Source organism: Leuresthes tenuis, unplaced genomic scaffold (assembly GCF_036924035.1).
Source record: "Leuresthes tenuis unplaced genomic scaffold, fLeuTen1.0.hap1 SCAF_24, whole genome shotgun sequence".
Lineage (NCBI taxonomy): Eukaryota > Metazoa > Chordata > Actinopteri > Atheriniformes > Atherinopsidae > Leuresthes > Leuresthes tenuis.
Genome location: NW_027325378.1, coordinates 5,172,673 through 5,316,035, shown reverse-complemented (window position 1 = coordinate 5,316,035; position 143,363 = coordinate 5,172,673). Strand labels below are relative to the sequence as shown.

General features: G+C 40.4%; 6 protein-coding genes across 9 annotated transcripts; 3 read left to right on the top strand and 3 right to left on the bottom strand.

Moving 5' to 3' along the window:
• Positions 1 to 9,280: 9,280 nt before the first annotated feature.
• tlr22 (toll-like receptor 22) lies at positions 9,281 to 14,097 on the top strand. The gene is made up of 3 exons (XM_072378540.1): positions 9,281 to 11,773; positions 13,081 to 13,198; positions 13,698 to 14,097. Exons 1-3 carry the CDS (start codon positions 9,328 to 9,330, stop codon positions 13,936 to 13,938), a joined length of 2,805 nt encoding a protein of 934 aa, XP_072234641.1. The 5' UTR covers positions 9,281 to 9,327; the 3' UTR covers positions 13,939 to 14,097.
• Positions 14,098 to 16,545: 2,448 nt separating this feature from the next.
• Positions 16,546 to 18,286, bottom strand: ccl20b (chemokine (C-C motif) ligand 20b). The gene is made up of 4 exons (XM_072378322.1): positions 18,107 to 18,286; positions 17,895 to 17,997; positions 17,172 to 17,246; positions 16,546 to 17,082 (listed from the first exon to the last, which is right to left on the bottom strand). Exons 1-4 carry the CDS (start codon positions 18,186 to 18,188, stop codon positions 16,995 to 16,997), a joined length of 348 nt encoding a protein of 115 aa, XP_072234423.1. The 5' UTR covers positions 18,189 to 18,286; the 3' UTR covers positions 16,546 to 16,994.
• An 11,432-nt stretch (positions 18,287 to 29,718) lies between these two features.
• On the bottom strand, positions 29,719 to 56,224 carry map3k15 (mitogen-activated protein kinase kinase kinase 15). Its single transcript, XM_072378757.1, has 29 exons — positions 55,646 to 56,224; positions 51,674 to 51,813; positions 51,411 to 51,434; positions 49,904 to 50,097; positions 49,370 to 49,538; positions 49,087 to 49,193; positions 48,654 to 48,824; positions 48,462 to 48,574; positions 48,118 to 48,277; positions 47,582 to 47,732; positions 47,379 to 47,486; positions 45,851 to 45,900; positions 45,149 to 45,244; positions 44,930 to 45,017; positions 44,706 to 44,839; positions 43,851 to 43,978; positions 43,433 to 43,563; positions 42,682 to 42,787; positions 41,561 to 41,718; positions 41,239 to 41,422; positions 40,059 to 40,236; positions 39,441 to 39,615; positions 38,163 to 38,348; positions 36,334 to 36,439; positions 35,907 to 36,147; positions 33,588 to 33,700; positions 31,966 to 32,072; positions 31,777 to 31,853; positions 29,719 to 31,347 (listed from the first exon to the last, which is right to left on the bottom strand). The coding sequence occupies exons 1-29, from the start codon at positions 55,959 to 55,961 to the stop codon at positions 31,254 to 31,256; spliced, it is 4,005 nt and encodes a 1,334-aa protein (XP_072234858.1). The 5' UTR covers positions 55,962 to 56,224; the 3' UTR covers positions 29,719 to 31,253.
• Positions 56,225 to 57,590: 1,366 nt separating this feature from the next.
• On the bottom strand, positions 57,591 to 97,704 carry sh3kbp1 (SH3-domain kinase binding protein 1). 2 transcript variants are annotated; one of them, XM_072378220.1, is made up of 19 exons: positions 97,503 to 97,703; positions 87,551 to 87,708; positions 80,688 to 80,802; positions 78,503 to 78,609; positions 76,296 to 76,440; positions 76,092 to 76,168; positions 73,491 to 73,580; positions 68,030 to 68,099; positions 65,991 to 66,085; positions 65,809 to 65,904; positions 65,665 to 65,716; positions 65,508 to 65,579; positions 63,864 to 63,999; positions 63,701 to 63,771; positions 63,486 to 63,592; positions 61,605 to 61,742; positions 60,837 to 61,045; positions 60,692 to 60,755; positions 57,591 to 60,584 (listed from the first exon to the last, which is right to left on the bottom strand). In XM_072378220.1, the coding sequence occupies exons 1-19, from the start codon at positions 97,504 to 97,506 to the stop codon at positions 60,546 to 60,548; spliced, it is 1,845 nt and encodes a 614-aa protein (XP_072234321.1). In that variant the 5' UTR covers positions 97,507 to 97,703; the 3' UTR covers positions 57,591 to 60,545. The 2 variants fall into 2 exon arrangements, with proteins under 2 accessions (XP_072234321.1, XP_072234322.1); XM_072378221.1 differs by lacking the exon at positions 65,508 to 65,579 and having other exon boundaries at positions 97,503 to 97,704.
• Positions 97,705 to 101,783: 4,079 nt separating this feature from the next.
• Positions 101,784 to 112,237, top strand: tfr1b (transferrin receptor 1b). The gene is made up of 19 exons (XM_072378734.1): positions 101,784 to 101,849; positions 104,157 to 104,205; positions 104,401 to 104,608; positions 105,225 to 105,447; positions 106,268 to 106,405; positions 106,689 to 106,773; positions 107,754 to 107,876; positions 108,022 to 108,117; positions 108,199 to 108,338; positions 108,473 to 108,639; positions 108,722 to 108,841; positions 109,062 to 109,147; positions 109,229 to 109,292; positions 109,376 to 109,443; positions 109,527 to 109,585; positions 110,048 to 110,138; positions 110,509 to 110,736; positions 110,831 to 110,971; positions 111,719 to 112,237. Exons 2-19 carry the CDS (start codon positions 104,173 to 104,175, stop codon positions 111,929 to 111,931), a joined length of 2,283 nt encoding a protein of 760 aa, XP_072234835.1. The 5' UTR covers positions 101,784 to 101,849; positions 104,157 to 104,172; the 3' UTR covers positions 111,932 to 112,237.
• Positions 112,238 to 115,243: 3,006 nt separating this feature from the next.
• On the top strand, positions 115,244 to 138,729 carry tnk2a (tyrosine kinase, non-receptor, 2a). 3 transcript variants are annotated; one of them, XM_072378556.1, is made up of 21 exons: positions 115,244 to 115,426; positions 117,567 to 117,662; positions 123,754 to 123,916; positions 124,043 to 124,113; positions 125,380 to 125,586; positions 125,665 to 125,814; positions 126,131 to 126,226; positions 126,312 to 126,493; positions 126,581 to 126,707; positions 126,788 to 126,934; positions 129,225 to 129,319; positions 129,681 to 129,875; positions 131,125 to 131,216; positions 131,315 to 131,359; positions 131,464 to 131,699; positions 132,900 to 133,103; positions 133,196 to 133,848; positions 134,597 to 134,738; positions 135,166 to 135,261; positions 137,279 to 137,406; positions 138,620 to 138,729. In XM_072378556.1, the coding sequence occupies exons 2-21, from the start codon at positions 117,567 to 117,569 to the stop codon at positions 138,630 to 138,632; spliced, it is 3,138 nt and encodes a 1,045-aa protein (XP_072234657.1). In that variant the 5' UTR covers positions 115,244 to 115,426; the 3' UTR covers positions 138,633 to 138,729. The 3 variants fall into 3 exon arrangements, with proteins under 3 accessions (XP_072234657.1, XP_072234655.1, XP_072234656.1); XM_072378554.1 differs by lacking the exon at positions 115,244 to 115,426 and adding an exon at positions 121,135 to 121,680 and having other exon boundaries at positions 117,575 to 117,662; XM_072378555.1 differs by lacking the exons at positions 115,244 to 115,426; positions 117,567 to 117,662 and adding an exon at positions 120,753 to 121,680.
• Positions 138,730 to 143,363: the final 4,634 nt, after the last annotated feature.

Here is a 143,363-nt window from a genome sequence, read left to right as displayed (position 1 = left end):
TTAGATAGTTTAGTGCCTTAATTCTTCATTAACCTATTCCAAACACCAAAATCCACAACAATCACTCCGATTTTGGGACAGCTTCTAAAACAAGGCACCTTCCTCTAAAACAGGAAATGAAAGAAATTCCAAGTAAAGCAATGGGAAGAAAATTTTACAACAATACTACTTATAATAATACATTTTATTGACAGACACTCAAGGTGACCTTACAAAATAATTACAAATAATGAAAATCACTGTTTCTGATGCTGAGGGGGTGGCAGGGGGACAAATGGTCAGAAGGGGGTGAATGAGGCTGATAGAAGAGGTTGACCTTTGTGTCCGGGAAGGGGTTTTGATATGGAGGAGGTCAGAGTGGTATGGTGGAGAAATGAGGGCTGAACTTATTGCAACAGGTTCATTAGAATTAAGAATAGTACAGTTTTGAGAGCGCGATAATGATGTTTGTGTAGTAAAATGGAGCGCAGCTTACAGACTTACAGTGAGTCTTATAAAAAAATCACGAGACTACGGCCACCAACGAGCACCCGACTATAAACACCAGCTTTGTGAGTATGAAAAATAAAAAAGAGAAGGGCTCAGTGCCCAAAAGGGGGGCGAAGGGCGCAGTGGCCAAGAAGGGAGAGGACAGAGGCCCGCGGCCAAGAGGGATGAAAGGCGCGGCGGCCAAAAAGAGTGAAGGGCCTGAGGCCAAGAGGACACAGAGGCAATAGCATATCTTTTGATCGTCCATAAGAAATTGATCTAAACCGATTTTACGGACAAATTAGCAACTAAACGGTTTTGATATGACAGATGAGGTGGGGTCCTCACTCAGCGAACCTGAAAAAAAAAAAAAAAGTCAGGTTAGCCCACTAACCTTAGAGATCCAGATCCAACCTGAAAAAGTGTGCCATACCTTTTATCAGAGATCCAAATCTAAATTAAATTCTGCTCCATTTGATCGAAACCTATTTTATGGACTAACCGACAACTAACACGACCGTTTGGTATTTTTGGACTGACAATAAATTGAGATGAGATCCAGTCGTCACATCAAACCTGTAAAGAAGTCAAATAAAGAATCCAGACCAACATAAACAAGAAACTATGTGGCACTAACTCTAGATGTAGTGCTGAACTGTTATTGAATAAACGCTTCAACAGTCAGTTAAATGTAAATTAACTACACAAATTTACAGTTAATGTAAATTGGTGTTGTTAATAGAGGAATTGAAGAAAAGACGTTGTGATGTTGGAGCGCAAAACTTTATTTGGAAAAAAGAGGAGTAGACGAAGCACGAATAGAAATGTAAAAGAAAAGTAAGACTTACAGTTTGCTCATCTACCTGTGGGAGGAAGAGGGGGGGTTAATGGCACAAACTAACTAATGAGACAGCTGAAGTAACACGAGAGAATTTGGTGGTTCCCCCCTCAAGTTGGGGGATGCTACACCACTGATGAAAGCAAATCTCCATGTGAGCCGTGCACATGAATTCTATGTTGAAAAGGCCACAAAAAATGTCAAGCAAAGCTAAACTTAACAGTGTGGCGCAGGACCAGAGGTTTTAAAGTTTCACAAACTTCTCTGGTGTTGCTTTAACTGTGACAATAAGCTCAGACCTCATTGTGACAAATTCAAATGAAGGCACAGAGACCGGTCGTCATTGAACAGAAACAGTGGCGCAGCGGCCTACCAAAACCACAGAAAACTGGAGCTTACTGGTTGTAGATCTTCAGACGATCCGTCTGTGGAAGAAGGAAAAAGAAGGGTGTTACGTTTTACAGAAGGAGTTTGTGGTTCAACTGGGTTCATTTAAACAGACAAGAGTTTTTCATCTTTTCATTGGTTTTGAAGCACTATTTTGTTCAGAAGTGTAGTTTGTGACCATTAAGCTACAGAGTCTGGATGCGTTCATGTTACAGCTGTAAACCTGAAATATATCATAGCTGATTCTGCTGTATCAGACCAATTCAACTGTTTAAGAGCAATTTAAAACAAACTTCTGATAATTGGGATCATCCAGCATAAACAGTGAAACTTCTCCCCTTTCATTTCTTTTATGAAACTGATTTACATAAGAACTCAGGAAGCATCTGGCTGCAGACAAGACGGTCGAACTTGTGTAATATGATGATGATGTAATAATGAAACAGCGTCCCCAAATTTTAGTTTCATGGATAAATGCCGAAATGGGAGGAAAGGTGGGGGAGAAGCTGCCTTATTTAAAGATACATTTCAGTGTAAAGAGATCTCATTTGGTGATTTCACTTCTTTTGAATATCTTAGTTTTATTTTAAAGGGTGTTCCAAAAATTCTGTTCGTAATCATTTCCAGACCTCCAGGATACTGTGTAAGTTTTATTGACGAATTTTCTGAATTATCGTCTGTTATCTCGTCTGATTTGAACCAGTTTATGTTGACCGGGAATTTTAACATTCACATAGATAATATGACGGATGGTAATGCCAAAGAATTTTCTTCTGTGCTGGACATGTTTGATTGGTGGCAACATGTAACAAAACCGACCCACCTTCGAGGTCATACTCTGGACCTGGTCATTTCTAAAGGTGTTGATATCTCTTCTGTTGTGGTTGTTGATTTGGCCTTGTCTGATCATTTCTGTGTTTTATTGATCACTCAGAAACAACTAGTTTCTCAGTTAAGAAGAGGTACGTTAATGAGAAAACAAGTGCTCAGTTTAGGGAGGCCACAGCTATGTCACCAACAATCAGCTGACAGACTGCTGGATCATTTCATCTTAAGAATTTTGAATGTAATGGAAGCTGTTGCACCGATAAGAATCAAGAGCAGCTTGAGCAAACAGAAAACACCATGAAGAAACATGATTATGCCTAACGAATGGCGTCATTTTGCCGTACGATGAAACTCGGTACACGCCTTCATCATGCCCAGACGCACAAAACAGCCTGTGGACACCATGGTGCTAGGTCCACAAGAAGTCTGCCATTTTTAGTGGAACATGCATTTTTGCCAGTTTCCACACCTCGGATGTGATCCAACTCCTCCTACATATTTCATGCAACAGGTTTCAAACTTGGCCAGGTTACTCTTCAGTCATGGGGGACTAAAAGTTGCACAAATTTTTCTCAAGCCTTAAAGGGTGCGGCCGTGGCCAAACAACTGGTGAGCAGTAGCCATTTTACAACTGGCCACTGCTCACCATGAAAAACAGAGAAGCTTATAACTCCCACATACATTATCCAATCTACCCCAAACTTCATAGGCTGCACTTGGGCTCCACCCAGAACGTATACATATGACATTTGCGCATACTGACACTCACCTATAGCACCACCTGCTGGTGGTTGAAAACCATATCATCGTTGCAAGGTCATGAAACTTGTTACATACGTCCACGCTGACGACCTCATATGTCAATAATATTGTGTGTGACCTCAGTGGCGCCTCCTAACAATTTTCAAACAACCTCATGAGATACATGAGATTCTCACACCTGCTCAACACTTGACAGCTAAATGTGCTGTGACCCCGGTGTCCAACGCCTATTCTATTTCTTTAACTTTATATTCTTTTACATATTTTTAATGCTTCTTCCGCTCACCGCTGCATGTGGATGCGAATCGTGACCAAAATTTGAAAATTAAAATGCATTTGCAGAAATGCTTTTTCATTTTAAAAATGTGGCTGCATTGTTGGACTCATATTTAAAAAATTTTAAATCATTCTATTTGCATCAACTTTGGGACCAACAATTGATCCATTTGAGATGTAATTTGATGCCCTCTTTAAACGTCCACCATCTTGTCTTCAGGCAGATTCTCAGAATTCATGTGAACTGTCGGCTGAGCCATGAACAGAACCTTAACGGGTTATCCAGTCCCAACAAAAGGCCGATAACCAGTCAGGGAATGTTTTTATGAAATCAAATCAAACAGGATGCAAGTACCTCTGGCTTCTTGTTTCTCGTGTCTTTTGTTCCACCCACTGTGCGATGTGTATCCAGGTCCAGTCAGTCCAGCACAGTTCTGTTGATGAAAATCAGAACATCAAAACCTAATCTAACCAAGATGTTAGCATCAAGTTCAGACACATTGGATTGGATCAAAAAACAGTCTCAGTGCAATATGTTGGTTTCCTTAGCTCAGCTACTTTTTTTTCTTCTTTTAAATTGGCTCTGTATGAATTGGACCAATTCAAATTTAATTATTTGGGCTGCACCTTTAAAGCGTTTTGAGGCGACATTTGTTGTAATTTGGCAATTTATAAATAAAACTGGATTGAATTGATGTACCGAGGGCCCAAATAGTTTAGTGCTTTCTGAGCTACTTTATTCTGTATTTTACAGGCAGCCAGAAGAGGAACTTTAGTAACACGTGATGCGTTCATATGTCCGTGTTTGTGTCGGAACTCTGAAGGAGTTGAGGCCATCCCGCTGATTGTTTGGATGATTCTGCTGATAATAATCAATGAAACTGAAATCAGATGCAAACAGCCAATCAGCTCTAATCATGCACGCTCTTACAGAGCAGTTGTGTCAACATGGAAGCTCTTCAAGCCTCATTTAGGATGTCTGGAGTTAAGACAGGCTGCATTTTTAACATGTAAAATGGACTTATAAGAGAGAATAAGTGAAAGATGAGGCACAGCTGCCGGCTCATTAGAAAGAAGGAATCAATCTGCGGGAACACGCGGGAAAATACAAGTTTTTGGAAGGACAAGGTGTTACTTCCTGTCCTCGGTTTCCCTTGTGAATGAAAACATTTATCTTTGTAACCTGCAACAATTAGTTCAACAAACATTTAACTTATTGGCTTCTAACAAACATGCGTATTTACGCATTTTGCGGACTTAAAGCGGATGTTCTGCTATGATCCGCCTTGAATTAGAGGCGGATTGAGGGCCTCTTTCAAACCTGTTGGTGAGCTGCTTTAAAGTTCTGCTAACACGCAGCTTTTCGTGATAAACATGCACAGAAAAAAACGCTTAAATCAACACCACCCAGAAGCCACATCGTGTCCAAATAAAACGTATTTCTTACCTGTTGGGATGCGTTTCCAGACCTCAGCAGCCGAAAACATTTCTGTTCGGCGTCTGGCCTCAGAGTTAGTAACTGTCACAGTTTTCCGCAGCTGATATAGGTTCCAGCTGATTGCGCGCTCACCTGCGCGCACACCTGCTCTAATCAGGCGGAGTGCTCTACTTCTTCTTCTTTCATTTTTAATGGCAGCTGGCATCCTTGATGTTGCATATGCCGCCATCGACTGGACTAGACTTCTTTCTAGCTCTTCTTTTCTATATTCTTTTAATTATTCCAGTTGACACCAGTTCTGTTCTGTCCATAACACCCTGCCTCTCCTGCTACACTGTAATTTATACGAATGTCTTCCTTTTTCCTGATTCTTCCAATACTGATTCCATTTTTTGTTTATTTCTTTCCATACTAAACTTTTCCCCTCTGTTTTTGATCATTTTACTTTAATTTCCACCACCTCTTTCTTTACTGCCTCCTTAGCAGCTTTGTCTACTTTTTAATTTCCTTTTATTCCTACATTTATACCCACATGAACACTATTTCCCTCCTATGTAGCGTTAACCTGGATATTTTTAACTGTATTTCATATATAATTTCCTGATGTGTTTTTGCTGTTCCGTTTTTGATACTTAAGAGTGATGAAAATGAATCGCTACATGTAACTATTTACCTCCTCCATCCATTCTATTGCTGGCAATATTGCATATAAGTCCACTGCATATATACTTAAATGATCCAATGTTCTTCTTGAAATTGTTCTATTATAAATGGGAACCACCATTGCTGCTGCTCCTGTTGCCTGTTCTTTGGACCCATCTGCACATATATATATATACACATATTCTCTATATTTTTCCTCTACATAGTTATAAAATTCCTGTACTATGTTCCACATATTTAAGTCTACATTTGTTTCTTGAAACATACATTTTGATATTGTTATCCAAAGAACTGTTGGGCTAGTTGAGTCCCTTCTTTCTGTTCATGCATTTTACATGTTTTAACACGTTTACAGATAAGCGTAATTAAAAACATAAAGTCTCAGCAACTGGAAGAGGAGATGCCTTGAACGGTTGTTACTATTTCACAGTTTCACTGTCGGGAGGTTACATCCGCTCTTCATTCATGGTACGGGGGGTTTACAGCGGGTTACACATTTAATTAAATGTTTAAAAATCGTCACGTGTAACATCTTTCTGTGTAAATATCTTATATTACAATGTGGACACCCACGACTTTTAATCCGGTGCGGCCTATACATATACAAAATGGATTTTATTTTTAGGGTGCAGTTTATTTTCAGGGACGCTCTATAGTCCGGAATTTACGGCAAACTAAACCAAAGACTAACTATCAAACTAACAGAATAACACAAAGATGACAAAAACTAAAACAGAGCACACAAAGAATAAAGCTCAAAGGTAAAAGGCAGTGAATGAACTAAAAGAGCAACAACCCGTAAACTAAAACCAAATGAACAAAACCCACAAACTCTAACAACATTAGGAACTGTTTTTTGTATTAAACACGAAGGTGGTGACAGTAGTTGTTCAGATGAGCTTATGAGAAGAAGAGATTAAAAAAAGACAACATGCATATTTCACATCAGTTTCAGTTCTGTAAAGGCACAGCCCTGTGGGACCTCTGTTCCTCAAACTACTCACCACCTTTCACACTAACCACTTCTCTAATGAGCTCTAATGTGTCTAAAATGCTCAACTTTGCAGTTAAACATCACAAATCTGGTTGTTTCAGTAAAGGTATACACATTTCCCCTGTTGAAACCACCGGGATCAGATAACTATCAACACAATTATTTTCATTGTGGTTCAGAAATATTAAGCTGAGGCTGAGCAGCATCAATAACACATCCCCTCAATTTAAGGGTTTAGTGTATCCATGAGCTTAAAGAAAACATTTTCCCACATTGTGGTGGCAATTTAATTCTCTCAAAGAAAATCACTTAATGTTTATATACTGATGGCTTATCTTATTCTGTGGACACGAAAATTCTTAAATTGTTGTTGTACTCGACTTTTGTTATCAGATACCAGATATATCAACAGTTATGTGACAAAAAAGGTAAACGTTCTTTTCATTTTAAGGTTTTATATATCAGGGGATAATTAACCAGGATAAATACAACCACAGAAAAACATGCACAACAGATTATACATTACATTCTGTAGCTATTCAACAAAAGCCAGACTGCAGAAGTGGTTTTAGTCCAGTTAAAACAACAAAAAAAAGGGAAACAGTTCTCTGATTGGGTAAGAGTGGACATTTTCCAAGCACTGATTCATTGAAAAAAGAATTTTTTTCTGAATGACGCACTTCATTCATGACAAAAAATCTGTTCCGTGAGTTAAGTCATTATTATTATTAGAAATACTAATCGAGTATGCAGTCACTGAAGGAATTACCCCAGCTTTCACTTCGCATCCATCATGTTGAGTCACATGAAGTTTTTTTCAGCTTTATGTGATCTAATTTTCCTGCTCTCGAACTGGGATGATTTTTTTTTTCTTTATTTTGTCAGACTCTCCGAGGTAGCAAGAGTAGCATTAATATTATCTATTCCGTCATTATTAAGTTAAGCCACACTGCATTTTCTGAAGAGCAACAATAGTTCACAGGTTGAGCAGGCGTCCCGTGATCAGAGGCTGCAGTTCCTCCTGGGTTTGAAACCTGACCTGAGACGTTTTTCTGCACATCATCCCCCCACTACCTCCGCCTGCTTTCCTGTCAACTGTCAGATCAAGGCTGCTCACGCCCAAGAAGGAGAATGTCGGAGCAGTTTTATTTGTGTTGAAAGATGTAATTAAGCAGGTTTTCAGTGACACCAAGCACCGTAAAAAGTGGTGTTTTTGAGTTGCAGGTTTCTTTGGGTTAAGCCTTGAGATAAAATTTGACTTAAGATGACTTTGTTGTGATTTGGCGTTATAATAATAAACTGAATTGAAGTGAAAAACCCAATGTGTCATGGATGAATTAATGATTTAAAGTTGTGCCCACCCACTATAAGGCTTATTAAAAAAACAAAGACGGGGCGGTGCTTCACAGGAAGCTGCTGTGGGTTGTATTGAAGGGTATAGACAAATATATAACTAAATGGGCCATAGTTGTTTTGACTGGATTGACCTGATGTGTGAGAGAGTTTTTATTACTGAAAGCTATCCTCATGCTTTATATATCCAAAGTTAAAACACAACACAGCACCTCTAAATATTTATTTATTTTCCATTTATTGATTTATTTTCCTGTTAAACCTGTTAAACCTATTGTTGGGCAGGTTTAACAGCTTCTCAAAATATCACACGTATCCATACATGAAAGAAAAAGTTGCATTCAAGAACTCAGGCCACTGGAGTATGTTTTGTGACACTTCAATGAAAATAAACTGCCATTAGACTTTTTGGGAAAGTAAGGCATAATTATGAAATAACAATTTTTGGTGAATGCAGTTCACTTACTACACTGTTTCCTGTCAGGATGAGCTTTCATTTAAATTAGAAATTGACCTGATTTTCATCCCCAAAACCACTGACACAAGAAGATTGATGAAGTTAAATGTGTTTTTAAAGATGATTGTGTTGATTTCAACTGCTGTGTTAGTGGATTTGTTTTTGAGGAAATGGTTAATTCCACAGCTTTCAGTATGACGCATTATAAAGAGAAGGGAAACATCAGTGTCCAAAAACATCAAACATCAAATTTGTTTTTATCTAATTCAGAAATGTACAAATGCATCAGCTCTTATTCATGATACAGTGGCCCAGAAAGATCACACGCTACAAAAGCCACAACACAACATAAAAAGCTGTGGCATTTGACTTTCAGTGCCAAATCCCACATTCAGAAATGAATAAAAGAAACACCCCAACCCCCAATCTAATTTCACTTCCACGGTGGTTTCATCAAAAGAGGACATGGACATTTTTAGACAAATTGTCTCACACGCGCTTTAAGACGCAGTCCCTCCTCTGATCTAAAAGGACCATCTTATTCAAGCTTTTTTTGCAGCAAGTATACTTGATTAACCTTCTCACCTACTCAGTAAGTGTAAACAGTCTGTTATATGATTTGTTGCCCTATTGATTTCACAACGACGGCATCAAAATATGTGGATGACTTACGATAATGTTATAATCTTACAAATTTAATCAAATCTCCAGGTTCACCGGCTGAAGTTACAATGACTCAGAGGACTACGGGTTGAAAAATTGCAGTTCAGTGTTAGTTGAACTATTCAATTTGTGAAAAAGATTTAAAAATGAGATTGGAAGGCGGCTCAAAACATTTTAAACTTTGCATTATCTTCCTCTTGATGTACGTTGGCATCTTTGTTATTCCTGTTCGAGGGTTTATCCTGAAAAACTGCCGAATCACCAACAATGGAGCCATATGTGTGGGCAATAAACTAACAGCTGTTCCTCGAGATGTTCCTCAAACAGTGGTGACCTTCGATCTATCTGCAAACAGAATCTCAAGAATACAACCATCAGATTTCACAGCTCTAACAGTTCTGAGACGGTTGGACATAAATCGCAACAACATTTCTCACATCGACAGCCGTGCTTTTGCCAGCTTGATTTCCCTGCAGAAGTTAAACCTCAATAACAACAAACTTGTTCATCTGGGAGAGAATGTTTTTGATGGTTTGAGCAGCCTCATTGAGCTCAGAATTGCTAGCAATCACATCAAAGTAGTGGCAGCCACTGCTTTTAAGTCCATGACAAACTTAAAGTTCTTGGATATGTCTTACAACAAACTGCAAAAACTTGCAAAAGTTCGTCTGATATTGCAGCATCTGCCAAAGCTACATGAGGTGGTACTTATAAAAAATGATTTAAACACTTTTCATTCATGGGAACTGACAAACCGCTCACTTGAACTTTCTGCCATTGATTTGTCTCAAAATGCCTTCAAGGACTTCAGGATCACTGGTGATGTTTTTACTAATCTCACACGTTTTAACATTGGTGAGTTCTCAAGTAAAAAACCAATGATTTGGGATGTGCGTAACAGCACTTTCCTCAGTCGAGTGTCCAGCCTCGATATTAGTGGGCTCCCACTGGCTCTTCATGACATGCAGGCATTACTTGGAGCAGTGAACTTGTCTCTAACTTCTCTGAGGATGAACAAAATGACTAAAAACCTGGGCGCTCTCATCAACATGTCCTGCGCCATCCCAACAATGTCCAAACTGCAGTTTCGAAGAAACAAGCTTAACTTTGTCGGCCCCTATTTTTTCAAGCTGTGTGTTAACGTGACTGAGTTGGACTTAACAGACAATCGGATACACTTTATCCACGAGAACGCTTTCAGATCACTCACGAGTTTGAGGATTCTGACTCTGAGTAGAAACAGACTTTCATGTGTCCCATCCGCCACAAGGAACCTACCTTTTCTTTCCAAGCTGGATCTAAGCAGCAACAACATCAGCGTGCTTTATTGTTACGATTTTGACAACCAGACAAAGCTCACACAGCTAAGTCTCTATCAGAATTCAATCCCAGCTCTTGAAGAATGTGTTTTCAAAGATCTGGTACTGTTGCAAGTTCTGAAGTTACAGACCAGCCAAATAGTCAAACTGAAGGGCGCATTCAGAAAACACTTGGGAAACCTTACAAGGCTATATCTAAATGGAAATAAACTAACTGCTATTCAACCGAAGGAATTTGAAGGCTTGAAGTCCCTCCAAAACTTATCATTACATGAAAATCAAATTAAGCAGCTGCATAATAATAGTTTTTTTGGCTTGACAAATCTTTTAGAAATTCAGCTTCAGTCAAATTTGATCAGAGAAGATGACATAAACACCGGTGCTTTTAATGCTCTTACCAACCTAAGAAGACTGGACTTGCGGGACAATCACTTTTCATATAAGAAGGATACAGTTTTGACAAATCCACCGTTTTCTAACCTTTCCCATTTGAGGGAGCTGTCCATACCTGGACAGCATCACAGGTTAAAGTCTCATTTACCCATTAACTTTTTGCAAGGTCTGACAAATCTGACACTGTTCAGTGCCAGGAACATTCATCTAACCTATCTGCACAAAGACACGTTTAACTACACACCTAATCTCGAAACACTTGACCTTAGCGCAAACGAGTTCAGCAATCTCTCTCCGCAACTGTTTTTACCGATTCAAAACCTTAAAAGCCTCTACATATCCAGAACAGTTCTGAAGTTGCTGGATTTCTTTATAGATGCCAACCTGACCAAGTTGCAGTTCTTGCAGGCAAAAAACAATCAATTCTCAGTTATAACTAAAGAAGTAATAAATTCCCTACCAGCTTTAGTTTTTCTGGACTTTCAGGGGAACAGCTTCACCTGTGACTGTGATAACGCCTTTTTCATCAACTGGATGGAAATCAGTGTACAAACACAAGTTGCTTACGGCTATACGTTTAATTGCAGCGAGCCAGCTGATTTTAAAAATAAAAGGTTGTTGGACTTCGACACACGATTGTGCTCAGTGGACACTGGCTTTATCTACTATGCCTCCACCACTTGTATGATCCTCTGTTTGATGGTGGCATCCTTCACCCACCATTTCATGAAGTGGCAGCTGGTTTATGCCTACAACATCTTCTTGGCTTGGCTGTTTGACACAAAGTACAAGAATAAGCAAGCTCCTAATCAGTATGACGCCTTTATCTCCTACAACACCCATGATGAGCCTTGGGTTATCGGCGAGCTCTTACCAAAACTGGAAGGACAGCAGGGCTGGAGGTTGTGTCTGCACCATCGAGACTTTGAACCAGGTAAGTCTGCGTTTACACAAGCTGCCAAACAACAGGCGACCTAAAATAAAAGAGTTCATCACTTTAATCGCCATGGAAATACCATTATTTCTTTTAGATGGACTGTGATTGAATTCATTGGGTGAATTAATCCTACTGATTCCAGTGAAGCCTTTCATTTTTCCTTCTGCAGAGGTTCAAGTTTGTGGTTTTCAGTGAAAACTCATTAGACAGATTTCTAAAACTCTGCTGGCAACAGATATGTTGACTAATTAGACACACATTTGCCAAAACAGGGGGCCTTTTCTTTAATGAAAAAGGTTGATTCCCAGCCCCATGCGTTTATTATGGGCCTCCAGTAGAGCAGCTTGAGTGAAATCCAGACTATCTTCTAGTTTACTACAAACCCCAGTTCCAGTGAAGCTGGGACATTTTGTAAAACATTGTTCACTCACTTTGAATTTGATGCCTGCAACGTGTTCCAAAGAAAAGTGGCTGGGACAGGTGCATGTTTGTTTCTGAAAAGAGCGCCTAAAAAGCTTCAGCAATTAGTGTCCTTACTTCCTAAAAGGTCGCCAGGTGCTGTTTAAAGGAAAGGCGATGTAATACAGTGGTAAACATGCTCCTGTTCCAGCTTTTTTGGATCATGTTGCAGGCATCAAATTCAAAATTAGTGCAAAAAGCAATAAAGTTTATCAGTTTGAACATTAAATATCATGTCTTTGTAGTGTATTCAACTGAATATAGGTTTAAAAGGATTTGCAAATCATTGTATTCCTTTTTTTATGCATTTTACAGAATGTCCCATCTGGGTTTAGTATATAGAGGAGTCATTAATGTGTTGGCACACACAGCTTCTGCTGCATTTCAGATGCTACTTACCGTATTTTGATTTATGTGCCAGATAGCCACAGTATTGTGTTGTATGAACAAGCACTGGTGGGATAGGTAAACCAAATCTGAAGTGAAGGACAGCACAAGTTTGCAGTTTTTGGTTGAAAGCTCATATCTACGTACATTTCTAACTCTCACAATCAAATGATAAACATATCTGTCCCCTGCAAATAAATAAAAAAAAGAAAGAAATTACAGTTTTTAATTAGTTTCAATAATAAAATACATTATAGTGACTCATAAAACCATTACACATGACTACAAATACTAAAGATGTTGCTGAATCTATTTAATTTAATCATCATCATTTGATCATTTAAATGAATTAGCCAAAAATCGGGGGGCAGATTTAGCTCTCTGCTTTACTGAACTGAGGGAATACAAACCTCCAGATCTTTTACTGACTCTTTTCTATTGGCTCTTCTCCTCCCCAGGGAGGGCCATTATAGATAACATCACAGATGCCATCTATGGAAGCAGGAAGACCATCTGTGTTATCAGCCGCAGATACCTCGAGAGTGAATGGTGCTCCAGAGAGGTCCAGACAGCCAGGTAATCTGATGGTTTAAACACGGACAGATTATGGAGCAGGGGGGGCCCTGGGCACAGATATGTTGAGGGCCCCAGGCCTAACAGTAGAAGAGAAGGATACCCAGACTAAAAGTGATTTTTTTCCTATCTTGATTAACTTTTTCTGTCTCTTTGAAGTAATTTTGTGTCTCTTTGTAGTTATTTTGCACGTCTTTGAGGTCATTGCCGTTGGAGATCGTTTCACACTTTACATCACTGTGATGTTTTTATGCGTTTGTGGTCGTGTGATCATTTTGTTGGTTTGTGTCTCTGAAGCTATTTTTACATCTGTAATCACCACTGCATCATTCTGAGATTCTGAGTTAGTTTATTTTCATCTTGCGACATCTGTGAGTTGTTTTGGATCTCTGAGCAGCTGTACTTCAGAGTAATTTTTATTATCTTTCTCCTTTTCCACCTTTTATTGTGTCCTGAACTCTGAATAATTTCAGTCTGGTCTTCTTCCATCTTCCCTCCACAGTTTCCGTCTTTTTGACGAGCATCGGGATGTGTTGATCCTGGTATTTCTGGAGGAGATTCCCACCTACTTGCTGTCTCCTTTCCATCGCATGCGGAAACTGCTGAAGAGGCAAACCTACTTGAGCTGGCCACGAGCCGCAAATCACCCTGAGGTGTTTTGGGAAAAACTGCGGCAGGCTTTACAGAGTGGAGATGATCTTGGTGATTGCAGGTTCACCCTGAATGTGGTGGAGACGGCTTGATGGAAAGGAAATGGGTAAATCACTGCTTTATCCTTGTTCTTTTGGGATGTTCATCTGAAAACATGTTTATTTTCACTGGGAAAATCAGGTAGAGCAAGTTGAACTGTCTCCCTACAGTCAAACAAAGTCAAACCGAGCCTGAATTCAGCTGGAAAGTGACACTACCAGTGTGTTGATGTGTACGGTCCCTTTTTACCGATATGGATGGGTTTCTTTTTTACAAGCAAACAAACAAACGAAAAAGGATTTAAAAAATCATCGAAGCATAAGCATCGACATAAAAGACCATTTTCAGTATTTAGAAAAGCTGCTTGAAACCATTTTGAGGTTAATTGTCAAGCAGCTAAATGTCGATTTGTTCCACGTTTGTTTCTGTGCAACACAAACCACGTCCTCATCAAAATCCAGAGCGCTCCAAGACTCCAACTCACAACAAAAGTCATCTGAAGACAGTCCAATTCAATCAAATTCATTATTATCAAGTTAAAGGAGATGATTTGCCTAATCTTTTGCTCTTTGGCTCCCCCTACAGTTGTGGGATGTAACATGACTGTCATAAATACAAATCTCTGTTTGAGGCCTGCACACACTACCTTTTAATGTTGATGTTAAAGAGGCCACAAAGACGCCATCAAGAGCCTACAAAAATCTAAAGTGACCACAGAGCAAAGCTGTGTGGTGCTGAGCTGGAAACATAATCAATGAATAATAAATAATCCGATGTTTCCGTGATGTGTGCTGTGAAAAAGAGAAAAGAAATGAAAAGGAGAATGAAAAAGCCTGCAGCCTTCTACTTGTTTCACCTCGCCTCTAATGGGAGCTAAATTTAATTTCATATCAGCTAAACAAGCTTTATTATACTCTCTTTTTTACATACGTTGTTGAAAAAATGTCTGTCCTTAAAATCTGACGTAAAACTGAATGTTTAACTGTATACTAGAGTGTTTGAAATGTGTGTTTTTTTATTTCTTTTGATATTTCTTTATATCATTCTCTCCTTCAGAGGCAATTGTTAAAGTTATTATTGTTATCAGACTTATTAATGACTGTGATGTGCCACCTTGTTTTATCTACAGTTCTACCATGTACAACCCTATTTGAACCCCTGCTTGGCTGTAATCTCTGTAAATAATGCTTTTCTTTATTCTTTTTCGAGTGACTTTGAATTTTTTCCCCTGTTGTGTAGCTTTACTGTTTGTCTAAAGTACTCATGAAATAGCCAGCAGAGTGCTAGTTTCTGCCACATGTTTGTGAAGCCAGGGGGCGCCACCTTCACAAAAAGCCAAGTCTGCTGTGACTGGTCCCCTCAAACAGCAGCTCTGCTGACATGTGAAATTCAGAAAAGCATTTAGTTGGACCTAAATAAGCCTACAGTCTAAGTGCAAGGTAAATCATAAGCAATCTATCATTACATCTGATGTAATAATGTCTGGAATACCTAGAAGACAGCTTTTCTTTGTCTTTGTTGCTGAATTTTACATCATGAGGACTTCAATCCCTCAGAATATGCAGCTATGTTTTGTTTAAACCCACAAAGGATCAGTTCAAATTTACTAAGAGGTCCAAATGGACACAGATATAGAAGCTTGGAGCAGCGCTGCATTAAAAGTGTCAGTCATAACGCAAAGGATAGTTTGGTTTCTTTAATCTGGGTTTGTGTGAGGCTCTTATCTATCGGTTATATTTAAAGAAGATCAGTGTCCATTCGCCTCCTGTTTGGAGAAGAAATGAGCAAAACAACAACAAACCTACAAACTGAGGCAGCAGTCATTACAGACTGGTATGAAATGCTTATTTTAAAGAATGTTTGCTTTCTCTTTGCCAGACCACGCGCAGCCCTGTAACAAATGCCTCTTGGCCCAGAGGTATTTCAATTTCGTTGCCTCGGTATGATTCCTTATTGACTCGATGTGTTGTGCTCGTTTATCAAACTTAGTTCTAGGCTGTTCCCAAACAGTGGTTTAAAAGTGATTTATTGTCTAATAATAAATCATGGTACCTCCTCATCTCTTTATTCAATGCTTCATCATGTTAAAACAGTGCATATATTAGTAATACTGTGACATTATAAATCAAATTCTTCAAATACATTGTGTGATTAGGGATCAGTATCAGCATCGGTCGGATTTGAGCACCTTCTGGGGCAAATGTTGTTGGAAGAGCGACATTCGGGTGGGCTTTATCTGCCTCAGCTGCGACTGTATAAAAGGAAATGTGTGGATAAAGTACCATGCTGAGCTCCTGGGTCAGGCCCCTGCCCTCTTCAGACCAGGGAGTTTCCCATCATTCTATGAGCTGACTAAAGAATAATTACCTCTGTGGTTAAAGTGAATGTAAACCAATACCTCGTTCTGTTGTTCTAATACAAATACATTTTTATATGTACACGAATGTATCTCATTAGCAAGATGTCTCTTGTCTGGACTGTGGGCTAAAGCTCGGCAGGACAATGTGGGAATGGAGAAAGTTTAGTGAGTAAAGTGAGATTAATAAAGGTCACTTTTAACTAGGTGGCACAGGAAATTATTACTTTAACTTCAGTGAAGCTTTACAGGAGATCTCTTAACAGTGATGGGCGTATAAAGGACATATAAAACACAAGCTTGAAAGGATTAGGAAGGATAAAGGTTTATTCATATTGCTCATTATCAGTTTCAGTTTGGGGTCGACACACTGTGACAGATATTCACTATTTAATACATTATATTATATTTAATATTTTACTTTTGCACAATGTGTAACCAGTTTATAAAAAGAATAAAGGCTTTTAAAAATATCTATATCTATTCTGGAGAACCAAAACGTTTCATATTTCCACTCTGAGGAAAACATGTCAGAGCTATTAAACATCAACATAAATAAGAGTTTTAGAAAAACAGTGTTTTCATTTCTCGTTTGATTTCTTTTAGCATAGCTTATTGCGTATTAAGAATACTACACATCCCTGTTTATAAAACAGAACAGATAAAAGAAAAAGATGTACACAAATCCCTCGCTGCACTCGTTACAGTTTCTTGGAAAGTGAAAAGCCGATTGGGAGGTTTTTCTCTGCCGGGTTAGGCGTTCGTCTGCTGCTGCAGAGCAGGTGTGACGGAGGCTTCAGAAGCTTTCTTCATCAGGACCTGAGCGGCCACCCTCCTCTCGCTGCAAACAACATCCAAAATTTGATTCAGTGAGCAGCTGAGGGTAATAAACTAACAATAAGACACGAGGGGATTGTTTCTTGTACTCACTCCACACACTTCATCCCTCTCTGGGTCCACTTCACTGAAGGGTCGGCGCACACAAACCTGCCTGGAATGTGGAAGCTGTAAAACAGACAGATAACAACGGTCACATGATTGCTTTAGTTTTCTCACTCCTGCGAGTCTCTGGCGCATGATTAAACCAGCTTCAGTCGGAACTGTGGAAGCTCAAACAAAAGCTCAGCTGCATACCTTACATGCACACACACCTTTCATCTGTTCGTAAATGATTTACAGAGTGTTCATGAAAGAACACAGAGCAGCAGGTTAAGCAAGAGGCTCGTCAAAAAACTGTGGAAATGCTGTCATTACCTCTTGTTATCGTTTCCTGTCCTGTGGGTGGTCAAATTATCTTTGAATCTTATTCTTTTTTGTCCAGTAATTAATTTTGATATACAACTGTAACTCATTCTCTTCAAGCAAAACTGCAGCATTTATTCATTTGGTTAATTAAACTGTCAAAAAAATGACATTTTATAAATCCAGATGTTTTCCATCTGTGAGAATTTTGTCTTAAATGACAGTCTATTGCACTTTTTTGGTTAACTTTTTTTTTTTTGTCCCAGAGTATCTTAAATTTTACCTTTATTTTATGTCAAAGAGCAAAATAATCTGATTGCACAAACATTACAGTAAATTGTTAGTAGCCAATATTATAAGATTGTCTACCTTAATTTAAGTGCTCTAATCTGCAATTAACTGTTAACTCACATAATGGCATTGATGTCACAGGAGCCGGTTATGGTCTGGATGCTGTAGCCCAAAAGTCGTTTGCAGGGTTGTGGACGCCTGGTGTATCTCATGCAGCAGCTCGCTGTAAACACAAAAGCCAAGTATAAGAAATCTTTGTATACAACCTTTTTAAAGCCACATGAATAGATTTTTACAGGACGTTCACAGAGATTATGAACAAATGGACTCACCTGAGTCTGTGCTGCTGATGAAGCTGGAGAGGATAACCAGGGAGCACAGAGCTACCACAACACACGCTTTGCTGGTTGACATTCTTTCTGGGGCGGTGCTCTTGCTTTGCTGTAGTGTGAAGCTTAAGAGGTGTAACACATCTGAAGGAATCCTGGAAGAGTGTCAGACACACCACATATGGCTCCTCCTTAAATACGATGTCTGTGGGACTTCCCAGAGCAGCAAGATGAAGTTGTGGCATGTGCTATTGTTAATATAAAACCAGGAAATGGTTCAAAGTTCGCCTGACAGCTTTCGAGTGTAAAAAACTTTTCGGCTGCATCCACTGCTGATGAATGGATGAATAAACGTGCATTTATCAACCACCAAAACTGTTTCATAAGAGCAAAAGCATTTCATTGCTTACAGTTTTAGAATTTTAGCTACTTTGATGCTATTTATTCAATCTTCCCTTGGACATGTAGGTATGCAGTCCTTCTTACTATAGTACTGTCTTATATGCATTTACTAAATACCAAAGCATGTCAAAGCATGATACTAGCATAATTAGGAAAGAAAGGTAAAATCATGTGAAAAACAACAGTACTTTTTCTGTTCCCACATAGCTATATAAAGCTGTATCAATTTGAATTTATCAAAATAAAAGAAGGAAACTTGAGACTTGATCCTCAGTGGGCTAAAGCAGTGAAATTAAACCAAATTGACTTAATCCCAAGCGAGCCAAGTACAGTGAGCTGCTCAAGGATAGCTATCTGGATTATCACAAAACCAATGACAACCAAGTGGTCTTGGCTAAAAGTAAAAGTAAATCTTTGGTCAATCAGAACAGGTGGCCAGAGTCATGACAATTGGAGGATATGACTCTGATAGTCATGACTCAAAGTTGAGTCATTATATAATAAAATGTAATAGTCAAGTATGAAAATGGCGTTGTTCGTACATCAGTATCTTAGTCTTAGGCTTGGCTCTTAGTCATATTGAGCCGATAGGGTTAGGGTTTTCCTCCACCCTGCTCACAACGTATTGGTTACCTTGTTATTGATGCTTAATACATGTTCAAAAATCAACACAGTCTCTGCGCCTGTCGCAGCTGCTTTCTACTACTGGTGAAGAACAAAAAGTGGAACAAACATACAGATGAAAGTAAACTAAGACCTTCGTAGAGACCTTGTCTACAACAGAGTTCATCTTTTCAGGCTTTCACTAAATTCTTATCCCAGTCTCTACAGGTGTGTTCACATTCATGCATATGAGAAAAGAGCAAATAGATTCAGTTTTGTGACTTGGCTCATTACAGATTATTGTATTCTCACTGGTAGGATTTTTAAAAAAAATCATTATTACATGGAAGCTGAGTTAAAAGCAACCTATGCAGTCAAAATCAAGTCAAATTATATTTAAATTGCACATTTAAAACAATCAAAGTGCTGCACAAGCTGAACAGCAATAAATATGAGAATTTGTAACTTTAGAAATAACTTTTTAACCAGAGTTGGTATAGATTTTTCATACTTGGGCAAATGATTCGGGAGCTCAGAAAGCTTCGGGTTAAAAGCACATGAAATAGTTTGTTGTAATTATTTAACTTTAAAAGTGCTCGCTCCTATTTGTTGCACCACAAATTCTTATGGTGAGCTTCAGATGCAAGCTCAATTAAGAAAGATACCTGACATAGTGTTACGCTTTTTACATTGATCGTATCGCAGCATTTCCATATTCAGATTATTTTCAGTGAGCTAACACAGCTTGCGGATAAATGCGATAGCTCTTGATGGTCGTGATTGTTTGACTTTCATGACTGTGGAGGAGATTGAAGTAAAAATCATGTCCTCTCTCCTTTTACAATTTCTACCCCTTTTTCAATAGACTGAGGTATTATTCATGATTGTTTTACGCTTATATTGCAGTTTAATCTTTAAGAAGTCTTTAAGTTTGGACAAAATGACAAGCTGTGTCAACTTTAACCTCATCAAACATTCTTCAAGTTCCCAAAAGTTTAGTCTGTGCGTTGGGTGCACTGCATTATTCTTGTTTTATTCTGCTTTTATGGTGGACGTGCAGATGTGCGAATGCATGTGTGCTAGTGTGGGCTTGGTGGCAGACAGAAAGGCACAGCTTTTTTTTAGCAGTTACAGGTGGATGAGATTTTAGGGGGAAAAAAGAGTTAAAGACTAATTTAAGCTGTTCACATGTGTTAATGTTCCCTTCAGATCTGGAGGCTTCACTGATGTCTTGCATTCCTGCAACAGATTTATTCAAGAGTAAGTCATTAAGTAAAAATGTTGTGACCTTTTCAGAAATATTCTTGCAAAATGTCACGCATGGAATCAAATCTACAAAACCACAGTCTGGGCGAGCTAAAAATAGAACATAGTAACACGCTAACATAAGGGAGGCCTCAAACATATGAGTTTACAATCCTGAAGTGAGTTATTTCCTTATTGGTGATGCAACTTGCATGTTGCGTAAATCGTGGCGTCACTAAACTTTGCAGATTGCAGATTGTAAACTGTCATCTAGAGGTTTAAAATTGTTTTTAAGGCTTGAGGAAGTTTCCGACTAGTTTCTTCTAGTTGGAATGTTATTATTATTGTTGTTATTATTATTGTTATTATTATTATTATAAATAAAATACATGCATATAAGAACACGTCTTAAGTGTAAAAACCGTACATGCAAGAAAAGTACAAATAAAACTAAAAGTGGAGTAAAGTCATGGCTTTTCACGAACCGCAGGTCTCGCAGCTTCAATTAATCACTGATAAAGAGACTTTGACCTAAAACCTGGAATGTAGATGAGTTGTAAATAGCAACATGTGCCAAGACCGTAACAAATTATTTTAATGACTAAACTGAGTGTTTTTGTTTCTTATTTGGCTCTTTGAAGGTACTCTTACTGCAACATAGAACATCTCATTCAGGGTTTTTTCTCACCATGCAGTCCCATGATTAAACACTTTAACACACATCAGGCCAGGAAGCAGCTGAGCTTTTCTTTCCAAACAGTACTCATCTACAGTATGCTTCATCTCAGAAGATTTCCTTGAGAATTTACATGAATATTTATTACATTTTAATTACATGTAACTTCAACAGTACCTGTAACTTTACCTTGAAAGTGAAATAAGATAGTTAAGTGATTACTGTTCATGGACATGTTTGGTATCAAATCATCTTCAGCAAGCAGGTTTGGAAATGTACGAACAGCTTCGTTATCACTAGATTAACCTTCATTTGTCTTGTTTGCACCAAGCTGAACCCAATTACACTGATGTCATGCATTCCTGCTACAGATTTGTTAACATGTAAGAACTCAAGTTTGCACAAGCTCCTGAGATCTTTGTGACCCAATGTTTATATCAGAGCTATTTTTACAAAAGGTCCCGCCCCATCTGGTCGAGCTAAAAATAGAACAGGTTCTTTATGTAGTATCACATTAACAGAGAGGCGTTGGCCAGTGGGTGTGAATTTGTGTTCAGGTGGGTCATGTCCTTGTTGGTGACGCAACTTAGTGAAGTGTAAATCTGATAACACCGTGTTGCAGATATAAAACAAGGTGTCACTTTGCTATGTCGGTCAATGTTTGGTGACATATTTATTGTTCTGAGTGTACCTTTATGGGTTGATGAACTTCCCTTTTAACAACTCTGTCATCAAATGACACCCTCACTCACTATGTAGAATATCTCCTCATCATAATGATAGAGCACTTTCAGACACAACTTAGGTCATTTTTGCTTGGTATTGTGAATACTTGCATGATCACAGCAATATTAATCTGTAATTTGTATTGCAAAGAAACTGGTTAAAAAAATAGAAATATCTTCAAGATTTAAACCAAAAATTCCTTATATTTGTATGAAATCGTATTTCTTTTCCCTTTGACTCTACGCTGCTAATAGGATCCCGTAACAAGGTAGCGTGTTTGCAAAAATGCTGCCAGTAAAATACCATAAAAAAACCTGATATGCATGAATGAGTGACGGTGAGGATCTGACAAGGAACATGAACGAACCGGGAGACTAAAGACTGAGGAGGGTGATTAGTGAATGAAGGCAGATGAGGGAAGAAACACAGGTGGAGTGAGTGAAGCTGATGGCAGGGCAGAAGAGACTTAGGAAAACAAGGCAAAACTAAAGACTAAACAGGAACATAAAACATGACAAAATGCAAATCGTGACACTGATGAATCCAGTCCTGCTCCTCGACACCCACAACTCTGCTTGTTTTAGAGATTTCCCTAATCCAACACAAGTGATTCAAATGAATGAATCGTCTCCATCAAATTCTGCAAAAGCCTGCCGTTGACCCATCGATTTGGGCCAGCTGTGTCGAAGCAGGCAAACATCTGAAACATGCAATATACTGGATCCTGCAGAGTATCAGTGGATTATTTGAAAACCAAGGTCTATACCTAAGGCAGCAGCAAAATAAGGTGGAAAATCCAACCCATGAACAAACAGAAAAAAGTCAGCTAATTTACCCTCATAGCACCTAATTACACCATAACAGCTGTGATCATCTTCTACGCGGAAAAAAAACACACAACTCACTTAAAAAAAAGGTTATCATCTGATATCACTCAGTGGAAAAACAGAGTTGATGCTTGAAACCTGATCCCCGGCTTGTTGCCAGTTTGGTTGTGCAACATTTGATCCGTATTAGGAATCGTAAAAGAGGAAAAAGCCAGTGGCGCATCATCTTAAGAAAAATCTCACTTTTTCATTACATGTTTGTGTAGAGTAATAAAATCAGACGCAGCGCTTTCTGCACTTTCTACAGTGCTTAACCACAAGAAAGCTGCTGTATTAGTGTTAGAATAATCATGAAGTTATATCATGAGAATGATGGGGGAGGCTTCCTCCAAACTTTTGGTTCTCATAACATTGTGTAGCTAATGAAATAGTTTTGTCTCTCTGACATCAATGTCCCATAACATTCCTGTCTGGACTTACTTCCCATAATACATGTTTCTTAAGAAACTATACCCACTGGCAGCAGTTCAGTAATTAGCAGAGGAAGCTTTGTCATGGTGGCCAATTATTAACAGAATTCAAATCTTGGTTGGAATTAGTCATACTGATATTGAAAGATATAACCAGAACTCAAACATTAACAGTTCCCAGAGTCTTTGCTCCATTGACTCAGAAACCCACAGGCCTCCAGTTCAGCTCAAAATTTACCCACAATGCACTTAACTTACAATAACTTACGGTTAATATGATTTACAGCAACTTTACTGGGAAATTTGTGATATTGATAAAAGAAATTACAATAAAGGCTAAAAATGAGTCTTCAGTACTTAAGATAAAGATGTAATGCACATGGAGATCTCATGTAGTAACTCCAAAGAATTTATAGTGTGAATACATGAAGTGTCGCATTAAAACATTCAGATAAATAAAAACATTCCACAACGTCAGTGACAGCTCAGAGTAAAGCTGAAAGTGGAATAAAGGTATGATTTACAGCTTTTGAAGAGATTCCAAAGATAAAGAGAAGCTTTGACGCAGTACCTTGAATCTGTGTGATATAAAGTTACTGAGCTTTGAATAGTGGCAAACATCAGGAAATGAAAGAAATACAACAAAACACTGTTAACGGAAAGAAAGTTTCAGCATTGAAAGAATTTCTTCCAGTGAAAGAAACCTGTTCAACAGACACTGGCCACTATGTAGGAGAACAATATCTGGGATTTATGTAATAAGGCAATGTGAAACCATTCATGGCCTTATACCTGAATACCTTGCCTTTACCTCCCAACACATTACCGTACAGGGAGTAGCAGCTTCTCGTCTGACAAACTGAGTCCGCTATCTTATCTTACTTGGACTGTACTACAGACACAAAATAATACATCATGAATCAAAGGGAGCTGTTGGCATTACTGGAGCAAAGAAATACATGTAAAATGAGCTCCAGAGACGCTGCGAGCCAACGGCCACAATGATGTGATATGAAATATTAAAATGTTGCATGCCAGAAACCTTGGTTTCAAAAGCAAATGTGTTTCAATTACACAGGCTTGTTTGTGTGGGATATAAAAGCTGCTGCATATCTCGATTCAAAGTCTTTGTTGTGAGCTCTCTTCTTAAAAAATAAAGAAGGATGGTGTCGTGTCACTGGCAGGAGATCAGAGAGCGTACCGTTAAAGACGAGCAGGATTATGTTTCTCGTTTTGTCCATTCTTGACCTCCTTCTGTCTTTGTGTTTTAAATATGTACTATAATGCCTTTCATTTGGATTTCCCTAGTGTGAGAGAAAGAGCTAATCTTGAGAATCTTAAGTTATTTCTACCTCTGTTTGCCCTTTTCATAATGGATAAACAACAGATATATAAATGATAAAGTATGATTGTTATCGCTGGGTATCAAGCGTGGCTCCGTTTTCATTGTAATACACTATTTTAATTGATGTTGGGTATGTTAAGTGTCTCAACTGGGGCAATGAAGGATCGGACAGCTCTTAATACAGATGAACATCACCAGAGGCCCAAATTAAAAGGCAAATGTAAAACAATGAGGTTTTCCTGACAAGTGCAAATGTTTGCTAGAGTAATAACGGTTGGAGAAAAAAAAAGTGCAGATTTACAGATAATCAGAATGATTATTTTGCTGGGAGTCTTATTTGAGGCTCTGGCCAACAGTCACCTCATTTAGCTTAATATCACAGTGAATGAGATCTAGAGAACAGAATCCACTGCAGCACCTGTACAGCTAAGTAAAGCACTGAAACTCATTGGTTTTAAACATCCACAAATCAAAGGAAAACAGCTCAATCATCTGCTCACGGTCAAAAAAGTCAATACTAACTTTTCTACTCAACATATTTTACTGGATGTGGAGGTTTAAAGACTCTTTTTTTCACGGTAAGTTAAGCAGACTAACTGCTAAATAACCAGACACATCACCACCAACTGTCTTTGCTACAAACTGCAACACTCAGATGACTCTGGCTCATATTCGTCAGTTTTATCTGTCAGATATTGTTTCTGTATGTGTATTAAAATGTTGCAACTTGTTTGAAGGGGTTAATTACACCACAAACTCCCAGTTCGTGCAAGATTAGATGGAGGAAAGCTTTTGTAAAACTAGAAAAGATAAATAAACAAGGAAAACAAAGGTTCTTTCCACCCCATTATTGTTTTACTACTAAATACATTTGAAGTTGCATGAGGAAAAGCACAAAGGGCAATCAGCTGATGCTTTCACTTCATTTCCTCAAACAAACTTCTGCGGTCTCAACATGTTCTTTTCCAGACTGAAGATGCAGAACAGTGACGCTGTGCTTTAGGCTGTTTATATGAGCCAGGTGCAAGCTGTCACTCAACATAATTGGAAAATTATTAGCAGCTTTCCAGTCCAACAAGGAATTTCTGCCAAGATTTAAGTGCACTGTTAGGTCATCGGCTAATGATACACTGCTAATTGTGTTTTTTTTTTCCAGCACCTGCAAATACCTTCCAGGTGTTGGAAAAACAACTCTGCAGTTTGTTGTGACGAGGAGGATGTTTTAACAGTCAAATCCAGTCAGCTTTTCAAAACGCATGAAAAGTTATACACTCATAAACACGAGGGCTCAAATAGATTCAGAGTTACTTCCTCATTAGGCCAAAACGTCCCCAGAAAGGTGTAATCAGAGCAGTTCTATTTTTTTATAAGAGTAGAAAAAGAAAAATCTATTTTGCCTCTTCTATAAACTCTAGTTGCGGTTTAATTTTTTAAGCAAGGCGGCTCCATGAATTACTTCTGAGACCTGATATTCCTGCTTCATTATTGCTGAATCTTACCTAACCAACCCTTTTCAGATAGCTGAAGACGATGAAGAAAACCTAAATGTGCATCAAAGGTCTAAGTGAATCCTACTGGGTTACATTTGGAAAGGGGGTCATGAATCAAGACAAAGACCCAAAGCACATAAATTGATCCATCAAAGAATGATTAAATAAGCATAAGATTAGTGTTTTGGACTGACTAAGTTAAAAGCTCTGAACTTAGTTCAACAGTAATGATTTTTAAGAACCTGAAGAGTAACTTTCATGTTAAGAAACGCAGAGATATCTCACAGCTGAAGGTGGATTAATGAGCTAAGTCTCTCCGAGTGGATGTGCAGGATCTTGGGTTATCTTTTTTACTTTTAAGACCACTTTCAGGTAAAACATTTGACAATGTTTGAGGCAGAAAACATTGTCTGAGGGTGACTGTTCTGAGGCAGAAATATACAACATCACAGGAATTTATGGCCTGTCTAGCTCAACTCTTTCCCTTTATTTATCTGGCACATAAAATGGAAGAATATTAGGCTTTGTTATGTACTATTCCAAGGATGCACGATCCCCAGGGAGGCCAAAAACACATTTACCGCCTTTTTGCTTATTACGTTTAACAGAAAATTAAACAAAACTCAACTTGTAATAAGTCAACTTTGAGTTAATGAAAATAAGGCGGCTTCATGCATACATGAACATGGAAACCATTGATTTATATTGGTGTTGCAACATTTGCGCTCTTTGGGAAAAGATTACTTTTACTCTGCTGGAGGAAGACATCATAAACACAAATATTTACCCTCTAAAGTAAGCATGTTTCTGGAATGTTTGTGCAAAACCACAGAATCACAGAAGTAGTAATGACTGGGAACAGCTGAGCAGCCTGCACGTAGTGGTAGGTACGATTAAATCCACATAGCCGTGGTTGGTGTCACGTAGTGATAGAAGGCAGACAGGTTTTAGGAAGGTGAGAGGTAAAGAAAAAATGAAAAAAATGCAGGTTAGACTTTTTTTTCAGTGTGATTTTAAAAGGCTGAATATGACGAAGGGCAGGAGCATCTCTCTGTGCTTAGCTGAGAATGAAATAAACATAAATGGTCTCATCGAACTTCCTTTTTCCATCCACCAAAAGAATGTGGATGAATATTTGATCACTAACCCCTGAGAGGGAATTGGCCAACGCTTTCACAATTTTCAAGTTTATTGCAGTTGCAAAGCACAAAAATGACAACATATGACAGTTGGAATAAAAAAAAAAATTAATAAGTTACACACAGGGAAGAAGAAAGTAGTTACAGCTATAAAAAAATAACAGGCATTAAAACATAAAGGCAGTGGTGATCAGTGGTTGAGATGTGTTTTCAGCTGAGGGTCAGTGGGAAACAGTAGATCAGTGTTTTTAATCCACTGACACCTCCAATTACTGCTGTGTTTTTTGCATTAAATGTGGCACTAACACACTGTGGGACTGGATAGTGCAGTGCTAAGATTGCCACCTTTCATGTGGGGGACTTGGGTTTAAAGCCTGACACCCTTCCTGAAAGGTTCCACCACCACTCGGTCCTTAGGCAGCACTCCTTTTACCCTACCTGGGATATGAGTGGAAGCCGCTTTGGATAAAAGTGTCTGCTGAATGCATAAACACTAACAAATGGTCAAAGGTGACTTTTTGCTGTAGTTCACCTCCAATCACATGATCAACACGGTTAGCTTCATGTTTAACTTCCTGTTGACATGTGATCTGCAAATTCTTTAAACTCAGATGTTGGATTTGTTTTATCGTGTATCATTTAAAGTCATTTCTCTTTGTGTTCTCTTTAGGTTGGACTACATAAGCACAAACGGACCGCACGGAGTCCACGAGTGACCATAAACAGAAAAAAAAAGCCGCTTGTTTCCAGCTCTGGACGTGTTTAGTCATTCTGTGTATCCTCTTGTGATTTTTCTACTGAGGATTTTTCTGTAGTTCTATCTTTGGATGCTGCTGGAATGATTTTAGCTCAGCTGTTGGGCTATAAACACAACATTTGAACGGATTTTGGAGGGGCAGCTGTAGCTCGGGATTAAGAGCAGTCGTCTGCTAACTGGAAGGTCAAACTCTCGGGGAAAAAAAGTACTGAGGAGCTAGAGTTAGAGTTAGATGAGCTGTATGAATGCGTGTATGTGTATGGGTGAAGGTGGGTTGTACTATAAAAGTGCTTTTAGTGATCAACTAGACAAGAAAAGTGCTATATAATTACAGTTTTTTTAATCTGGAGATTCCAAGGGCATCTCTGTCTCTGCTACACTTTAAACTTTCTACCAGTTTGTAGGCTGATTTTTTTAAATGTTGCTACTTATGTAGTTTTTTTTCCTTAATAATTTATCCTACCACAATATTTCCTTTTTGGGGGATTAATTAGTGATCTTTAAGGTCCTCCATGCTGTTCTGCTGGCAGTGTGCATGTACTCATCGTGGGCACATCTTTAAACTAAAACACGCAGATGAAATACGTAGAACTTGCAAACATAACTGAAACATACGAACAAACTGTTCTGTGTGTTGTTTCTGGGTTTTGGGGATGTTTCTTCTGTTTATTCAGGTGCCAAGAAGCTCCACACCTGCATATCATGCGTTAATTACTCCTTTATGCTAAAGTTTCCTTCGCTCTCTGCCAGATTACCAATATTATTCCACTTCCTCTGTGACCTGTGGCCTTCTCTACGTGTAACATACCCAATATACAGTTTTAAAAAAACACAGGCCACTAAGCCATCTTGCTTGGCTGGTTATCATCTTGGCTCGTCGCTTAATGTTTTCCGCCTCTGGGTAAGTCCACATTTGTACAAAACAGGTGCCAGACCTAAATCATCAGATAAGCAATCGCTGTCACATATCTTGCTGCTGCAGCCAAAAGAGGAAGGAAAGCTTTTTTTAAAAAAAGGAAAAAAGAGAATGATGACGGTCGGCATTCTTTTCTGCAAAGTAAGCAGCCAGCAATGTGGATGCATAAATCAATGATGGATTCATATCACAGCCCTATCATCAAAGGACAGACGTTCAAAGATACCCTTTACTTTCCACAATTTCCTAATAGAATTGATTGATAAGGTATGTGTTGATCTGGAAACCAGCATAAATGATACACTCCTGTAAAAACTGATTTGATGATACTGAGAATCCATAGCTGATGTTACTTCTCTAAGCCACTAAACGTGCTTAATTTACAGGCCCCTCTACTGTTTTCCCAAACGAAAGTCTAGTTTTTGTCTTTGGACTATTGCTTTTCGACATCCTGCCCGTGCAGTTTGTTTAAAACCAGCTGGACTCCTGCCACTGTCTGCACCTTGGGTCATCGTCTACCTCCAAACGCAAAGCGTGACACAAACTACATCCTGTGCATTCAGTTTAGTAAAACATGGCCTGAAAAAGGTTTTTTTTCCCTCTATGGTCACTTCTGGGCTCCGTTGGATGAAATAATAGGACAAATTTTATTCTTAATTCTTAATTTATTCTAATGGGTCATAAGCAATAAATTCCACTGAATTGGTCATTTTAAGAATTGATTGACTGAATTATTATGGATAATACATATAAACTGAATGTAAGTACATTAAAGGTTTTATTTGATTGCTGATTGGAGAAACTACTATATAAAAGTACTTTTTTGTAAGTTCATTTAAATACATACACATATATATGTATGTAAATATATATATATATATATATATATATATATATATATGTATGTAAATATATATATATATATATATATATATGTATGTAAATATATATATATATATATGTATGTAAATATATATATATATATATATATATGTATATATATATATATACACACTCACCGGCCACTTTATTAGGAACACCTGTTCAATTGCTTGTTAACACAAACAGCTAATCAGCCAATCGCATGGCTGCAATTCAACGCATTTAGGCATGTAAAGTTTAAAACGAGCATCAGAATGGGGAAGAAATGGGATTTAAGTGACTTAGAACGTGGCATGGGTGTTGGTTCCAGACGAGCTGGTCTGAGTATGTCAGAATCAGCTGATCTGCTGGGATTTTCTGGGGTTTACAGAGAATGGTCTGAAAAAGAGAAAATATGCAGTGAAAATGCCTTGTTGATGTTAGAGGTCAGAGGGGAATGGGCAGACTGGTTCAAGATGATAGGAAGGCAACAGGAACTCAAATAAGCACTCGTTCCAACCAAGGACTGCAGAACACCATCTCTGAACGTACAACGCGTGGAACCCTGAAGAAGATGGGCTGCAGCAGCAGGAGACCACACCGGGTGTCGTTCCTGTCAGCTGACAGCAGGAAACTGAGACTAAAGTTGACACAGGCTCAGAACTGGACAATAGAAGGTTGGAAAAAATTGTCCTGGTCTGACGAGTCTCGATTTCAGTCGTGGTGGAATTAGAGGCGTAAAGGGAAAGGGAAGGAAAGGAAATTTCTACTGACATGTTAAGTTGCATTAATTCTGAGAGCTCAATTAATGGATTTTTACCCTTTTAGCACAAAATTAGCTTTTTACCCAAGATTAACGTGCGCACATTCGATAAATATGTTCTATAAATTTAACACATTAACGAATATGTGTGTGTATGCATATATATATTTACAATGAATTAATTTTGACAGCCCTTGTATATACATTTATATGTATACATATACATATATAGATATATCCATCCTTTTATGAGCACAGTGTCCCATCTTCTGATGGCTCCTTCCAGCAGGATAATGCACCATGTCACAAAGCTCATATCATCTCAAACTGGTTTCTTGAACATGACAATGAGTTCCCTGCACTCCAATGGCCTCCACAGTCACCAGATCTCAGTCCAACAGAGCACCTTTGGGATGTGGTGGAACGGGAGATTCGCATCATAGATGTGCAGCTGACAAATCTGCAGCAGCTGCCTGAAGCTATTATGTTTCCAACACCTTCTTGAAAGTATGCAACAAAGAATTAAGGCAGATCTGAAGGCAAAAGGGGGTCCAACCTTTTACTAGCAAGGTGTACCTGATAAAGTGGCCGGTGAGTGTATATTCTAATCAAACCACAGATGTTTTAAGTCCTTGCGCAATGTTTTTTTAGGTTGTGAGACATCACTGTACCCTCAAAAATATCAAACACAAACACATTGTGGCACACAGAAACGCTTAAATCAAGATACATACAGTAGTGCCCGCACTAAAGCGCTTTGGTCTGATCAGTGAGGACTGGATAGACTGAGTCAGTCCTGTTCACTAAACACAGAGACTACAACATGAAAAGGCACTGTGGGGACAGGCAGAGGAAGGAGAAAAGGCCATGCAGAGCTGGTAATGTGTCAGTGTGTGCATGTTTCCTGCTAAATCGGAGTTAAAGCTGTAGTCATGCATCATCTTTGGAGGATTTGTCATTCGTCAGTCTTTCCCTCTCTCTGTGTCGCTGGATGGCTCGCCAGATCCGGCAGAGGACTCCACCCCTGAGGGGAATAACAGAAGTCTCTCTTTAATAGGGTAAAAGTTAAACTTTTCAGTGGAAGGCCTGTTTCAGATACTTTAGCAGGCATGTTAAATAACTCATAATTACTTTAAATCACCAAAAAGTCACTTTATCTTTGATTTAACCGCATCAAACCACAATATCTGCAGCTCAAAATCAGTTATTAATAAAATCATCTTTTTGAAACTACTTGTTCTGTCCCAAAATAGCCTGATGCCTTGTGGAGTTTGAAGCAATCAGAAAATCAGTGACCATTTACAGGTAAATGTCAACCCTAAAAGAAGAAAAGTTTGTTATCTTTGATTAAGAAGTCAAAGAAACAAACTCTTATGTGTATTTTTTTCCTGTTGGCCTCTAACAGCAGCCTGATGTGGTTTTATTTAGACAGAAAACAAAGATGTGGGGATACCGTAGACGTAGACAGCGGAGGTCGTCTTTGCTAATGTCATCAAGAATATCAGCCAGTGTGTATTCCTCCATTACAAACTGGAATACAAAAAAACAACAGCACATTGTTAGTTTACAACTCCAGAACGCAGTTATAGAACAGCAGAAGGAGGCCGAAGATGGAAAGTTTGAAAGAGCACAGATCGTCAACCTTGTCTATAGTGTCGGCGTCTGCCCCCTGCTCTTTCAGCCAATCAGTGAGCAGCTTGTCTGGCTCATGGTCAGCTGGGATGTGAAGGATGGAGGGAGGTGAAATGTCTAGAAGAAGAAGCAGCTGGTTTACAATAAAAGTAGTCACTTCGACCTCCTTAATATCTAAATTTATGAAGAGAATTATTGTAATATTATCACAGATGCAATGAATGGTTTAATTATAGAAATTCCTCCATATTTTCTTTTGAGTTTTCATTAGCTCATTAATTAGCTAATATATATATATATATATATATATATATATATATATATATATATATATATCAGCATGTGTGTGTATATATTTTTCTTTTCTTTTTTTATGTCTTGTAAACATTGCTTCCAGTTAGGCCGTCACATTATTTAGTAATATTTTACATATTATCATGATGTGAATAAAAAACTTGACTGATTCCTCTTTGTTTTTTGAGTCCTTTTGGGTTTTTTTGTCTCCTTCTTTTGCAAAATCAATTAAACTCAAAGTCGGAAGTAAGCAACAAAAACCACTCTGTATTTAATGATGCTTTTATTTTGTTAGCTGAGATCAAATCATGAAATTATCACATGTGTATTATCAAGGTGATATCAGTATTTATGTTTTTATGTAGCAATACTGGTATATCGTGACATCCATGATTAAGACAACTTGTCTTTTGCATCAGATAGTGTCAAGTATTTTTGTTTAAAGTGTAATTACTGCAAATAATAATGAACCAAATCACATTAACAACCGCACTTTAGTCTGTATTCTTTTTTTAACCGGTGAACGAAGGCGTCAGCCACATAAAGATAACATTGTTTTGTTTCCAGCTATCAGTCTTAAATCAACTTAAAATCAAAATGAAAACAGACACAAATAACAAAAACATGTAGATTATGTTCATCTCTGCAACTCCTCCTCCTTTTTTATTGAATGCAGGAAAAGAAAATCAGCTTAGAAGCATGCAACCAAGGCAACGACTTAACATGTAAATAGTACATGTTTTAGAGAATGTGTACGCATTGTTTGAAACCTTTGCAATTATTCTAAAGGTCTCTGGTGCAATTTTTGTTGGCAAATGGAAAGTCATTCATTGTCCTCTTCTTCCAAGACATCAATGTGCATTTAAATTCCATCATTAGATGGTTCAGATATCTACAAGTGACTTGCTGATTGGCTCATTACTTGTAGAAAAGCTGCAGGAAGTTAAAACAATTTATTAGACATACGAGTAGAGGAATATCTAAGCGCGTGAAAAATGTCTCCAGTGGTCATTAAAACAGCAACGAGATCATAAGCAAGCTGAAGTCTTTAAATCTTTAAAGTTTTTCACTTGTACAATATCAACCCTTAAATATCTGCACTGAGAAAAAAGCAACAGAAAAAATGTCTTTTTTAACAAGTAGTTGAGAGGTCGTTTGATGGTACAGAGGACAAAATATGAAAAGGTAATACCACAACATATGGTCACTTTTAGCATTGCATACCTAAAATGAGTGAAAGAGATGGTTTTCGCAGGCTTACTTTCACAAATTTTCAAAAAGACATATTAAAGTCCCTGAAAATGCGCTCTACCAGACATTATATCTCAGTGTTTCTACCTGGTGGTCTGTGTCTGACTCTGACCAGCTCCAGGTCGTGAGTCCTCTGCTGCAGCGTGGCCTTCAGGACCTGCTGGTACTCCTTCTCCTTTTGCAGCAGCTCCTCCAGCAGCCTGTACAAAGAGCAGCTCCTGTTACAGTGTTTGTTACAGAGCCAACAGCTGTACAACTTAGAGAGCAGAGCCAACACAAGTCTTACGATTAGCTGGAAATATCACCCTGCAACCACTCTGATGCTACACCCAAAATCAAACAAGTACTGATAACACAAAACATGATAAGGTCAGAATTATGTGTAGATTAAGACAATCGTCCTATCTTTAAGGGTTCTGGGTTGATGGTGATAAAGACTGCAGGTCTGAGGAACTATTTTAAGCTACATGACGACAAGTGAATCTGAAAAATGTACGATAATTCATAAACTTTGGCTAAACTTTCCACGTCTATCAACAATAATTGTATCATTTACCAAAGAAGAGGAATAAACACGATCATAAATTGTATCACAATAAAGCAGATAAACTTTTGTTTTCCTTTGGTTATGAAGGCCCAAACACAGCTGATTCTTTTTTGCTTGGTATAGTTTTTGGCATTCAAAACAATGATTCACTTGTTGAAAACACTGTCTCTCTAATGCTGCCATAAAGTGCAGACATGAGACGTTTTTACCCATGAACTCATGGACAGTGTGAGAAGATATCCTACAACACAAAAGGAAGCTGTCCGTGAGACGAGCTCTCGCCTCTTTGAAATTATCCAAAGAGTTGTCAAAATAGAGAATTGAAGTTTAATTTGAAAATAAATCTGATGTCAAAGAAATTCATTTAACTTAAGTCGCTTTATAAGTCAGTTGTCATCTCCTCCAAGTCAGTTTGCTCCATGAGGACACATGTTTCTGTCCTGACAGCAGGACAGTGAGCTCCATGGTTAAGAATTAGTTTCAGAGCCAAAGTATGTTAACAAAAACTGAAGCTGTAACTGAGACCTTCTTCTAATAGCTAAAAGGTACATTTTTATTTCCTCATTGCATTCCTCTGTGATACAGTGACCAGACAACAGTGGCAATGTCCACTCACAGGTGCCACCCACCAAAGAATGTGGACATTCTGCAAAAACACACTGCTAGTACAACACAACAATAACATTCATAAGAAAAAAGCCTCATTATCAAAGCATTGGGAGTTATTGGTATTAGTCACATCTGGGAAATTCCACCTTCTAGGTAAAGCTGCATGAAGAGTTAGGGAATGAAGAGGGATCCATCCCTTGAGGGGCATAAGTGAGATATTTTAGTCTGGAAGTGGTTCAATACACCATCTGCAGAGAGATACAACTGTAAAATAAAAGGGCTGAGGTTGCATCAGATAGCTTAATCTATCCATCCATCCCTTTTCTATACCCGCTTAATCCGTGGGTCAGGTCGCGGGGGGACTGAAGCCGACCCCAGCGGTCATCGGGCGAGAGGCAGGGTACACCCTGGACAGGTCGCCTGTCCATCATAAGGCCACAAATGGACAAACAACCTACAAACAAACTTCCGTCTTTATTTTTTGTTGAAGCCTATGAGCTGAGTCGTAATATTAGGCTTCCATACTTTAAATAAAAGTGTTTTATAAGTCCATCTCCTCCTCCAATGGTCTCTAAAATCATTTCATTGTCATATGTTTTACGGCTGTGTTTAAACATTATGGTATCCTGCAATATTCCACATTACTCAGTGCTTGTATGTTCATAAGTTCTGCAACTGCTTCCTTACATTCACCTCAGCGCGTTTCTCTTGGATGGCAATGAAGGGCCGAAGTGTCACCGTGAAAGTAAATATCGAGGCATGCTATCTCGTGATAGATCGCTCTTTAAATATGTCCGCAGCATGGTTTCTTCAACAGACAGAACCCACAAATGTGAAAACAGCCTCCGTGTTATGATGCCATGAAGTCCCTCAGGACAACTTTTCTGTCACTTTTGTGTTGCAGTTTGTATTTTTAATTCCTTCACTTTTCCAGTGGGTAATAACCTGTTCATTTTCTAAAATAACTGTGTTCTGTGTTAAAGACTGAAATAGTCGGCAGGTCGCGCAGCATTTTTCACTGTCACGACTGTGCGGGCTGTGCAGCGACTGCCTGTTCACGTCATGGATGCATGTCTGAGCTCGCTGTCCTTGACTTTCTGTTTCAGAAATGAGAGGAATTTAAGATTCCATTCGATCCGCTGATGTCAGCAAACCTGCAGCAGATTTTCCACATGAGCCCAGAAACAGCTGTTTCCACTTCACCTTAACCACAGTAAGGAGAAAACCTGTACTGGTGTGTTAGCGTGCACCTGTTGGTCTCCTGTTTGAGCCGCCCCAGCTGCACTCCCAGGTGATGATGTGATCGCTGGTGCTCTTGGGAGTGGGTGGAGTTTGTCGTGCTGTTAGCAGGGTGGGCGGGGTCAGCTACCGTTCCTGGGTCGTCAGAGTGTGGCGCTAAAACGGGACCAAACTCTGCTTCCTCCTCATCCACCTCATCATCCTTTTCTGCCCCCTCGCACTCCGATGCCGGCCCGAAGTGGGTCTGCAGCTCTGGAGGTCAAAGCCAAAACTGTTGAAGTCTGCCTCACTTTCACTTGTATCCTACTGCTATAATACAATATATCACCATATTTAAACATTATTTTTACAAGAAAATATGTAACTATAGGATTAAAATGTACAATTCCTATTTTTCTAATGCCAAAAGTTCTTGCTGCAGCAGTCTGAATCGTCTACCTGGTATGAGGATGGTGATGGCAGCCTGCACAGCTCGGCGGATGATGTTGTCCATGGCGAACATCCAGTGGGGTTTAATGTGATGATTCCTCAGGACTTTGTTCACCTGAGAACATCAAGACACATATTTAGATAGACTCTTCTACAAATAGCTTTCCACATCGACACAAATCCCATTCTTAAAACTATTTTCAAATAGATGAAATGTTTCTAACAGCAGACTTTCTGCTGCGTTCTGCCAATTTAAATGATTAAAAGCTCTTCTTCAGTCCTCACAAAAATGCAGTCTAACACCTGGTTGGTGATCCAAACACTTGTGACATTAAACATGGATTTCTTGGCATTTATAAGACCTTTTTTGGCAACTGCATCACAATTACACTTCATGTAAGGGTGCAAAACTAATGTAACTTTACAGCTGAGAGGACTTGTTCATGACTTTTTCAGATTTAAAGTCAAAAGCACACTGGGTCACATGACTTGTGACAAGCGTTGCCATGCAGACTGCACCTGACCACAAAGACCATCGATAAAGTTCCCAATCACAGTTGTCAGTTTTTAGTTAATAAGTTGAAAAATTAATGTTAAATCAGTGATATTATGTCTTTTAAGCAGCAGAACAACCTTCAAAATAGGCAGATTTATCCACCATTCATTAGTGGTTTTCTGACTTCATACAGGGACGCTGCAGGTAGCCTACCAGTTTATGCCAGCAGGTGGCGTGGTTTAACCATTTAGTGGGCTTTAAGATGAACTTCAAATAGAAATCACATGATTACTTTCATATTATAAAAATAATTTGTATGAGACAATAAAATATTTAACATAATAAAGGTCTATATAGGATGTGATTTACCTACTATTTTTGGTTGTATAGCTGAAGTTTTCTCAACAGTTAATTTCTCCTCATGTACTTTACAGATATGTTTGATACCTGAAAGCGCTGCTATTAAAGCAAGGAAGAGACAACGTTTTTGTTTTTTTTTAAAAAGGACTGCTGAAGCACCATAGAAGAAGAGCTGCTATGAACAGGAGCCAGGATATCCTTTTTTTAAGGAACAGCAATGCTTGAAAACAGGACACTTTTTACTGGTTACATCGTGTCAAATTAAGTGATTTAGGTGAATTTTTGATGAGAAGTCACTTGTGTAGAGATAAAATCTAAAATTGCCCTGCCCTGCCCTGCAGCCCCCAGGGGTTGAGATATCGCAATTCACAACTTTTGTTTCCAGCCCTGTACAACACAGCTGTGCTTTATATTCACTTGACTTTTGTGGGCTTTTAATGACATCTTTGTGGCCTCTTCAACATAACAACAAATGCATGTATATGGCTGTACATGTGCATGTGTTTTGATGACAGCGGTCTTTCACATCCCACAACTGTAGGGAGAGCCAAAGAGCAAATAATTAGCCCAATTTTCTAGAAGGTTTCTCTTTACTGTCATATGAAAATAAAACAGATTATATAAGACATAAGATTATATAAGTTTTAAAAGAAACAGCAAACTTTCACATAAAACTGGACTACTCTATTTCGTAGATTTTATTCACAGTAAAATTTTTACTGATTAACTGATGAACTTTCGGTATTTAACTAAAGTCCTCAGACCTACGGTTTCCACCCTTTTCTGAAACATTGTTCTAGTATTATAAAAAAGTGTGATAATTGTGCTCTTTTACTCTCCGAACAGCTACTGAGGTAATGGGTCAGGTTATAACCTCTGAATCTACTTTTCTGTCTTTGAAGCGACACAGATGTTTTGTACCTTCTTGCTGACATCAAATCAGCATATGTGTGTGAACCTGAATGTGGGTGTTTGTGCTGACCGAGTCCTGGAAGCCGAACAGCACCAGCTGGATCTGATTGATGGAGGTGGAGTCAAAGTCGAGGTCCAGCTTAAGCTTGGAGATGGTAGCCGCCATGACGCGCCTCTCCGGAGAATGAATGAAGTCCCGAAGGATGCAGATGATCTGCTTAATATGTTCAACAGACAGCTGGAGCTCTTCACTGCCCTGTTATACAAACAGAAATGCATTAGAATGACTTACTGAGCTAAAACTGTAAATATCATTATTTAAGTGTAAAATCTCTCATTAATTCAGTTGCCTGAGTGGGTTTTAGTGTTATGTAATGTTACTTTTACTAAGATAACAAGCATTGGGGATATGGGGGGAAGGGTTTTCAAGGAGCTCCTGCGCCCTCTCCTGGTAGTACATGGAAATACAGGCTCCTGTCCTGCTGCCAGGCTGCCAAAATCACAGTAAACCCTGTTAGCTTTTATCAGATTTTCCCTGCAGTTCTTCTATGCAGGACCCCTAGTGAGGTGGTCCATGCTGAATTCACCTCAAGCCAAATATGAACATTTTCATGATCATAATATGAAGATTTCCGATTGTATACCTTTTAATCTGGGAAGAAATCAAACAATTTTGGTGAAACTTTGATCAATATAGGACCTTTTTTTAGTTGCAGCTGTTGTAAGTCAGGGGATATTTTTTGGATGTTAAAAGACACCAGTTTACAAACTTAATTTCTATATTTACATACGTAATTTATTAGTTTACTGACCTTGATATTAGTCAAGGATATCACCTTGACTGCTTTAACATAACAACCTAAACTGCTATTTTCAACAGAATACCTATAACTTCAAACAAAATCTGTAGTTTTCTCTATTTTTCCAACAAAACTAAGCTTGAAAATATAAGCAAAAGCAATTTGCAAGTCTTTCCCCCTCCCTCCCTCTCTGCTGTGCATGAGCTCAGACTCTTAAGCTCCTCCCAGCACAAGAGGCTGTCATGCAGCCGTGGGCTAGTAACCATGACAACTGTATAAGTGGCTGCTGTTGACACTAATGAAAAAATTTAATTAAAGCCCTTCTCTGACTGGTTGTTTTCTCCCATGCTCAGTGAATAAGTTAAGACTTGGATCACTCTTTGTTATCCACATTTTCTAAATTTAAACCAAAAATGGCAGAAACACAAGTGATGTCCTCAGCTTGACATTTAATGATATCCTGGCTTTATTAGGCGGTCGAGTTCTCACACCTAGTTTGGGTAAAAAGAGCTGAAACATGAGTAGTAAAAGTACAAAAACACACAGACCTGGATATGATTTTCCTTGAGGTTGGACATGACCTTTTCCTGGTCCTCATTAAGCACTTTGTACAGAATAGCCCGTCTCTCGCTGTCCTTCTTCAGGAGGAACAGGCCGCTGTCCCTGTCCTCAGGCGAGGGGGGGGCACTGCGGTCCTCGGACACAGAGCTCTCATCTGGGACACTGCAACAGACGCACACTCTATGACTTCGCGGCAATATAAAACAAGAATTACACCAATGATTTACAACAGTGTGGTGTCCAGTTTATGTACAGATACAAGCCTCTCCTGGCGACTATGTGTGCGCAGGGAAGTGCAGGGACAGCATGACTCAGCCCAGCAGGATGTGCACGCATGTAAACACAACCAGCAGAAGATCACAACATTATCCTTCCTCATTATAAAAGTGTTGTAAAAAGCAGCAAAGCACAAAAAGGCCACCTGCCACCCAAACACACACACGCCCTCATACACCCACGCGCATGCAGGGACATTTTCACATTGTTTCGACTTTAGTACCAGACTTTGTACATCTGTGTGTTATGTTCGCACTGAGAACAAGGATTTTATTTGATTTCAGTTTATAGCTATGACATCTACAAGTGATGTAAAATCGGTCTCTCGCCTCAGGTAGTTGGAGTTGGGGGGTTTGAGCAGGTTCTCTGAGCCGGAGCTTTTCTTTTTCTGGAAGAAAACGTCATGTTTGGCATCGCAGTCTGGACTCACGGAGCCGTGTTCGCTGCTGCTGCTGCCGGCGGCTTCGCCCTGCAGCTGCACCGGCATGGAAACATTGTGGATGTAATCTGACAACACAAACGGAGGAAACACACATGAGCATGACAGCTAACACGTGTACTTTATCTAAACTCTGCCAATTTTCTCTAATTGCACTTTCACTTGCTCTGTGAAACATTAAGATGTGCCTTATAAATCTTGACCAACTTCTATAAAGTTTAGCATCTTGTAATTCTGTATGAAATTACAGAATTTCACTTGTAACGGCAGCATTCTCAGAAGAAATCTGAACATTCAGTGAAGGAGCTCCCAGAAAGACGGATTTATCTTCAGATTTGAAAAAAAGGGGTCATATTCTGCTTTTATGTTAGAATGTTGGTGGTTAATATTAAACAAGATTCAGAACATATGTAAAAGTAATCCCAGTGAGTAAAAACCTCAGATTCCAGGCTACCCTCGGCAGGCTTCCAGAAGCTGTCCAATCAGGAGAGAGTGGGCTTAAAGGGTCTTAAAGAGACAGGAACTATCCGATAAAAGCTGAACTGAAAGGCTGCAATAAGGGCAAAACTACTAAACTACTCGAGTGCAGTACAAGAATAAAATTTAATAGGTAGAAATTAACCACCTTTAAATATTTCTTTGTTTTGTTTGATGGAAATGTTTCTGCTCTTCAGTTCAAATTACATTGAGATTTTTGGTGAAATGCGCTACTTATAACAAAGCTAAAGAGCGCCACATTTGCGTCATGGAAATTCTGCTTGGTGACAACTCAAAGACTCAGTGTGATGACTCGCACACTTTTACATATTCACACAGCATGTAGAAAGGGACACAATCGTCATTAAAAGCTCTCTGAAGGCCTCATATTGTACATCACTTTGTTGAAAGGAAAACATTAACTGCTGACCTCATGTAAAAGATTTAGTACGTTTAGATGTTGGTCATTTTTATAGTTTGCACAACCTGCTTTTAAGTACCTGAAGTTTTCCTCAATTCAAACTGGTCAGTTTTAGTTTAGAACAATAGGGGGCGCTACCTAGCAGCTAACAGTGTATTGGCATGAATGCAACCTGATGGTTTGAAGGCGATCTTGCTCTTCTTGCCCTTTGTGTTTTGCCTGAGAAAAATGTCTCTGAGCAGGTCTGAGGCGATGGCTCTCTTGTGAGGGTCGGGCTCAAAGCAGCGCAGGATGAAGGACTTGGCCTCGAGCGACAAAGACTCTGGGATTTCTGGGTGGATCTTAAACATGCCCACCTGCAAAATAAAGCCACAGAGACTTCATCATAGACAGTTCGGATATGAAAAACCAGATGTTAGAGGGGAAGATTTCAGGCTTCAGATTGAGGAATTGTGCTTCCAGTACATCTGCAAAGGAAGACTGTCAGTGTCTACCTTAAACATGGCTGCCTGTGGCTCTCCCAGCTCATGAAAAGGAGGTTTCCCAGTTGCCATTTCTATGATGGTACATCCCAGAGACCAGATGTCAGCTGGGGCTCCGTAGCCTCGTGGGCCTTTATCAATGATTTCTGGAGCCATGTACTGCAGAGTCCCTTGAAGCACAGAGGCAGATTATACAACAGATTTAGACATGCATTTAAAACAACTCGAATACAAATTTGATTGGATGTCAGATTAGAGGTATTCCAGATTCACTTTTCAGTTTGCCATCTTTGCTGCCAGAACTTCACAGCAGATTTACGAGCGAGAGCTATAAAGAGAGCGTCAGAGCTGGGCAGAAGAAACAGATAAGCAGACACACACATACACGTCCTAATGAAAGGTAAATACCCTTCTGCCTCTGCTTGATTAGCTAATCTAATTACACACCTCTGTGGCTGCAGAAGGAGGCCAGATGGCCAATGAATGTGTATGTCTTCATTCGCTCATGTCTTTGAGTGTTTCCATAGAGGCTGATAGTGGCTCTTGACATTTCGAGGGTCATTTGATATTTACACCCATAGCCTGCGACCGCAGCATGTCAATGACTCCATTTATGCAGTCCAAGCTGAATCGCTGTCTGTTTATGTAGAACTGGATGGAACTTGTGTGTAGTCGTGGTGCCCTGCGAGTCATTCTACGTTTAATTTTAATTGATTTTGTTTGTTTTGAAGGTGGATGATTTTTACATTTTAACTCAGAATTTTGCTCTCAAGCAGTGTGATGTTAAGGTAATCTTTAATGATTTCATAAGGTCTCATGTGGTCAGGCAATAACATCAGGAAAATAAATTAAAATAAAGAAAGATACAGTATTCAAATTTCATGCTGTAGAACACATGTAGTGGTGCTGCACTGCCCAATCAGAGATGCCATCTCTTGATTGATTTGGGATTTACTTTCCAAGCTCAACAGTAGCCAACAGTAACACTAGCACACCGTGTTTGATATCGCGGCACAGCAATCCTGTCGTGGTCGTTTTATAGTTAATTAATCTGTCAGTGCATTTCAAAGATAAAAATAAGTTTAAAGACGACAGCTGGAATCCACTAAAGCTGTGGCAGAGATTTTAGCTACCTGTGAATGTCTCTGTGCAGGGATTGACTCCCGCCAAACGCTTCGAAGTGCCAAAGTCAGAGATCTTCAAGACGCCACTGTAGGTGTTCACCAACACATTATCACCCTGTAGAAGACAGAGACCAACAGAGAGAAGGATTTATATGCAGTAAGGGGGCAGTTCGTAACCCCCATTTTCCCCCCTGATGGAACTTTTCATGTCATCTGCCACTGTACCAAAAGCATGCTGTGTTTGAAAGCAGCAGGGTATACAGGACTCGGTAAGAGTGTTGAACCACCCCTCATTTCTTTAAAAACATCACAAGAAAGTCTAACAGCTTGAAGCAAAATATTTACTGGTCTTAAGCAATCGTCTTCCAGGGTTTCAAAGTTCCCATTTCCCCATTTCTTTAGTTGCATCTCCAAGTCTAAAAAATTAAAAAATTAAAAAAAAAATTTAATTTGGCATATTTCAGCTAAATTTGAGGAAACTGGACAAAAGAAGAAGTGGCAGGCTTAAAAAAAACTATCTACAGCTGATGAACAGTATCTGGAAGTGAGGTAGGAAAAAAATCCAGGAGAAACAAAGGACCTGAGAGATGCATCTGGACCTTCAGTTGATCCGTCTACTGTTCATTTGAACCGAAAGTGGCCCCAAAATACCACAAAAATCTTCATCCAGACATTACTATAGCCTGAAATGGTTACAGTGGATGGATCCGATGACTGTGTTGGTCAGAGAGTGTCTAACATTCAGAGTGGATATCAGTACCTTGATGTCTCTGTGGACGATCTGGTTCTCATGCAGGTAACGCAGCCCCTCCAGGATCTGTCTGGTGTAGAAGATGATCGTAGCCTCCTTCAAAGGACCCCATTTTGACCTCAGCAATGCAGACAGGCTTCCTGGAGAAAGGAGACAAGGAGTGTCCAAAACCTATCATGAAATGGGAAGATGACCAAGCGGTTAGAGAGACCGCCCGCTAACCGAGAGGTCACAAGCATCGATCTCTGAAACGGACTATTTGTCTCTCGGGAGCCTGAAGTTGTAATTAACTGAGAAGCACTGCCATAAACGAGAGAATGTTTGATTTACTGTACATTTGGGCTGTTTGAATTACTTCCTGTCTATCTGTTAATTATTTTATTAGTAAGGTTACAGAGTCCAAAGTAATAGTTTTTACAAAACTTACCTCCGGGCACTTGTTCCATGAAGATCTTGATGTATCCGTTCTCAGAAACAGAACCCAGATACTGAACAATGTTCCTGTGCTTCAGGTACTTGTGAAGGGCAATTTCTTCATGAAGGGGCTGTGAGTATCTGAGACACAGGAAGGAAAGATAACAGAAGACAAACTGCATTTTGTTTCTTTGGTTTAGCCACAAAGCAAACTTCTGTAGGTTTTTCCATATCAAGACAAAAAAAGATCGTCTTAAAGGCTCAAAATCAATAAAATAACAAATTATATTTCAAACCGTGTCATTATCTATTAAACTGAACCAAAATGCAGAAGCAGCATGTAGGGAAGTTCACTCCATGATCCGACAGCTTGTAGAAGCACCTTCAGCAGCAGTAAGTTGCACTAATGGTTTTCTGTGTGACGTTATCAGTCTCTCACATCGCTGTGGAGGACTTTTTCCCACTCTTCTTTCCAACGTTGCTTCAGCTCATTGAGGTTTGCAGCATTGATTTATGCACAGCTCTCTTAAGGTCCCACCACAGCATTTCACTCAGGTTGAGGTCTGGACTTTGACTGTCCTGAATGTTTTCCACTTAATAATAAATAAAAAGAATAATCTTTCTCTCTGTAGAATGATGGACTCCAGATAGTTTGGAAATGACCTTATATTCCTCCTAGATTGATGGGCAGATCATTGCTGGTGTCTTTCCTCCTTGGCATTGTGTTTAAACACACCTGAAGGTGCTCCCACTTACTGATGATCAATTAATCAGTGCATTGATTAGCAGCACCTGTCCGCTCATTTTTGCTCAGTAAATAATGACACTGTGTATCAAACCTTGAATGTGTCTCTGGCCGTGAACATACCTGCTGTCCCTTTCAGGGATCTCTTTAATGGCGATTCGAACCTGGTTGCTCAGGTCTCTCCCAGCATACACCACTCCATAAGTTCCCCTCCCCAGTACCACTCTGTCACCAGTCTCGTTGGTGTCATACTCGTACTGTAGTACACACACAAACATCAAATCTTGGTAATTCATGTAAAAATAATACACCTGTAAGACATTGTTTTACAAAAAGAGAACACTGACCTCCAGCGTGTCTCCATCACCCTCCCCTTCCAGCTCCACAGCATTCCCTGTGCCATCAGATATCATCTCTTTCACCATGGAGCAGAACCTGGTGCACACCGCCGCGCATAAATATCATTAAAGTTATTTTAGGCTCGTGGCCCGCGGGTCACAACCGCACATACATGCTGAACAAACACAAACACCTACACAGACACATCTAGAGGTGTGTGTCCTCACCGACCGCACTGCTCCTCGGTGGAGAAATAGATCTGGAAGTCATCAGAGTTGTCATGAACGTACAGGAAGCAGCAGCGCTCATCAAACTTACTGATACTGCAGACAGAGTGGCCAGAGATTTTAATTAAGTCCCATATCACAGTTCAAATGTAAGGTAGCTTATATGGTATCTTTTTCAAGCAGCAAATCAACAAATCAGTGTTGTTTTTATCTTATACTCATAATTAATATTCATTCAGTCCTCTCACCAATGGTACTGGCCAGCTACCATAAGCAATCTTGGGTCACATATATTCTGTTACATTTTGTCTATTCTTAGATCCCTAGCTTTATTTGTTTTTTTTTTGTCTAAGCCCCTCATGTTACAATGATTATGTAATTGTGGCTTTGCATCGTAAGTCACTGTCTTGACTATCCAGGGCAATTAGATCAGGTGGCACGTTGCACCAATTGGTGATGCAGTTCCAGGTGGCTGAATCTGTTCCACCAGCTATTTTTGACAAGAAATGTGTTATTATTCATGCACCTGCAGAGAGCTTGCACCTTCCCCAATCCAATATGTTGTGTGAGTAATCCCTTGTCCAACTGAATCTTGACAAAACGTACAAAGTAATACCAGTAGAGCCACACTAGTCACATTAATAACCTAAAATCATCCTTGAATAGCCTTAATTTTTAGCTTTCGTGTCTGTTTATCCATACCTAATGCCTTTGATTGACATAGCAGTGAAGTTCCACTCATGGATCCCCTTCTGTAATGAAAACAAATCATTTAATCTTGCACCTCGTGCGTATTTGGATCAAAGCAGTTGGAATCACTCATGTTTCATTTCAAAACCAGTGAAGGGACCAAAAGAGTTGATGGAATATTGTGTGAAATGTAAATAAAAACAATGATTTACACATCTCATAAAACAATATCTTATTCACAATTAAACACAGAAAACATATCAAATGTTGAAATGACATGAATTTGATGGCAGCAACACGTCTTAAAAAAAAACTGAATGCGGGCAACAAATGGCTGAAAATGGAAGTGCAGCGACCAAGAAACAGCTGAAGGAACATGTTTCAACTACTTTGGTTAATTGGCAACAGGTGAGTAATATGATTGTTTATGGAAAGATGTAAAGAAGGGCAAAGGCTCAGCAATTTGCTAAAAACTGGGTAGACCAAATGTGGACCAAATTTGGAATAATGTTCCTCATCTACAGGACATAATATCATCAAAAGATTCAGAGAATCTGGGGACATCTCTGTGTACAAGGTGCTGAAAATCCATATTGAATACCTGAGATCTTCAGGTCTTCAGGCAGCACTGCCTTAAAAACAGACTGGAATTAACATTGGATGGGCTCTGGAAGACTTCCAGAAATCATTGTTTGTGAGCACAGTTCACCGTGCCAATCATTTTTTATCCTTTATGCTCACATATTCATAATCATTTCTACTTCTGTGTTACTGCTTTTGTTGCCACTATTGTACCTATGCATGAAAATAACAGCTGCACTCGGAGGTCGCTGCGGTCTGCTCTCAGTGCTCTCAGAAGGGAATGTCCTACAGCCTTGGTGGTATCAGCGGCACTGTCTGCTCCAATAAGAGGATATTCCACAGGCTCTGCATAATCAACACCGCTGCCTGCCCCCAGACGGGCAGAAGGGAATGTCTCACGACTCGTGTAAACGAAATGCAAGCCCCCGTCTGTTTACCCTATAAAAGCTTGTTTAGAACTTAGTATCTTTGAACATTTGCATCACAGCCTCTGTATGTAGATGTCCCCTTGTTGCAACATGATTAACTGTGCTATGCTTTTACACTTCAGACAGTATTCTCATGAACAGATATTCCTTTTGGAAATGATGGATGCTGCATCCTCTGGACTAAGAGGAGAGGGACCATCCAGCTTATTATCAGCACCTGCATCTCTGATGGTATGGGGGTGCGTTAGTATCTATGGAACTGGAAACCTGCACATTTGAAAAGGCTCCATCAATGCTGAAAGGTATATACAGGTTGTTGTCTTTTAGGGAAGGCCTTTCATATTTCAGCACGACAATGTTAAATCACATACTGCATCTATTACAACAGCATGGCCTTGTAATAAAAGTCTCATTTGTGACATCATGAAACACAAAATACAGCAAAGAGGACCCAGGTCTGCTGAGCAGCTAGAATCCTATATCGGATAAAAAGGGAACAACATGTATGTATAGGAAGAAAACATTCTCACTGTTTCAGCAGGGGAAACATGCCAGATAGAGACGTTCATTTCTTCAGCCTCGTTGTTAATTGACACATAGGAGGGCTGGTAAATCTTGGTTGGCTCTAGAATCAACACCTGTGAAAGAAAGAAAAAAAACAGATAGATTAGATTGTGTATTTGAACATCCCTTAATGCATATTTGAGCTTGTGTGGTCATTGTGCGTTTGTACAGGAAACCGCAGTCTGTTGGTGGTGCGCTGCGTGGCTTCGACTATAATGTCCATCCAGAAGTCGAGTCTCTCTCGCTGAGGCGAATGTTCCACCGCCTGCTTCTTAAACCTCTGGATCAGCTGCAGGTTCTGCACAACGGAGCGCAAATACCTGGAAGAAAATACAATTTAACCAAAAATTTTGTTGTGTTTTTTAGTCCTTTTTTTTAGATTTATATTTCAGGAGTAGGATGCTGCAACATAACAATAAGGCACATTGCATTGACATATAAGAAAAAACTGGAAACTTTATCTTATATTTACAGTTAAGGACGTTCCAGTTAACAAGCTCTCGATGTCCATTTTCCCAAAGTTTGTTGTAAAGCAAAACTGAAACCCCACTATTGATATAAACACTTTCTATAAATCAGCTTGTGTCATTGCCCCTTTCTACCAAATCAAAAGATAGGCTGTCCTCTGTGAATGCAATGTGCTTCAATACATAACAGTGGAGAACATATAATATATATACATTTTTTGTAATGCAAAGGCTGTACCATAAAGGTGGCTTCAGTTTGAAGAGCTTCTCAGCAGCCTGAGTAGCTTTAGGGATATCGCTAGCCAGCATGCTAACAGTGAAGAACTGGCCCACGTCCCAGTAGTTATTCATTTTCTCCAAGGAACCCTTGCGTCCCAGCAGACTGTTCAACCTCACACCTACAGGGATATGATTATTCATGATTAATAAAAACTACCGGGCCTGTCATTTCTTTTAACATCAACCAAAACACACCATTTAACCCATTTTTTATATCTGATCAAGCTGTAGCACAAAGAAGTGAAACAAATTAGCCTTTATGCTATTGTGAGTCAACTTTAAGGTAATCAAAAATAAGGTCACCAATTTTTCTTAGTTCAATGGAGCTCTCGAACTGCTGGCCAGCAACTATGAGGAGGACGGCGAGGTTGATCCCAGAATAGAGAGTAGGCTGCAGTTCAAAGCCCTTCCTGTACCTGTAGGTGGAAAGAGAAACACGTATGAACACCCTGGAAGATAATACGATGAAAAAGAGTTGCATTTATGTGTTCTCACCACTGTATGGCTTTGTCTCTATTTATAGTGTCTTTGCAGTCTGAGTCGAGGAAAATGTCCTTATAGATTCGTCCGCAGAGGCAGAACATGTCTGGAGCAGGATGTTCGCATGACTGCAGCACCTGGAGCATCACTTTAAGAGCCTGTTCCCTGTCTCCAGGACTGTTCCTCCTGCAAACATTCAGATACATAAACCTACATAAAAGGATGACTGTGAGGTTTAACTTGACAGCTGAATTATTGTTGGATGAGCTACTGAAGAAGGATTTTTCTGTATTCTAAATTGTACCTAGAAAAGCTAAAAGAGACTTCAACGTTTAGACATAATGAATTTTCAGTAGTCACACATTGGGTCAATTACAATTGTTTTGTTAGTTTGTTATCCATTGTACATTTTTAAAGTAAATTTTTTTTAAATCCAGCTGTTTTGTACCTGTTGAGGGCGAAGGCATAGTGGAACTGGATCATGGGCTGAGTGGCCAGATCACAAGTTGGCAGCATCTCTAGAGTCTGCACCAACTTTACCATAGCATCATAGTCCTGTTGGTCAGATAAAGAGAACAAATTACTACTTTTTTTTTTTTAACTTTATGACCATGCAAGTACAACATTCACAGCAGACAATGCTTTTCTAAAATAAATGACATACAATCTGCATTAAAAAGTAAAACTTTGATGATGGCTCGTGGTTTCCAAAACAAAGGCCATGTTCTTACCTGTATGTCTCTGTAGGAAAACAGCAGGTTCATGACGATGTCCTGCGTTAGGACCTCTGTGTTGTCCATCCGGAGCTTGATACGGGAAAGCTCCTTGGCCAGCTCCTCTCCCTGGTACTTCTCTCTAGCCTTCCTGATGTCGTTAAGCAGGGTGTCCTTAAAAGATGCGCTGCACAAAGATGATAAAGTGAAAATTAGAGCCACTGATTTGCAACGATGCAGGGAAACTCTGCAGATTTCTACGTTTTCTCTTTCTTTCCTCAAGTTGCCACAAAAAAAGAGAAAATTTGTTTAAGTTCATAAAAAGGTCTGAAATCTTCTGAGAACTGAAGTGTTTGCGTAATATTCTGACTTACTGCCTAATTGGGTTTACTTGTAATGGTATTTTTACAGTGTTGTGTTTGTATTTCTCTTAAGCAAATTGTCTGAATGTTTGTCTCATCACTATCCAACAGATACTCTAGTTTTTAATTTGATAAAACTAAAAACACTGTAAGGAATCATTTAGAAATTAAAGTTGCTTTGCTCTCTTACCAGGATGTTACATGGATATCCTTCAGCAGACTGGTGAAGCGATCGGTCAGGGGGACACACAGCGGTCCCAACAAGTTGTCCCAACTGGGCTGCATGTACTCGCTGGCCCTGCGTTGGGCATCACTCTCACAGCACATATATTCATGGCTAGGAGTCACTATGTAGGGGATGAAGTAGTAGTTACCACTGGATGCCTAGAGACCAAGAAGAGGAGAGTTCATTTTAGTACAGTTTAAATAGTACTAGATTTGGATACCATGGGAGCTTTTAAAAGCCTGCAGTTGCAAATGCAATGCATTTAGTTAACAGTTAGACACACATGCAAGATACTGATGGCAGATGTAAAGGGAGTCTAGCAGGAGAGACAATGGGGGGAGGTGGGACAGATAATGCAAATATGAGAGGGCAGTTAACATTTTGACATAATCAGCAGGTTAGCACAAGCAGGTTTGTGTGCCGTTTTTAAGATTGGATGCAAGTATGTTCACCTTTGCTTCAGTTTAAATCTCAATCATGCTGAAAAGTATATACACATTTGTTATATCCACATTTTCATAGCTGTGATCATGACACAAGCCATGCCAAATGACACAAGAAGTGGACTGAAAATCAGTGGCAACAGGTCTTATGGAGGGATGAATCCTCCCCAGAGCCCGGACCTCAACATTATTGAAGCAGTGTGGGATCATCTGACAGAGAACGGAACAAAAGGCAGCCCACATCCAAAGAAGAGCTTTGGGATGTCCTTCAAGAAGCCTGGAGAACTATTCCTGAAGACTCCTTAAAGAAATGACAGAAAGCTTGTCTAAGAGGGTTCAGGCTGTGTTGGAGAATAAAGGAGCTCAGACCAAATATTCACTTGAAAGCTCATTAGAAGTGTACAAACTCTGCTTTTGCCTTATTTATTGTATTTACATTTATGCACCTATTTCCTGTTTTCCTGCCAATATAAAAAACAAACGAGGGGTGGCTCCAAACGTTTGCATAGCACCATAAATGCAATGTATCATTCACACAACATCCCACGGGGAGGTGATTGTTTTTCAGCTTCAGCTCCTTGATTGTTAGTATCAACTATCTGCCAGCATGCTTTGGTGCAGGCCTGGTTCTGTACCTACTTTATTTCGCAGTCCAGAGCCTCTGTATTCTGGAGGCAACTGAACCCAGGGAAAGCCTAACGCTGGCGGACGAGAGGCCTACTCCACAAATACCCAGAAACACATACAAACACATAAATAGACAACACACATACGTTAAACATTTCTTCATTTCAAGGAAAAACTATATCAGTACCCTGCCAAGCGTGTCCATTTATATATGTGAGAGTTTGTGAGGCAGAAAGAGGAGTGACAGAAGGAAAGCATGTAGAGCTGCATTCCTGAATGCATTTCAAGCAAGAGGACAGTCAGCACTTGGTCATGGATATTATTCCTAGAAATGGTAAGAGACAGTGTGCACACATAAATCACTGTGAACCACACACACAAACACACATACAGAAACTCACTGTGTTTTTCTGTGCCACCATGTCCTGTAAGAAAATAAAACAAAGCATGTGATGGATTTAAGACCCTGCAACACAGCTACACAGTGTATTTCAAACAGCTTGCAGGACTGACTGTACCCCCCCCCCCCCCCACACACACACACACACACAGGAGTCTGTAAATAACTCCGTGGTTCACTTTGTTCTTAGGCAGTATGAAGGAATGGCATCCTCAAACTCTGATTACACTGACAAGTGACTCAGAGAGGCGTGTGCATGTCTACCTTCAATGACTGAGCAGTGTCGGGGTCGGTGTCATGGTACAGGATGACGTTGTTGGCCATGTCAAAGCTCTCCCTTACACCCAGGTGGTAAAACAAGGAGGGCTGCCGAAACACATCGCTCATGTCCACAACTGCAATGTCTGGAAAGAGGAAGCAACGGTGGCCAACAACATAAACAAAGGTCTTAAAGTTCATATTCTCAAAGCTTATGAGGAGACACTTGAACCGGGATAGCTCGAGCTGTTTAAACAGCAAAAATAGAAGAAGAAGCAGCTTCAAGCTTCCTGCAGGACTATGAAGGCCCACTGCTTCCTACAAAATCAAAAAGCAAAGCAAATTCCAAGGTACACTGTTTCATATGAATGCTTGCAGAATTACACACGATTGGATGATAGCTGTGTGTGCAAAGACAGTAAGAGCGGTAAACAATGTGCAGACCAGAAGAACCACATTTTTCAGCTTCAGTGACATCTCAAGGAAAAAAATACATGCACATGGTCTGCCAGCAAGCACAGCACTTACAGCGAGCTTGAATAAAATGTTTCTTGGTCGGCCATAATTTGCAAAAGTAGTTTCCATTACCCCAAAGTTTTCGTTTTTCCAATTTTTCCAGTTTTCATTTACCATTTCTTATCAATTTTCTAAATGAGAATTGAAAATGACAGTGGAAACCCATCTATTCGTGTTCTTTTGAGAATAAACCAGAACGTGTGGTTGCAGGGTGAGAGCAGAGATATTGTTTTGACTAAGCGTGAAGAAGAGGCTGTCAAGCAAAATTTGATATAGTGCACAGGATTACCAAGGCAGGTAAGCATTTGTTAAAGACTACCTTATTTTGTCCTTATTCATTTAGGTGGTCAACTGGTCGTATATAACTCAAAATAATTCTCCAATTGTTTCTAAGATGTGCTGCTGAGTCTTGAAATCTGTCGAGAAAAACTTTGTTTCCACCCACCACACCTGATCTGGAGTTACTAAGCTGCTTGCGAAACCATTTCACCATCTATATCTATATCTATTTATATAACCGTTATTTAGTCTGTCTGACCACTCAAAGCACATTTTCAGTATCTTAGGCAAATAAACTTTGATATGTAGACTTGGGAAGTTCCACTAAATATAGGTACAAGAAAACCAAAAAGACTAATTTACTTCAGTCTAACTGTGTTACATGAACCAAGTATGGATGTAAAATATTTAAATACATAAATAGTATGTAATATATTTCCATCTGAATACATTTTTTCATTTTTTTGTCAATTAAACACTAAAATCCACCCACTAATAGTGTTGTTTGCAGTTCTCAAGAACCATCTTTTTGCTTATTAATATATCTATTCTGTTTGATCGAAGTCAGTACAATCCTCCACGAGTTTTCTCTTTGGGAGTCCCAACATGTCTGCACTCACTTAAACAGAAATCCATCCGCTGTTTGCATTCTTTACATGTCACGGCAGGAAAAGCTCAGGTTATTAAAGCATCAACATCGACTGGATTGTTCTGTATCATTGTTTCAGCTGGTCTGACAAGTCGAAAGCCTCGTCAGAGCCACCAGGCCTGTGAATTTGTGCAGCTCAAACTTCTGTCTATGCCCATGTTGTCTGCAGCAGAGGTCTGGGCAACATCACATGATATAAATAGCTGGCAATTAATGGGTTTCAAGAGAAGCTCCGGTTTCGCTGCACTGATCCAAGAGGGAGCTATTAAAGGTGTTTGTTTTTCCGAATCGAATGATAAATCAGGTGAATGAAAACTAGCTGTGAAACTTTTGATTCTGAGTAAATACACCCTTTGGGGTGACGTAGGTCACACTATTATCTAGTTAATAGTAACAATAAATAGTTAAATTGAAAATCAATTACACGTCATCATGTTAGAGAGATAGAGTAAAGGGTAAAGGTCACCTGGTGCTATTTGGGATTACAATACAATATTCTGCTGCTTATGGTTTCATTATGTTGATAGATGTTTTTCTAAAGAAAGGAAGAACTATTTGATGGGGCGGTGACTGTAGGGTAATCACTGATCTAAATATCAGTTCTAAGTTGTAATCCCTTTGAAACTTTAACAATCAGCGTTTAACAATCAAACCTGAAAAGGTTTAAAAATAAGTTATACTTTATCTTTTGTGGTATAAATTAGAGCAAAAAAAGGACAAAACAACACTTTTTACATCACTAACTTTGCTCTACCGCTTGTTACTCTTCAGATTGAGATGTTGCATTAAAATCACAGTGGTTATGAACCTTTTTTAGCTTTAAAAAACAGTTGTTCACGGTTCTACTAAACAGGCCTATCCACATATCTCACGTTGCTTTATTAACATTCTGAAAGCCAACAACTCGTCCCATACCGGCACGTGGTCAGGAAGCTGCAGCATTGGTTTTAAACACAAACTGTCACTTTTGGACGTGCAGGGTTTCAGAAGTTAGTGACGTGACGTGGTATTTACCTTTGATATTTATGTGTTCATATATGTCAGCTAAGCTCCAGAAAGTCTAGGAGACCCTTAAAAAAGTTGAAAAATAGAACCTGAAGACAGACATATTGCTCTGCATGCATGTCTAAATGCATGCACGTATAAAAAGAAAAATGGCTTCTTTGTTCTTAATCTTTGGCTATGACTCTGTACACAGTAAGTAAGTACACATTGTCGTCTAAAGACGATAGTCTCCTGCCTCTTGTTTTACTTTGACCTTTGGTCCTGAAGACATCAGAATATCTCTCCATAGAAACCTTCCTGACAAACTCACAAAGCTTTTCCAGAGAAAAAAGTTAGTGTTTTATTGTGTATTTGAATACAGAACCTGGCTGTTTTACAAACCTTAACCAAGTAATTTTATCAGCAAACAAAGTAGTACCCCAGTAGAGTGAAGGAAGTAGAAATCACAACTAATAGAAAAAAAGGAAGTGAAAACATCCTCTCAAAGCTGGACTTTAACATGAGTCAAAAGCTTGCACGTCAGAGATCTTTCCTTTCGCCCTTCTTACACTGTTTGTGCTACTTGTTGATAACCAAGCACCATTGAATGGTGTTTTCCTGTCACTGTTTACAACTGGAGCAGCAGAGAAGGATTAATGGAAATTGACTCTCTGTGTGCTGATGAAGTTGATGAAAAAGGATACCCGTGCACTGAAAATCAACACAAGGGGCTCGGTATGTCAAGTGTTGGGAATGAGAATGTGCTGTAAAGGCAGGACCTGTACTGTAATTCAAGTATTTGATATTTCTTTTGGTACATCTACTCAAGTAATGGGTTTGGAGTTCTTCATCCACTACCAACATTACATCCTTCATGGATACTTGGGCTTAAAATAGTGCAGCCAAGATTGCGGGAGCAATAAAAACACTGTATTCTGCAGATGGGGCAATGTTTGAAAGAAAGAAAAAATAGATTGCTAACATACAGAACGTATTATGTGCTGGGATACACAATATTGTATTTCTGACGATAATTTCTCAGTCATTGGGAAGAAAACACCTTTAATTTACACGCATGCTGTATTGACTGCTGAACAAAAGTCCCGAACCATTGCGCAAGACCACAGTATTTGTGTCTTTATAACATCTTTGAGCTAAACTTGAGACTTCATTCTACATCAGCAAGCTTCAAAGATCCTTTCCCAGCGTTATATTGGCCACAGCCAGACTGAATTAGACCATATCTGCATGACATATTCATTTTTTCTTTTTTTTTTTACTGATGTTGAATTATTTTCAAGCCCTTTTTACGCCGATACAAATGACATACAGAAACTGTAGCGTATCCCACTTTTGTTGCATTATGAAACTATGTAAAGTCTTTAAAGTTGCCACCGTGCTGCATACGAGGGCAACTCGTGTCTTCTGGGTGACAGTCATGTGTCTATGCACACAAAAATTAGTTTCGATTTGCCCGAACAGCTGGTATCATGCATCAGTTATTTTCACCTGCCAGTGATCAAACCATATGCGGCCGGACTGTAACTCACCTGCATCATAGAAGCTGTCCAGCACTGATGTTTCTCCAAAGTCCAGCCTTCCGAAGGTGACGGTGGTGAGCAGCGCGCTCTCCGAGTCGCAGGCCCTCTGGAGACACTGCAGAGCTCCGGACTCCGGACTGCTGGCCATCACCGACTTCAGCCCGTCATTCAGGACGTAAACCACCCGCAGAGAGCGCTGCTTGGCCGCCGGGCAGGGGCTGGACACCTCGCCCCTCTCCCGGTCCCTGTCCCGCTCCACCACGCACACTGCAGGGGAGTGTTCTCCAACCATGTCGGTGACCTGCGCGCTCTGCCCCGTTTCCATAGCGAACAGCTGGGAAGTGACTCTGCTTTATTGACCTCCTTCCCTCTCCGCTTGCTGTCCGCCTCTCCACCCTCTTTATTCTGTCTGCTCCCCCGTCTCGTCCTCCTCTTGCTCACTGGTTACGCACCTGCAGTCGCTGAGTTTGTCCTCCCGCATCTCCGCCTCATTGACTCACATCAGCTGCCGATTATCTCGCACCAAGACGTCTGATTTACCCTGACTGGATCCGACCAGATCAGATAGATAGGTGGAGAAGTGGAGGAGGGTTTGAAAAAAATGCACCCAGTAGTGAAATAATCGTTCTTTGGCTTACAACAATGTCTGGTTAAAAGTTTCCAAGTGGTAGATCTCTGACAAACAGCTCCTGGCCAAGTATGAAATGTTATCGCTGTGTCTCTAGTTGTCTAAATATATAACTGTCCTTCTGGTCCATTCCTAGCCACCGCACAGCAGCCAAGTTATTATCAGCTGTTTTCCAATGGCAAATAAATTCAGCTCAGGGATGAGATGATTATCCGCTTTTCCTAATCTCATTCTCCCTGAAAAATTTTGTATTTTCCTCTCTTTTTTTCCAAATCTATAGCCAACGCTTTTAGTTTTGCAGTTTGTTCCCCAATCCCGCGGACATAGGGCTGTTGGCACGAGTGAATACTCTGTTATGAAGTACGCCTGCCAACTGTCAATACTGGATTACAGTTACTGCTAAAGACAGATACCAGATCCATGTTTCCAAAACGGGATCACCAGGGACCCACTTGTTTTGGAAAAATGTTTCCCAAAAGAGTGTGGCAGGAGCAAAAATCACTTATACACATCAACACTTACTCTAGCTTTCTGAAAAGGTTGAACATATATTACTAAGTCATATCAATTTTACCCAGTTGTAATCATGCTGGCAGGAGTTAGATATGCTAGACCAGTGTGTTGATGGTCACTCTGAAAAGAATCCCATAAATTTGTACACATTTGGGTCCAGTCAGGTTTTAAGTATGCCTCACCAGCTCCTCCCTCTTGGCCATTTGTACACTTCTGCCTCACATCAAGAGAGCAACAAACAAATGCCAAACATGAGACTTAAAAACTGCAGTCTGCATAGGACCAAAGATCATACCAGTGAAGATACACTGATTTCAAGATATTCTTCAAATTTCAAGTCTAAGGTTCGACTATCATCATGATGGCGCTCCCTGACCTCTGTAGGTCCCTTCTTTCACTAAAATATAATTAAAATGGTCAAAATTTCACTTCATGTTGAAATTAGCTCATGGCATGCTGAGCCAATCAACCATTATGTTATCACACTGATTAGTTAGTTATATACTACTGTAAGAAATGTTACTTTTGAATGTTTTCCCAAAATTAACTGCATAAGAGATCCGTCTGTTGCTGCTACACGAAACACTCCACTGTTTCAGAAATCCTACTGTGGTTTCTGTAACCGTTATGACAACTTCTCCTTTTGTTCAGTCAAACCTTCAATGACCAGTGGGCAGGTCCAGTGCATGATCAACACAATGTCAGGAAAGAATAACAAGAAGGATTAAAACGTCCCTTCATATGCAGCACAGACTGAGTACTAACAGCTGAGCAAGTTACAAACTGACAGTTAATAAATGAAAGATGCACACATACAGTACATAATAGCATCTTTATTACACTGAAATATAAAAGTATATATATTTATCACTATCCTGGAGAGAAAGGACCAAGTCAAGAAAACAACTTGTAGCCTCAGTTGTAGCAGTTTTCTCTTTGTCATACGAAAGACAGAAAGAAAAAAGAAGAAATAAAGATTTGGAATCAAAAACAGGAAGGCCACAGTGACGGGTTGCCATAGTTTCTGTGTACATATAAGGAAGGGAGTCAAACAGTCGCACACGCTGCCGCACATACACACATACATGCGCACACACATTGCATCTTCCTTCAGCTGTGAGGACAGGTCACTGACTACATCCCACAAACCCTGTGTTTAAAGTCAAACTTCACCTGCAGGACGATGGCGAGGTGGGCGGATAACCTGGCTTGATTACAGCTATTCGTTTAGCTTTCTGTAATGATGGAGCAAACATGTAAGGCAAATAAAAATAAAAATAAAAAAAAGATATTGGTCAAAAGGCATTTGCAAAGTGTATTTGTGCATTTGCAGCCACATATCACTGGAATTTTTCAGCTTTTAAGGAAGTATATAATTCCTTTAAAATGTGCTTTTTGTGTTTCCAGAGAATTGCAGCAAAGCATTTATACCGATTGTTTCAGCAGAGGGACAATGAAGCCAGGCATAAACACTAGAAACATAAGATAACAGCTAGCTTGGCTAACTAAAACCCACATACCATTTTTCCACATAGTGTGACCGGAGCCTGTTGAGGGTACACCAACGGGCCTTTATTTGAGGAAGGTTTTCCTGCTTTCCAGGTTTGATAAGTATAATTTGTCATATTCTAGTGAGAACCATCTTTGGGATCCGCTGCTGCTTGCCCTCTGAAAGTTACTACGTTTCTCTGCTTACAATTTCGAATAAAAAGCCATTATGTGTTTCAGTCGATAGAGGCACTTCATTTCTACACTAACCCTTCATTGTGAGACATTTGCAGGATCCATATGCGATGACATGCAAACAGGATTAAAGGACAACAAAGCAAAGTGGATCGCCACAACTATATCACCACCATTGTGTTCTAAACTTTCCTCTGCCTGCATTTGGAAGCTGGCTTTTGACTTTTCTTGTCCAGAAAACATAATCTTAAAAATTCTGTGAGAATATGGAATGAGAAAAACTTGCTTAAGAACCATAATCCATTACCACACATCAAAAACAAATAATCATCTCTAAATGACTCAAGTCTTCTTGTAAAGGCTCTACTATCTCACTAATTTGAAGTTTAGACATTGATTTTATAAATCAATTACACTTGTTTATTTACAGATTATACAACAAAACTTCCAGTCTTAATGCTAAGGGAAGCTTACTGGCTCCCAACTTGTTTTCATCCTAATGTAATCCTTTAAATGGCAGCTATAAGTGGATCATGTCAGGTACAGTATTTCCATGGATCTGTTAAGGAGACCCCAGATTTTCTTTCAAGTTTAACCCTCTCAGAGGTGTGACATGAACACAGATTAAAAACTAGGCCAAGCTAAAGGAGGTAGTACATCAAATTTGGGGAAAATGGTACGTTGAAATGCATGTTGTTCAAATGGCTGATGCCTCAATCACCACCCAGTAGTGTGCCTTAAAACATCAAGCACAGTTAAGATATTTGATAGAAACTTTACCCTAAACTTTAAAGAGGAAATATCATGCATTTTTGTAGTTTCTATACCTTTATAAACTGTAACATTGATAGACAAGAGTAATACTTTGTAATCTTAATTCCAGAACAAAAGGATCGGATGTGAAAATGTTCCCTGCACGTTTTTACTAGCAATATAACCTTTATGTCCCTGTTTAATGTTAATAAATGCCAGTCTGGTTTGTATATTTGTTGTTAAGGTTGTTTGGTAGAGTTAATTAAACAATTTTAACAAAAAAGGAAAACGGAAAGTGAAGTCAGACTGCTGTCTTTCTTCGGAAGCTGACCAATCAGAACAGAGTTTTGGAAATGTGGTTTTAAACTGAAGATGATAAAATGGCTGAAACCGAGGAGCTGCACAAAGGGACATTAAAAGATGAACAGGGAGTTTTGGTAATCACAACATAAACCTGGAAATGTGCAAATTATCTATAATTTGTTGAAAAGTCACTGTCCCGCTGGTACAACATCTGTAGCAGCATTTTCAACGAGTCATTTGGGAATTTTCCTAAGAACTAAAGTTCCCTTCGCTCGTTGTTTTTCACTGTTTACAATCACATGTAAGTGGGGCATATTAATCAGCTCAAATGGCCTTAATGGCACGAGAAAGCTCGGTCTAGAGTTGACAGGGACATTTTGGGGGTCAAATGTTTCTCCCTGGATCTTTGTTCAGGAGCTCAATCCTCTGGTGGAAAACAGGTTTAGTTCGAAGAAAAGTTCCTGAGGCGGAAATGCAGCTAATGTGTATTTTTAAAAAATGTCCCTACTTTGAACTCTAACGTTTGCAGTCCTCACATGTTAGGAAAACACACACACACATACACACACACACACACACACACAGATAGAAGGTGAAGGCCGCAGTGTGGACACAGAAAAGCTCAGAGGTCTTCTGAACCGACCGGGCTACAGAGGTCGACGTTTCCTTCACTCTCAGAGACATAAAGTACCAGCGAGGTTGCCGCTGCGCCGCTTCCTTGTTCTGTTACCATGGCAACACGCAGCGACAAGACACGCTCAGTCGGTACCAGTGGCACAGCAAGCTCCAACAAGATAGCAGAAAACTGAACAGATAAGCCTCTTTTAAAGAAAAATCAAGAAGTAAACACAGGATAAGGCGGCGTCAGGGGGGAAGGTGGCGGATTCCATGGTGCTGAACTGTTGCCGATTGTGATGATCATTTGGCACAAACTTTGTTTCGGCTGAAGTGTCAAAACAAACAGTGAGAATGTTTTCAAACGGTGGCCTCGGATGTGATCATAGTGGGCCGATAAGGATGCATTAGTCCTCATTTGGACAGGCTCTTCTTTATGTGCTCTATTTCCACCTGTAAAAGACAAGACACACATTGTTTATAATCACAGAACAGCATAGAAGAGTATATTTATGTTGCCATTAGTCCAGAACCGCATATGTACACAGTCAAGGTCGCACCTGTAAACTAATACGCATCTTCTTCTCCTCATCCAACTCGCTGGCCAGCTGCTTCATCTCCTGCCTGAAGTAAACAAAAAGAGTATTTTGGGCGTACACATACAAACTTACAAACACATACGGGCTAACGGGGCACACATCTCACCTGTGCTGGCTCTTCAGCAGGTCTATGGAGACTTTCAGGTCTCTTAGCTGGTTTCTTAGGTCCTCCAGCGATGGGGGCGTCAGTGGAAAGTGCCGAAGCTCGGGGGAGGGCGTCAGACCCGAGGAGGAAGACGGAGAGACGGGACGATGGCTGGTGTTTGGTGGGGTCAGGACAGAGGGCTTGGGTGGTGGACCCTTACTGTCAGGTACCTAATAGAAACACAGGTCAACAATTTTCACAGTGAAGCAAAACAAAGGTTTTCGGTTTTAGATTTGAAAGAACGTGAAATCAAAGCTAAAAATCTGCCCTTTAAACTGCAATGTAAGAGGAAATTCGTTAAAACGGACAAATAAAACCTTCAGTGTCTCATGGGCCAAATGAGGTAAAAACAATATGAACGTAAAAAAATACATGAAATTATGCAGCAATGTTGTGTCGCAAGTTACTTCAGAATTAACCTCGTCTTATCTTGAAACACTTGAAAGTTTCTCAAGCATAGAAATGCATGACCACGTATCATGTACTGAGGAAGATGATGATTTGATTGAAACATTCAAACTTTTTAGTAAATATGCACCTTTTTAGAACTAAATGTTTCAACTGATTTTACCTATAATAAATATTTATACAAAACAAACATGTAAGATTTGCTGAAAGTGTGTTCAAATGATTAAAGCAGTTTTAATTTGGCTCATAAACATCTTAATGTGTAGTTTGGCGCCCTCTACTGATAGAAGTAAACAGCGCAAGGAGGTGCAATGGTCTTACAGGGATTATGGGAGCTCCTTTTCTCAGGGAAACATCCACAGATCTGAGGGGCACAGATTCATGCTCATTCTTCCCCCTCTCCTTCTCCTTCCTGTCCTCCACTGCAGGGTAGTCCGGGTCTACACTGGACAGAGATGCCTGCCAGGGAGAAAAATGTGTGCAGAGATTACTGTGCTGGTCTGACTGCAGGTAAATTAAATATCCAACAAGACTGAGGATTTAATGCGACCGCTAAATATCCACAACAAAACTTACAGAGAAATTTCATGTGATTTCTTTTGGCAGCAAACAGTAAACTAGAGATCTGATGAAGGAAATTAAAACAGATAAAAATGAATGGCCCTCCATGTCTCACAGAGAAAAAGGAAACCTTTGTCTCTACAGATATTGCCACAGATGCACTTGATACTAAACAGTAATTCAATAAACACGTTGAACCTATTTGCTTAGAGTAAGTTAAGAAGATAGATGCATTTATAATTATCCCAAAACCTGGAGATAGTTAGCTTAGCTTAGCATAAAGACAGAAAACAAGTGGAAACAGTTGGTCTGTCCCTGCCTAAAGATAAAGAACTAATTTAATCAAAGTACTGAACTGCAAAGAGCTGAAAAGCACAAGGGTGACAAATAAACCCTTTTTAAGTGTGATGTTACATATTATCAGACTGATAATTGCTTTATATTAATACCTGTACGATATTACTATTGTAGTGCAGTGCAGAAGGGAATCGGGAGTGTTTTTCTTTAGTGTCTTTGTACTGATTGTAGCTGATTTCTATCTAAAGCATTTTACTTCCCATTTGAAAATAAATACAAATATTTAAGAATAAAATTATTAGTTATTAACTGAAACTATCGAAATCATCAAAGGGAAAGGCAACAAACATGAAACAGGGATTTTTTTATATTGTTGCAGGAATAACAAGGATAATAACCTTTCTGTTGGTTGATTAATCAGTACATTGACTGGATGTTTCAGCTCGACTTCTATTCGCGATAAATTGTCATATTTTATACATTGTGGAGTTTTGAAGAAAAAGAGTATGTTTCGGTGAGTCTCTGCTATTCATTCTTCTTCTTACTCCACGTAAAAGAAAACTTAAAACTGACAATAACTGACATCAAATGACAGAACATACATTTCAGTCTCCATGGCAACAACCGTTGTTATGGAGACTAGAAATAGAACGTTATTTGTCTGTGCGTTCTAATTCATAAGTGTCGCCACAACATAAAGTAAATTATTTGCAAGTAAAAGTCCTCGTTTTTAAAGCAACTAAAGATGCCAGATAAGTACGGACAGAAATTGTTAAGAATTTAGCAATTCCGGTTCCATTATCGATATCGCTTATCGATTCGGTTCCTTATCGGTTCTCTTCCTGATTCTCATCCAGTTATATATAGTACAAATCGCTTTGGTTGCAGTAACACTTTAATGTCAAGTATGCACCAACATTTTATCTATTTTCGCCTCTTTTCCCTGCCTCGATGAAAGGGGTAGCCACAGGTATGCGGGAGCCTGCCGCACTCTTGCAGTCCTCGTCAACTAAATGTTAATATCAGATGGAAATTATTCAAACAGTATGTCACAAACATTATTACAATCAACCGGACCTGGAAGTTTTACGATACAGGACGCTCAAGTTTTGAATGCAGGCAAGAGTGACACCCCTCGTTGGGCGAGCCTGTTAGCCGGCTCGCAGGAATGGGGGGGGTCTTTTATTAATAATATTATTAGTGTTGCTGTTAATAATAACTGCTCTGCTGTGTTTTGGTATATTATAGTTTATTCAGGGGATTTTTCAGCAGCTGAAAACAGCTCTGTGTGTTTCATTAACCTACATGGGACTTTGTGTTGGTGGCAGGCTGACAAACACTCACTGATGTGATGATCTGTGAGCGTGGCCGGCGGTCTGTGACTCTCGGCCTCGACACCGTCGGGTGACTCAGCTTCTCTGTTGACGTGACAACCGCGTCCAGGTCCATATCTGCGCAGACACACACCACCAACACAAAAACACATTTAAGCTCGAGCAGAGACGAATAAGAGAGTGCTCCGACTCCCATTAGTCGATGGTCCGGTCAGTCAAACTCACCGGTGTCATGTGACCTGTCAGTGGCAGAATCTGGTGTTGAAGCCCCGCCCTCAGACTTGGGGCTTTCAGACCTGAGCAGGTAAACCATGACTAAACGTTAGGCTCTGTATGCTCATGCATTTAGGGATGTTTTCTGCAAGTGTGTGCACGTGTGTGTACTAACGCTAGTGTGGGTGGTCTCTCAGGACGCCGTGGGGGATGGGAAGAAGAGGAAGAGCCTGACTTTGGAGGAAGAGGTTTCTTGGGGAGGAGAGTCGGGAGGGAGGGCTTTATGATGTCTCCAACTTTTATGTCTTCACCTACACACAGACAAAAATCACAGGGCCAAAAAGAAACTCAGAAACAGACGTATCAGACATGCATCAGGAAGAAAGGGGGAAGGTAAACGCAGCTGCAGCAGCAACAGGAACTAAATTTGACCTTTGGAGAGGAATAAAGAGTGAAACCAGGAAGACAAAAGGTCAAAAGATGCCAAAAGCTGCAGGAAAAAAAACTGGGTCATAGAGTACAAAAGGGATTAAGATCAGCCAGCAAGGTGGTTGCAGGAGTAGTTATGAGATTTAATTTCTATTGAAACACGAGCCAAGCGATTAAATCTGACATTATTCTTTTTTAAATACAGTCTCATTTGAACCTGGAACGCTGCTTCATGTGTCATAACGTGAAGAGGAGCGATCTGATCCCAGAGGAGGATTTATGCTAGTTTTTAAAGGATTAAAGCGCCCCTCGAGTCTGCATTTACACATTTAATATTACTCTGAATGTTGTCTCATTTGATTTTTCCACAAAAAAAAAAAAAAATTATTTTTAAAAAAAATAAATAAAACTAGCAGGAACCTAAAGTTCATTGTCATTATGCTGCCATTCATGATTAAAGATCAGTTATCGTCAACACATTTTAAACATATCTGAGAATATTTCATGCTGTTTAGGTTTCTCTAAAGGCATCTTTTCTCATTGCTTCATCCTCAGGATGGTAACAGAGAATCTATCATATTTCTATTCATGACCGTTTTTTCTCAAGTCACCCACAGCCAAAACCGGCTCATGTGGCACCACGAGCCACAGCTGCAAGCGGAGGTGTTTAAACTGAAATCTGATCCGAATAAAGAAGAAGAGACTCTTCTCTTAAGATGTTCTTAAAACTGACATTTGAGAGAGTATGAAATAAGCTACAGCAAAACATTGAACCTTTTTCATTTGAAACCTTTTAATTCCATTTATGTGTGAAACCAGCACACATTTTTAGCCTTTTTTTTACTCATAATCATATCGGTTTGAGCTCAGTCTCCCCTCAGAAGCCTCTCTATGTTTTGTCATCCTTCCCTCTCTCCTTTGTACATGTTTTTGTTTGTTTCTCTTCAAACACTTTCCCCTTTTAATTTGCTTCACTGGTGAAAATCCCACAAAGCTCACTGCTGTGTGTTGCCGTTATATAAAAACATCATTGTGCAGATGAGTGGAAGTGTCTGCCTTGCACCACCGTCTGTCGAATAAACCACGGTGCCTGTAGCTTCCTGTTGCATGCAGACTGATGCTAATGCTTTGCTCAATTAAAGCTCTGTTTTTCTGCACACAAAGGAGGGGAAATTTGCAGTAAGTGATGTCTCTGCTGCTCAAGCCTTGAAAGAATTGAATCCCTGCCTTTGTGCTGTGGTGCGTCAGCTCAGATTTCGGACTGGATTCTTGTTAGCATGATGTTGTAAAGCAGGTTAGTTGATCTGTTCTCTGCGGCTGAATAGAGTGAAGAAAGCCGAGAGATGCTGTAACAGAAGGCCAAAGGAGGCCAAAGTGGTCCGGACTTTACCTCGATCCTGGTCTCTCTGAGGCAGATATTCAGGCCGCTCAGGAGGAACCTTCTTGACTTCGGATTTTTTCTCTACAGAATAAAGTTCACAGTTTCCTGATGTTTGATTCTAAAAGTCTCAGACCACAAACACAGAAGAAGAGAAGTGAGCTGTTACCTGCGGTGTGTTTAGATGATGGAGCGCTGGGAGGAGGCGGTTTCTTTGGTCTCTGGAAACACGGATACAGAAACATATTAACAATGTCTTGAGGCCGAAGACATTAGCAAACAGTTTCTCCATGCTTTAAGATGCCATAATCACCTCTTTCTCAACTTCTAGCAGCTTGACAAAGTTGTCTGGGAAGACGCCTTGTCTTCCCCCGATCTCCCCCATCCACCAGCCTGCATCGGCACAGTCCTGGATAACACAGTTTAAATGCTTGATAAGAATATTCATTGTGAACGACTGCAAACACAAACCGCACACGGGTAGGCTCCTTTTACCTTGGTGATAATGTTGATGATATCGCCCTCTTTGAGTGACAGCTCGTCCTCATTTTGTCCTTCATATGGGAAGAGAACTTTACACTGCTCGCGCCCTGACAACCATCAAACCAAAGATACACACTCATGAGTAGAGTTGCAGAAAACAAACGTGTGGAAGATTAGAAAATGCATGAAATCAAAGATTAAATTTATTTCCGACCAGGAATGGTAGTCAAGATTTGTTGTTTTGTTTCCACTAAACAAAAACCTGTGCAATAAGCTTAAAAAAGTAAAGGGAAAGCAGAATAAAGGTCCCAGCAGGTAGTGATAATGAGGATTTTAAAATTAAAAGAGAATTACAAAAACGTAGAAGCCAATCATCCAATTTTCACTCTAAGTTCCTCAAAAATACAGAAAGGATAGGATAAATTACTCCTAAAAAAGTTCAACCAATAATTTCCTGACACTTCAGTATCTGGATGTATGGTGGTTTTTTGTGTAATTCATATCTTTTAAAAAAAATTATAAATGTTTTCACTCTGTTTGGCCAACGACACTGGAAATTAGGCAATGAGGAGGCTGCAGCACCCCCTACTGGCAAATATCTGTAGCTACAAGACAAAAGGATTTCAGGTCAACACAGGACCTTAAGTGTGAAATTTTACAATTATCAGTGATTGGTAATGATATGTTGAGTTTAGTAGCACAATAACCTTTGGAGTTCTACCATCTTCCTAATGTGGCACATTTGTTTGTCATTAGGCCATATTTCCTGATGCCGTGAAAGCTATCTTTGGTTTTAGATGCAATATTCACATTATTTCAGCATTTTTAAACGGGGGCTGATCCATTTCATCTGTAATTCCTGAATGTTTGATCCATGTGTTTAAGCTTTGTGTGTCAAAATAACAATAATAAAATCCAGACCGACTACCACTGGAAGCATCTTTGGACTCAATGACTTGTACAAAGACACTTCAGCAAAAAGTAAAGCCACAGACTGAGCTGCAAACCTTGTGAATACATGAGCTTTGTGCACCCATAAAATCGTAAACTTGAGGTTTAAAAATGGTAGCTAAATCAGGAGCCGATATAATGGTGGTTATGTCTATCTTATATTGAAAATACATGTGAAAAGCACTGCTTGTTGAGGGCAAATAGTCTAAAAACAAATGTTTTTCCATGGTCTCTTCTGTTTTGCACAGTTACCCAGACCTCAAAAATACTAAAAACAAAGTCCATACTTTTTAAAACTATGTAGAAACCTCGAACACCAATCAAATTTTCAGCTGAAGTATACATTTCATTATTCGAATGAGAAAAATATGTCTTCTCTGTACATGTGGAGTTGCATTTTGGAATCAGGTATTCAAAGAAATCTTATTTTGTAAAGCTCTGCTGAGGCCCTGTTCTGAGATATTCATTTACAAAGTCAGAAGGCCTTTTTTTTGTTGCTGCTGCCCATATAAGTGGCTGTGGCTCAGTCAATTATAAATCATTCTTTAATGAAGAATAAACATGCAAACTCTGCAAAGTTGCATTTAGTACTGTGCTTTTTTTTTTTTGTTTTGATGTCCATTTAAGTTTTCTGTAGCATCAAATGTGCTAAACCTGGTTAAAAAGGGTATCAGTTTAAATCTAAAATAAATATCAGTTGATGTTGAGCAACATTTATTTTTTCCAGAACCCCAATGCTGACTCACTTCCAGGGTCCCTGTGTTTGTCCCATCTAATGAAATTCTTTCCCATCCAGTTTTAAAATCTTTGGGCTTGTCATGAGCACCTAAACGCTCCAACAAGGAAGTATTCTCGAATGACAAACAACATTACAGCACTGTGTTGATAGGAAACAACAGAGTATCAGAATGAAAGGAAATCTGCATGAAACAAAGGAAAAGATAAAGAAAATGGTTTATGGTTAAGTAGATGTAATAAATTACATAGTTTGACAGAGTTTCTGCTTGTTTTATAGTCGTTTACGAGTCTTTTTGGACTAACTGGAACTTTGTTTGCATTAGTAATGCATTTTGAATTACAACAATACTGCATTTTCTCACCTTTGGCTTTGTTGTCAGGCTCAGTCTTCATACTTTCAGCTGTAACACTTGATGCTTTCCCCTCGTTAACCTTAATGAACGACAGAAGACAGAAAGCCTTTAAAGTCTGGCACACTTACCCCTCCAACACATGCAGCTTCAACAGGATGATCTTGTCTAGGACTTCCTGTGCTTACAGTAGTTTCAGCCACTGCAGAATACGGTGACCTGGTTTAATTCAGTTACTGTGTGTGTGGAGGTGCAGAGGAGATAATGACACACAGTCTAAGCAGAAACTTCTAATTGTTTTCTTTAACTTTTAAAAGTAATAAGAGATGTCAGACCACACCCTGCTTTATATAAATCCTTATCTACTTGTTCTCTGACTTTTTTTTTTTTTTTTAAAAACTGTTTTATTTTGTGTATTGTATTTTTTATTTCATTCTTCCTTGGTTATTCCTTGCTGCTATTTCACTGATTTTTATTTAATGACACAATGTGTAATTTAAAAAAAAAAAAAATTTTGGTAGAAGGATTTGAGTCCAACACCTTCATTAATCGTTTGCCTGTTCTCAGCTACAACTAAAAGAGGGATTTTGGCTACTACACTACTGCTAGTTTTCAGAAATGTAAAAACTAGCATACAAGTGTTTGTGATAATAAATGTGTTCATGCTTATATTATTCCACTACCTGAATACATCTTGTATTTTTTTTACTTTGTTTTTATTTCAATCCCTATTAAACTCCACAAAGTATCACTTAGGTTTATGAGTATTGACATTAAATCTAAATGCTAATATTGTTAGTTACTAATTTGGATGTTTCTAAAAAAAAGTAATAAAATAATTTGAAAATGTTTAAGTGTACCCTGTAGTACACATATTGAATATATAGCTGATAACATAGCATGTCTGACACTGAATGATTACCAGTGTTAGCGCTTAGTGTATTAGCATGCTAACTATTGCTACTTAGCACCAGGTACATATTACCAGAATGCATTCAGTGATAAACTTGAGTGTTGGTCAAATTGACATTTAAACTTATGGCATTGTGGATGTAGTCTGGCATTGCCAGACAATTCTGACTTCTCTTTTTTCTAACAAGTACTACATCAACAAGCGCCGAACAAAACACATTTGTATTCAACTGGATTAAGATAAAACCAGTGAGAACAATGAAACAAGTGATGTACCTCTGAAAATGTGTATAATTTCAAACTTAATCCATAATATCTTAACTTGTGACGGAACAGCCTGGCCAAGCTAGACACTGGGTGGAAAACAGCATGTCTATTTACCTCTGAAGTCAGATATTGGACTAGTCTTGTTGCACCTGAATTGAGCTAACCAGTTTCAGTATAGGTAGAGTACTGGTGTGGGGCATTCCAGATTAGTTTCATAATTCTGAATTCCTTGTTCAGCTGGGATCCACCATTTCTACACGTCAAATATGGATAAAACCTGTTGTGGCAAACCACCTCATAACTTCTGACATCTTTTCATTTCAATAAATGCTGGCAATGTGACTTAGAATCAAATCATAGACTGTTGTAAATAAACGTAAATAAGAGAGCTAACTAAGCATCTGGCATAAAATAAGCAAGTTGAAAATGAAGGATTCAACAAAAGATGGGGCCTATTTTGTTATTTTTTAAGAGAGTGACCTGAAGTCATAACAAAATTTAAACGGTTCCTATTCTTCCTATAATTTGAATAAGATCTTTGAGATTAGATTTAAAACAGAAACTAACAAATCAACTCTTCGACGAAGTGGGCGAGTCTGCCGTTAAAGCAGCCGTTGTTTCCCGGCTGGAGTGGATCCCTCCCTGTTCTGTTCAGCCTCCCCTCTCCACATTTCCTCCCCTCCCTAATGAGACCCATGTGGAGCCACAAGCTTTGAGGCATCACTACAACATCCCACAGAGGTTTGCATGTCCAGCAATCACATGCTGCTGGGGATCGACCCGTGAGACTTTTCAAGGCCAGTGGTGATATGTAGAAGGACTCGCACAGTCAGCCATTCATGATTTTTTTTAGCAAAAATATAGCACACGCACACATAGACAAACAAATCCAGCCGTCTACATATGGCAGCATGAGCATATTATCTAACCATTTCAACTTAAATCTGACTAAATTCAATACACAACAGATGCATTAATTAGGCACCTTCATTAGAAAAATGAATGTCACACTTTGCAACAAACGTGTGAAGCAAGCATTAGCAACCTGCATAGAGAGGAGCTTTCAAACGACTGTAATATTTTCACAGTCACAGAAGGAGGCTTAATTATTCAGAAATTTGCTCATAATGAATAAAGTCAATGATGGTTCTTTTCAAAATAATTTCCTTTTATTATCCCCAACAAGGAGAATATGCTGTTGGTATTGTTCTGTAAGCAAGACTGATCAAAAAGTTATGGACAGATTTAAGGGATGTTTTAAGTGATTGTTGAATGGACTTACGTTTCATTAAATACCAAAAAATAACAAAGACGAAAAGTCTGTTGTGCCAAAATGCTAAGCTAAGCTAACTCCCGCTCTCTGTCTCTCAATATTTTCAGACCAACATGTTATGGTATCAGTCCTCTCATCTGAACTGTGCAGGTTGCTTCCTTGGGATGCATGTATGCTAACAAACGTTTTTCATTTTTACAGCAGGAGTGAGGACATAACGTATTGACTTGTTAGCATCAATACGATTAGCTAACTGCTGTAACTAATTGTAGATTCAATTAAGAAATGAAAATAAATTTCACCCTAGTGTACAATAAATTAACCATTCAGCTATGTGTGCTAGACATAATTGGTCTGGATAAAGTTAATATGCAAGAACAAATACAGTACATTTGACAATAAATCTAATTTTAAGTGTTTCAAACATTCAGTCTCACAAAATTGAGAGATCTGAGAGAATTTTTCAGTAGATATTTGAGCACTGACAGAATTAATTTAAGCTTAGGAAAATACATTGATTTGATTTACATTTTCATGAAGTCACACACTTCTCTTTGCATGTTAACATTTAACCATTTACAATTAATCAAAACCACAACCTTTCCCAACTTTAACGCAAACCAAAGTTCTCTTGTTGCCTGTATCTCAGATGGGACTGTGTGACATAACTCTGGCAAATTTAAGTATTTTGTACACCCACAATGTACAACCTCCTCATTAATTCTAACCTCCTGATTCATTCTGCACTGCCTGCCATTGATTAAAGCTCATTTTTACCAAGTTTAATAAATCCATGATAGATTTTTGTCAAACAGTCAAAAGCTCTGTTTTGATTTGTTGATATTGCTCTTGTAAAGCTGAAAAAACGACTAACTGACAAGAAAAGATAGAATAAATGTTTCCTGATTAGCATTTATGCAAGAAAACATGCTTATATGTTGGTTTTCTATCACAGCTTGAGTGGTGAAAGTTACTTCCATCACACACCACAGAAACTAAGAATTTGGGGGGGGGTTTCTCAGTTTCTTTTGCTGCTATTAAGAATGTCTTTATGGGAGAGAATTCTTCATTGTGAGGCCAAACGTTTGCCTAAATGTAGAGCAGAACGAACTGAGATGGACAATCAACACGCCAACTAAAATGGCTTCTTTTTGTTGAAACAGTCTTGAGTTTTGCAAAGAACAAAAAAACAAACAAAAAAAAACACTGACCACTTCTCCTTTCGCTGTTAAGACAGATGGTGAATACTGGTGCAAAAGTAATACAAATTACAATAACCAGCCTTAACACTAGTTTTCAGTTTTTGTGTTCTTTAAACATGAAACAGACTTTTAAGTTCAGTGGCAGAGTTGACATGTCTACGAATGACTCAGCCGGACAGAGACGCTCCTGTCACTTCCTCCAGAGCCTCATTATTTCACAGAGAGACTCGTCTCACCATAAAGCAACATAACAGCCTCCCACTCAGCGGGAGAGGCGCACAAACATCCTTCAGACACACTTCTGGAGGAGCTTAAAGAGCTTCTGATGACCAGGATGCAGCTTTTTTTTCTTTTTTTTCCTCACCCGCTTTTTGTCTTCATGTGTGCTTAAAGTGGACTAATGACGTAAAGCAGCATTTCAAGAGTCACAGTTCTGTTTTAGGGTTAAGACATGAAAGAGGTTATTCTTCGAGTTTTTGCTGGTTGTTCATGTAGAAAGCATGTTTTTACAGTTTTTTTTTTAAATCTAGATAACTACATAAAGGGAAAGACTTAGAGAAAATGTGGATTTTCATCAAAACTTTTATGTTTTTTGATGGTAGATCCAGATTTTGGACATCAAAGGGTCTGCTTACAAATGCTTAAACAATCTTAACTGCCTTTTACACAAATTGGATGGACTGACCCCTTAATTTCAAAGACAACTAAACACCACACTCTGCATCACTAAAAGAGTATGACATTTCCTTGTCAAATTACCCTTAAATGTCATATTCATAAACAGGGCTTCTTTAATACAAAAGAACAGCTATAAAAATGTATTTCTGATGGTACCAATCTGCATCTGAAATGCTTTTTAAGCTTCAACGGACACTTGAATCGCTTGATTTGAGCCTTTTCCACAAACAAAAAACCTCTCAGTAATATACAACTGTAAAGCCAAACTGGTGAATCACCTCTTTAATTTTAGATTCATAGACTTGCCTGTTTTCATGCCAAAAACATTAAACAGTGTTTAGTATTTTCCCACTAGAAATCCCACCTTTCAGGGTAAGAAGTCTTTCTTTCTTTAGCTTGGAGCCAAAACACCAAATATTTATAAAACCTGCCACACACCAAGTCTCACGTCACATTTGCTTGTAACACCGCTAAAATTCAATAAAAAGAAAAGGAATAAAGAGGAACAGAAATAAGACGAATCAAGAGGAAGAATAAAACTGGAGCCCTAATGAAAAAGAGGGGGACAAGCAGAGAAAAGTGAACCCTACCGTCCTCTCCTGCGTGTCGAGTTAAAGTCAGACGGAGCTTGTCTGGGCAGCAGGAGAGCATGTGAGTATGAGGATGTCAGTGAAAAAGCTCTATCACCTCCCCTCGTCTTTCCCTCCCCGTCTGCTCTGCAGAGCTCTGACTTCTGCTTTGCTTCTCAAATCCCTGCAGGATGTGTGAGAGTGCGTGCGTGTGTGTGTTTGTGAGTGTGTGTTAGCATGAAACCACTTCCTGTGCTGTGAAACTGAAACAGAGGAAGGGGAGGAGCCAAAGCTGAGCTGAGACTTTATTTCCTTGCTGCTCACAGAACAATGATCAAAGCGTAAAAAAAGATTAAAAAAATAGCAAATAGGCTGTGTTCATGTTGTGGGGTTTTAATCAGGTTGAAACAACTGTTTTTTGAGGACAAATGCCAGCTCTCTACAGCATAAATGTTTCTATTCTAGGATGAGGAGCTGGTTTAAGGTTTATTTAGGTCTCCAGGAAACGAGTCAATGGGATGTCCTCTAGACTGACAGAAACAGCTGTGTTTCTGTCACTGTGTGTGACTCACCTTGTCCACCTCTGAGTCCACATCTATGGAGCGAGGCCTGAGCTTGATGGGCTGGTCCTTGAAGATGTTGCCAAAGCCGAACCCGCGGACCTGAAGGGTTGTGCAAAGAGACGCAAAGATTTAAAACATCTCAGCTCATCAGATGCCCTGAAACGCTTGTAGCTGCAATTAAATCCACTCCTATGAATAGTCAGCTTAAATTTAGCCTTTTTCCCAACCTAAAACAAACATGAAGCATCAAGCACACCAGCTTTCTGTGACGTAATCTGGCAACACTGAACCTGACCTGGCACGAGGCTCGCCGTGTAAACTACGAGGAATAAAGATGTGTAAACAAAGCTGTACTCTTTGAATCATGCCTCCTCAGTTCAGCCACAGAACTCCAGACCAAACATTCGTCACATTCCTCTGATGGTTATGTGTGAAAACGTTATCTGAGAGCTCAGTTTCATAACTTTCTACCACAGGTGCCACCGATTCCAGTGTCAGAGTGAAAAGTAACACTTTAGAGGTAAAATAACAAAAACTAATAGATTTTATAGCAGAGAAAATGTAAAAAAAAAAAATATAAATACATCCAGAAATGTGTGCATATCTGCCTAAAAAAAAAAAAAAGACTTTGCTTTAATTCTAAACCAAGTTACCATTAGTCATCTGACAAACTTATGACTTCAGCCATGGAGAGCTGTTTCCTTTCTGGAGAAACAATTAATCTGTCATCTTCAGAGGTGGTCTAATTACACATTTTTGCCTTCTTACATAGAGTTTCTCAATCCTGTTCCTCAGGACCTTCTGCTCTGCACGTTTTAGATCTTTCCCTGCTCCAACGAACCTGATTCAAATGAATAGATTACCTCATCATCTTGTCATCAAGTTCTCCAGAGGCCTGTAAAAGACCAGTTAATTTGAATCAGGTGTGTTGGAACTGCAAAGAAAAAAAATCAAAAACCTTCTGGAAGGTGGATCCCAAGGACCAGGGCTGGGAAACGCTGCTCTTGGAGGTTAATTCAGACATGAACAAAAGATAGATGAGCAGGAGGATGAAGATAAGTGGTATAAAGTTCAGGGTTTGCACACGATGTCATCAGACATATGACTGTACTCGGTTAGACCCCACGGAGTGGCAAAAAGAGCTGTTGTAAAGGCTGCAGTTCAACAGTTTTCTTTTTACAAACTTACCAAAAGCAAAGAGAGGAGAGCCAAATAGAATGGACTGGAAGCCATTTTCGTGGGCTTTAATATTGTGACAATATCCCCCATTTCTAATCCGTGTAGCAGCGCTGCTTTTGGTGTGGATGAGAGTTAGATTACAGCAGCATTAACGGGTGCGTGCTGAAAATAAAACGTGTGCACGGAATATTAAAAAATCTGCTCCATAAGTTTATCATTGCCGTTCAGATGCGTGGTTTAACAACATTCTAACCTGCCTTTTCAACACTGATCACCAGGTTTAGAAGTGTAAGCCCGATTCTTTCGCTGGAAGCCCAAGAACAAGCCGGGGAAATCTAGAGTTCACAGACGAGGTGATTATTTAGGTCACAGGTAAAGTATGGCAGCACTAGAGTCGGAGTGACGGAGCCCTCGCAGGGCCTCCGTCAGAACGAGCCCCGATATCCGGAAACAGTTCATATTTATCTTCTTCACATGTATCTTCCACAGGTTGGACCTACACACGGCCGACTATAATTGGCCAGTTATTAGTGACATGAGCAGGCCAAACACCGTCATGTTGTTTGGATGTGATAAACAACGTGTGTGTGTGTGTACGTGTGTGTGTGTTGCTTTAGTCATGCATCTAATGTACCAAACCTATCTGACAAGATAGAGAAGCTTCATCTGATATTCATCAGTTATTTGGTCCAGTTATGCTATCTTAAAGTCTTGGACCATTCAAGGACATCCATTGCGTAGTATGAGCTAAGATAGGACCATCGATTGTTTAGAAACATACAGAATATGAGTACATAATGTCTAAGAACAGAGGCAATTCTAACAGAAGTCAAATGTTTTCCCAAAGTTATAAATCGGGGGGGTAAACGGAAAAATGCTGTTTAGAAACCACGATAAAGAAGCTGCACAGTGGATTCTGCAGAGTAATTTCATCCATGTTCACTGTTTTCTCCACGAAAGTTAGAATGGAATAAAAAACGTTGTCCATATACATTTCTTGGATTCTTCGTCACCTTAATTTCGTCGGCAAATCTCACCGTGAAATACGATCAGACTTTCAGACTCTGCTTCATTAACTTTCCAAGCTTGCAAAAGAGGTGCGCGTACAATATGAATAAATATCAGGAGACCTGAAGTGTCAGCGTCCGTGCACGGATCACATCGCTCAAAAATGTGCACGTTAGACCAAATAAAATATGTTTGTTCAACACAAATGCAATCAGTTTACGGCCGTTAAACTCAATAAATTCATGTTAATAAACCCCCAATTTAATCGTTTATTTGGAGCAAACATATTTCCACTCTGCCCACGTGCAGCGGCAGCCATGTTGAATGTTTTTGCCAGTCAGAGGGACGTGTCTATGCTGTATGGATGGAGCTGTGACGTAGCTTCACACTCTCAAGTCGTCATATTAACGTGTGATTGATTACCTTCTTGGGTTGAATTTCTGACCCTGTTTCTGAGCGACTGTCTGCTCCATCACTTTCACTGCCAGGGCTGTCCTTACCTACACACTCACACACACAAAAGATGGATGTTTGTTGAAGCTCTAAAGGTAGGTTTAAAAGCTGTTTTTTTTTATCTCTCGCAGAAACAAATGTACATATATGTTTTTCTTTTTGCCTGGGACTCACTGGTGCGGCTGCTGCGGAGCTCATCCTGTGAGGTGGGCGTGTCCGAGGAGGGCGTGTCCAACTCTGTCGTGGTCTCTCTGGTGAAATTGGAGGGAAACATTCCACTCTTCCCATTTAGAATTCCCTCCCACCATCCCTCCTCTACCTGAACATACACAAGCACATGACACATGGTAACACGCATTTATACACAGGCTGATTTACACATTTACTGATACAGACTGGTAAGTGTGGCCTGAGGATCACATCAGGGCTAATATAATAAAATAACATAAATAAAAATAGCTAATTAAAGTTAAAGCTCAAATCAATCAGACTGAGAGAGCACACGTCACACCTCTGTTCATTGAGCTCCACTTGCTACCCTTAGCCGCCCACATCAAATTCAAGTCACTGATGTTGGCCTACAAAGCGCTTAGTGGAACGGCTCCCATCCACTGGAACGACTCGGTCACTCCGGTGGTCAAAGGATAGCAGTCTAGCAGTGCCTACACCACACTCAAGACAATTCAGACTCTTTTCATTGTCGTTCCACGATGGTGGAATGACCCACCGAGCGCTACAAGAACAGGGCCGTCCCTGTCTATCTTCAAGAAACTCTTGAAGACCCAGCATCTCTTACCCTCGCACCTACCTTGCACTTCCCTACTGCACTTCTATTTCTGTAGTTCCCTCTATGCCCGCACAATATTTCTACATTGTCATCCCTGACAGAGTCTGACTAATTGGCTTCCTTCTGTGTAGCTTAGTGTTGGCTTTGACGTTAGCTGTAATGTTAAATCATCATTTGTAAGTCACTTTGGATAAAAGTGTCTGCTCAATGCATAGACATGAACATAATCTAAATGGGGGTTAATGTTGAGCTTTTTCTGGATTATTATTATGTCACAAACCAAACCATTTTGGCTTTTAGAAATTACATTTAGTACGATTTCAGTTGGACTAACACAAGAATCTGATTTCTTTCCTGATATCATGTATATATGTATGTATATGGAAGCCTACCTTTACCAAAAACAAACAAAAAAAGTAGAGTAAGTTAAATTATTCACTCTAAAAAGACAAAATATTTCACTTTCTACATTTTTTGTTGTAGGAAATAACATGAAAAAGTTAATGTTTTTGGTCATTTTTTAAAATATTGTTATTTAGAATTAATCTTACATGATTTATACATTGATAAAGGATACGATTTTTGACGTTTTCATGTAATAATTTGACTTTCTGAAAGAAAAAAAAGGACTTTTAGTAGTTTTCACTAATGTATGTATATTGACTTTTTATGGCAATTTTTCTTTCAAATGTATAATTAGAATTTTAGTATCAAAATATAGTTTTGTCTTCTTTGTCTATGATCTGGTCCTTTAGCTTTTATCTCAAACTTTACATCTTTTTTTGTGATATAAAAAATGTGGGAAAGTAAACATAAAATGATTTTTTTTTTACTCTTCTATTTAATAAACAACATTTGGCTTTTTGGGGGGTTATTTTGTAATAATTTTCCAACTTTTTTAAAAAACATAAATCGGACTTTTAAAATAAATATGTCGTAAGATTTTCATGTTGACATGTTACCTCATAGATGAAAAAAGATAACATTGCGATCTTTCAATTCCACAATTTTGACTTATTAATAAATACTCTTTCTATTTATTTAAAAAAGAGGGGACCACATACATTATTTATCAAAAAACAAGCTAAATGTAAATGTGTTATCACATTTGACTTAGCATTTCAAAATGGAGCTTTTCCTCTTTTCTTTTATTTTTTTCCAACAGTTATGGGCTTCTATTCTAAGAGGGGAACATGTGTTAGCCCGTTTGTTGTCTGGTGGAGCTGCAGTTGTGGAAATAAAGCACATGAAAATGTAAAAATAAGGGTTCACTTGAATGTTGGAAGGACTCAAAACTAAGCTCTGAAAACCCAAAATAACAACTGGATAACTTCATCTTTTCCATGACCTGAAAACTTCAAGTCATTTTATAACTTAACACCTGCAGTAAGCTGCAGTCTGCCTCTATTCTGTGATAAGCTCAGTGTTGAGGTTTGAATCATCTTTTTACCAACTGATGTGTCATAAACCAGCTGCTGAACGTGCTGAACATGTGCATTATTTGTGTGATTTTTTGTGTGATTTTTCTCTCTGCTCTCACACAGTAGCTTCATAAAAGAGGAATCCATAGAAAATAAATAAAAACCAGCCTCACCTCTGCTATGACATCGATGATGTCTCCTACTTTCAGCTCCAGCTCATCCTCGTGCTGAGGCACGTAGCTGAACGCTGCTTTACATCTTCGCTTACGGATCTGCTCTCCTGCACACACACACATAGAGTTGATGTTTTAACATATCTTAGACTTACAGCTTCTGACCTAAAAAGCTCACACGCTCATCAACAATCCACATCCCACAGTGAGTGAGGAGGTGTTCACTTGCTTCTTAGAAGCCAACATGGTTGAAGCCATTGACCTTTGCCCTATTAGTCACAAAACAGTCCAAACACAAGTGACACCCAACGCTTCTCTCTGGCCTCGCAGTTGTTTGTCTTACCCTCATTAGCCTGCTCATTACTCCTGACTCAGCCCACATTAGACAGGTCACTCAGTCATGACCCTGCAGTTCCTGTTTTGTCCACACGGTGTTCATCTCTAATTTGTGGGAATCATATGAGCAACCATGTGCTGGAGGGAGTTTATATACTTATCTATCTATCTATCTATCTATCTATCTATCTATCTATCTATCTATCTATCTATCTATCTATCTATCTATCTATCTATCTATCTATCTATCTATCTATCTATCTATCTATCTATCTATCTATCTATCTATCTTCAATTATTAATGCTTCTATATGGTTTCCCAACTTGAATGCTATGTTTAAGAATGAAACAACAGCTCCTGGAACAGCTCTAACCCTTGATCCATGACCCATGACCCTTGACCCAAACCCATGACCCCTCACCTCTACATAAAGGAGACACCCAGCCTAAAAAAGAGTAATTGTTTTGAACCTGTTGATATTATTTTTAGGTCTCTTCATTTTCATATTCATTTTGCATGTTTACATTGTTACTTTGCTTTTATTTTGCTGTCCTCCATGTGGCTTTATGGTTAGTTTAGTACCTTTTCATGCATTTTGTGTCTTTCTGGTGCATTTCTTTATGGAAATTTGGATCTCTTGGCAGTTGTTTATCGTATTTTCTACATCTTTGAGTATTGGATTTCTCTATGTTCAGTAGATGTCTCTGTTCTTTGTGTCTTTTTGCAGCTGATTAAACTCTTATAGTGGTTTTTACTGCAATCGTTCTCACCAGTGTCTGTGTGGTAATTTAGAAAATGTGGTTTGTCTATCTCCATTTATATCCATTTATGGTTATTTTAGGTTCCCTCACTGACATTTTGCATCTCTTTACAGTTAGTTACCCAGTTTCCTGTCACACTGTCAAAGCAATTCTAAAGAGATTCTTTGAAAAGCTGCAGAAAAGAAGAAATGTGAATCCAATGTCTTTTCATTCACTGTGGTTTCAAGCAAATAAAGCAGGCTGTGTACTGTTGCCACGGGGTGGCAGTATAGCCTACAGTAAATAAACACTGAGGACATCCACTTAAGGAAACTGGAGAGCTCTTCTTCAGAAATGACTTTTATCTCAGGAAATATCGGAGATATAATATGATATTTGGGAAGCTGGTCAGTCATTGAGTTTATTGCTCGCCTGCTTAGACCGGAAACAACTGATGAGTCACATAATTTTAATAGTTGCCGAGTCAGACGCTAATTGCAAAGTTGTTTCCACTCCTCCAAACGCGTGTCAAGCGTTATTGAAAACAGAAAACCACCTCATGCAACTGCATAAACCTTTCTGCACATTAGTGGAAGTTCTGTTCACCTTTAATTGTTCATCTTCTAAATGCAAATAACAAAGAATGACAATAGAAACCTGGATATTTATCTTTGCCTTTTTTTTTCTATTTAGCATATTTATGTGGCACTTTTTGTGAATCTCTGTCAGTGTTATCATTTTATTTCGGGTTTTTTTAATGACTAAGGTCATTTTGTGTGTCTTTAGAGTCCATCTGAGTGGAGATTCTGAATCTCTTTGCAGAAAGCTGACTACAAAAACAAATAATGTTAACAGTCACTTGTTATAGAGATTTGTAAGCCATCAGCTACAATAATATGCCAACTTCCTTCCACTTTCTGATGGTGGTATAGGGACAACATATCAGCCCTCATATCCCATCACTTAGCATATAGTCAGCATGTGTACACATGTTCACAACATAATGATGAGCAAAGCTTGACCCAAATCCTTCCTCAAAGAAATAGGATCTTTGTGTGAGCCTGAAGATTTACTTAATGACCACAGGGTGTGTGACAAAGCTGAGTACCTTTCCTTCCTGGCCGTACGCTGGGGTCAGACACCGGACTGGCCCTGCCATTGGCTAGATCAGACCTGATCAAGCCTGCCTGTCCTCCATCCCTCTTCACCTCTTTCTTTATCTCCTGTGGAGAGAAACAGAAGAGGTAATTGTGTGCGGAGGAAGAAGAGGAGGAGAGGAAAGATGGTGGGAGAGATAAAAAAATAAAGTGTGTAGGTTACAAGCAGAAATAAAGTAAGAATGAATTGAGAGAGGATTACAGGTGCAAATTATTGTGAAATAAATACCAAACATGTTTATATCCAACTGTTTTAGTTGCTTTATTGCAAAAGTTACTGTGAAGCATCAGCATTAGATGTTAATAATCCAGCTGACCCAAGCTGTTTCATTGCACATGACCACCGAATGCTTTTAAAGCTTTGAAAGAGAAAAACAAATGCACCAAAATAAAACTACCCTGCTGTCACTGCTGCAGCCCGTCTATCCCTGTGACTTTCACTCATATAAAGAATCACAAGACTGCATGCGAAACTGATCAACAAAACCAGAGAAAGGCAGTGTGGCCAAAGTCTCAACAAGCAGACAGATTAGGAGACAACAAACAAGGAGGCACACATAACTTCAGAGTTCCAGTAAAAATAGACATTATGGTTCACATCTCCCCACCACATTCATCATAACTGTTTCATAAGCCCTGGCCTGTGGCAGTCACAAATCAGCGAAACAGACGGGCCCGGGCACACTGACTCACAGAGTCAAAATCCTCATACACACGAGGGTTGGAAATTTCCCGGTATGACAATAAAATCACACTAAAGCCTTAATGAGCCTTTGAGATTAAAAAATATCAGCATGAGAAGATTTTTTCTCAACAAAAACTGAAGATTTCTTTAAACTAAGAGCTGTGAATGTAATATTGAGATCAGTGTGGTTACTACAATAAACTGGCTCCTCTTTCTCAAACTTCACACCATACATTTGGCTGTCAGCAAAGAGATTCAGGCTCCCCATAGTTGAGGGACCAATTAAAATCCGACATGTGGCTTATGTTCTGTCTTCCAACAGGATGTGGCACATTAGAAAGCAGAAATTTTCTTCTAGATAGCATGAATCTAGATTAGATTGCTTGCCTTTGGTCATTTAACAAACCTATAATTATATTTAAAGTTCCCAAGAAATAGCAACCAGAGTGCTAATTGCTACTGCATATTAAAAAAAAAGGAAAGGAAAGGAAGCAGCTCCGTTTGTTCTGATTGGTCAGCTCCACTTGCCTGAACAGATTCAATATTCAACAAAGCATTTCATTGGACATAAAACTCATGCACGCCCCCGACTGCAGGATGAGTCATCAGCATTTATGCACATTTATTTTATAGTATTTCATATAAAAACAACAACAATAGAGTGATTACTGTGTAAAAGCACAGTTTTTATTGTTACTGCCAGGTACTTGTGTATCAGAGACATATCATACAGAAACACTTAAACATCAAATAAAATTTCTTTCTACAAGTATAGCTGGTGCACATATGCATTTTCATTCAAAACTAAAACTAAAAACAAACCAAGAGCACGTTCGTATCAGCATGCATTGTTTTTCTCCACCACATATACACCTTTATGTAGACGTAAATTATTTAGAAAAGAGCTTTGCTGAGTCTTTAGTCTCCTGAGTTTAGCTAATAATATCTTAACAAAAAACAACAAGAACAAGCTGTGCAGGCCTGCAATATTACTTGTAGGGTAAATTCTCACTGTACAAGGAATTCTGACTCATAGGAATTAATGTGGAATAGTGTTTCCCCCTTCTTTAAAAACTAAACTTCAATCTTAGTACCGCTAAAATCCAATTTACGCTCCTTTAAACATGTATGACCAAGTCAGCAAAGAAAAAGACTGATTCAATTAAACGACAAAACACAAGAGTTTCCTTCAACAATACAAACACTAATGAGCCTTTTTACACACAGTTTCACAGTTAGCTTCAAAGCTAAGTTTTGAGTCAGTGATGGTCCCAAAATATTTTAAAGTCTGCACTCACTGCACGCACTCACAATAACTTTATTCATGAGCATTTTCATGTTTAGTTTTTGCTGAAGTTTGTCACACCACACAGAATGTAAATGTAAAGAAGACTTAACAAACAAAGTAACTGAATGTTACATTGTTTTCATATGTATAAATATATATATTATTGCGGATATGTGGAAATGTACAGGTTTACCAGCCTTGATATTGCAGTTAAGTGAATATTTATGGGATTCAAGGCTAGTTTTACATGTTACAAACTGAAATAACAACAGCAGAGTTTTCATCCGAGTGAGTTTACTACAGACTGATATTTGTCTGTCTTTTCTGACGTTACACTAAGTGATTTATAGTCCCTTCAGGTCAGGTTAAAGAATTACCCTCCATCACATTTGGCGTTTGCAGTTTGTTAAGTAGGCTAATGCAGCTCTAATGCAGAATCAGAGACAGACATTGATTCTGAAGGCAGAGAAGCTTTAACTGTATATACACCAGGCAAAACATACAAAAACTCACAGACACAAACCACAAACTAACAGCTGAAAATAACACACTTTAAAGTCGGCGGCACAGCACAAGCTAATCTGCACAAAGACCCACAGCAGCCATTTGAAAGCCAACATGTTCCTTTTTTTAATGAGCACTGGTGGAGATGTAGTGTTTAGTTGTTTGGTTTCTTGAAAGTCAATTACAGATAAATACTTTAGAGGTTAAAATGGAAAGTGCACAAGTTAGTATAAATGATTAATACTGTAAGCGGAAATGCCATTAAAACAAAAACTAGGGCTGTTCTTGGAGACCTCAGCTTCTACTTGGACTGCATTCATGCGTGACTACAATTCCTGTTACAGGGATATGGAGGTAACCCTGAGTTAAAGGAAACCAAGCTGAAAAGAGAGGAGGAAGAGAACGTGATTCATCATATCTGGACAGGAAACACCTGCATTATGTACACTGCCGTGTTGGCTCTGTGTGTGTTTGTTAGTATGATGTGCAAAATCCTGACAGAAACTATGTCGTCCACACTGCAGCGCTTTAAATGCTAAACATTGACTTTTGTGTCCCATACTACCAGACCTCTGACTCTTAAGCCTCACAGATTACGCAAAACAGGACACTGAAGCAGTATGTTGGGCAAGACATACAGTATTAGTCTTCAACTGGGGAAACAGATCTAATGCTTGTGCAAAATGTTGCGAAAGGCATCATTTTGTAGTAAAATATTCAAATGCAAAATTCCCCACTTTTCATGCACAACATCCTGCTTGCTCAGCTCTGTTTCCTGGTCACACTTATATTTAGTCGCATCAGAAAGTATTCAAACCTAATCACCCTTTGGGTACTTTTTAAGTTATTTTACACTTCATTTTAGATGGAGAACATAACCTGTTGTTACTTTTGAATGAGAAAGTTGAATGAGTCTATCAAAATAAGAGCAAGGTCTTACTCATTTTTGACCCAGCATGACCCTTCTACATTTTTATTTGGCCCTTCGTTTGGATGGAGGCATTAACTCAAGATGGGTGAGTCTGCCTAAATTCAGCTACATATTTACCAAACATAGCCCAAATCTGCATTTGGGCTTGGGGCACATCCAGACACAGCATTGGCCATAAACCAAGTTCGACGCAGGTTGTAACATCTGGGTTATATTTCGCCCAATAACTCCAGCCAATGCCATTACTGACCTATAAATGCCAAAAGTGGTCCGGATGAGGCTCAAATGTGTTTGCTATCTGGCATGGCTCCACCCATAATTCGTGCAATGACTCAAACCTGCAATTTGCAGGTGTTCTGTCTGGAAGTTGTCCATGAAGACAAGCTTCACACACCTAATCTCATCCATTTATATCTAAATCTACAACAATACTGTGCAACAATCAAATGGGTCTAAAGCAAGTGTTGAAGGAAAGTAGACTTTACTTTTTTAATTTGGCTTTTAATTTAATAGAGCTAATAGTTAGTTTATTAGCTTAATGACAGAGGATTTACTACCAATGCCCTACCGGTTGCAGTTGTATTCATATCAAACAGATAAGCGCAACTTCAGCATGCTGTTTGCTTCCTCTCTACAAAGCTACAGTAAAAAAGTGTAAGTAAAAAGCTTTTACTCCTTAAGCATTTGATGACAAAATGGAGCATGTGATAATGATTTGCAGTCTCTGTGGTTGACTAATAAACAGTCCTCATGTGACCACAGCACTTCCTACAAACAGGATATCCTCCACCTCTGTTAGAACTTGAGTTTGTGGGATGACGTGAATTCACTTAATTCAAACAGCTTACTTTCTTGAAAGGAAGAAAACTTATAAGGTCATATTTCATAAAAAAAATAGCTGAATAAAATAACCAGCTTGCCTTGGACGTATTTAAGGAACTTATTTCTCAGGTTGAATAATAATGGGGCAGATGGACTATTGTAGCCTTTGTCTTTTCAGGTGTTGGAAAGAATAAATAGGTCTGTTTTTGAGAAACAGAAGTTGAGAAGTTCTCAACTAAATTCAACGCTCATATGGAAATTTGACGGAACTAAGTATTTCCCTTGAGAATTATGTGATTTTCAAATCTGTGTTTAGATTGTTGGTGGAGCAGCTGATTATTACTGATAAAGCCTATCGCAAAACTTGCAAATGCATCTTTAACAAGCCAACGATGAATGCTTGTGTTCTTACAAAATCTGAAAGAGAAGTTGCTTTGCTTTATTACTCAACTGACTGCATTAACGGTGCCTTCAATTAACGGTGAGTTGACCTCAGCTGATGCCTCTCTCGTCTGAAAACTAGTGAACAAACACATCTCTGGTGACAATGAGAATCATAGTCAGGTATTTGTCCCCCCTGTGGTTCAGGCGTTATCAAGACAGAAGGGGCAACTTGCATACCGTCACTTCCTAACACCTCTTTAACATGTGTGTCCGCAAAAATGATTTCCTATGCTCAGAAACACACACACGCATTCATCCGCATCGCAAAGCTTAATGTCATTCAGTCCCATAACTGCAGTCTTGTGACAGACACGTCTGGAGCTGCTGCATTACTCACGGCCTCCATTTGCCTCACACACACACACACAACATATACGCAAAGGCTTCACAGGCCCATTGTCTAGTGAGCGGTGACATTCAGTCAGCACAAATGCGGCCTGGCTGCACAGCCAACAACCTGACAATAGACGGACTTCTTTAGCGTTGTTAAAATGTGTCCTGTTGCCCACAGCCTCTGGCACTTCTCTACTTCCCCTTGTGAGACAGTGAGCAAATGTTTCCCTATTCTAGTCTCCTCAAACCCGTTGCTCTCCTACTTTACATACCAGAGGATTCTTTGTAAGACAGAGCTCGTTCCTGAATCTTATGTCTACATCTGTACACGATCTTTTCACATCCACCAGCAGACCTGAGGAAGGAAAAAAAGCCAAAACATTTGGCCGAAACTGGGTTCTCACAGTACTTCACCTTTCACATTCAGGACAGATAAACTGAATGTCAGCTGACAAATATCAACATTTCGGGTCCTGAATGTGGTCAAAAACACAAAGAAATTCACTCAACTATCACAGAAGTCAAAGAAAGCTGGAGGTGGGAACCAACAGGGGAACTCTGATGTGTAAAAACCTTGTTTGAAACTTCTGTGTTTGAGGAGTAGAAATATGTGGAGTTTTGAAAACATCAACCGCTCACACATAAATCTGTTCGAGGTTGAGCTGGATCGTACGTAATATATGAGTGGAATGAAGAAAAGCATAACTCTGGTTTGGCTGAATCAAATTTGATCCTTTCTCTAAAAGAATTGAGTCCAGCAACATTACAGGAGAGCATTTCTAAATCTGTTGAGTTCTCCTCGTTTTTGCTTGCTTAATGGTGTTCACGCTTCCATTTTATGCAACGACGAGACATTGAAAAACATCCAGAATATGAGGCAATGGGAAGCTAAATAACTCCAGATTAAAGCTTTTCATGGGTTTTGATGTTGTTATGAAGTGTCTGTCTTATAAACACATCATTTCTCCTCATCACTTTCTCCCAGATCCATTTGTAACCAAATGGAGTGAGTCATCTCTACTAAAAGGAGAAGATATTCAATGATGTTAAGAAAGAAACCAGCCTGCCTTTACCTCCAAATGTTCACCAGGGTTGTAACTTGGAGGATAATAACCTCCTTTAACCTGGAGAAGACCCACACCTTCACCTGTTGTGGACTGGCAATACAATGCTTCACTGTAACATCTACAAAAAGTATCTTTGACTCTCCATTTAGCTTAGAGGATTAATCCAAAAACAGGCACTTTACAAACCCTTAACAGTCAGTTTGGGGACAGTTTATAAATGAGCTCAGAAACAAATGCAGCTGCGTCCATAATGGGGTCGAGAGTTCACTCGACGGTTTGACGAGTCTGAAAATGATGCACTCTGCACAACTTCACTCCACTGCCACCATGAGAGCACAGTAGGACATCATTAACTGCTGTATTTTGCAGTAATCTTCACTCATTTGCTTGTTTTATTTGGAGATGAACAATATGTGTGGTGTGCAAAAGAGAATATGTGACAAGCATTCCAAAGTGCTGGGAGAGGATTTGTAAAATATCTTAACTTAAATCAAATCTCAACTAAAGTTAAACTTGTTTCTTTGACTACGCTGCTAATTCTAGCTTATCTCATCTTGCAAATTAGACACTGAAGGCCTGAGAAATGCATGGTGTGCTGCACTAAAATAGGAAACACACACACCAACACCAAAGCAAACCGCAGCTGTTTGTTGACTCTCTGGCTATTTGTTGAGGCCCTTTTGTGGTGTGGCATTGAGAATGTGGATGAAAATGAGGTGTGAAGAGTTGCGATTACTCACCCTGACAAAGTTATCTGGGAACAAGCCCCTGCGTCCGCCCAGCTCGCCCTCCCACCACCCTCCATCGTCCCGCCGTATGTTCACGATGATGTCGCCCACCGTCAGGCTCAACTCATCGTCCTGCTGAGCCTCATAGTCGAACTCCACCACGGCCTCCACTGAGAGGAGAGGGAAAGACGGTTCGTAGGTTAGAAAGGGTCTTTTTAATTGATTTAGGCAGAAGAGAAAGAGGGATACACAGAAAATATATCCAAACAGTGTTGCATAGTCTGAGTTGCATGAAACAAACAAGTAAACAAAAAGCATGTGTGCCTGTAGAGCTCCAACAAATACTAAATGCAAAGACAAGTCACTTTTATGCACATTGTTTCTATCTGTGTTTGATCATTCATATTCTTCCTCTTTCTCCCCTTTATTTGCTTCTTTTTCAGTCACCACAAAAAAATGTTTCGTTTTTGTAGCATGGTTTTTAACACCTGTGCCTCACAAACACGCTCTCTAACCCATGTAACCGGAGAGACTCGATGCATTAATTACACATGATGCTGATAAGTGGTTCACTACTTTTAAAGGTCTATTTTTAGAGCACAGCTGAAAGGGTTTTTTTCTTTTTACAAAGATAAAATCTTCACATTTCTAAGAAAACTTCACAGAAGCCGCACCTAACTGAAAAATAAGTCCTGCTGAAAAATAAACGTGCTAAGTATACAAAACTTTTGTGTAATTCTTACTTAACTTAAAGTGTGGTAATGATTAGATCATATGTAGTCTACTACTTTGGAACATAAGTATATCTTTATATATGTTTCCCCAGGGTCGTACTTGGAGGAGAATTACTTTCACTTTCAACCTGGAAAACTTAATGTGAGCATTAATGTTGCTAACAGGTCATGCTAAGACTCAATCTCTGCTGTGGACACGAGGAATAAATATAAATATAAGCAACCTAAGGCTGGAATCTCTTTTAGAGGATTCTTGCAGCTCTCATCACAAGCATATTTTTCTGGGCACAGGTTGGTGGAGCAGCTGATTATTACTGATAAAGCCTATCGCAAAACTTGCAATCTTTAACAAGCCAACGATGAATGCTTGTGTTCTTACAAAATCTGAAAGAGAAGTTGCTTTGCTTTATTACTCAACTGACTGCATTAACGGTGCCTTCAATTAACGGTGCGTTGACCTCAGCTGATGCCTCTCTCGTCTGAAAACTAGTGAACAAACACATCTCTGGTGACAATGAGAATCATAGTCAGGTATTTGTCCCCCCTGTGGTTCAGGCGTTATCAAGACAGAAGGGGCAACTTGCATACCGTCACTTTAACCTGTGTGTCCGCACTGCCCATTTCCTATGCTGAGAAACGCACACACACACACACACACACACACATGCACGCATTCATCCGCATTGCAAAACAATGGAGAACTTAATGTGAGCATTAACGTGGCTAACAGGTCATGCTAACACTTAATCTTTGCTGTGGACACCAGGAATAAATATAAATATAAGCAACCTAATGCTGGGATCTCTTTTAGGGGATGCTTGCAGCTCTAATCACAAGCATTCCAGCTGTGGAGTATCAGTTAATTAATCTACAGATCTGATAAACACTGTCCTCCTGGGGAGGATGCTTCATCTCCCTGAGTTCAAACGACCAGGACCGGCTGGACCGATGACCAAGCCTTCCATACAGTAAAGAGCTGAACATGCAGGATATATTATTAGCATGACATCTTCAGCATAAACACACTAAATATCAAACAACCCATAGCTTACACAGACAAACCAATGTAAACAGATAAAATGCAGGTCAGCTGGGAACTGTTCCCAGATGGAGATCCCCAGTGCAGTACAGTAAGCTGGGGGCTGTTCAAAGTAGCTCGGTTCTGCTTCACTTTTCATCAGCCTCAAACACAAGCCTTTGAAATGATGCATCTAAAAATCTGAAGTTTGATTCCCCCTTTATGTACACTGGGGTTTAACTTGGAAGGCCGATGGATTCTTGTGAGATTCTCCACGATTACATACAGTTATAATCAGTTATGGGAGAGTGCATCTGGCTGGGCTTCACTCTATGCATTTGTGCCCAAAACACAGTCGGCAGGATTGATCAGACTCCTATACTGACAGGTACGGCTGGATTTGTGAGAAGAAGAACTGGAACTTGAGCATTTCTTGATTGAAAGAAGAACAAAGACACAGAAGGCTTCAGTAAAAAAGCTGTTGTTTCCCTTCTCAGGACTGGCTTCAGCAAGAGATTGATGTGCAAACTACCACTACTTACAAACCCAGATGGCTCTATTTAAGAAACCACCTGGAGTGTCAGGATAATGGCCAACGTACGTACAATAATTCATTAATGGAAATGACAGAAAGCTGAGTGTATTGCTACCTGTGAAAACCTTCAACTTCCCTTGTAAGTCAGACCTAAATGGCTCTAAAGGGCGTTCTTAAGTCCATTCAGTTCTACTTGTCATCCTTGAATACCTTTGATGAGGCTTTCAGCCGACAACGCAAAAGAAACGCAGAAAGGGCCGTCATTCCCTTTGATTCATACGAGGAAACTGTGCTGGAGGTGTTGCTAAACACAGATCAGAAAGCATGGCAAAGCAGATTATTGAATCAATAAAAACAGTAAGAGCTGCCTCTGGTTACGTTATCGTGATAGGGTGGTACTCCAATCAAAATGAACAATATAGGTTGCTTGTTCATACCTGGGGCTCTTCTAACCACCCCTACAGGAGGTAAATCCAGCGAATAAATACAACCCATATTGTCGTATTTGGTAGGAGCCTCAGAAAAGTGCAATAAACCAAATAAATTGTCTCTTTTTAGAAAAAACATCTAAAAAAATGGATGCAAACACACCTCCCCAGAGAGCTGACTAATTTGGGCCCGATCTTCTCCAGTTTTGGTACTTGTGGCTCAGTTCCAGCTCTTTTTACATGAGTCAGATATACCCAGAATAAAGCAAACAAGCTGTGTCTAACTTGGGTTACAGGAAGTATTGTATGTTCCCCAAAATGTCACAGGCTGGTCTTTTATAAAGGTTCAATGATTTGCTTTGTCTGGTGGATCTGGGACTGTGCTGAGTCAAAGATGGGCCATATTTGGACCAGACATTCATTATTACTGGTTTATCTTGCTTTTCTCTGTCTAAACATCACACAAACAACATGTGACCGCTTGTGCAGGTGCTTATACTTCACTAAATGTAGCGAATATATCATATCACATGTGGCTTATTCAGCTAAATGTCCACACATGCCAGCCACCGTGGCCTGATCGCTGTCCAAACTGCAGCTAACAGGGTGGGAAAATGATGCAATGGGGGAGTTTCAAGGGTTGAGTAACCATGGAAACCACAGTAGAAAGGGGTACCTTTGACTCAGACACACTGGTTTCCTCCCCCAAAATTCCTTCAAACGGGTCTACTGTTAAATGCAGAAAATAATGACAGAATGCAGAACCCAGCACTTATTGTGAAGGCAGTGGTGTTATACTAGAGGGGCAAATCATGGGGAAGGAGGAAGACTTCCACAAGACACCAATATCAAACAGACAAAGGAGATTACTCTAGGCCGAGTTGGCTCAGATGGGGAGGATATGATTCTGGCTTGAGATAACTACAGGGATTAGTCGCAGACGTGACAGGACCGTTGCACAGATAGCATTTTCCTTTCTTTCTCAATGGTGATGTTTGTGGGGAAGTGGCAGACAGCCTGTGAGTGGAAGTGGAAGGTTCTTTAGCAAAGAGAAGCAGCGGGCTGGGTGCTTTGATAGCTTGTGGCAGTTAACTTGCAAGCTCAACTCGAGTACACTTGATTGGCAGGACAGAACAACACACTGCGGTCCATCCACCCACCACGTCTGTCAACAACACATGCAGCAGAAGAGGACGACAGCTTGTGGCTCTGCTCATCGCTGACTGTAAAGAAGGGTGCGAATACTATAAATGTAAGACAATATTAACACCAAATGTGCTCCAGAAAAAAGCACTGTCTCACGTGAAGCCATGCAGGGGGAGTCCAGTCCATCAGGTATGAGTTTACAAATCAAACAGACTTCATTTTTGTCTGTGTGGTGTAAAACACAGACCGATAGTATCAGAGGTTAAAAATACCTTTACTCAGACACCGTGTTTAAACACAATTCAAGGTGGTTGCGCAGTATTTAAGGAGAGACTCCTAAATGTGTGCTTCCACTGCATACCAGTGTGCCTGCATACAAACAAAGGTGTGGTGAGTTACTTGGGTGCATAAGCTGCAATTTAAAGGTGTAAATTTAGATTTTTTTTTCAAGAAACAAAGCAGGAAACCCCTTTAAAACGTTGGCTTTTAAACGTAGTTCCACAAAATAATACCTTGTGCACACGTTTTTAAATTCTGCCCATATAATGAACAGAAAATCAACTTTGGGACCTTGGAGGCTCTATAATTAAGAAAAGATAACTTACATAGTGAGTATAACTTTTAAAACAAGGTAATGGGGGGGTGTATGATCCAAGAAGTTCCTCTTTAACGACGCAAAGTCACAAAGCACCAGAAGAATCTGCTCTGTAAACTTGCCAAAACAAAGGAACTGCCTGGTGTAATTAAAACTAATAAAATTAGGAGCATATGGGGGCATCTGTAGCTTAAAGGCTAGAATGATTTGGGACTGAAGGTTTCCCTGACCTGCTGAAAAGAATGTGGGCTGCAGTGCCGTTGAGCAAGGCTCGTCTTTTATGAGTTTGTATTCACGACTTTGTAAAGTAAAACGCTTGCTGCCAAACAGGATGATTCTTCTTCTGCAGTCAAGGCCTGATTTCCATACAGTGCATTTGCATTATCATCCAAAAAGTATTTAAAAAAAATAGCTTCACGGTCAGATGACATGTTCATTCATACCATCGGTGCCATGTGACCTGCTGCTGTAAACACATCTGCACTAAAGCTGTGGCAGATAACAGTCCCTAACAAACCCACGAATAACACTGGTCTTCCTCTGGTCTTTACTCTGGTCTTTACTCTGGTCTTTACATATCACTGATTCACAATAAAACAGAGCAAATGGAGCTGTTGGTGTTGTTCTAAAGCCTGAACTCCGCCACCTTCTTTGACCTGGAATTGTACCACAACATTCGTAGCTCTTTAGATGTCTCATATTTAGATGAAATTGTCAGGCGGGCCGGGTGAAATGACAAGATGTTTCAAATACCAACCATAGCTTGAGCTGATAACCTTTTAAGATAAAGAAAGCATAATACCACATACATGCAGATTACGCTTGACTCTCGCTCTTAAGGTTATTGGCTTCTTTTAACTCGTAGCTCTGCAGTTCTTGGTTTTGCAATAGCACTAGCTTAACTATAATACAGGTGTGTCGCTAAGCTCAGGATTTACACCTACATATCTCAGGCGACAACGCTATTGTTTCGCATTCACGATGAATGCGGTGACATCTTGTGTTTAATTCAATTCTGGGTCCGTTGCTTCAATTTGCTTGCGTAGCTTTCGGTGGAAATTGGAGGATCGTTACATGCATGCTGAATAAAAACAACAGGCTACTATTAAGCATTGAAATTAGAATCAAATTTCAATAGATTCGCTTAAAAGTCCAGTCCATTATAGACATAAGTGAAATTAGTTTTAGGAAGATAAATGAACCCCTTCTAGTGGGATAGAAAAGTGCACAAACCAAAACCACTGCAGCTCATCATTAGTGGAAACTGATATTTTATCAAACTTTTAACAACTCCACTGTTGATAAACCATTTCCTCTTAAAAGAAGCTCACACCTCAGAATTTGTTAGATGTTGTTATTTTATCATAAGTAAAACACCTTACTGTTCTGACACTTTCCTACTTATATGTCTCCATAGCTTTCTGTCTAGCTTTCCAACAACATAATCTACTTCTACAAAGGCAATTCAATTTACAGAAACTAACTTCAAACATGCAAACTGTAAAGATTAGTCAGTTCTTCGATTAATGGGGTGAAATAAAAGCAAAAATGCCAAATTTTTACACTCCCAGCTTTTCAGCGATGAGGTTTTACGGTTGATCTCTATCAAAAATTGGAGAAATTGAAACAATAACATTCCTTTGGGTAGTTGTCATCAGCGTTTACTACACAGCTGCGGCCTTTCCTGCTTAAACTCAACCTCATGTAGGTGGTAATAGGCGATATTACTTGCTGAGTTAAAAAGAAGTCAGATGGGAGCGCTTGTGAAGAAAAGAGACTGAATATTTGCAAGCCTGCAGACAAAACAAAACTCCCACTCAAGTGGTCAAGAAACAGAGTTGAACAGGAACTGAGATGGGTCTGTAGCGTCCTCTGAACAGCTGCAGCTAGTTTAGATAAGAGGAAACTACTCATCCAGACACACTGAAGCCTGCAAAGCCGTGCTGACATTTCTGCAGTTTACAGTGGGCCTGTGTTTAGTTGTGGGTGAGTTTTAGTACAGCTTTCGCTGATGATGTCAAGAGCAGCTGCGAGTTTCTGTCTGTAAAACATTCACCGTGGACCGGAGGCTACTGGGAGTCCAAGCCACCCACTCCCACTGTGGATCAGATCACAGGCTTCAGCAAATTCTCCAACATTGAGGGAAAATTCCAACCATTCTTTGCTCATCACTCTGCTGCTGAAGGAATCTTGTGATCCACTGTATTCACTCAGTTTACTGTTTCTAATTCTGAGCTTGATTATCCTCCAAAGAAGAACTCTGCAGTGGTTTTTCCAGTCTCTACATAACATAAGAAAAGCAAAACGGGACTTCGCCACACTGAGTGCTAATATCTGAGTACAGATACTGTGAATACATACAACATAATAACTCAGAATAAAACTCTTTACACAGGAGACTGTCAGAGCCTGAACATCACAGTTCAAACATTTGACACAACTTGAATCGATCCGGTCTTCTGTGATGTTTACTCTTTCATTTCTTTAACATCACCTGCGCGAGAAATAATGAAAACAACACAGCTGGCTAAAAAGGGATCATTACAAAGAAGGTTTTCACTGGTTAATGTCTCTAAAAACACTCTGTGACCACCTGTAAAATCCTGCAAGAATATCAACTTAAATTATGCTTAAAATGTCATTGTTTTATACGAGACTCCATGATATTTAGCTGTGTATGCAACACCTTTCATTATTATCTATAAAATCTTACGTTAACATCTTTTAATATAAAGAACAATAAGAAAATATGATTCAAATTGGTTCAGTTAGCACCAACACAATGACTCTGTTCACCGGAAAGGAGCCGTTTTGACCTAGAAGGCGTATTAGTCAAAGATTTGTGTTGAAAAGTCAAAGTTCTGAGACACTAAGTCACTATTTTTAAATAAAATCTATCTCAAAAGTTAAAACTATGTTATACTTTTTAAAAAAAATACAGCTTATTATGTCCAAGTAACGAGACGTTGTCTCAAAATTCTTAAAAAATTATTATAATTTACACAATCTGACATTTTAATCGAGGAACTTGGATTTAGCGTCTCAACATATTTTCATCTCATTATTCAGAAATCAAATTTTCCTCTTTTGTCCTATTTCAAAATTCTTGTACTTAGCACTAATTCAGATATATTGAGATACAAAACCTAAGTTTTGAGATGCTAAGTCAGTATTTTTAAACATTGTGTAATAATTCTGAAATATCAAGTCAAAAATTCTTTGTTTTTTAATGTCTTTCTTTCCATCAGTGGCAGAAATGGGCTTTCATAGCTGGACTTTGTATACCGGCTGAAATATGATATATTTAGCCAAAGGTTTGTGAGCTTATTTTTCATAATTCAGTTTTAGGCGTCACATGCTGCATCACCATGGTAACGTAAGCTGAAAGCTGGCTGAAAAAAGCAAGTTTCCCTGATTCCTGTCCCGATGTTTTTAATCGTCAAATTTTAATCGTCAAATTCAACCGTAACACAACGTTGATTCAGTGACATTTTTTAGGTGTTGAATCCACAAAATATCATACCTACAAGAGATTTTAATTTGAACAAAAAAGCATCCCTTCTGACCAAAATTCAGTGTTAAACGTACAACTTCTAAGCTAAACCTCCTGGCTATGCGTCATGTTACTATGGGAACCAAATCAGAGTGGGTTATATACATTTTTTCTATCTTGTTTGGACGTTCTACTGCTGACGACTGGTCTCACACACTTGGAAATAAATGGGTCTAGGCCTATACGCAAAGAATATATATGATTGGTCACTGACTTTGATGATTTCCATGTTATTATGGGACAGCACCGGAGCTAAATGTATGTTTTACTAAGCTGAAATGTGCAGATAGTCCTGATATAAACAGCAGGCGTGTATTAACTTAAACTAACTTGCACAACCAACAGTTATCTGGCATCTGTAACATTTGTAACATCTGTAAGATTTTTCTTTTTATATTTACTTCTCCAGTCGCCCATTTCATGTGAGGGCACAAAGAGATTGAAAACGTAGGCCTAAGTTAACAAAGAAAGATCATAATCTTCGTGTTCGAGCCCGCCATCCCTGAGTGGAGATTTAGGTTTTGTCGCGGCGGCTAACACTAAGAAAGTCTGGTTGTTTTACCTGCTTCCAGGCTCATTTATCTGATCATGTTGAGCCAACAAAACAAAAGGAAATTGTTTGACTTATAATATCTTTACAAAATACTTCCGCTGGGTCAGAATAGTTTAAAAGGTAAATAATTATGTGCTAGAGTAAAATTATTCATTCCTCCACCCAGTTATTTAGAAGGTGTAAATAAAACAATCATCTGTGCGTCTTGTGCAGCTATCATATACTGCGCCTTTTGTGTTCAGTATGTCGGCTATAAGCAAACGTTAATGGGAAATAACTTGCTTTAAACAACCCAGGCTGTTTCCAGGTTTAGTTTTGAAGTAAGATCGGGTTAAAAACGTCTTTGTAATTTCCATTTCAGCTCATTTTGTACAACACTTGTGTTTTGTTTTTGCTTTTTTAACAAAAAGGTTGCTGTTAATTTAATTATGACAGACTAGTTAGCCTACACATGGAGCATAGGGATAGTGGGGCCACTGATTGTCTGGGATGGTTGCCTGCTTTTCCCATGATTAGCTGGTAATCCAGCTCTGACAATATGTGTGTGATGTGTGTGCGTGTGTGCGTGTGTGTGTGTGTGTGTGTGTGTGTGTGTGTGTGTGTGTGTGTGTGTGTGTGTGTTGAGGGGGTAGTTGCAAGAAGTTTCCCCTGAGGTAAGCCATGCATTGTTTGTTTACTGCAAACGGGCAAGAAAATGGATGTCTGGTAAAATGTATGCACACAAGATGAACACAATAGGCCTTATAAACCTATACAGTGATTACTGATCAGTTTTATAGATAGTTCCAGTCATTCATCTTAAGTCATGCTTTTTGGTTTTCTTTTAGAGATACAGATGTAGCATGAAAAGAAAATGGAAGTTAAACCTCCAACCCTGCAGAACATCTGCGTGACAATCAGCTAATTTGCACAGCACTTAATTGATTACTCGACCACCAAATCCGCAGCCAGTTTTAGTCATGCACTGTGAGCAAAGGCGCAGTGCCGTGGGAAACGCTGGCGATGATGAGAACAGTAAGGCCCGTTTCATCCACGGAGGCGCAGAGCTGGGGAGACAAACACTGTGGAGCACAACGGGCAGACGGACAGAGAGTGAATGTAAACGTGTCAACATCTGCAACTCATCAATGTGACCCGCTGCTTTCCTAAAAAACGCACACCCACGCGCGGCTTTCTAATCACGCGTGAGCACAGCTTCGGAAATGTTGCACAAAAACGCCAAGCCTGCGGTATCTTTCAAACAAATACGAGATGCATGGAGCGACGTCAGGGGAGGTGGAGGAAGGAGAGAACCCTGCGCGCATCTGGACCGGGCGTTGATTCCTGTCCCATCCAGATGCGCAGAGGAGCTTGAGGCTATTTTGGGGCTTTCTCACAATAAGAAGCCATTTATGAAGCTTACCCATTTATGTCACCCGGTGTGCTGGTAGTGCTCCTGTAGGCTTGTTGGTCAAGGGGACGGCGGTAGTCTCAGGTATAGAGGCGGTTTGTGCCGGACCGAGCTCCAGCCTCCTGCTCATACGAGAGATCTGCTATAGCAGCGCTGAAGCGGGAGGAGCGTCAGACGAAACCATATTCCTTCCTCTTTTTTTCTGTCCAGTGACACGACAGAGGAGGAGGCAGAGCGAACGGACAGAAAACGGAAAAAGCGCTGATGAATAAATCTCTCTTACGTTGCCTTCAAGTGCATCACGTAAACTCCGGCTTCCCTGCTCGCGTGTTCAATTCCACAACAGGCACATATGCTGAGAACGCGACGTGACGCATAGTGCAACACTATGCGTCATGAAATCAGAACAGATGGTGGTGGCACAAATTCTGTGCCATGGGACAGGAAATCCCATCGCATCCTAATGAGCTGTAGCCTACTGTGAACTGAATATTACATTTTAAAGGATTCTTCTAAGAAGCTTAATGAAATCTGATCCTTTTAATTACTTAACTGATGTTAGTCACTGCCAAAGTTTAGTATCTGGTCCAATTTCTTTACAGTACATAGAACTTGACCAGTAGAACATAATGATGTGACGGCTTAGGTGTCTTAGTATCTCTTTATTCACTCTGTCCCGCATGGTTACAAATAACACTAGAGTGGCCTATATTAAATAGAATTTAATGAATAAAAAATTAAGCAGCTGGTGCCGCTGTTCAAGTCGCTTTTCAGTAGAAATGTGAGGTACTTTATGCATCTCTGTGCACATGTCTCTTTAGATTTAGATTGAGATTAAAGATAAAACTTTGTACAAAAATATATGGAACTATGATGAGATGATGCCCTGACACTTACACTATAAACATTTTACTTCTTTCCTACAATTGTTTTTTTTTTTTTTTATTCAAATATACTGACTTTTCTTGAGTGGAGTATCTTAATATGTCCACTAATTTAGATTGTATTCTGAGGAGAGATTTATCCTGTGTGTGAACAGTACAAAAGTCTGAAGGTACCCCTAATTTCTTTATGTTTTACCCTCAAGGAGCAAGACTTTCATTCCAAGATGAAGTTTTTCTTTGGACATTGGCTGCTTTTTCAGTCCAGTCCTTGACCGTGTTCTTTGTTTGTTAGTTATTCAATCTGTTAAAGTACTTAACACCGTCACTTGAAGTATAAAAGGACACATAACTCCTGTTGTCTTTATATTTATGTTTGCACATGTTTCATTAAACATGTTTTATGTTTTCCTGCCAATAAAGAAATAAAGTCTTACATAGTAGACTATGTATAACTATGTCCTATTCTTTTTGTTTTAATTTAAGACTAAAATCTGATTTATTGTCATGTACACACTGTATGAAATACACAAAATTTCTCCTCCGCTTTTAACCCATCCAGGTTGGCACCCGTTGAACACACACATGTACATGGTCACACACTCATGGAGACCGATGCCATACACTGGAGCGGTGGTCAACCGTTCACAGCGGCCGGGGAGCATGGGTGTATGGTGCATTGCTCAAGGGCACCTCAGCAGTGGCAAGCAGGTCGCCTTACATCTCTCCAGGTGTCAGTTTCACCAGTCTTTTGATTATAGAGATTTGTGATCATTAGTCTATTACCAGTAGTCTCTGTCATGCACTTTTTCAATATAAAACAGTGAAGTCCTCATAAACTCATTTCATTACTTTTTCAACGGGGTAGAATAAGTAATATTTCCTACGGCCTTTGAAGGCAGCATCTGTGGTACTCAAAGCGTCGCACCTGTGTAAAACCATATCTCGCGATAGCTAACAACTGAATAAAATTACAGCTGGGTACACTGATGTGTTCTGAAACTGATAAGTTAAACCATATGAGATCCTTTTTGCATAAACCATATGTGAAAATGGTCTCATTAATGACGTATTTAACACACTGAATTAACCTCATACGGAACAAACAAGCCGCACGCACGGGGGGATGTGACAGCAGAAAGAGGCCAATAACACCTTTGACTCCCGTATTCTGGGAAATCAGAACCATAGGCTCATCTTGATTGGACATCTTGTTGATTACTCACTATATTACTGGGAACTCACACACTCTTTTTTGTAGCTTGATATTTAAAGGAAATAAGAGGGGGCTGTTCTCTATGTAGCCACAAGACAGATAACAGATCTTGAAGCGTAACTTTATCACCATCATGAAGAAAGTGCAGAAGTTGCTTTGAGGGCTGCAAGGAGGGGGAAGGGTATACATGTGTGAAACAGAAGTTCCTCAGTGCAGCAGAGGAAGCAGAAGACATTCAGTATTTTAAGTCAACTACTAAGCAGCTCGCTTTTCAGGTGGATGATTTCACACACCAGAACCACCTGAAGAGGAGGTGTGAGGTGGAGGACCGCGATGAGCCAGCTGTAAAAGTTCCAGCTGTTGGTTCTCTTCTGAAGCTGAGGAAGCCTCTGAGTTTATCATTTTTATTTCACCTTTATTTAACCAGGAACATGCGTCCTTGCCAAGACAGTAGCACGCAGATAGGAATTTACAAACAGATATATGAACACATACACAAACTGACTGATGTATCACATTCAAACCTGAAAATCAAGTAGAACATCCACAAACAGATGTATCTGCCTCCAAGTCATCCAGCATGTTTTTAAAAGCCTCCACAATGGGACTGTGTCATGAAGTTTTAAGTATTTCTGCAATTTGATCCAGGCCAAGGGAGCAGCATACGTGAAAGCCTTTTTCCCATCTCAGTTCGTACCCTTGGGACTGAAAATAATTGAAAAAAATCCTGTGAACGAAGGCCATAAGGCCCTGAACTCTTCAGATGGAGGAAGTTCAAGTTCACGGTGGTTGTTTTTGCACCCTAACAAAGTTATATGATTGCCTAAGCCTTGCCAGCAAGTGACTAAAGTAAAAATACTTGTAAATAAGAATTTAATAATGTCCTACTTTTAAGAAGATGATTTAAATACTTCATCTATCAGTGTTACATCCATATTTCTGCTGTAAATCCATTTAACTTTTTTTTTAAATGTACATTAAAAATCATCCCGTTAGCTTCTGCATATCTCAGAGGTTACAATGGGAAGTAAGATGTCTCAGGTTTGATCCCCAAACAGCCAAAAATGTGTAACAAAATAAGCTCTGAGTGAACTATTATATCTTAGACACGGTGTGCATTGTTGTAACTGAACACACACTTATTGTACTGCTCCCATAGATGTCATCTGTGCTGGTTCTTTGAGAGATAAGAAATGTTTTACCATCCACAGATGGAGGTTAACTCCCCCTCGAGAGAGAGAAGTAAATTTATCACAAAGCACTAAGGTGACACCATCTGGGACAGTGTTGTTATTACATAATGATCTCAGCTCCTGCTCAAGTGAAAGCCCACACATAGTGAGAAGTCTCCGAGGTGAAGACAACACTATTTCTGGCACTGTATCCCTCCTCTGCAGATACATATTTGATAGAGTCTGATGCTACATTTAGGCTGGGGAGGAGGGACTGAGCCTTCATAAAAGCAAGCTTCTCTGTGGTTGCTGGTGTTTAATAATCCATATATTTTCCGGTGTTTTACATGAGATGCTGCGATTCACGTAATGTTTCCTGACAAAATTTCAATGTCTTTATTACAGCAGTCCTTACAAGAAACATATGGGTTGAATAAAATCTTGGGGACTCAGTTGTTCAGTCATCTGCATACTGAAATTTCCCGAATTTTAAAGAGATTGAATGAACTTTAATGATCTCACAAGATTAGTAAGAAACCCCCTGCGATGCAGTTAAAGAATGAGATCACATTACTGTAAATATCTTCCTCCCCAGAATGAGGTGGTTTATCATCTGTTGGCACAACTGTAAAGAGCAGAAATTTTTGACGTGCTATTATGCATCACATGTAGGCCTACATCAACATTTAGTTTTAGTAATAATTATTTTCAGATTAATTGTTCATTTCTCTCATTTTTTTCCTATCAGGAGATGATCAAAATCTTCTAACTTCTAACATACATACATGTGTGTATCACTCTCTCTATACATATATATATATATATATTACAGAACATAAGTGTATTCACGAGGTTGTTTTTTATCAACATTAATCTCGTGTTTACTTACTCTTCTTTTTTGCTGTTTAAATAACTTCCTTCATGTGAAGCAGACTTTTGTTTCCTGCTTCCTTTCCCGCCAAAATGACATCATACGGCATGACGTAGGCTTACGTAAAATAGACGCCAAAACCTTATAAAGAGGCGGAACGTTTGCGAACAAGGAAGTACCGAAGAAGTGTCTGTGCAGGGGTCAAACATCGTGGGGAAGGTGAGATAACTAATTTAGACCTCAACATTATTTTATACTTCTTCTTTTATTCATTTATAAATTATTAATTTACCTACTCGTTTAGCTGCAATGCGCTGTACATCATTTACCCGTCCTCCATAAAGCTACGTTTGCTAGCTCACCATTGATGCTGCAATATCCTTTGGTTTTCTTCTGTAAGACACCGCAACGTTTCGCTAAAAATCAGACTTACACTGGCTATGTAAGATGTAAGATATTCAACAGTTTATTTTTATTGCGAATGTCTTGTTTTAGCTTTAGCCTTATTTGCATTTATGTGTATTTTAAGGAGCATTAATTCCCTTAAGTCTGTAAATCGTCACGTTCGAAATGTATATTGATGGCAAATGGTTAACAATCCAGATGTTTCTTCAAATAGTCGTTAACTGAGGAAGAGAAACGCTCGTGGAGTCGTAGTATGATGCAACACCATCAAACCACCCACCCAACCGTTTCCACCTTCAGGCTAGTTCCTGGATTTTTCTTCCGTTCATTAATTCATTCATTAATTTAATGCAGCAGATGGTCATATTTCTACAGTTTTTCTCTATGAGCAGGTTTAGCGGTGTTATGAAAGTCTTACATTAATAGCAGAGAGATGCTAGAGCTCGACTTTTGTCTGAATTGTCGTGATCTCCGTCATTTTCTTATATTAGCTGAACAATAATCTTGATATTCTGGCGAAATAAATACTGAAGATCGAGTTATTTGTAAATTTCTAAGAAAAATAATCTTCAAACCTGCTCAAATAAGCACGCATTTCTTTGTTATAACCCATCAAAACCTGAACATATTTTCATAAGGCTGTAAATCGTCCCCTTGGAAATGTATATTGAAGGCAAATGGACAACAATCCAGATGTTTTTTCAAATAGTCGTTAATTTAGGAATAGAAACGCTCATGGAGTCGTATTATGATGCAGCACCATGAAACCACCCAACCGTTTCCATCTTCAGGCTCTGTGTGTTGCATCTATTTTTACTGGTGTTCTCATATGAGAATAAGCTAGATTGATAACGATAATAATGGTTAATAATTCCATCCTGGGCTGTGTCCACATGACTTTCTGTCAGTGAAAGGCACTTATTGCTTATTATCTAATCAAGTATGTTACAGTTTTGAAGGTGAACGATCGCCGTTAGAGACGGTGCTGAACAGTAGGACAGTTTTATCAAACAAAAATGATCTTCAGTCTTCAACATGCAGGTTAGCTCCTCCGTTGATGGATCACTTTAACAGGGATCTTGCACATCCAACAAGCTAATGCACTGTAGTCTAAATGATGGCTGCAGCAGCTTTGTGTAAAGCATTGAAATGAGGGTTAAGCTAAATCGATCACCACGCCCTGAACACTGCACCCTTCATGAAACGTGGATATTGGACGAATTGCGTGTTGATCCAGTGAAATACCAGTTGTGCTATAATTGGCACACAAGGAAGTTTTTAGATTTTATTCGCCCAGACAAAACACTTATGAGAAACATGGCCTTTCAGGCTCTGCAACATTCTTTTCTCTTATTAGAAGTTTTTGCTATTTCCTCCTTCAGTCTTTGAGGGAGGATTTGCGCTGGTTCACACCTACGAGGAAGCAGACAGGAAAGATGAGCATTTTGTTTTTTCAATTGAAATAGATTCTTCTGCAAGTTTAAGATGAACACTTTGGTGTCGTACATCCTGTTTTTAAATGCAACAACTGATACCAAAGGACCATGAAGTTTTTGTTATGGGGAAACAAACGCTGAGGCTCTATATGTTTGTGTAAAGCAAAGGTCAAGATTGTTTCTGTCTGAGATGTCTGAAATCTTGCGTCATAGCAGGAGCCCTTCCTGCACTAAACGTGGCGCATGTTGTCCGTAAACTCTTCAGTCAGCAATGTGCTCTGTAAGGTATTGTATCAGTGATGAATGAATTTCATTTGATCTTTTTAAAGTTGACGCTCAAAGCGGTTTAATTTCAGAAGTAAAGATCCAGTGTTTCTCCACAAATCTGTCCGGCACAGATCTGAAAATGTAAAACCTTGTGTACCAAACACACTGCATATCACACATCTACAGCATGCTGTGTATAAAACGGGGTTTTCACCAGCTCAGGAAATGAGTCGGTTTACACAGAAAACTCCCTTCATCCTCCTGGTCTGCTAGGATAAAAGCAGCTGTGGCTGAAACCTGACTCACCTCACGTCCTCTCTGCCTCCCCCTCCTCTTCCTGCCCAGCTTTTATCTCTCCTGCATTTTACCCTTTTAATTTACAAGCTCATCACCTCTTTGTTGCATGTCCCTTTTTTAGATCAATACCAGCAACGATGGATCGATTGAGGTCTGCATTTAACGGCGTGGTGAGTGTGCTTTATTTCTTTTTTTTAAACTGACAGTGAATTTAGAGTTAATTATTTCCACAAAAGACATGATTTAAGTGACGAAATGATTAGTTTTAAGATAACCTTTCCTTACTACACGGCCCACACTGTGCTCTGTTGCTTCTCTCATCGGGAACACATTCCTCTCATAGTTTTTGTTCTTATCTCCTTCAGATGAAGAGTGAGAGGTACAGCAGGTTCACTCTGCAGCCAGCAGAGGATGGAGAGCGACACGCTGAGGTCAAACTTTCCGACGATGCCATCGACGACTCGGCAGACGTGGAGGCGCACGGCTCGCCGAGCTTCAGGCCAGCACCTCTGCGTCAGAGCCGGTGTACCCTTGTCTACACGGTTGCGGGACTCCTGCTGATATTTCTTGGGGGTTAGTTACACTTGCTGTCCTCGAGTCTGTTTTTTGTTGATGTGACATCTCCAGACATGTCAGTGCTGCGTAATACCTCATTTCATTATAGATTAACCTTCCAACTGGTTCTTGGATTCAAAAACTCGTGGATTTAAAAAATGTCAAAAATAACTGACAAATGGTCTGTTTCCAAGACGCAGTCCAGGACTGTAATAGTATTGTGTTACTTTGTTACAATGCAGGATGATTATCAATAAAAATCAATCACATTTTGAAATGACTTCAGAAATAAGTGAGAATGACTGGAAATGAAGACAATGGGACGATATTTGAGCTTGTTCTCCTTCACTAAGCTTTTATGGGATTTCTTTGGTCTTGTAAATTATGTTAATTTGTGACTTTTTATGCTGACACTGTACCATCCAGTAAGGTTCAGCAGTTCATTTTCCCTTTTTGTACAGAGACCACAGTCAGCCTTTAACGTATAACACAGCATTTGGCAGCAGTCGCTCATCATCTAACTGACCTCTCTCCCATCTTGTCCATATGCTCCGGAGATAAGATCACGATTGGAAAATTAGCTCTGTTCCATCATTTTGCAGAGATGTGTGACTTTTGGTGTCTGAACCTGCAGGCTACCTGGTTGGTTACTTCAGCCACAGGAAACCCCAGACGGGGCAGGTGAACTGTGTCCTGGGGGTGGATAATCCAACGATGGCAGCACAGGCCTCAACAGGTGCACCGTCTGCAACGGTTGCACCTGTTGCAGCGGCTCCGGAAGTTCAGATGGACTGGAAGAAGGTCACTCAACTCCTTGCAGAGAAACTCACCACTGAGGCCTTTGAAGAGACTCTCAGGTACAGTGTTTGTGTTCACGCCCTCAGACTACACTCAGATGTGAAGTCGTTAGACTTTCCAAAGCAAGGACACTCCGGAGTAGATTAAGGTTCTCATTCACCGCAGCTTGTTGTGAAGGAAGAACAATAGCGTCTGAATTAAATGAGACGGATCAGAAGGTTTTAATAGATTGGCTTTTATCCTGAGCTGGAAAATGCATCCAAAAAGTAATGCTTCATTTATTGTTGTCACTTCAGGACTGTGAGAACGTTGTTTCCCTGAACCTTGACTGACATTTAGACCAAAATGCGTTGGGTATTTTCCAGGGCTGGGTACATTAACTCTTTATTTATGCGTTAATTATCACCGACAATTATTTGTCTCCCATTGATGCAGTTTTTATTATTTATCATTTTTATTGTAAACGTCTGTTGCTCACTGGCTTTTATTTTGAAAAAGTCCATCGTGAGCGAGCCCAGTATGTTACTGCTGCGGCGCTCACAGGAAACAGTCAGAAAAGAAAAGAATGGCGGATGAAGCGGGCTAAACAAACACTGCCATTTTAATTTCAAAGTTCTTCCAGACGGCGCAGTCGACAGAGCCAAAGTTATCTAAGCACTGTAACGTTGAATTGTCTCATCACCGGAGTACTTCAATCATACGACTGTACAGTTCCAATAAAAGTGCGTTTTATGCAACTTTTGAATTCATTATTGGCTTTTGCGTATAACAATGCGATTAATCACTAATAATTCTTGCCCAGCCCAAATATTTTCCCTAAATGCATATGAAAGAATAAATTGACTTCAGGACTGAACAGAAAGTGTTTTCTCTCTGCAGCCGCTTTGATCTGCCCGAGCGCTCAGCAGGGAGTGAGGAGGATATGAGTCAGGCAAACAACATCTTTGACACATTCAACAAGCTGGAGATGAGTCCCTGGACGGATATCCACTACGTTCAGCTGCAGACGCCAGACAGGTGATCTGACACGATGCCACATTAATTTCTGTTCCTTCCATTTTTATTTATTCCTATTTTTTATTATTTTTTTTATCTCCTGACCATCAGTCTTTTGATATAAATTATAGATGATGAAATGCACATCTGGAAGTAAAACAGGTGAATGTTAAAGGGTACAATAAGGTTTTACTGGAGTACTACTTCTTCATAATAAATACCAGCTGATGCCTCACAGGAAACTCCCGAGCAGAGGACCAGTCAAATAAATGGTTTTTAACTAAGTTTTACCTGCTGTTTGCAGCCGGCGTCCAAACCGAGTTCAGTTTGGCTCAGATGTTTTCGAACCTGCAGGGTATTTGGCCTACAGCGCTAATGGCACAGTTCAGGTGAGTCAAAAGTTGGCAAAATGAGTTTATCAGGAACCATTTTAACAGCACATCCCAAGACCAAGGTTAGGTTCACATTCCCAGACTGTTTTCCATTGATGTGACTCGCACGGATCTGAGAAGTGGATATGCAATGCTGATATTAGACTCCAAGCAGCTTTTTAAAGCTCATGCACTGAATGATGTGTCGTTAGCCACCGAGCTCTTTCCTTCACCATGTTAAAAGGTTGAGAAGGAAGAAATGTCTAACTCTAAATGGCATCTACAAAGTTGCTGCAATAGCTTCCATTTCTGAATCATTCGTGTCTCAGTCTGATCTCCTGAATGTTCTCAAAAGAAAAATCTCATGATTGAACACGGTCTGAATGTGACACGAGCAGAGGGAAGTTGGGTGTAGCGTGTTTGCATACATTCATCAAAATCAGGGAAGTAATGGAGCCAAAGATGTTGTTCAGATGAACCCATTAACTCACTGAAACGGTTAAATCTCACAGAAGCAGCCAAACAGATCCATCTAATCAACTGAATTGCCAAAATGTGGCCATTTCTGGTGATATTTGTACTATTTTTGTAACTTGGTTAACGCCATCTGTGGGTCTTTGTACTCTTTCGATGAAGAATTGTGGAGGGTTTAGGATGATCCGATGGGATCTTTGCAGCCATATTCTGAATATTCTGGTAGATTCAGGCACGTGCGTCTGCATAGTTTGGGGTTTTCTTTGTATTTGGTGGGGCCTGCTGGATGATCAGACTGGTGTATGTGTCAAAATTGTCGCACAGGTCTTACACACATTTAAGCCCAGAAATAGTTATGACCATTGTATAAAAGGCTGTATAAAGTTGCCTTTCGTTAGAATTGCGAGTTCTTCAGGACTCTTCTGGGGCTAAGGATACAGCTATAGAATTAAAGCAGCTTTTGTCCCTATCCCTTTATCCCTGGTTGTAGCCTGCCTGACGTCTGTTCATGTTTGAGTCCACAGGGCCAGCTGGTGTACGGCAACTACGGACGTAAAGAGGATCTGGATTTTGTGCAGAAGAAGGGTGTCGAGCTTAAAGGCTCGGTGCTGCTGCTGCGTGCCGGAAAGATCAGTTTTGCAGAGAAGGTATGTGGCTTGATGCAGTTGAGATGAGGTGGAGGAAGCACGAGCAAGAAAATGGTTATGCTGACGGGAAGAATGCAACCATGCAGGGAGGGGAAGTCATTGTTGAGCCGTAACTGAAAGTTTGTTTCTGATAATATCTCATCAGGTGAGCTATGCTGCCACTAATGGGGCCGCTGCTGTTCTTATCTACCCTGACTCTCAAGATCACGAATTTGTTAAGGACACCGCACTCTACGGACACGTGAGTTTGCAGCTCGTTGTAGAAGCAGCCAGTTGAGTCTTGTTTATCCTTCTGTTAACTTTTTGTTTGTTAATTTTTCAGGTGCATCTGGGCTCAGGTGACCCCTACACTCCTGGGTTTCCCTCCTTTAACCACACCCAGTTCCCCCCAACTCGGTCATCAGGTCTCCCCAATATCCCAGCCCAGACCATCACAGCCAACCAGGCTTCAACTCTTCTACAGTAAGACACACAAAACCGCCTTGAGCAGGTGGACGAGAAGCTGCAGCTTCACAGAGATGCATTCAGTTCGGTCTTTGGCCACAAGAATGATTGCATTCCTCAAAAAAAAACATCAGTAAATCTCTCCTTTCCAGGAAAATCGGTGGTCCTGACTCGAGTGCAGGCGGCAGCTTTAAAGGCGGCCTCCCTGTGTCATACAACCTGGGAGGCAGGGAGAACATCACTGTTACGGTGAACAACGTGTTGGTCAACAAGGAGATCCACAATGTGTTTGGAGTCATCAAAGGATTCGCTGATCCTGGTAGGTCTAGCCTTGTTTATTCAAGATTTCATCCTAGCTCAAAGAAACGCGGTTCTAAGATGTGCGTGTTCCTGAACTGCAGATCGCTTCGTTGTCCTGGGAGCTCAGAGAGACGCCTGGAGACAAGGTTACGCCAAAGCCACCGTTGGCACTTCTGTTCTCGTGGAGCTGGCAAAGGCCTTCCACGAGATGGTGGAGAACGGTAAGAAATGTCATGAAGGGAGGAGGCTGTTGCAACATCAGTAAGCGTAAATAAATAAAAACCTGAACCAGTCAAAATGGAACGTTAAAGCCTGCTATTTTAAGGTAGAGAATGTGTTTTCCTCCAGAACCCAAACTGGGAACAGGAGGGGAGTCTCTGCCTTCCTCTCTACTTGTAGGAGGGCCTTGCGGTGTCATTTATTCTAGTCTTTTCTTTCTAGATGGGTTCAGGCCCAGGAGAAGCCTGGTGTTTGCAAGCTGGAGTGCTGGAGAGTATGGAAGCATTGGTGCCACCGAGTGGCTGGAGGTAAGAACTACCCGAACCAGAGTAGAAAAGACTTGCTCCACTGAAAATGTGTTCTCACATGTCCCCCTCCTCTTCTTTTAGGGATATATGCCATCTATTGACAAAAATGCCATCACCTACATTAGCCTTGACGGAGTAGTCATGGGTATGTACAGAACACCTACAGAAGGATGCGTTTGTCGTGGAAGCGTTGAAATGATCCGTGGACTGAGTGTATTTCTTTCGCAGGTCGCGGGAGCTTTGCGGCCTCGGCGAGTCCACTGCTCTACACCCTGCTTGAGAGCACAATGAAGGAGGTAAACACAATCTGACTTTGATGCAGGTTCTGCACAAGCAAGCTCAGTTTTCTTACCGACTGTCCTTTGCCTCTTGTTTGCAGGTGAAGAGTCCTTTCAGTTCTGGCACATTGTACAACGCGATGGGACAGGCGACCAAAGTGTAAGCCTGAAACCAGGGCTCGAGTCCAATAGTTTAAGATGACCTGTTGTCTATTCCTAAACTCTTTCCCTGACCTTGTTGGGAAACCTCATGGGGTTAAAGAAAGAGGGTAGCATTTAGGAAAAAACAACTACCTCTCCTTTATTTTAATTGAATATGGTTTTGCTAAAGTTGATAATAAAAGAGGCCCGGAAGCTCTTATCATGGCTGCTATTTGGATACTTCTGGCTCTTAAGATTCAGTTAGTAACCCTCCTGAGCAGTTGACTGGACCCCAGTCATTAAAGCAAAAGCACGTGAAGCTCATGTGTAAATCTGGCCAACTAATTAAACTTTGACAGCCAAATGTGTGAATTTTTATGATCTTGGAGGTACTGACACAGCTACTCAATGCAACGTCACTTATTCGTCTTGAACCAGATGTGATGGCTGTCTACAATAATTTTGACTTGCATTCATGCAGAATCAGGCCCATGTCCATTGATGACCCTGCTTATCCATTCCTTGGTTTCTCTGGGATTCCCTCCATCTCCTTCCACTTCATCTCACCCAACGTGAGTACGCTCCTCTTAAGCAACATGGTGGTGTAGGCCGGGGAGGGGTGTGGTCAAAGCCTGTCCTGCAAATGTGGGAGTTGGATTCGTTTAGTTAATTGAAGGTCTACTACAGGCTGATTTCCAGCTCTCTAAATGGATTTTATACCTTGAATAAGTAAATCAGATGAGCTAGACTTAATACCTTCAATGTGGTGAGACTCTTCCTGTTTAAGATGATGAGAAGAAGGGTAGTTTACAATAAAATCTCTTATTACACACTTATTTCATGTTGCATATATGCACCTAAACTGTCGTCAGTTGGTCCAGAACAGACCAGCAGATTGTTCTTTTTCTTTATAACTCTTCTCTTCTTTTGGGTGTTTTTAAGATGGAGTCCTATACTTACTACGGGACCAGCCTGGACAACAAGGATCACCTGAATTACCAAACCAACCAACGTACCGCTGAGATGACTGTGACGGCGGCGCAGTTTGCTGGTCAGATGGCTCTGCGCCTGGTCCATGATCACATAATGCGCCTGGACGTGAGCCGCTACAGCAACCTGGTCACCAAAGATGCCGCCCAGGTCTACCGGTACATCAAGCAGAACTCACAGGTCAGGCTGCGGTTCGTTCATGCTAACAAGTCAACATATTTTTCCTGCAAAACTTGTTCATGGACTGTTTCTTTTCTTCCTGCGTTTGGGTCAGCTGAAGGAAGTCCGACCCGAATGGCTGAACCGTGCACGAGGTTCCTTTGTGCGAGCAGCTGCAGGCATCAGCCAAGCCATCAGCAACACCGACTTAAGTGACCCAGAGGCCTGTCGGATCCTCAACGACAGAATCATGAGCGTAAGCTGCATACAACCAAAGCTTAAACATTCATCATACAGCAGGAGTTTAGCTTGTTAGGTTTCAGCCGTGTCTCCTCGTTGGGTTAGGAACTCGCAGAGTGGCTCGGCTGAATTAGATGTTTACATGTGAAGTGTGTGTGTGTGTTCATTTAACTTTGTGTGCCAGCGGTTCATTAAGTGCCCCGCTGGTACGACCTCTGAGACATCGTGGTGAATCCCTGGCTGCCATGAAATTAAGACACGGCTATTTAAAACTTCGTCCAGCCACAGCTGGAAGGTGCAAGGTCAAATGTAACTACTGCATCCGGTGCTAAATGTATTCAAAGATGTGGGACTTTGCAGTGGGTTTAACTGTGACGTCACAGGTGACGTAATACTGTGCCTACTACAAAAGATTAAAAGCTAGAAGGCATTTCACCAGAGTCCCCGGTCTTTATCGAATAAATCCATTCGAATGTAGCTAAACATCAATGTTTACATTAAGCAAAGGCTAAGAACTCTGTTGGACTGCCTGGCATCGCATCGTACTCTCCATCCAGATCCAAAATTGTCTTACCGGCTAAAGATGCAGTTCCACATTAGATGGAGTGTTTATTTTGTTGTAAATCTTTTTGAACCTTCAGCTTGATTGGACGGTGGCATCTCGAAGGATCCACCTGTGCAGCGCTGGGCAGCATTTGCAGCAACGTGTGACTATTTTTAATTGTTAATACTCGAGTCTGTTTGTTTCTGCTCTCATTTTTAGGTGGAGCACTGCTTCCTCTCTCCTTACGTGTCGCCCGTTGAGACTCCCTTCCGCCACCTCCTGCTCGGCCGGGGCGCCCACACTTTAGCTTCCATCGCTCTGAGCACCGACGTGGCGCAGCTCCGCACGCAGCTGGCCCTGGCTACCTGGAACCTGCAGGGATGTGCCAACGCCATGGTGGGAAACATCTGGGACGTTGACAATGAAATCTGAAGCTGTGCATGTGTGTGTGTGTGTGTGTGTGCGTGTGTGTGTGTGAGAGAGAAAGTAAATTGTAGAGCTCGAACATCAGCGCTTAAGCACAAGCTGACTGTCAGAAGTTCCATCCTTTAAATCCAGGGTTGTATTCAGTGTTTTGGGGTGAATCTTGCACCTAAACCCACCAAGATTTAGTTGGAGAGAGAAAACCATTGCAGTTTAAAACTGAACCATCACAAAGTGCTTGAAGAAATTCGATTCTACTGACGAGTCTGCCTCCTCTCCTCCTGCTACATCCCAACACATCGAACCAGGCGAAGCCTTTGCTGCCATCAAAGCACTGAAACCTTATTTATACTTTTCTTTTTATTTATCAGTGGCAGTGTCTGCTATAAAGCTATGATTTGTCTTTTTTATACAGCATTATCGGAAGCAGTGCCTTCCATAATTATGACGGTTATACTGTCGAAAGCCACAGCAGCATCTGCTACAGAGACGACTCCTCAACTGTTGCTGACGAAATGGAGCCTCCGAACGCTTCGGGTTTCTCTTTCGTTGTGTACGGCCCGACTTAACTCGGTTAAACAAAAGGAACGATAAAATGAAGAGATTTATTTTAAAAAGTCTGTTTATTTTGGATCTACTGATATTTAGAGATTCGGTGAGTTAATTGTGCACTTGGTGGCAGTCCAATTGATGACTCTTAAACCCTAATTTGGCACAATTTACAGTTGGGCTGATTGGTTACACCATTTGCAAGAAAGCCATTTATGTTGCACAGTCTAGGTTGGAGCATTTATTGCAATATCGAGGTTATCGGGAGCAGTGCCTTCCATAATTAAAACCCATTATCGGGAGCAGTGCCTTCCATAATGATTAACGGTGACGGTAGTTTTTGCCTACCATTTTGTGTGTGTGTTTTTGTATATGTGTATTTATCGGGAGCAGTGTCTCCCATATTTCACTTGAAGGGTGGAACAACTTATCGGGAACAGTGTTTCCCAGAGTTTTATACTTGACATTTTTCTTTGTTTGGTTTATTATTAGAATTTGTGTGTTGGCACGGTCCTCTGGACCGCTGCATTGTGTGTGTGTGTACGTGCACACTGCTAGTGTCCCCTGTTTTGATCATGTGTAAGTGTTTATTTTGGATCCACGCTGTGGTCCAATCCGAGTAAGCCTCATTCACACAGGATGACTTTAACAGGGAGAGGTGGGCAATGAAATATTCAACGTTCAGGCTGGGATTTGATGATCAGGAAACTAATGGTTGTTTTTTGCAGTAGATGCCAAAAGTGTTGCTTGGAATGAATTTGAAATCATCGGACCTCTGTACAGAGCTGTGACGCACATACTGGTGGCATTCAGAGCCAGTTCTGCCTCCTGAGCCGGATAATCATACAGACGTGCATTACCTTTTTAAACATCTTCAGCTGTTCAGAACTTCACTTAAAACTGTAACATTTTAATGTTTTTCTTCAGTATGAATCAGGAACTGATAAAGGCAAATTCTGCAGCCTTTTTACTGCTGCTCGATTACAATAAACAGCAATGGATGGCAGTAGATAACAAGACTTCAGCATTATCAACTTCTCAGTCATGTTAAGCAGCACTTATCACCTGCTCTTCTAATCGAACATCTACATAACACCATCCTACTATGCTGCTGATAATTACTTTTAATTTTACACTCTACTTCCTATAAAACCTCCACGAGGGCCGGTTCACCTGGTGGCTCTCTTTCTATAGACGGCATCAGATTAGCGGGACATTTTGAGGTCACGCTGAACTGCTAATGAACATCAAAAGGGACAAAGATGCAGTTTGAGTTACAGGAGGACCAGAGAGTCCACTGAACAGAAGCTTCTTTGCTCATGAAAGCTATTGACCGCCTCCCCTTGAGAACTGAACCCCGTCTGAATGTGGCTTTAGATTTCAGTTTAGTTGTGATCGAGGAATTCAACACTGAACTGTCTTTTAAATACACTGTACTTGTTCTAGTTGGCAACAAAAGAGGTGTGCGAACGTTGTTGCCTCCACACCTCTTTGCATCACTGTTGGTGGCTTTAATAAAAGCCACACATGCTGTACTTAACACTTGATTTGCATGCACTCCTTTCTCGCCTCTCGTTACTGATGTGTAACTCGGAGCTTTTACCTAAACTGCCGTTAAAAAAAACTGTATCTTTCGCACTTTCTTTCCATAAAAGTTGGTGGGGTTTGTTTTGTTTTGTTTTTTTGAATCCTTTAGTCCTCTGAAATGGAATTTAAAAAGAAACATGACATTGTGTGTTAAATCCAATGTGTGAGAGCTCAATGTTCAACCATTTAGGTTCCAAACTGTTTTTGTTTCCTCGGTTCATATCTGTTACTTTTTTTTTTTTTCTTTTTCTGTCATGTGTTTCAATCATTGGTAAGAAATTTCTCTGCCTGAGAAAGAAATTGAGTTGTTGGAAACTCTTCATATTGGTTTTTACTTTAAAGTTAAATCGTGTGCAATGTCATTTTCAAATTTGGACAAAACATGTAATAAACCCTTTTGGCTTAGCATCCACCATGTCTCTGCTGTACATTTTGGTTGTTTGCACAGTTTTTGAGTTTCAATATTTCTTTTATTTTCCACAAACTAAGAGGTACAGTCAGTTTGCAGCAGTCCACTTGCTGTGGTTTGGTTTTCCTCCATCTCCACCAGATAAATTGTTACTTTTGTTCACAAGTACTTATCTAGATTATCTTGATGGATTAAGCGGGTATAGAAAATGGATGGATGTTTCGCAACTTGACAAAAACAAATCGGTGATAATGTGGCGGTCCATTACTGCTTTTAATCTAAGCTCAGTATTATTTATATGGTTCAGATGAAGTGGATCCTTTTTGTATTTTTTGTGTTCTGCACAAGCCTGCCAATGATGCATTGATTTGAATCGGGTGTGTTGAAGCAGGGAAACCTTAAACCTTAACCTGCAGGACAGCGGCCCTCGAGGACTGACTTTGGTCCCTGCTGTACAGTCTTTTTGTAGATTCTCCAGTATGTTTACCTGGTTGCAATGGGCAGCTTCACTTCTAGATGTCACTGAATTCCACAAATATATGTACCTCAAAATGTATATAATATCATTTAAACTGTGCGTTTATATTAATGTAAAAGAATATGGGGTAACAAGGAGAACGTGAATTGTATCAAAAGGGGAAATGTACATTTAAAAAGTGACTTAGAATTGCCCCAAAGTTGTGCTTTTCTTTTGAGAACCGGAACCGGACTTTTATTTTGGTAATCCCCGTTCTGCTGCAGTGGAGCGGCTTTACGTTTCTGACGCATCGTGACGCCCCAATCTCGGCACGCGCATTTGAGTACGTTCCGGTTCCTGATAGACGAGACTCTAGAATAACGGATCCGGTGGGTTTTAACCGACCAGCGATAAACAGCGTGGCTTCCAGCCGGGCTGCAGAGGCTGAGAGCGGCGAGAGGAGCGAGGACTGACCCCCCCCCCTTAAAGCCCGTCTCCATAGGTTTGTTGTTATTTTTGTTTATTAGCGCCCTGTTAACATGTTGCATCAAAAACAGACAATGTTAACCAATCAAAGCAAATGATAGAGAATAGCTGCAACTGTAACAACAGGAGTCCACCTAACGTGACCGGTAATCAGCTTTAGACTGAGGATCAATTTAATTCTGGTCTGCTGTGTTCATCAGAGACTGACTATGTGAAAGCTTCAAGTCTTTACTGTTGAACTATACGATGCAACACATGATTAAGTACCTGCTTTTTGTATTTTTGAGCTTTGAGTCATAAATATAGGGGCACGCCACTGTTAATCAGCCATCAGTTGTATTAATCGCGCTGTAAAGAAAAAAATACACCTGTTATGTCTGCTGTGGCTCTGGAGGAAGCCTGAGAAACCATATTTGTAATGTGAATTCAAATTGCACTACACGAGCCAGAACTTTTTAGGAATACCTGTGCATCTTTTTAATGCATGCTGACAAACTTTTGGAAAGCCAAAGTATTGCAAAGACGCAGGTGCGTTAGAAATCTTGGGCTGTTGTTTCTTTTAGTGGCAGGTAACACAGGTGGACAGAAATCCACAGTTAACAGGTCAACATCCAGGATGCAGAGATTCTCCTTCTCAGTGACATGTCCAGGAATACGCCATCTGTCAACAAGCTCTGTAATCCCTCCCCCTTCACTGTTACCTGTCTGTGTGCAGACTTGATCTGGTCGTTCAGTGGAAAAGCCCAGCAGAGAGGTGTCAGTCATTCCCGCAGCATCCTCATCAGAGCTCCACGCTTTGCCTGTGATGTCACATTTCTCATAGAGAGGAAGGGGGGGGGGACTTCCTCTTTTTTTCTCTCCATTTTGTCCCTGCTGTCCATCCAAGACGTCACCTCTTCAATTGTCTGGATTTGGGCTCTCTGTCTGGACTTTACTTGGGCACCTTTGGAAACCTCAATGAGGTTTTACATCATAACAGATATAAACAGAAATAATTCCTGCTGCATTGAGAAATGTCACAAAAATCTGTTTTCAAAGAAAAAAAATCCTGTCGGCTAATGATGTTGATGCAGAAAATTCAATCCGTATATTCCATATGTCAACCTGCCTGACTGATGCTGTTATTGTACTGCTGTGAGGACCGTTTTCTTTGCCCCTTCATATCACTTAACCACTAGATTTTTTTAAGATCTCTGTATAAAGATGATCTAAAACCTGTTCTAAAATTTGATCAAATAAGGAGACAAAATCAGTGATTGGGGTGTTTTAAGTGACGGTCAGCTGCGAGTGGGCATCCTGTTTTATGTAAAGAATGTGTTTTCGCAGCACATTTGTGGGGTTAGGTCATGGCACGAACAAATGAGATTTCTGGGAGTCTCAGAAAATGTTACAAAAGCATCCGTTTGGAGTTTGGACTCCACCAGTCCACAATCGGAGTGCACGATGGAGGAAAGTGAAAGTGAAAAAACTGAATATCACACAAACAAACCAGAAGGCTGTTTGAAAGAGTTCTTGTGGACAGATTAGATCAAAGCACAACGTTCTGTTTCAGATATAGAAGCATATTTGAATAAAAAATGTCCACCATAAGAACCCTCATCCCAGCTGTGAAGCACGGTGGTGACGGTACCATGGTTTGCCACTGTTTTGCTAGATCTGGGCCGTGACAGTTTGCCATCACTGACGGCACAATAATTTAAATCAAACCGGTGAATTTAAACAGGTTCATCGAACACGTGGGCGAGTTCGATCTCCCCTCCAACCGAACACCTTTGCGATGAACTCGAAAAAGATTCAGAGTTTGAGTTTTTAAGTGATGCAACAGTTTCCATCACAGCGGTTTGAGAAGAAAACGAGGCCCTGTGCTGTGCTCTGCGACTTTCACGCTTATTGAAGACTCAACATTCTTTAGGCATTCATTCCTGCAGCTGGACGTTACAGACCTGACTTGGATCGTTCCTCAGAGACGAGGCAGCAGCAGGTCTGTCTGAGCCGCCCCGGCTGAGCTCGCTGTTTGCTCAGCTTTCCTCAGTTTGTCACAGCTGTGAGTTGTTGTGCTGCTCTCTTTATGGGAACAGATGGAGCTTGGAGATCTTGTTGAGGCAGTTCTGACATTGATAATGTGGTGTAAATCTGTGCTTGACTGGCTCTTTTAGATGCGGCCCTGCTCCATTCATGGCTGCGTGCAGATGACCTCCAGTTTAACTCAGTCCCTCGTGACTGGAGCCGATCCACTGCAAGACCTCTGCAAGGTAAGAGCCGGTCACCATGGCAGCTTGTGCTAGAAACCTAACCTGCTCTGGAGCATGTAAAAGCACCACCTCCCAACCAGTCAGGCCCCATGAAAACACAAGAGACTAACTCCTAATAGACTCCTAATAGACTCTCCAGTCTGTTCCTGCTGACTTTTAAAGATTTGCAGCCAATGTTGACTCTGTTTATTATTTAGGATGATGTCGAAATGATGAAAAAACGTCCTTCTAAAATGATGCATTTATGTCCGCATCATCATATAAAATGGTTTTGATATTAGCTAAAATCACTGGACGTTAAGAGTTTGGATGACAGAAATTGAACTTAAGACACTTACCAGAAGTCCACTGGTTTTGATTTGCTTGCTTTTCATTTGCTTCAGACTGAGTCTCTCTCACGTACACCTAGAATACACCCGCAACACATTTATTTAAGATCGTAAACTGTTAGGTCTTCCTCTGCTTTAATGGCGTGCAGCGACGTCGATCAGCTTGATCATTTCTGCTACTTTTCCCCCTGCTCATCTGATCCCGTCTCCACACATTTTACATGAACTCATACATATTCAGAGTAGGGCTGAGCGATTTTTATCGATACCGCCATATATATCGATATTTTGTTTCCCGATATATGGATTTTTCAGCAGCGGGTATTGATTTTTTAAATTTATTTATTTATTTTTAAAAAAAATTAAGCAAACTTTATTGAAAAGTCAGACGTTACAATTAGGGAAAACACAGAACTTAAACATTTTACAGAATTATGTGTATTAAATCGTATTGAAGCGAATTGTTTGATATCGTTGGCTGAATGCCGTGTATCGTATCGTATCGTGAGATTAGTGTATTGCTGAGCCCTAATTCAGAGTCGGAAAACCTGGGTTGACTTACTGATTTGATAATAGATATTGTAATACTTTGCATAATCTCCACTGTGAAGTTTAGTTAAGCCAGATCACCAATGGATGCTCTCGACATGTTGAACCTGCTTCGTAGTAAAGGCTCCTGGTCTCGAGACAAACATACTGAAAATGACTCTTCATCCTTGCAGTGTGCAGGAGCATCTGAGCAGCATATCAGCTGATGATTTGAAGAAATGCAGGTTGTTGTCTTCCTGAAATAAGATGCTCAAGTTGTTTATTTTTCTTCTGTAACGTGTTGTCTCCCAGAGTGTTGGAATTTGAGCCGTGACGTTGTGAACGTACAGAGTAACTGTGAGGTTAATTTTATCTGAACTAATCCACTTCATACTCTGCCTCTGTTACCTGATTGTTGCTCATTTCCAGAAAGAGTTTCTAAAACAGAAACTTCATTTTCAGTGTTTTCATTGTATTTATTAGACAATTTGTCAAAATTTGATGCTAGAAAAGCACTCAAGAAAAGTTGATTGAGTATTTAAAGACACTGTTCTGGAAGATTCTACAAAATGTGAGTGAATGTGTTAACTTTTCTGGCTGCAGGGGGTTTTAGCAGAGCTGGTGGGTGTGAATCCAGATGCAGAATAAATCGTCCACACGTGCAGAAGCTTGAGAGGAAAGTGAAGCAGCCACGCTCACACCACTTTCCACGCAAGCGAGTGAAAGCAAAATTTAGGCCTGTTATTTTTAGACCGTCGCCCTCGATAAAACAAGCGCAGCACAGACTTGAAAGCTCATATTTTGTGCTCATTTTAGGCCACAGACTTTTTTCTGCCTCAGTCTGCCGCAGACTCCACAAAAATATAAGCTCAACTTCAAAAGGTCTTTCCAGTTTCCCTTATTTTCTTATAAACTGATGGAAAAGAAATGCCTACATCTCTGTTAACTGCAGCTACTACTAAACAATGTCCGTGATGAATAACTATAAACGGAACCTGCTTAAAACGCATTGACGTGTAGATTCACTAAATTACACCCTGACAGCATCCTGACGCCTCGTTAACCCGTTTTATGGCTTGTTTAGCTTCCACACCTGAGCTCTAATCCTGTGAGGATTGTGGAGGACAGGAGGGAGGATGTAGCTGCAAATATCTGAGGAAATAATGGAGATTTTGAGTCTTTGAGACTTAAAGGGAGAAGATTGTGTTAAAGTAAACCCTCAAAACAGTGCAATATAACCTCTTTACACTCTTTAAAATGCACATTTCGAAACATTTTTATCAATTCAGCAGTATCCATGTTTAAAGCCCTGCCAATGATGACTATCCCCACAGTACGATGCAGCCACCACCATGCTTCACTATGCGAATGACGTCCCCACGTGATGAGAAATGGTTAACGAGGGCTGTTGGCGTTCACTTTTCTCATGACGGAGCCTGTTAATCACCGTTTAGCTGCTCAGCACAGTGAATGAGCTCTTTACCTTAACGTGATGGGAGCTGCGTTAGTTTTTAATGCACAAGGCTTAAACGTTTCATAAAAGCATAGATGGTTAAGTGTGAGTTTAAACACACTTGTTAATTCTTTTATCGATGTGGCGTTTCGGGGCGATTCTTGGTGACGTGATGAGACTCTGCAGGGGATCTTCTGTCAAAGCTGGTTCTTCGTGTTGGTTTGGTGTATAAGCGCTTTCAGTCTCACCTGATCCGAGTTGAAAGATTCATTCAGATGCCATTTGGATGGCTGGGGGGTTTTGGCCACTTTTCCACGACAGCCACCTTTGGGTGTACACACTCCAGGCTCTGCTGTGGGTTACCTCTCTGGTTAATGCCCTTCTTGTGTGGTCCATAAGTTTTGGTGGTCTACTTTTTTATTCATTTATTTAGTTTGCTGTGATGCTCAGGGAGATTCTGAGCCAACCTAATCTGTAATCCTCCAGAACTCTTGTCCCTGACCTGTTTTTGGAGAGCTGTTTGCTTAGTGGTGTTGCAGATTGTCACAACAGGTGCTATTTAATTAGACTGTGTGACATGTGCACACAGGTGGACTTGATTAAGCTAATTATGACTTCTGAACTAATTAGCTGGAACAGATCTTGATTTTGAGCTTCAAAGCAGATGGGGTGGACACACATGTATGCACTAGTGTTTGAATTTTTCACTCTTTTAATATCACTGGATGATTTATTCGTGTGTGAGATTTGCAAGTCTTCAGATACTCTGTTTTGGAATTGTGCATCTATAAAAAGCAAAGCAGTGGGTTTCTGCTGCTCTGTGGCAATCCCACACCTGTGGTTTCCAATCTCACAGTTTAGAGAAAAGCAGCACCTTTGATATGATAATTCTCTGAGCTGTGTGCAAATTAATCAGTCATTTCTTTGAAAATCATCTTTAAATTATGTCAAAGCCTTCACTGCATCTCATGCCCCGTCCTTTAGAACTGCTCTGCTTGTTTGATTAGAGCATATCCGCTGTGCCATCTGCATATCAGCATCTATTAAATGCATGCTGGGAACTGTCTCCACGTCCTTTCTCTTTGGTCTGACCAACCATCCATTTTCCCATCCATCTGTCCACATATATGTATCTCTATTGTCTCCCCCTCCTTCCTTCTAGATCTGCCTCTCTTGCTCTCGTTAGAGCTGCTGAATTATTTAACATCAGACAGTGGGCTCGGCTGCTGAGCCAGGAGCAGATGGAGAGGAGAGAAGAGGAGGAAACGCCGGAGAGAGAAGGGGAAGTATGGAGGTGTCCAACGCTGCAGGGAGCCGTGAGTCAGCAGGGAGCGAAAAGAGCAGTGGGAGGGAGGACGGACTCAGTTTATAGATAGCTTGAAGTGATACAACAGGAGGGAGCGGCGTCAAATGCCCCCCAACAGTGTGTTTGCGTTAGTGTGCGTGCGTGCGTGCGCATCGATTGAACACAGAAGGTCATGGAGCCGAGAGGAGATTAGCGCACTAGACTCAGAGCTGTAGGAAGCACAGCGGCACAGCTAACGCCTCCTTTGAATAGCTAAGGAACGGGAGAGCCACAAACAACCAGGACGAGAGGAGTCGTCACAGGATGGGGGAGAGCTATATGTACCAGCGACTCCCCTACGCCAGAGGAGAGGGGGAGGGGGAGGATGAAGAGGAGAGAAACCGGAGTGTCGGGGGACAAATGGTAACGTCTGAAGTTGTGGGTGGATGGATGGATGTGCAGCGTTTCTGTGTGCAGTATTACAGCGTGTTCAGGTGTGTGCGTGTGTTTTTCACATCGGGCCGAAGCTGTGCACCATCTTTCAGATGATCGCCAGCTTTTAAGTTCTGTGTTTTGGCGAACCAAATGCTGGATGTCTACTACTTTAGATAAAACATGCTCTTGATCATTTTACATACATTAAATCATCTTGCAGTTAATTAAGACAAAAAAACTTTAACTTAACTGAACCCAGATTAGAAACCTCTTATGTCAGATTTATCCTGATCAAAAACATGTTGGATGTATTCTTGTGTGTCTATAATTTTTAATAACCGATACTGTGTCTTAAATGCTCTTTAATTTTCTGCTGATCATCTAATCAAAGATATAAATCCTCTATTAGCCATGAGCAGACCTAAAGCTACACTGATGAAGTAGAAGATTCCCGTTCTGTTGGTCATTAACACAGGGCTTTTAAAATGTATTTAAGAAATACATTAAACAGCTTAATGGACTAAAAAAAGTGAGCTCAGGTATAAGAGGCGTCCTGATTGGGTCGTCTCCGTCGGAGCAACAGCTTGGCAGCTTTGACGAATGGAGAGAAATGAGGGTGAATAAACTTCACATGAGCAGCAAAATGGAAATGTTCAAGTGATTTATGTTCATGTAAATGCAAGTTAATTTATAAAGTGCTGAAAAAATGAAAAAAATCACCATTGATCCCTTCAGGAAAAGGCCGTCGTGTGGGTGGAGCACGGTAAACTGAGCTGTGTTATTCATATTTTACAGCAGCCACTGACTCAGTGGTGGGTTTAACCTTCTCCCTGTAATGGCAGCAGATCAGCATCAGAGAATTCATCCTGAAAAAACAGTTTTGTAAATGCTGAAGGATGGCCTGCAGAAAGTAACGCTTGATGCTCAGATCAGTGAACATGGGAATCAGTGGTTAGTTTGAGTCAAACTTTGCTTTAAGTGAATCAAATCATGTGACAAGTTAAATATTTCCTTTCACGCCCATAATTTACTACTTTTCATTGCTCTGATCTACGCTAACTAATAAAGATTCATTTCATTTTTCAGTGCAGGTTCAGCTTGTGCGTTTCAAATAAAATCAAATAAAATATCACATTTTAATTACAAGACTTTTTAAGTGAAGCATCTATTGTTTTGCCTGTAAATCTGCAGGTTCATTTCAAACCTGTTCCGTTTAGTTTAGTCACAAAATCATCTGGATATTAGTGCAGCAACAAGGCTGTAAACGGGGCTTAATTCAAAGGTAGCAAAATCGAAAGCTCACTAATGAAAGGTTTCTAGCTTAATAAATTCACTTTTTTTGTGCAGGTTTGACAAAATAAAACAAACGTGAAGTGAGTGAGTTTTAATTGGGTTTTGTTACCTTCAGACACTCTAAGCTCACACACCGCTGACTGTAGGTTCAACCAGGAGTTGAGACAGTGATTTTTCTGTTTTATGTTACCCAAAAACTAAATGAACCCTCCAAAGAAATCTAAATCAATAAAGAGGTCTGAGATGGATGTTTTTATGCTTTGTTTTCAGAATTTAAATCATTTATGACCCAAATTTACTGGTCCTACCTTCTAAAATGTGACAATATGTTGCTTTTTCTGTCTTTTGTCATTATAAATGGAATATCTTTTGGTTTTAGAATGCTGAACAGACAAAAGAAGACGTTTAAAGACCATAAACTTGGATGTAGGTAGCATTTCAATCTCAATTTGAATAAAAAAACAACAAATGGAGGAAATAACTGGTAGTTTCAGCTCTAAATTAACTCTGTAAGACACTAATTGTTATTAAAGTTCAACTTAAGCTGCAGAGATTTTATAACCTTATTGATGCCTCAGCCATCACACTCTCATGAGTAATTAGTCTTTTTGTGGCAGAAATTCATGCACATCACACTCAGTAACCGAATAATTCAAGCACTCAAGCGCTTGAAACTGGGTTCAAACTGAATGCTGTAAACAACTGAATGTCAGGTTGTGTCCTTACGTGTGCACACAGCATTTTGATGCAGCTGTAATGTGTGTGCAGATGCAGAACGAGGAGGGCTCAGAGTGGCTGCTGGAGCTCCTGACCGATGTGCAGCTGCAGCAGTACTTCCTGCGGATCCGCGACGACCTCAACGTCACCCGACTCTCCCACTTCGACTACGTCAAGAATGAAGATCTGGAGAAGATTGGCATGGGACGCCCTGGTGGGTCTCCTTAAACTCTCCTCAGCGTTAGATCTGTTACACATGCACGCATGTAAACTTGTGAATAAGATGAACTTTATTATAAAAGGTCCAGTAAATGCAAACCGTATTTGTGTTTTCGTTCAGGTCAGAGGAGACTTTGGGAGGCGGTCAAGAGGAGAAGAGCCCTTTGCAAACGCAAGTCGTGGATGAGCAAGGTGCAGAGCCGCCTGTCCTGCAGATGTTTTACACACCACGACACAGATGAGCCGAGCTCATCATCTTCTGGGAATAAAGTCACACCAACACTTGTTTTGGATTTGCAGTTTAATCGCACATCCACACTACTACATGCAGCTGAATCACTAATTTTAAATGGGACTTTTTACTGTACATTCAAAGCGAGATATAGAAGAAACAGATGAGTAAGTTTAGATTGGTGGCTTATTTAAAGGTGCTTATTCATTTCAGGCTCTGCAATGCCCCTGAAATAGATTAACATCAGTCATTCACCAATCAGAGTGACCTGTGAAAAAAAGGACGCTTTTAATACTGTAAAACTTGTCTGTCGCAATATTAAACCCTGAACTAACCTTCAGGATTCAGTTACATACTACAAAGTTGACACATTATGAACATAAATTAACTTTAATTCCCCTAAGAGTTATATCGAAGCCCTTTCAAAGGCATAAAAGGGATATTTTGCAGTATAGATGGATCATTTTAATTATGGAAATACCATGACATTCTCACCATTTATTCGATGCAGAACTTTAAATAGACATTTTTATTAAGCTAAAGTTACATTGAACTTGCTGAAAAATGCAGGGATGCACCGACGGTGAATTTCTGGGTTGATACTGATTAAGATTAAGATTAGATTTCCTTTATTGCCCCGCAATGGGGAAATTCACACGATACAGCAGCAAGCAAGAGACAAAAAGAGGAAAGACAACAGAGACATGGCAGGTAAAACCACCAGTATCGGCAGTTGTTCATGGGCTCGTAAAGATAAAATTGCACATTGTTATTATATTATTACTTATATACATTATATACAGTGATGTTAAAGATGATAATTTGTTTAGTCATTTATTCTCCCTTTAATGCCATGTAAATGATGAAATAAGCATTCTAAACAGAGTACAACAGTTTTAAAGTATTTCAACCTTTTATAACACTTTCTTTGAATTATCTTTGAAATTAAACAAATTCATTGGGACAAAGAGCATTTATTATATCCTCTCATATGGAAGGATGCTTTTCATGATAAGTAGATATTTAAATTGAGATTTCCATGGTTACATGGCCCAGCAGGCTGAATATTGAGCTCTCCGGTTGTATCTGTGCATCCATGAAAATGTGAATTATAAATCTGGTTCTCACACAAGTTAGTTTTGTGTCGTTGATCCACAAATGAGTCATATCTGTTCATTTTGTAGAAGAAGAGAAGCTGTGATGAGTTTCTTCTTCTGGACCCGCAGGTGTTTCCAGTGAAGCGGCCGGAAGCCGACTCCCAGCAGCCCCTCCCCCAGGGGGCGTCCTCCAGCGAAGGTCCAGCCAATAGCGAGCCGGGGGCCTCGCTCACCTGCCTGATCAGAGAGTCGGAGCTGCAGCTGTTCGAGCGGCTCGGAGACGGCACGTTTGGGGTGGTGCGGCGAGGAGAGTGGAGCGCACCCAACGGCAGGGTGGTGAGATGAAGAGAGACAGTGGTGTGTAAAACTGCTCTGTCGTAGCAGCAGTTTGATTTTGTCAATTCGTCTCTTCAGCTGTCAGTGGCGGTGAAGTGTCTGAAGGCAGGCGTGCTGGACTCAGACGGCCTGGACGATTTCATCCGGGAGGTGAACGCCATGCACTCGCTGAGCCACCAGAACCTCATCCGCCTGTACGGTATCGTCCTCACACAGCCCATGAAGATGGTAATCAGCCCGCACTTTTTCAATGTTCTTTTAGTGCCACGCTGCTGTTTTACATCCAAACAATCAGCTGTTTTCAGAGTCCTCACAGTTTAACTTGCAGGGGTTTTCTGATAGGTTGTGTTGTGCTGCCTTTAAGGAGTTTATAGGGTCCCACAATGCATCGGTACAAAAATGAAGAAGAAGAATCACAGGCGTCACACATGATACGCTCAGAAATGTGTCGGCCTGAATCATACTTCATCTCTTTCTCATGCTGTCATCTCAGTAAACCCCCTCACATCCATCCTGAGTATTTTTCTGGTGTGTTTGGGTGTAGGTGACGGAGCTGGCTCCTCTCGGCTCCCTGTTGGATCGTCTCAGAAAGCGTCAGGGTCACATCCTCATCTCGATGCTGTGTAACTACGCCGTTCAGGTCAGTTAACACCCCCAGGACTCCAAAACGTTAGTGTTTGTGCATGAGAGGAGTTTTCCCCACCTCTCACTGGGGCTTTGTGCAGGTGGCGTGCGGGATGGCTTACTTGGAGCAGAAGCGTTTCTTGCACAGGGACCTGGCCGCCCGCAACGTTTTATTGTCCGCCAATGAAACGGTGAAGATCGGAGATTTTGGCCTGATGAGAGCACTGCCCACACACACCGATCACTACATCATGGAGGAGGGCCACAAAATCCCTTTCCCATGGTGAGGAGAGAAAGCTGTAGTTTTTGTTTTCAACATAAAGTGTTTACGGGTCTTTGTCTCTGCACCTCTGTCCTCCTCTCTCCTCAGGTGTGCTCCAGAGTCGCTCAAGTCTCGAACTTTCTCTCACGCGTCTGACACCTGGATGTTTGGGGTCACTATGTGGGAGATGTTCACTCACGGACAGGAGCCGTGGCCCGGCCTAAATGGGAGTCAGGTGCGTCTTTTTTGTCTGTGCTGTGAAACTTTAAGGGGGGAAGAAACTCTGTCATTGATTATTCATTTTTCTGTCTGCAGATCCTCCATAAGGTGGACGTTGAAGCTGAAAGGCTGTGTAAGCCCGACGACTGTCCTCAGGATATCTACAACGTCATGCTCCAGTGCTGGAGCCCCAAACCCGAGGACAGGCCCACCTTCATCGCTCTCAGAGACTTCCTGCTGGAGGTAGCACAGTTGAATCATACTTCATCTCAGCAGTTCAGCAGCAAATCACATCTCAGAGCAACACCTTCTTGTCACTCAGCAAATAGTGCCACCAAAAAAATTCAATTCTAACATACAAATCTGTTATTTATATTGCTTAGTTTGTCCAAATACTGTTTTTTTCTCCATCTTTTCCTGCCTTAGTGATATTTCACCATTTAGACCAACCTTTTAGCTTAAAAAAAAACAAAAAAGTATCCAGGTAATCATGGCAGCAGGGAGGGTGTTTCTTACAAGATGGAGCTCCCATCCCAACATGTAACATTTGACAATAAGGATTTAAATACTAGTTACTAGAAAAGCCGGGCAGCACTTATTGTATTCTTGTGCTGGCGTAAATGTAAATGTACTCTATTTATACAGCCCTTTACAACAATCCTTTCAGTGTACCAAAGTGCTTTACAGCAGATAATAAAGAAGAAGAAGAAGTAAAAAACAATAAAAGAACAGTAAGCGCATGGATGGCTTTCTCAAGCTCGTGACGGCTTAAAAACATTTTAACTTTTTCCAGGAGACGCAACTGGAAAAAACTAGTCCTGAGCTTTGAAGGCAAGTCAGCCGTCGCAGTATCCCCAAACACAATACATTCAGTTTCTTCATCATTTAAATAAAGAAAATTCTGGGCCAACCACTGCTTAATATCAGCAATACAATCAAACAAAGAACATTGTGCACTGTTACTATTTGGCTTCACTGGCAGATAGATTTGTAAATCGTCTGCATAACAGTGAAATGAAAGGTTCTGCCAGGCTGTAATTGACCCAAGTGGTAACATGTACGATGAGAAGAGGATAGGGCCAAGAATAGATCCTTGTGGGACTCCACAGGAGAGAGGAGCAACGGAAAAGGACAGGTCGGCAACCATAACGGAGAAGGTTCTACTGGATAAGTAAGACGTAAACCACTTCAATGCAGTGACATGGATGCCAACATAATGACTTAGACGTGACAGGAGGACTGCATGGTCCACTGTGTCAAAGGCTGCTGTGAGATCAAGTAAAAACTCAGTGTGACTATGATAGACAAAATCGCCTGTTAAGAAAATTATCCCTTAATGAGGCTCAGAGTCGCTGGAAACAGTTAGCACAAAGGTTTAATCTTGCAGCAAGGAGACAAGTCAGCGCAACGTATCACAAAGCTGACGCAGGGTTATCTGAGTTCTGCAATGACACGTCTGCTATTTATGCTTCTACTACCAAATGATGAGTACAGTTGAGTAAATATCACAACGTAATATTCTTTGTTCACAGAAGATAGAACTAGCAAAGACAGGAGAACTTCTTGAGGTTAAACTAACAAGACAAGAGGAGGCCTCCCCCAGCATAAAGTGTCCCTTAATCTTCCAACACCATAAAACATTCTAGCTCACAGTAATTCTTTCTTAGAATTTACCGTGATTCTGACTGTTGTGGGCGAAGATTCAGAGTGCTGTCTTTCAAAAGAGACTTCAACCACTACTCCAAGTGGTTCAAGAACAGCTTTCAATTTACTTTGGGTAAACCTTTTTTTTTTTTTTTTTAGGAGTTTCAGGCAAAAATTGCCCGACTGTTAAGGGGTTAACAACTAAGTAGTGACCGTTAAGTCCAGCTAAGGCATGATGGGAGACAAGGGCTGTCGCCTCCATGTATACTCAGTAAACCACTGAAATACGCAATCAAACAACGCTTCCTAACAGCTTCTGACAGATTTTAAGGTGGAGTTTTTTCCTTGTAGGGTCACTAAGGGCCTGAGTTGACTTTGTGAATCAATCAGCCAACTTAAACTTCAACCTGACAGCGACTGACAGTTCCATTTGTTTTTAACTGGTTCTCTTTCTTGACACATTTTTCAGCCATGACTGGATTTCTTTGGTGCAGATATGGATTTAAGATGGATTATGAGAGCTGATGTTGATATGTGGAAAACAAAGTAACAGAGCAGCAGTCCGGTGCTTTTCAGCAGCACTTCAGCTATGATTAGACCAAATTCTAAGATTAAGAAAGTCAATTAAAAGAAAAAGAAACCACAAGGAAATACTTGAAATCAGATCATTTTGATAAAGTCATAAAATGCTGTGGAGGAGCCGTTATAAATGCATCAAGGCGATTTTCCTGGGAGCAGTTTCTAAAACCTCACAGCAGAGTTTTTTTTCGTCCACTGTTGCTTTTTATACAACAAATTATTGAGCTGAGAGAGAAAAGAGTACTTTTTCGTGAAAAACACCTCTGATCCAGCTGATCACAGTGATACAGTGAGTGTTTGTGTTCTGCAGACAATGCCCACGGACATGAGAGCCCTGCAGGACTTTGAGGAAGACGACAAGCTCCAGATTAAAATGAATGATGTCATCACCATCGTTGAGGGAAGGTTAGTGTGTTACGGGGTTTATTTTTTAACCAATAACTGTCCTGGAACTTGTAGTTTCACTACTTCTGATACAGAAAGCAACATTTTTTAACCAGAAGACTGAAAGACAAGAGGGCGCAGAATGAACTTCATTCCTAGAAGACAAGAGAACAAACATATGTCTTGTTGATGCTGGTTTCCTTTCATGAGGAAAGATTGCTGGCCTGTTTCAGTCTTGTGTGTGTCGTTGAAAACCCAAATTTATAGAAGGATAGCTGGCTTGATCTCCAGCTTGTTGCTCTTTTAATCAGCAGGTAAACAAAGCAGGGGGGGAGTTTCTTGCACTGATTTCATGCCTGTTTGTTTATCTGTGTGTTTGTAGGGCCGAGCATTATTGGTGGCGAGGCCAGAACAGGCGGACGCTGCGTGTCGGGCAGTTTCCTCGTCATGTGGTGACATCAGTCGCCGGCCTGTCTGCCCACGACATCAGCCGACCTCTGAAACACTCCTTCATCCACACAGGACACGGAGACACAGACCCAAACCGGAGCTGGGGACACGCAGACCGCATCGACAGGTTAACAATGCCCGCACAGTGCAATACAGCAGACTAAATGGAGGCTTTGATTATTGGGTAAACTGTTGAATACTTAGAAATATATATAGTCTGTTTTAGTCAACAGCCCTTTGTAATGTTTTCACAACCCGTCTTTGAGGTCCAACACATTAACATGTTACTGGCTTATCTTTACTTCCACCTTAATTTGTGCTCTTGTTGTTGCTGTGTTTACATAATCAGCTTGCCTCTTCCAGTTACTACAAACCAGGCAGGCACAGCCAGTGACATTCAAAGAACCATAAATACAAACACCGTCTGAGCTTTGGGGGCCTTAAAGGCTCTTAAACTCCAAACAGACACAAAGAACCAGCTGACCAGAGGCGTTCTGCTGTGTCTCTTATCGTCCTCAGTGTCTAGACAAACAAGTAACTCTTGAACCCAGATAATTATCACACAGAGCTGGTCTCTGTTGAATCATGATCATCAGTCCACGTGGCCACACTGTGAAAAATGTTGCTTTATCTGGAGAAATTAAGATGACAAATGATAAAGAGACTGTGCGGCATGCTAAGTTTGGCTTGCCTCTGCATTTATAGGCTAAATGTGTCAGCTTGGTGTATAAACGCCCTAAAAGGTGCAACAGTTACCTTCTGCAACATGCAGATAATACGAAAATGTGTTTTTGGAAAGCTTTTATCGAAAAACCTCAAAACCCTGAAGGCAAAAGCTCAATCTTTTCTTTTTAAGTGTGGCAATAGAGACAGAGAACACGTCCCGACCTCAGGATCTCACAGTGCAAAGAGGGCTCATAAGAGTGTAGCTGATCTTTTGATTTTGCTGGGGGTGTGCACGTAGTGCTTTAAAAGCAATAAAAGGAAATGCTAAACCACAGAGGCAGTCAGTGGGGGTGAGGTAAAATTGGATTGTGGTCAAATTTCCTGGTTTTAGTCAAAAGCAATGCTGCGATGCAGTTGTTTTAGAGTCTCTATAAGAACAAAACTCGTAGATTTAAATGATCTAAATCTATGACATCATCTAATCTCTTCTGGAGATAGATTCTTCCTGTGTTTTTGAGAGCAGAAGCCGTCTGTCATCAGCTCACCACTAGAGGGCAGCATGACGCTAAATGTAGCTCATCACACGGTGCACTTAATGAGCTGATTTTGAGGCGATGATGACTTGAAAGGTGGCAAACGTACTCATTCAAACACTTGGTTGAATCTGATTCTGTGACCTGCTACTAAAATAGATTTCTATCTGTCCACAGTTTGTATTTGGGAAACCCCATGGACCCCCCTGATGTCCTCGGATTTGATTCCAGCACTGCAAGGCCCACCAAACTCCCCAACCGTTCAAAGAGTAAATTATCTTCTTTTATTTGATAGTGATTACTCAGAAAAGTGGGTTCATTCCTCTTTCAGTTTTGTCAGCTGAAGGTTTAAATCTGTCCTCAACAGAGCAGCCCCCTCCTCGTCCACCCCAGCCTGCAGTTCTGCTCAAGAGTAAGTTTTCCTTTTAGCTCTTAGTGCGCTTTTCAGTCCACAATTCGACCCTCAGACAAATCCTGCTGCTCTGTCCTGACTCTGGTGGTTACAAATATCTCCAGAGCCATTATATGACTTGGTGATGGACGATTATGACGACGAGGACGATGCCAGCGCTTCATTGGGCCTGAAGAAGCTGGGACCGTCCCTGGGTCTGAAGCTCCGACCGTGGGAGGGGACCGGCGTGCGCTCAGCCAAAAGCGAGGTGTCGCTCATCGACTTCACAGATGACAGCTTCAGCTCAACGACACCCTCCCCACTTACAGAGACGCATCAACCAGAAGAGGACACGCTGAAGGTAGAGTTGTGTAACTTCTCAGTGAAATAGATCCGTTGTAACATCAAACTCATTAAAAACCTAAGGATGCCTCTGTCAGTGTAGCCTAACTGTAGCTCACATAGCTGGCAGTGAACATGCTAACATTCGTTCAACCACCTTTATCGCCACGTGACCTTTCCTCTGCAGGTCATAGTGGCCAAACTTGTTTTAATTAACTGAGAAAAGGTCATTGAGCACACTTTTGGTCAGGGGACTGATTTATGTCGTCAATTTTGTTCATGGCTTGCTGGGCTGAGGCTGGGAGAAATTTTGTTTTTCCATTAACTGCATGCCCACAACACCAGTGGAGCAACACAGCAATAAGAGGAGAGGGTCCTCTGTTTACTTTGTCCCTGTTAATCTGGAGATATGACCCTCTGACCTTTTAATTTACCCCTACTCCCACACAAAAAGTGACAGAGCAGCAGTCTAAAGGTTTTGAAGAGACATTAGGGACCTTACACAACCAAACAAACTCCAGTTCTCCCAATCAAATTAATTGCTAAAGACTTAGAAAAAATGAGCATGCAATCTGTGCTCACCATCAGTTCCAGTATTCTCCAAAGGCTTCAGCCTAGAAAGGTCATAAATAACCCCTTTCCTCTTGGATGCACCCAAGCAGGTGCAGTTTGATGGTGATTGGTACTCATTGATTGATCATGTACATGTTCATGCTTTGATCGACTGTGGGATTTCACAGTAATTCTGCCTCACAGCTTCAGTCCGCCTTTGATCAAAGTTTGGGCGAAGAGGTGGAAAGTTAAGAATCAAATAGAAGAAAAGATCGTCGTATGTATTGTTCAGAGCAGAACATTTTAAATAATAGATGCTAATCGACGGCCTTTCTTCTTGCGGCAGGTATTGGATTGATTGCCTTGCTTTTGTAACGTATGTTCACACCTGGCATTAACATGCCTCTTGGGCAACCTGGGCAACAAACAAGACATCAGTTGGTCTGTTCATGTTTCTGTTACATTTGGTAACCTTAACGACATCTTTATAGATTCAGACTTTATCATGTTTCAGATGTGCATGTGTCACATTTCCAGTTGTATTTGATGTTATATTTTGATCCAAAATTCCTCTGATCCTTCTGGATTTCTTTGGTTTTAAACCAAACATTTTAAGCTGTACATCAAAACTCTGATAACGTCACTCCTCTGAAAATCCTTTGATCAGGACACCCCCTCCATCCTGGACTGGCCTCTCCCCCAGCCAGCCTACGACGAGGTTACTGCGGAGCTGGAGGACCAATCGGAGGACCAGGAGGTGCGGTCCATCAACAAGGGGTTTGCTGAAGAAGTCTGCACCACGCCAGGGGCCGGCGTGGCGGGCAGGAGCGAGTCTCAGTCTGCTGACCTCTTTCAGGAGCTTCAGAGAGAGGTGGAGAGTCGCTCCTGAGCTTTGTTTCCGCTGTTGAACATTTAACGTGACCCAACACGGTTCCTTTTCTGCTAATTTCTTTCTGCTCACAGGTGATGGTGAAGCTTCGGGTTCCCATGGCAACAGGCCGCTCCCTCCCCTCCTCCCCCACCCCCATGCCCCTGGTTCCTTTGGGCCCCCACCGACAGATCTGCCTGCCTCCTCCCTCTCCTTCGTCCACCTCCTCCTCTTACACCTCCTTCTTTGAGGATCGGCCCATGTTGCCTCCTCGCAGCCCCATACCCCCCCTGCGTCCCTCCAAACACGTCTCCACCCGCCCCACCCACCAGCAGGCCCGCTTCAGCTCCATTTCACAGGGTGAAGAGGACGAGGTGCCTCCGCAGATCCCACCCAGAGACCATGCTTTCTCTCAGCCGGGCTCTCGCTCCTCTTCTCCCCTCCCACTGGTGCCACCGCTCTCCTCCGCTCCCATGGCCCTGCCCCCTCCCCCTCTTTCTGTCTCCCCGCGCCGGGCAGCCGGGCTTCTGGGTCCCCTCCTGTCCTCCAACTCCCCACCGTCATCCTCCTCCCTCCGTCAAGGCACATCACATTCCTCGCGGCTGGCGGCTCCAGGCTCGGCCTACTCCTCGACCTCCTCACTCGATCCCCTCACCTTTCGTGAGGGCCGTGGCCTCCCCCCACTGATTGACAGCTCTCAGAGCTCCGCTCCTGCCCCACTGCCAGAAAGACCAGCTTTTCTGGAGAGGTGAGTTTCTCATGACAAAAAAAAGGTTTATAACAAGATCATTTGAAGAGCAGCCTTCAGTTCGGACAAAGTGAGAAAACGCCGGTTCATTTACAGCCGGGATCTGTGGTTTTGAGAGGTTTCTATATTCTTAATGTACAATTAATCCACGATTTAAGATATTTTCAGAGTATTCCTTCTGTTGAGTCTGCATTTAGATAGCACCAGTAAATAATGCACTTTATCTCAGCTTAATAACATTACTGTAAAGATATCAAATGCAACAATTAGAGGATAAGTTGCAATGATTTTAAATCGAGTCAAATGTTAACTCCTTTTTCCGTTTTATTTTTTCCTTAGATATCAGATGTGAAATTAATGATTAAGTTTGTTATTAAAGCAGAACCAGAGAAGTTTATTAACCTTAAAAACTATAAGCTTCTGACTTGTTCTGAAGTACATTGACCTTTGGTTGTGCACATTCCCGACTCTGCTGTATGGTCACTTGACATTTTTGTGGGCATTTGATGGCATCTTTGTGCCTCTTCAACACAAAGAGATAGAGCACGGCTGTACATCTGTAGGGGGAGCCAAAGAGCCAAATAATCTGCCAAATTATCTTGTCCTTTTTGTATCCTGTTTATCAAAGTAACTGTAGAAAAAAGCTGTTTCAAAGAGTTTTTGTCATGTCAAACAAGCAGGTCTTTAGTGCACAAAGGAAAGCGCAATTTTATATTGTCATTCGCCTTATTTTCTGATTTCTTACCAGATACGGGGCAGCCAACATGGCAGCAGTCAAACCCATAATGCAGCAGCAGCAACCGGGCGGAGCTAAACCAAACACCTCCTACAACAACAACAACGGGCGAACGGCGGCTCCCAGCATGCACCAGGAGCAGAGCATCACACAGGTGAGGAACAGCAGAAGGAAATCTATCTTTTTACGCTCTTTCAAAATGTCACAACATTACTTTGTGTTCGCAGCAGAAAGCAAATCAAAAGTCACTAATTTCACAGTACCATTTGAAAGCTGCTGATTGGCCGATTTTATTGAATTCAACCGTTATTCAACAAAGGTTTTTTTGTTTTTTTAAAACATCAAATACAGAAAATTATGAACTTATCAGAAATTATCAGGATGTGCACGTGACTGTGAATGGGGGAAAGCATTTAGATTAGACTTCGTGTAATTTACCAGACTTCAGTCATTGTTCCTGCCCTCTTCACCCAGGATAGTGTTTCTTTTCTGGACTTTCTCCTTTTATAAAACGACCCTTCAGTCCACAGGTCCAGACATGCATCTGTAAATTCATTATGAGCTGCTGGTGTCGTTGACAGGTCCAAGAAGCGGTGCATGGTGTCACGATGGAGGAGTGTAAAACCGCTCTGCAGAGTCACAACTGGAGCGTCCCTCGGGCCGTTAACTACTTGAAGGTTCGTTCATCAGTCGACCCACATTTTTCCCACGTTCACATTCATCTGTTGCAACAGAAAAATCAAAAATAAATACAGGTTGTAAATGAAGGAAAAACTGAAATTCAAGACCTGGAGCTCCATGAAGCAGCTAGTAGATCGCTGTTAGCCTCTTACATCTTTGAGTTTCCTGTAAAAACAGAAGCACTGGTCACCTCCCAAAAAGCCCTGCTCTGATTGGTCCGCTTCATTCTCCTGAGCTGGCACCACACACCTCATCAGTTCCTCTAGAATTAGCAATTTCAACACCATGTTTTCTTCATCTCAAAATCAGTGTAAACAACTCTCTATAGGAGGAGTCATTGATGCTTTTAATACAGAAAATTCCAAATTCTGATGTAAAGAATTAAAGAATTGCAAAGAAACAACACATTTTTGTGTTGTTTTCGATGGAGATGGTTAGCACAAAGGAATTAAATTAGATGGGGATTTCATTCTGTAAACTGTTATTAATGCTTAGAATAGAAGCGATAGAAGTTAAAGTAAAGTAAAGTTAATATCAGCTGCTACTTTCACAGAATAAAAAGTACACATTGCAAACATAGCTGATAGGCTTGTAGCCTTCCTGAATACATAAACTGCTTCAGTGTTTGGGGAAAAAGTCAGTTTATTGGTAGAGACATTCAGTTGCCAAAGAGTCAGTAAAGGAAAGCACTGACCCACCAAAAGTCCAGTCAATCTTATAATCAACAACAAAGTTCTACACACTGAGTCCTGAAAACGGATGACCGGAAATTAATGGTGTCAATGAAAAAGATGCACCGGCTGCAATTTTTTTTTCTTAATTATTGCTTTAATTCAGCATTCAGTCGTGAAAATCGTCGACCATAAATAGCTTCAACATTTTTTCCAAAATTGCACCACACTGCAGGGCCTTCTCTCTCCAACACTGCAGAGAAAAGAAAATGCTGTTTGTCCCCAATAATGCAGCAGATTTTAGGTCCTAAACCTTTTTTTCTCTCTGAGCTTCAGCTTCCTGGTTCCAGATGTTTGTTCGGCGTACAGAAAAGAAAATGCTGTTTATCCCCATTAATGCAGCAGATTTTAGGTCCTAAACCTTTTTCTCGCTCTCTCTCACTTTTACAAATGAAAACCGTTAGCTCGTTACCAAATGTAAGTCCAGTACAAACACTTTAACGTTCATTGCCTGCCTGCATGTCTGTGGCTGCCTCACAGACATGAGTAAAGGGAAAAGATCTGATTTCTAAGTGCCTCATCATCCAATTTATCAAATCAGCCGATCAGTCGGAACATCCCGAGATGTGTCTGTTCAGTTTCTTGTTGTGTTGTGTGATTACATCATATTAGAATATGCGAAAGTATTAATTTCTGCAGTGTCACTGTTTGTCAAAGCTGAAAATCACGCTCCAACAGAAAATGCTCCCTGGAATTAGTTTGTCGTCTGAGCTTCAGTGGAAGTGAAAGGAAAATGTGGAATATAGAGTACGCTGTGAATACTGAGGCTCCCAGACTCCTCCCTTTCTCCCCACTTATTCCAGTTCCATCAGGAGGGCTAAACCAGTTAAGTGTTATTCCAAACCAGCTCCTCTTAAGTGGGTGATAAAGCCCTCCAGTGGGCTACAGTCCTCCAAAGTGCTGCAAGTGTTTTGTGTCTGACTCAGAGAAAATTCTATCTGGTTACTTTCAAGGCGACCTGAGTCATAAATAAAACAGAATGTAAATAGTTTGCAGGTCTTCACTGTTTAATGCTGAAACCATAGGAAGGAGTGTATAGTAATGTTTGTATTTGTTCCATGTGTTGCTAAGACACCTGGTTTCAGTGTGTTGTAAACGGCTGCATGCGAGTCTGCTGCTGTTTCCTGTGTGTTTGTACCCCGCTGTGTAATGGCATGTGTGGCTCAGGACCAGAGAGAAACTCCAGAAAGGACTGAGTGGAAGTGACTGTCATGGCGGCAGGATGACACAGTAGCCCAACACACAGTGAGCACTTTTGTTCTTCCCTCTGTCTGCGTCCCAGGTGGAGCAGCTGTTTCGGTTGGGGCTGCGTTCGAGAGACGAGTGCGAGGAGCTTCTGCAGCGCTGCCAGTGGAACCTGGAGCAGGCCAGCACGGTCATCCTGGACTCATACGGACCACATCACAACAAGTAAATACAGAAAACCAAGAAGATGAGCTAGAAACAATGTTCTTCATTTAGCTTTTTTTACGACTCTAACGCAGCTGTTGCCAAACTCCTACAGCACAACCACATAAATGATAGCAATGCAACTATCTGCACTATTCTACATATGACATTTTACAGTGTTTTAGTATAAAAAGTAAGCCATGATTAACCATCAGTGTTTAAAAAATAAAAATAAATACTACGTCCACTCTTGCTGGCTATATTGGAATTAGGAGGCTCATACCAGACATGTGCTGCTAATCCAATGCACTGATTAATTGATCATGATGTGGAGCATCCAGGTGTGTGTTAACACGATGCCAAGGAGGAAAGACACCAGCAATGATCTTAAAGAAGCAATTGTTGCTGCCCATCAATCTGGGAAGGGTTACAAGTCCATTTCCAAACTATCTGGAGTGAAGGTGAAAAAGCCAAGAGCTACATCTCAGACTCTACAGGCCTCAGTTAGCATGTTAAAGGTTAAAGTTCATGACAGCACAGTTAGAAAAAGACTGAACAAGGATGGCTTGTTTGGAAGGGCTGCAGGAGAAAGCCTCTTCTCTCTATAAAGAACATGGCAGCACAGCTTAGGTTTGCAAAGCTGCATCTGAACAAAGCACAAGACTTCTGGAACAATGTCCTTTGGACAGACCAGAGCAAAGTGGAGATGTTTGGTCATGATGCACAGCAGCACGTTTGGAGGAAACCAAACACAGCATATCAGCACAAACACCTCATACCAGCTGTCAAGCACGGTGGTGGAGGGCTGATGATCTGGGCTTGTTCTGCAGCCACAGGACCTGGGCACCTTGCAGTCATTGAGTCCACCATCAACTCCTCTGGATACGGTCTAACACACAAAATGGCTGACACATTATTCCATTTGTTATGGAACTGGTGTGGTAATCACACTTACCAGTTTACTCATCTAGCAGATAAATATAATGATTGTAAGTAAAACTTAGAAAACTCTCTTAAAACTCTCAGCTTTTAGTTCCACCTTCTTCTGACGAAAATATCAAGTTGATTAGCTGCTAAAATCCTGCCGCTTTCAGTCAGTCCTGAACTGTTTTTATGCTTTTTACGGCCGGAAATTTGTTGTATTGTGTTTTTTAAAGACAAACATATGCCGGCTTCCACTGCAAACGGTGTTGATTACACAAAGGACCAAAACAATTTCCTTCTGTACCAACAGGAAGACACACTGAGCTCCAATCAGCCGCTGATGAGCTCCTGAGCTCGTCTGGATCAGCGCGCCAACGAGTTTCCTGGCTGACTCATCGCTTCCGCTACTCGAGACGCTACTTGATGAATGGAGAGCATGAGGCCATATATGTCCCTCTCTGTGCTGTGAATACCTGTCATTACCTGCATCAAACACATGCATGCTCATTATTAGATACCAGAGCTGCTCGTTGGGTGAGTCAGAATATACTGGAACAGTTTGTGTTGTGAGCTTGTTTCAGCTGCAAACTGCTGCAGACTTTAACCGTGGGTTAGTTGTGAGCGTGCGCATGTTCAGCTGTGAGTTTGTGTGTGTGCACAAGCTTACACGTGTATAAATACTCACGCCTATTAGCTGTCGGTGAAGTTAAAAAAAAAAAAAAAAAAAAATCAGGGAAGTTTCAGCAAGCATGTGTTTGGACTTTTTGTGAAAATGTACAGATAATGTTAAATATAACAACGAACTGAGAACTGCTGGTCAGAAAAAGATAAACATATCTAATAAGTGAAGTGAAGCTGCCGCTGACATGATTGATAGTATATCTGATAATATTTGTGTTCCGTTTGTGTCTTAAACGTTCCCTGTGGAGCTTCCCCCCCGTCTTACCCCTGCATTCATTAAGTCCAACTTTTCCACCCATCCGTCTTCTTTCCTGCCTTTGCTAACACATTACAGCCACCTATTGATTAGTGGCTCATTAAAAACCCTCTTTAGTGCCATTGGAGGGGAAATTCTCCACAGGTTACCTTTAAGAGAGGCATGTTAGGCTTTTTAAAGTTAAACTAAGAAGTGTTGCTTTTCTTAAGATGGAAGAAAACAGGGTATTAGTTCTAATTCTACAAATGAGCTATTTAAGTCATATATTTGTTGCTTTTGCTATGAATTTGATGTATGATAATCATGCACAGAAGCTGAAGCGCCTGACCTGTCGTTCAGTTGATCAAACAGGCTGCAGCGGCTTTATTTGTGCACCCAAGCAGACGGTAATCGTTCAGTCTCTCACAGGATCCTCATATCAATAACAAATTGTAAATTGTTGCTGCAATGTTGGCTTTTAACACGCTGTCAGTCACAAGGTGTTTATTTCCCCTAAAATTAAATCTCAACATGAAAAGAAAAACATTTCACAACCACGTAGTTGTAAGTTTGGTGGTTATCATCCTTCTTTCTTGCTCCCAGCTGTGAGATCTTGTGCTGATACCGTTTTATGTGACGCTGACTGCATTACTCTGTATAATTAAGAGCCTTTAACATGGCCCTTGCTGTTTTATAATAAAAGGAAATTTTCTTTTCAGAATCATTGGTATTTTCTCTGGTCATTTCAGAACTTTACAGAAGCGTTTTTAGGAGATTGATGTACTGGGACAAATGAAAAATTTTGATTCTTTTGCGAGTTATTTCAGTTTTCTTGGTACCTTTTGATTTCTTACAGTACAAAGGCTTAAATACATCACTTTGGAGGGAGTACTTGGATCTGAAGGTAAAATCAACCATACTAAATGATGAAAATACATTAAAGTAAATATATGCCCATCAAGAGTAAACATACTTGTGGATTAATCCATTTTAGCGCAATCAATAAAAATCCTGATGCTGCCCCCTGCATTTGAAATCATCTCCAAAGCTACCTGAATCTGAAAAATCTGGTCTCACTAAATTAATTTAAACATGTTTTAATCGTTCTAAATAATACATTTTATGACTGATTTACTGCTAAACAGAATCGGCTGTGAAAAGAGCACCTTAGAGAGGCAGAGTCTCTCAGAGGTAAAGATGGGCAGAGGTTCAGCAATCTGAAAAAAAAAATGCTATAGAAATTGTTGAGCAGTTTCACAATAATGTTCCTCAGACTTTGAATATTCCACGATTTACAGTGCTTAATGTCTTTGAAAGATTCGGAGACATCTTTACAAGGGACAAGGCTGAAAATCAGTATAGGATGCCTGTGACCTTCAGGCCCTCAGGCAGCTCTCCATTAAAACAGACACGATTCTGTCCTGGAAGTCACTGCATGGGCTCAGGAACACTTCCAGAAATCATTGTCTGTGAACACAGCTCACTGTGCCATGCAGGTTCAAGCTCTGTCATGCAGAGAAGAGGCCATATGTGAGCATGATCCAGAAACACTGCAGTCTTCTCTGGACTAACGCTCATACAAAATGGACTGAGGCAAACTGGAAATAAAGAAGAGGAATCATCTTGCTTGATATCAGCACCCAGTTCATTAATGACACTGGCAACCTGCACATCTGGAAAGACGACATCAATACTGCAAGGTTTACACAGGTTATAGAGCAACATATGTTCCCCTTTTTCAGGGAAGGCCTTGCATATTTCAACAGGACAATGTTAAACCACATACTGCATCTATTCCAACGTCATGGCTTCGTAGTAGAAGCGTCCAGGTGCTGGACTGACCTGGCTGTAGTCCAGACCTTTCACCAACTGAAAACATTTAAAACACAAAGAAGACGCCGAACTGTTGAGCAGCTAGAATCCTCTACCAGACAAAAATGGGACACCATTCGTCTCCCAAAGGTCCAGCAGCTGGTCTCCTCAGCTCCCAGATGTTTACAGATGTTAAAAGAAGAGGGGGTGCTGTACAGCAGGCAAACATAGACCTGTCCCAACTTGTATGTTTAATTTGATCTGATTTTAATCTCTTATCTGAGTTTCCATGAAATGGAAAGAAAATGTCTTCCTCTCAACACTTGTTGTTCTATGTTCTGTTGTCAAAATCATTGCATTCTGAATCCATTTACATTTTACACAGAAACTGGGGTTGTATCTCTTATTAATTTCCGGCTGCTTTGACAAATAAACAGGTCTCTTTTTGATTGCACCGTAATGTGAATGTTTTGAGTATTAGCAGATTTTCCTGGTAATCACAGTCGAGGCACTTTCTCCTCTGGTATTTAATGTCTTCAGCAGGAAGTTTGCTCCACAGTTCAGGTCAACTGGTAAACGGGAGTCCTGTGTCTAATGGAAGTCTTGTCTCTGCTCTGCAGGGAATCAACACATACACAAACACACAGTCTCACCCAGTCACTCACACCCTCGCCTCCTCCTCAAATTGATTGCTGCTGCAGTGCACTGTGGTCTGATGGCTCAGTGTGATCCCTCGACAACCCCCGGACGCTCACACTGCACTTCTCTGCTACATCAGTAAGCACTCTGCCTATGAATCACTGTGCTGCATGGCCCATAAACACACATAAACCTTTTGTTTCTCACAAACATAAAAACAGAGACATTTAGAAACTGGGCTCTTGTAACCAGGGGGTGTCTCCACATTTCTGCCTCAGGATGCCTTTAAGGATGGAAGTATTTCTGTGTGTGCAAGTGTGAATGTGTCCAATTTATCAGCAGGAGGAAAACATTCTCCACCACTGAGATAGGTGTTAGAATTATTGTTGTTTTGTGATTTCATTCACATGTGACAACAACTATAACGATACACATGGGATCTAAATGAGACTCATGCTCGTGCTAATTAACACGAGAGTTTGAATGTATTCAAAATACCACCAGTCAGTTAAAACTGAGGAGGCCTTTCAGAGGAAAAATGAGTTGATGCGAAAAGTTGCTTTTCAATCAAGTTCCCTCTCTGAGAAAACAATCGAATGACTCAAACTATTTACTTTCTGTACTAAGTAAAATAATTCAGTATTAAAGGGATGCTTTGGGTTCTTTTGAAGTAGGGTTGTATGAACTTACTGATGCGCCTTCGTTATGCATCGTGTCATGTGTGAAAGTACAGAGAAGGAACGGGGGTCAAAGTCCATCCAGGGAAGGTTGTAATCTGAGGCGAAACGATCCTGCCTCGCATGTGCTCACACACACCAAGCTGGCATCACTGAGCGTGCCACTCTGACCAAGGGCTCTGACGTCACTCAGCTGATTCCATGATGCGGCTTCATGTGTGAGAGGACACAATGATGCAGGGCTGATCCACCTCTCTGTGTGGCCCATGTGAAGTACCAGGGGGAGCAGCGGCGGGTTCATAAAGATGTCTGTTGTTTGCGCTGATGAAGCGTTATGCATGTGTGACGCATGCTACTGCTTTGGAGAGGAAGGGAGAAAACATTGAACACAAAGTGCACACGGAGCCCGAGTGTTTGACACTTTTTCCAGTTTTGGGAAAGTTTTGTAGCAATAATGTGCTTAACTGAGACCAGAGTACCTATTTCTAGTTTCAGATCAAGTCACCTGATGATCAAGTCGGTGTTGACTTAATCAGTTTTCTATCAGTCCAACAGTCCAGCCATGGCTGCCATTTCAGCAGGCAAAATTAATGCTGCCTATGTGAAGGAACAAGAGTTTAATCTACTGATGTTATGATTGTGAACTACATACTAAATTTTAAAGCCTAACAGAGACTACCAAGACACAGCAGTCAGGTTAGTCCACCACCTCAGATGATACCTTTCCTGAACTGAGAAGAGGATGAAAATCATCAGCCTATGATTTGTGAGGGGGTTTCAGCTGACACTGTAAATGAAACTGGAATTACTCTATTAAACACCGAGAAGTCGTTCGGCTCGGCAACATGAGGAATATCCATTAAAATCTCTGTGATCACGCTGGAGTGTGCGTTGATTTCCCTGGGTGCTTCAGACTTTCAGCTCCACGTCAAACTCTCAGAGCTAATCGAGAGTCAGCTGGAGGCCGTAGCAGTGACTGCTGGGGATCGATCAGTCGAGACTCACCTCCT

Excerpts from the sequence above, each read along its gene's own strand:
- tlr22 (XM_072378540.1), top strand. The coding sequence starts at position 9,328 with ATGTACGTTGGCATCTTTGTTATTCCTGTTCGAGGGTTTATCCTGAAA. Across the intron at positions 11,774-13,080 it reads CCATCGAGACTTTGAACCAG|GGAGGGCCATTATAGATAAC; the intron begins GTAAGTCTGCGT and ends TCTCCTCCCCAG. Across the intron at positions 13,199-13,697 it reads AGAGAGGTCCAGACAGCCAG|TTTCCGTCTTTTTGACGAGC; the intron begins GTAATCTGATGG and ends TTCCCTCCACAG.
- ccl20b (XM_072378322.1), bottom strand. The coding sequence starts at position 18,188 with ATGTCAACCAGCAAAGCGTGTGTTGTGGTAGCTCTGTGCTCCCTGGTT. Across the intron at positions 17,998-18,106 it reads CATCAGCAGCACAGACTCAG|CGAGCTGCTGCATGAGATAC; the intron begins GTGAGTCCATTT and ends TTGTGTTTACAG. Across the intron at positions 17,083-17,171 it reads AGAGGGATGAAGTGTGTGGA|CGAGAGGAGGGTGGCCGCTC; the intron begins GTGAGTACAAGA and ends TGTTGTTTGCAG.
- map3k15 (XM_072378757.1), bottom strand. The coding sequence starts at position 55,961 with ATGGAAACGGGGCAGAGCGCGCAGGTCACCGACATGGTTGGAGAACAC. Across the intron at positions 50,098-51,410 it reads TGGTGGCACAGAAAAACACA|GCATCCAGTGGTAACTACTA; the intron begins GTGAGTTTCTGT and ends CTTGGTCTCTAG. Across the intron at positions 32,073-33,587 it reads AGTCAGACACAGACCACCAG|ACATTTCACCTCCCTCCATC; the intron begins GTAGAAACACTG and ends TTCTTCTTCTAG.
- sh3kbp1 (XM_072378220.1), bottom strand. Across the intron at positions 73,581-76,091 it reads CAGAAATTCAACCCAAGAAG|GTCCGCGGGTTCGGCTTTGG; the intron begins GTAATCAATCAC and ends ACAACCCTTCAG. Across the intron at positions 63,593-63,700 it reads TGACAGGTCACATGACACCG|ATATGGACCTGGACGCGGTT; the intron begins GTGAGTTTGACT and ends GTGTCTGCGCAG.
- tfr1b (XM_072378734.1), top strand. The coding sequence starts at position 104,173 with ATGGATCGATTGAGGTCTGCATTTAACGGCGTG. Across the intron at positions 106,406-106,688 it reads CAGCTGCAGACGCCAGACAG|CCGGCGTCCAAACCGAGTTC; the intron begins GTGATCTGACAC and ends TGCTGTTTGCAG. Across the intron at positions 109,586-110,047 it reads ATGGGACAGGCGACCAAAGT|AATCAGGCCCATGTCCATTG; the intron begins GTAAGCCTGAAA and ends GCATTCATGCAG.
- tnk2a (XM_072378554.1), top strand. The coding sequence starts at position 121,582 with ATGGGGGAGAGCTATATGTACCAGCGACTCCCCTACGCCAGAGGAGAG. Across the intron at positions 125,587-125,664 it reads GCGCACCCAACGGCAGGGTG|CTGTCAGTGGCGGTGAAGTG; the intron begins GTGAGATGAAGA and ends TCGTCTCTTCAG. Across the intron at positions 134,739-135,165 it reads AGGAGCAGAGCATCACACAG|GTCCAAGAAGCGGTGCATGG; the intron begins GTGAGGAACAGC and ends TGTCGTTGACAG.